Genomic DNA, 143,429 nt, shown 5'->3' with positions numbered 1-143,429 from the left:
TGTGACCGCTGAGGCTATCCGATGCTCTAAGGGGGGTCCTTGCCTTGTTCCCCACGGTTCAGCACTGCAGGGGTGAAGGTGCGCCCCTTTCAGCGGGAAGGGAGCCAGGCAGAGCTGGGGTGCCAGCACCCTGCTTTCCACTCAGATCCAGGGTTTGGAGTGGAAGGGTTTATATGCCTGAGCCACTCCTGAACATTCACACAAACTGCAGCAGAGGCAAAAACCGAACCCTGCTTTCCTCACGTCTCAGAGCAGGGCTGAAATCATTGCTTCACCTCGTAGCTTCATGCCTGACTCCACAAATATAACAAGTTCTGCAGCACGAGCCCATCAAGGGGAATGAAAACCAGGCCACCGTCCTGGGTTAGTGGCTGGAAATAAGACTCCGGGAGTCCTGATTACCGTCCCCTGCTCTAACGCCTACATAACACCATCTTGCTTTTATTCTTTATTGGAACAAATGGCAGAAAGGGGCATTACATAAAGGAGGACTTTAATTTGCCTTTTTTTGTTTTTATTATTTGGCTCTAGGATTTTCTAAAATTATTCCTTCTCTCACTGTCTGCATTGAAAGAGAGAATATACATTTTTAAGAAGCCAGTGTTTGAAAAGCAAGCATAAATTAAAGGAGGAGGTGGGCATAAACCAGCTATAGATTTCAACATCTGTGAATCATTTCTAAAGCTCTCAGAAAACATGATTCATTGTCGTTACCATCAGCTTACCTGTGCCTCCAACTGAAATTAATTCAGCCCTAAAAGTTTTAAACCAGAAAGATGCTCCAGTGAAGTATCATCTTCTGAAATAAATCACAACGTTCGCCATCTTTGCTGCACTGCCCAAAGCAAGTCTCGCAGTAAGAAACATGATGAATCCATATATTGCTAGCAGGAGTAGATTTTGCTGGGGAAAGCTGGTTTAACAGAGTCCTTTAAGAGGTGCAAGTGACAGTTCACTTCATCAGAAGAAAGAAACCTAACAGGACCCCAACTTCTTCCACTCTTCTGTCTGGTCTTGACAACCTCTGTTGCTGCCTGGCTTCAGAGCAGCCTCCAGCCGCAGTACCTCTCCAGAGCATCGAGAGAGGAGATCGGGACTATCACACGCTAAGCTTGAGGGCTGGTAAACAGCACCCAGGAGTATCAGCCTTTGCAAACTAGGCCATGAATTAGGCTACATGATTGATTGGTTTTGTTTAAGCCCGTTGCTGACCTGTGCTCAAAGGGACCGTGACATTTTCGTGACGGTCTGCACCAGAAGGACAAATTCAGGAAGAACATTTACAGAACTCTGAATCACGCTGGTCTCACCACGATGGCACTTCTGGGGCTCTTACCTGGGGCACATGAACACGGGATGTCTAGGATGCATGCACACCATGGGAACTTCAGGCAGAACAGACTTTTCTTTCAGAGTTAATTTATCCTGCAATGAGAATATCCAAAAGTTTAGTGGGAGGATTCAACCATCCACCCAGGCAGTGGTTCAGCACGTGATGCTTCAGCAGAGCCTACCATCCAGGCACCTCACCAATCCCAACAACTCGTGTGCCACCAAGGCCAACTGGGCCACCCCAAAGGACAGAGATCCACCCCAGGGGACCCCACTTGAAAGCAAGCAGACTGACTTGCACATCTACCCTCCACCCTTATCCAGTGCGAACTTACAACTTGTTCTCCTGGTAGAAATAACCCTTTTCCACTGGAGGAAGAGCAGCTGCTTGAAATCCCATCCACTGGAAATAACTCAGTTCAAAAAATCAAGAAATAGCCCAACTTCTTAACAAAAGTATTTCCAAGAAAAGAGCTGGGAGGAGCGGCAGGTCCGCAAGTAAGGCAGCGGGCAGGTACCGAGGGGAGAGGCAGTCACCACTCGGCTCCCAAATACAAATTTTTGTGGGACTGAACAGTCTGTCTCCACCCTGCCCTTCACCCAAACTTCTCAGCATCCAGGCTCTTCAGAATACAGCCTGCTTTATAGTCCCCGTTTCCATAAAAGCTATGATAACAGATCCCTGTTGTCGACTATAAAATTGTATCACAGTACAATTTAGAAATCATCTTTTTCCTATCCAGATGCTACTGATTTCAACAGAGAGCAATCAGACCTACCCGTTTTCTCAGTTTCATTTTTCCACCTCCTGTACAGTGCCGCTTCCCTCCACTTCAGCAGGTATTATTAGGATTGGTGGCAAACTGGGATTTGGATTAGGAGATATAATTTGTTTAGATCTAGATGACTCTTCCTTCTGGTTAGAGCTGCACTAAGAACATTAGATTTCCTAGCAATTTTTTTTTTTTTTTTAAATCACCAAAGCTGCAGTTCCCACTTGAGAGACCAAATTTTGATAAACTCAGTGACATTAAGCTTCTGCTCCTGAACTGCTGGTCAGAGGCTACAAAGGGGAAAAAAAACCCATACTGCACATACACACTTTAATCATATCCCTTAGGTATATTCCAACTCTTTGAACTGAAGCAATGTAAAAACTAGACATAGTCATGATTTAATTTTCAATCTTATTTCCCTGCCAGTCACAGTACCGTGGTCAGTCTTCTTCAGTGACATCCCATGATATGCCCACCTTGGACAAGAAAACAAAGTCTAAAATTCATAAAAGCCAACCTGTATGATCTCAGTCAAAGGAGGAAAGCAGCACAGCAGTGAAATGTATCCGTGATTGAACGACGTAAGAATTCAGGGGGGCTTTTTAAAATTTCTTTAAAATGAGTGACTTGGACACCTATGGAAACATCATTCTTCTTTCTGCTGATCCCCAATTCAAAAAAAGAGCTCAGAGGAGCCTTTCTTAGGAAATACGACTTTTCCAAACGTGCCTATTTACGCTCTGCTTGAACCATATCTTGGGGGACATGAAGTATGGTAATCAGGCTGCGTTTGCTTTTATGACAACATGTCAGTCTGCCTAGGGAAAAAGTAGCTGAACTTAAAACAAAACATAGACTTTATTTCTTTGGAAAAAGGATCCCAAAATCTTCCTGCCAAATAAGCAAGACAAAATTTGGCAGGAAGTTTTGTTCTTGACTACCAACTAAATTTCATTCTAAAAGCTGACAGGAGATGGAAGGAGGACTTCCGCAGGTGGAAACGTTTCTGTGGGTATTTTCTTTCCCTCCCCTGAACGCGTATTGCAGAGCACTAGGCACTGAGAAAGAAATAAAATCAGAGAAGCCCCCGCATGTGATTCCGACTTTCCTTAGATGAGGATTAAGGCGTCAGGCTCCAACTAGCCATGACTGCAGATATGAATACGCACTTGAGCCTGAAGCACTTTCTGAGCATCAGCGCATCCCTTCAAGGCCTGAATCCTACAGATCTTCCTTTGAAGTGAAGCGCTTCAAGGCAACATGCCCCAGCCGTTTGATGGTTTGACCCTGTGCTCAGATCTCCCCTCCAGCATGAAAGACTTCGAGGTATTTGTAGTTGTAGGAAAAAGCAGAGAGAAATTTCGGCAGCTCGATGGGGATACCTGCACGGCTGAAAGGAGACGCCAGGCTGCCACCACACCGGGCACCAGCTGGGCTGCCCATGAGGCAAGGTAAGCAGAGCAAGAACCAGATTGCCTCTGCCCCAGGATTTTCTTTCAAACAAAATCCAAGTTAACAGAGGAACTGGAACTCACCAAAAGCCTTTTTTTTTTTAATTAAAAAAAAAAAAAAATCTCCTTCCAGGCATTCATAGGATGCCTACATGGTACCTCTGACTACATGAAATCTGGAAAAATGCAGATAATTTTTAATTTTGCTGGTTGCAATATGCAGCCTTTAATATCCAGCCATCTACTTGAGGAAGACAAATAGATGCTAAACATTTTAGAACCTTGTATACACAGAGCACAATTATTTCCAGCTGCAGGACTACCATTAAGCTTTTCTCCTCGTACTATTAATCCCTTTAGAATTATAAAGCATATTCCAAGACAAATTTTGAGAGACAAGGCTTTTTAAAAAACCCTTAGAAGTTTAGGTGTTAGTCCCTATGCAAAATAATCCTGGTTTTCAGTTCCAATGCTACACCGAAAATAACCATAAACAAGGGGGAAACCGTTTATAAAGCAAGTGGCTTTGTTTCAAGCCACCAGTTGCACTGAGTTCAGGTGTTGCTTGCAGAAATACAGGATTAAACAATCCTGCTTGCTAGGAACTGTAAAAGATTACATTCCTTGAAGTGCCGAATGTTTCTTCCACTTCACCGCCTGGGAACAGCTGCCTTGCCAGCTCCACTGCCTTTGTTGAAAGTTATTTGTCATACTGAACAGAGGTTCTTGGAAAAAATTATGCTGGGAGCAGAGGTATAGAACATCACAGTCTGATTTTTTTTTTAAGAACTCACAGCCACACCGCAGTTTTACAAAAACAAATGATCTGCTTGTCTTTTCCTAGATGAGTCCAAGAAGCACAGCAGAAAATTCAACATTAATACTGAAAGGACAGGGCTCTTCCCCAGGAAAAAGCACGGAGCGCTGTGCAATTTTCCCCTACCGGTGAAGAAAATGCAGTAGTTACTGATGCAAAACCCACCAAGAGATAAGGCTTGAGATTCCTTAATTGTCAAGTTGTGTTTGTGTATTGCCGAGTCCTCAGATTGTGGGTCAGCTTACACTGCAGGAGGCTAAAATACAAAAGCTTTGAGAGGGGAGGTTAGAGATAGGATCTGCAAATTCTGTGGCTGAGCTGAACAACAATGCTAACAAAAACCTCCACTACAGCTGCAGCCTGGAGCTACGCAGCCCCTAGCTCTTTCTCCAGAACCAGGGAAAAAATGACTGCGTACACCTATGCGTTATGCAAAAGTTTAAGAAAGGGATGTTCCTGCAGGCGTGGAGAAAACTGCCCGCATAGCTGAAGAAGACTTCATCCAACCCTGGCCATCTGACTTCTTAAAAGTATTATTTTCTCCAAGAAGAGTTACGTTACTTCAAGAACACAAATGGTGGCATTGTGCACTTATGATTTCCATGAAGGCATTGAACTGGAGTTTCAACTATGCCTCCCCCTCTCCAATAAAACTGTACGCTCCCTTGCTCGCTTTGGCACGGTGATTATATCTTGTAATACTGCGAGACCGATGTATTTTTTGTTGTTGCCATGACAACTATGCTGTTAGGTCAGACCTAAGGCAGCAGCTGGCTTCGCCACTGCCAGACTCTGACAAGTACAGCTCTTCACTTTTTTTTCCTTCTAAATACACTGCCAGTATACCAAGATTTTAACTTAAAGAGAGAGAATTATGAACTGCACCCGTTTTTCTGCTTCCCAAGAATCGTTCCTGTCATGAGGCAGGTAGCAGAAGCAACACAACCGCATATTCCCCCAGTAGATGGAGGAGCTCACATGACCTTAAGCATGCTGAAAATCTCGCTTCCAAGTAAATATGGGTATTAGCTTCTGGCAGTAGCACACTATGCAGAGCTTAATGAAAGGGTGGAAAATACAGCTAAAGCTAATGAAAGCTTTTACAGGATACCAGAGTCATGTCCAACAAAAATCTAAACCACTGTGCTCTACATTTACTCTCTTGAAAAGAAAATCAGATATATTTTCAAATTAAGAGCTTGAAAATATTACTATAAAGCAGTGTCTGTAAGAATGAACTAGACTGAGCGTAACATAGGCAAGGAAAAGGGCAAGAATTTTACATAAACATCTGAGTTCTGCCACTGTAGCCTTCCTGGTAGAGAGGCACCTACTACATTTTGCAAATGTGAGGTTCATAGCCAGTGCATCACCTGGCCAAGATTTTAAATGCAACTGAGATGACAGAAGAGGGAAAAAAGAAATTCCTTCACAACTGAGATTTTTTTTCATTCGTTCATATTTTATATTGTCCTATCAAGTGTTAAAATGGACATTTAAGAAGTAAACAAAGTGTACCATGGTATATTGAGGAGATCACTCCTTTAATAAAAACACTCGCAAGTTTCTAACAACATAGTACTACTGAACCACGCACACACAGACTGAACCCTGTGGCCACGTGGTTGTGGCTGAGGGACTGAGCACTGCAATGGTTTATTAAGGGAAAAACCCCACGGTTCCACAAGGCATTCCCCTCTCAATGCTTCCCCAAGCGTTACACAGTATCGCCCCAGAAGTGCTGAGCCAAGAAAGCCCAGAAAGCAGGGCTGCTAAGAACTTGGAGCCACTCCACCAAACCATATCTTGGCTGATAGTAAGAAGAAACTAAAAAGGAAGATTATTAACTAAGTTTCTAACTAGCTATTAAGGAGAAGTAAGTCCAATTTGCTACAGAAAATATAGCTCTTCTTGGTTCACACTGCCTTATCATACTCAGCTGTTCCCCATCTTTGATACTACTGACATTTATACCAGTTGCATAAGATACCAACCATCGTCATTACAAATACAGGTTGTTTTGGAAAGCAATTTAAACAATTAGAAGTATTTATTGCAAACCAGCTTCTCTCTTCTACCATTTACAAGAAAGCCAGTAAAGGTAAACGCACGTGAACAGAAAAACATTCATGAAACACAAGCTGATTTAATTAAAACTGAAAAGGAAAACAAACTGAAGGAATAAAAACTCCAGATACATAGCAATTACTAATTATGACGCTGTTGATGATCTTGGAAAAGCATTTGGGAATTCATGACCAAATATTCAGCCTTGAATTCTGAGGGAGAGGGAGGGAACAACCATGACCTTCCAAGTCCTTCATCACCACCGCACATAAAACTGTACTACTTGATATATTTTTCCATGAACTTTTTGTGAAATTCTGATCGCAGAGTATCATTCACGAATCTTTTGTCCTTTTTTGTTTCGTCTATCCCCTTGGCACAATTCTTGAAGACAACATCATCGTCCCATCTGAAAACAAAAGTTTGAACTTCAGTGAGTTTGTATGAAAATTAGGTGCAATTTACAAAAATATATAAATGAAGTTTAGCCCTCCTATTTAAATGTACTAAGAACAGCTAGTCATTAGAATTAGATTTTAATCTTCAAGAAAAAAAGATCTATTTTTCTAATCCAAGCCTTATTCTACACGCTCCTGAGTCAGAAGCGAGATGACTATCAGTAGATTAAAGGTTATTTTGTCTTTACAGAAAATAATGACCATTTGAACAGAGCAGGAAAAACTTTAATCTAATGGCCCTAATTCTGAGAAACACAACAGCAACTGGAATATCTGCAAACAAGAATTGTTTGTCACTGAAAAAAGCCAAAGAAACAAAAACCCCAAACCAGGCAGATTTTAAAGGGGAGCATAACATCAAATTTCTTGAGGAACTTTGGTCCTGTTACTTTTTGTGTCATTGTGAAGACAAACACAATTCTCAATCTCTCTTTCTCTTTTTTTAACCACAAAGTAGCTGGATGATTTGTTCAAAGAAATGCATCAGTATCCCAATTCCACATTACACTGCTTGTGACAAGGTCTGAGGAAGGAAATAACCAACAGCAGTGATGACGTTTTCAGACTCTGAGTAGCGAGAGGGAGCAAGGGGATGGATATCACAGTACAGAATGCACGGTACCTCCTCTTCACTTTGAAGTTTGCTTGAGGCTGTGCTGGGCTGGTGAGGTTCAGCAGCGGGTTGCCACTCAGAATGTTCTCCATCCGAATTCTTTCTTCTTCAGCCTTTTGCTCTTGTTCCTGAGAACCAGAAATGGATACATTACTTTTTTGGGCCTTTTTTCTCATCTAGTTGGTAGAGAGAAACATTATTTAGCTGCAAACACCCACACAGATAGAGCTTTAATTCCTAGCTCTGCCTTTTCAGAGCGTTTGACACCGGTATGAGTAGAATAAGGATAGAAGCAGAGATACTCTACAGAGCTTAACATTGCTAATAAACTGTCAATCTAGCAACACTCATATCTGCTCTACTTACCTCTGATGTTCCACCAAATATTCAGTTAGATTCTAGCTTTACCATTTACATATTTATTATACTAAAAAAAGTATATAAATTAAAAGATGTTTTTTATCCTCATGAGAAAAGAGAATACATCATACAACATTCATTATGTGGAAGAAACCTTACAGCATGTTGAAACTTCTCTATCATCTTCAGCGATCCGCTTGGGTTTTACAACTACAACTTCCCTAGGGACCAGTTAAAAAGAATATTGAGAAATTTAAGATGAAACTGAGCAGTGGATGTCATAAGACTATTTAAGAGTTCCCATATTAAGGAGCAGAAAAATTTTCTTCTCCTTGTACTGTCAAAAGCATGTAACTCAAGCCTAAGTGAAGCACTGCACTACAGGCAACACAAAGTAGATTTTACTGCCCACGCTTCCAAGCTGTAGTAATATATCGAGTGACTTAAATGTTCACAGACTTCAAAATGAATACATAGTATTCATTTTACATCAACATATTTTTCCACAACCTTTCAAATGTATTACAAGGACTGATCTTTGATGAAAGTACCAGAAGGAAAAAAAAATTCCTTTAATTTGGATGACTAACTAGGTGTCCCGCTCCCTGTATGCTGAAGTATGGTCTGAAGACAGTCTACTTAAACAATGCACTGAAGTCTCATTAGCACGGCAGGAGACTCAAACCACGGCTTTTAAAAATGATATAAACTAAAGACAAAGAGATCACAAGGTTGTTCTTTTTTCCAGACTGCAGAAAATTCATGGCTGAGGGCTGCTATGGGATCCCAAAAGAGGAAATGTTTTTCTTGATGATAGCGTTTACAAGGTTTAAGTGCTGAACTTGAACGCTGATGCTAGCCAGAGGTCTCTCGCTTCAGACATTTAATCAATAGTAAGTGATATATTACTAAAACTATCTACAATTCACAATGTTTTTCAATCGGACTGATCAGGTATGTGGAATATTCCTATAAAACACTCCAACCCTCTTAAGAACAATACCAACTTAACATACATATGAATACCAGATGATGCAGGATCACTGGTAAAAGATTTTACCTTTCAAAATCTACTGAAGATTTAGTTATGAAAAAACACCTACCGTTACACTGCTTCTCACAAATAAAATTTAGAACCAGCTGCAATTAATTGCCAGTGGGACGAGAAAAGCTCCCCAAAAGGGCATATTGCTAAAAAGCATGGTGCAGCCCGGTAATGCCCTTATTAAAACATGTGCATAGGCAAAACTTGCCCTTGCTGCTGTATCCATGGAGCTTTAACACAAACCGCAGCAGCTAAAAGTTATTAACACAAATAAAGGAAAGTTTTGCATTTTCAAACATAGCTCTAAATCCAACATTTGCATTCCAACTTCAGTTATTAGCACCCCAGTAAATAAGGAAACACGGAGAGTGAAAATATTTGATATGGAACAACAATTTCCCCCATATTAGAAATACAAATTCATATTATGCATTTCTTTCCTTTGTGGATTACAGACAAGAAACGTATGCAGCTTCTTCTGCACAGTATGCCAACCTTGGGTTCACCGTTTTCTTTCCCCATAACATGGAGGAGCCAACAGCAGTGAAATCCAATTTACTGAAGCCTGTGTTGCGCTCCCACCAGAAGTCAAGCAGCTCTCAGACTACCGTACAGCACATGCATGCAAAGCATTAATTTGAAACCAAGTAAAATCTAAGATACTGGCACAAGCAAAAAAAAAAAAAAAAAAAAAAAAAAATCAGTATTGATTTTCAGGTACCTCCCGAGAGGTGATCAGATTCTGTTTAAGCCCATTCGGCAAATTTACAACAGGATGTGAGCTTGTGAAGTGTTCTCTGTGCTGTCCAAAATGAGGTAGGCTCTGCATCATTAAATTTAATCTCTGACGCTCCATTAAAAGTGAGGCTTTGAAAAAACAAGAGGTCTGGGACAAATCTTAAAAGCAAATAAGAAGGCTACAAACCCAAAATTCATACTGGACTATACTCAAGAGAAGGTAGCACTAATAAGAGCATTGTAAGAAATGAATACTCCCCTGCTGACAAATGCTTCTGTAGAGAGACCTTCTTCCAAGTCCTATATATGCAAACAGACACAGCAGTTTTCCACTTTAGAGCTGAACTCCCGGGGAACTCTTCTCAAGGTGGCATGCAGAGCATGGCACAGTTTCACCCTCAAATTTCTAAGACATTAACCTCGGCCATGATCCAAAGTTAGGCAACCTGTGCATCATGCACCACTTTATCTGGAGCACATATAAATATCTTATGCTGGTTTTTTTATGATGCATGAAAATGCATCCACACATCGCTGACAAATACAGAACTATGACGCACTCCACACACAGTGTTTATTTGATGGTCAAAAGTCCACTGGAATCAGTCGGCATCTTTTTGGGGGGGAATTACAGTTCTTCTCACCTCTCTTCCCCTGTTTCAGATTTAATCTCAACAGGTCCTAAAAAGCTGATTGTTCCAGCATTTTCTACCATGCACAAAGAGAAGTGAAAAGCACTCAGACATCTGAATCACTAGAAGAAGATAAAATCAATATTAAGAATCATAAAAAAATATGCATACAGTGGTAACTACTCCAGTGTTCTTATTACACACAGATGCACATTTAATTTTTCTATAATAAGATTCTAAAAAGGCATGCTAGGCATCATCCTAACTTTTATCTGCTTTACATAACCAATGTAATATCCTTCAGCCTCAATTAGCCTGATGTAGTTCACTTTCTGATAATGAAAAAAGCATTATCAGATGGAGGTGACAAAATGCGGTGAGAGTAAAAAAAAAAAAAAAAAAAAAGGGAGAATCAAAATTGAAATAACACTTTTAAGAAGCATTACACTACAAGCAGTAGTATAAGACTAAGAGCAGGATTTAGCTCCAGATTAAGACACCTACATCTAGGTATCTGCTTGTGGCACCTGAGCTCACATCTCAGCAGAGGTCTAGAGGCTACAATAAGGAGCCAAGGCGGCTCTTCTGCTCACACTAACTTACACACACGGGAGACCAACCACGCTCCAGGCTCTACTGACTGCATCTCCACTGCACCACCAGGGAAGCGGGGGTACATACCTTGGACACTGACCCCAACACTTGGCATTTCAAGCTCAACTGAATTCTGTCTAAAACTGCTAATTGCTAACAAAAAACTACACTGACTCGAGTCAACTACAATTCCAGAGGACTGGAAGGTAGCAAAAATTGCACTATAATCAAAAGAAATGGTAGGGGCAATCCTGGGCATTTCAAATGATTACATTTCACTTTTGTACCTGTTGAATTATTAAAAACAATTACGAACACAACGCTAACAGAAGGTGTCAAACATTCTTTTATAGATAGACAACAGTTACAGAAAACATCCATGAATCTTACTTTCAAAGCCTGGGTTTCCCCGCTGCCGGTCAGAGATGCAGCAGAGCCCCTGGGCACTCGTGCAGCCACTCGCTGTTTCTCAGCTCTGCTCACAAACAGAGCTCTGCTGTCTTTTAGACCCGCACAGGCAGCACAACTAGAAGTAGTAACAAACTGCAGAAGCTTGTCTTATTAAAGATCAACAGATTAGAGTCGGAAAGCAAACAGGGAACAGATCTGTTGAGTAAGGCATCGCCAGTTTTAGTCACTTCACAAAGAAGACCTGGCGTGCGTGGTAATTTATTTATGGCATTCAGCCGTTCAAAGCTGTTCTAGGTTGGATGACATTTCAACATATTTGCTACAAGTTTCAGGAAGCAGGCTAATTCTGAAGATGACTCTTGAAGATTTTTTGTATTATTTAGCTTCACTAAAACTTCCCAAAGAAGGTATTCAAGATTAAAAAAACAGTAATTTGCTAAGTTCTGTATCTTAGAGACACGACAGGGAGGAAACACTAGGTATAACTCACAGTGGTGCAAAGTTGACATTTACACTTAAGCTAAGTTATACATTTTGGCCAGAGCTGCAGAATCCCTCATCTCCAGCCAAATGAGGTTTTCATTATGTTTCTGAATTTTCCACATAAATCTTCCACTGCTCACTCCTCCACTGAAAGCCAGGACGCTCCAGGCAATGGAGCACGGGCTGTATCAAATCAAACAGACCAGACATAACCTTCATAGCTGTCTGAGCTTCACACCTCTGAGGCACGATCAAGCACAGCTGTTCACAAAATAAGCGGCTTGGGTTGCTCCAAAGCCTATATTGTTCTTTTGTGTGGTGGAACAAAGGCTTATTAAGCTAAATGGATACTATGGATACAACAAACCCACAACAGAGGAAAAGCCTAAGGGGGAAAATAATATTTCCCTATTCACTCCACCTTTTCTAAAATAATGCCTCTTTGCCTGCCTTTCCGTTCAGCGAGACAAGGTATACAACTCTTTTCCTAAAAAACACACTACAGATTATTCCATCACTAGAGACAACAGCGCTGTGCTTTTCAACGGCAGCGTGTTGCACCAACTACCTGCAGAGAAGAATCAGAAGTCAACCATGTTGTAACCACCATGTTAGAAGCAGGGGCAATAGAACAGGAATATTATGGCGTGGGGAATAAGACTGGACGGACAGACGGAGTCCCATACCTCGAGGAAGCAGACGGAGATGCTGCTACGTGAATTAGATCTCAAAGCAAGCCTCTGCTCTACAACTGAACTCACCATGTGGCATCACAGTTGGGGGAAAAAAAAAAGCGGACAAAACTATATTAACCTTAACTAAACAATTATTCCTTATCTTGCTGTAAGAATAACAGTCCCTTGGCATATTTGTTTCTGACCGCAAAGGAAAGAAAAACATTATTGTTGCCATGGTTATTTTTTTTTTTCTTAGTATAGTTCCTACCCTTAGCACAGAGCAAGATTACTTTTACAGAAAGTGCTGAAATTCCTGAAATGACTCCATTGTATTAAAGTAAGTTATCCTGTTCAGTTTTTAAAGATGTTGAGTAGCTGAAAGAAAACCTGAAATACCCACATTTCATTGAAGGCTGGGGGGTGTGTGTGTGTGAAATCTCACATAACCTTATTTAAATGCTAATTTTTGAATGACAAACTAAGACAGCAGTGCCTTTAGCAGCAGGGAAAGAAACTTAATAATGCAGAGATCCACCCCAGTTATTTGATCCTATGCAAATTACTAACTCGGTGCAATACAGCAATTCAAATAACCGATTGAAACTTCAAAAAAAAAGAGCGCAGACTAATCATAACTGCAGTGTCTATGCACAGATTTGTGTCATTTTGCCCACAAGGGAGGGGACATTATCGTTAGTTCTTGGCAAGGGTATTGCTAGCATGTCTCAAACATTTAACGAAGAAAATACTGTGCCATCTGTTTTTGCCTCTTCATTGAAATTCTTTCTTAATCTTTCTAGTTTTAGTTAGACCCTTAAATTTTAAGAGAAAAGGTTAATATCTATCAAGATTCATTTTCTAATGTTTTATTTGGAAGTCTGTGACACGGCTAAAACACAGGACAGAGCTAACATCTATTTTGACCACTGGTAAAGTAATATATTCAGTTATAGATAAACAGTTGGTGAAATAAAACTGTAAGAAAACAAACCAAAAACTTAAAAGTCTTTTCTCAGATAAGCATAAAATGACTGGATGTTAAAATAGCTTTGCTGAAACTGCACATGTACATTCAGCTGCTCACTGGTTTGAGGTTTGTTTTTAATTATTTCCATTTACCTTTTAAGGAAGTGCTTGAAAATTGAAAATCAAAAGCATCGTAATGTTGAGTTTGGAATATTGAAAAAAGTTTCCATGAAACTTACCCATGGATAGTTCACATAGACAGCAGACCTAGTGTTTGTACAGTTTTAGACAGGCCCAGAATTATTCCACAGAAATGGCTTTCAAAGCTAAAATTTCCTGGTCAGCTTAGTGTCTACTAGAAACAACCTGAGAGATTAAAATTGCAGAGGGCATGAGAAAAGTCAGGAGGACTCCCATGCTGAATCAGTTTTTAAAAACATTCGTAGTATTTATTTAATGTTTCTACAGAATTCAAGGGAATTTAAGCATTTTAAGAAGTCAATAAGCTTTGATAGCAATTGCTTATTTGCTTGACAAACTATTTGCTTCACAGATTAAAGGGAAAGAACTGTGTGATGGAAGTTAGAACCTCTCAATACTAATATTTGTCAAAATTAGATTTAGAGGATTTCTATGGAAATTGGTATTACCAAGTAAGGGAAGCTAACAGAGAGCATGATTATCTGAACAAACAACAGATTCTCATCTTTTGTTTTTAACTGCTGTCTCACTAGAGATGCATTTTAAAAGGAGCAGTTCTCCTTTCATGGCAACTTAAATATTGGACACCAAAGCGATGAGTGAAAACAGTTAACAAAAATACAGTTTTACTTTAAATGAAGTCTCAGAAATAACTGGACTAGCATTTTAATAAATCAAAATAACTAAAGTATCAAGAAAAAAATACATATGGCACAAATTTGGGATATATTACTGTGCTTTACCCACTTCATCTTGTTAAGACCCTGTCATGTTCCAAGAAGATGCGGAGACAGGTTAATCTGTCTGTAACAGCAAAGAGACTTGAGAACGATGTGCAGAAGAGTGAACAGGCATTCACTTTGCAGTTTCCCTTTGCCTTGCCACTGGTTCACTCCATGCTGTCTACTATGGACAGCAGTGTTTCAGCAGGCAAACCATCCCTGTATGTGGATTAGACTAATAGCGACTCCACAATTAAGACTACATGAGATGTTGTCCTGAAGTCAGCTGGATGACTAATATAAGGTCACTTACAGAAGTAGGTTTAAATTACGGTTTCCGATACATAATAATATGAAATCCCGCATATCTGAAGGGAAAAGGGATTTATATAAAATGGCTATAAAATGCTTTGCCAGTAACACCATATTTCAAAGCCATGGAAAACAAGGCATAATCCAAACAGACTGCACCCCTACAGTCAATATGCGTAAGGGATCTTTTCTAAGGAGACCCTTACTCCCAAAGACTCTTCCCAAGGCTGCGCCCCACCTTGGTGTTCACTTTTTCCAATCAACCTAGTCTTAGTTTCCTACTCTCAAAAAACCCCAAGAAAATAAAATTCCAAGTACCTGTAGGGCACCCATTATTTACGGAAGATGTCAATTTCTAAGAGAGCCTATCAGCCACCAATCGGTGAAAAGACGAACAGAGTATGTAGTTAGCGTGCAACAGTGTGCACTACTGCAAATAAATAACTAATGCTCATTTTTAGGAAGAAACAAACATATTAATTTCAGATCAGGGTGCATATATTCAGTACGCACGTAGCATTGGACATTATAAACGCTGCTTCTGGGGAAAGAACATCCATGAAGGTAAAAAACAATACCAGTTAAAAGACAGCAAAATAAAACAAGTGCTATAGTAAATACTTCATAGCTTTTAGCACCCTCTAGTGACAAAATAAGAATTTCATAGAGATCGTAACATTCCTGCTTTCTACACACAGAGAAGCATGCCCTTGGTTGTCTGTGCTGCAATTTACTACCATTATTTTCCTAATGCTGTTTGATCTAGATGTACAGTTTCAACTATCAGGCAAAGCGAAAAATCCATACAGATCTAAGCTTTCATTTTAAGCACTGTGCAAGAACAGCTGAAGCAGATGTCTTTCCTACATATTGGTACCCTTAATTTGTAGTTTAGTACATTTCACACAGGGAAACATGGAAGAATTGTTGCCAGTGTTTTAAACTAATTTCCACCACGTTGTTACTGCAGAACACAATTTAATTGCTGTGTGATGTGCTGCAAATGCCTAGATAAAGAGATGAGAGACACCTTCAAACGCTTTAATGTAAAAGACCACTCACAGGCCAGATGGAGAATCAAGTATCAACAGCTCTCTACAGCAAAATTTCTGCACTGAAGCAGCACGGTACAGCTTTTAGCCTTCCAAGGTACTTAAATCCAAAACTGCAGAGCTCAGTGGTTTTACAGGCCTTGTTGATTCTAAAGGTAAATGTCTGTACTGTTAGCTAAGAGTGGCCAATCACTACATTGCTGCCTACAGCATTTAAAACATTATTCTCTCCTGGCTGTTCCTAGTGCCTGCTAGATGCTATGCCCTGTTCACTGCCAGCTGCCTCAACTGGAGAGCATTTGTGAAAAACGTTAACCTGTAAGCGTGTGTGTTAAGCTACAATATGGTTATTAGTAGTGCAGAGGCACCAAAACATTAAGCTGTCACAGCAGCAAAGATCCTGATCAGCATTTAGTATGTTTATTTAGCATGTTCTAAAAACATCTCAGATTACCTTATACAAAGATGACAGAGCTGTTTTGGGGTGGGTTTTTTGTTTGTTTGTTTTTTTACACTAATGTAGAATCTATGTATAACAACATAGAAAACAACTCCAACTGAAGTACGTAACATTTTTCAAAAACACTAAAATGATTTAAGCCCTACTCAAAAAAAGAAAGTGCTTACTAAAAGCAGGAGAGGGAATGCTGCACATACCCACCACTTCTGTTACACCACCAGAGGCAGATCATTTCAGTAGTGCAGAGGAAATACCTGGACTCTCAACTCTGTTGCAATGCAATGTTAGAGCCAGTACAGTTCATCCTAAATCCTCATCAGTTCGACAACACAGACTATTCCCAGAAACAGTCCCTAGAAGTCCATTCATCAATCAGGGAGTTTGCTAATGCACTCCATCCCAACAACCTCTCTTATGCCAAGGAGGCGTGGGAGCCAACAGCATAGGATTTGATCCTGCTCATAGGAAAACAACCTCTAACTACAGGGACTTCCCTCCCTTTTCAAGGGTAGGACATGGTGTTTCTATCTGGAGAGAGAGAGAGATTATAGGGAGGTATGAAGGCTACATGTGAGTTGACCTTCCACATTCTGAAAAGACTAAATGCCATATTATTAATTCATCTTTGCGGAGGCATTTTTCAAATAAACTCGCCTATGCATAATCACATGAATATAGTTCTGGTCTTATAGTTACAACTGATGCTCCTTGCCAAGGCCACACAGCACCACTGCTGTGAAAGAGCAACCACTGTATAAAACTTGCAGTCATAAGCAAAAGCATGAAAAAGCACATATTTTTATTTCATAAATAAAAAAAATCATATTCCCTGTTTCATAAAAGCTAGTTAACAAATGAAATTGCACTGGATAACAGGTAGCTCACTAATGCCACTATATGGTTTTGTATGGTATTTGTCTTCATAGAAGGACTGGCGTATGAGAAGCAAGATTATCTTGACTCAATGCTTCTACAAAGTGTTGGGAAAGTGAATAGAATGTTTTAGTGAGTAAAATGTTCAGTATGTCTACTAAAGAAAAAAATTCTTGACAACAATTGTTAGATAGAAGAACAAATCCATCAGAATCTACTTGAGAAGAGTTGAAGGGCACTTACTTTGTTTACCAGCTCTCACTCGTCCTAAGTACTTAAGGCACACCAGTTTTAATAAACACCAGTTTGAAAAAAAACAGATGCTCTTTAATGGATAAGATTTTACCTTTCGAGCCTGTTCCTCAGCTCGTTCTTTCTTGATTTTTTCCAGTTCAGCCAGAAGAGCTGCAGTGTCATCATCATCACTGTCTTCCAAGTCCTCATCTTCATCATCTTCCTAATAGCAACAAATGGAAACAAGCAGTAGCTCGTTCATTTCATTTAACAAAACCAGCTTTTAGTTCTGAAGGTTACTGCAGAGACATCTCTCATTTAAAAAAAAAAAAAAAAAAAAAAAGCCCCCAAAACAGTCATAGTCTGCCCAGCTAAGGCTGCAGTTTGCTGCCGATTGATTTCTGAAGTACTTGGGCACTCGTAGCAGCAGCAAATACAGTACAAATGGTTTATTTGCTCTTGTACAGTAAAGTCAAGACAAAAATATGTTTGTGATTTCTGGATGACTGCAATTAATTTTTTATAATTCAAATGCTATCTATCTGACAGATTCTAGAGAACGACTGTCCTCAATCACTTCCTAATTGTTGTAATGCAACTCATTATAATGGTGTGTCCGAATATCCAGTCCAATATTGTTGGGACCAAACATAACAAGATTAAAAACCCCTCAGCTTATTGTCAAGCCTTAGACCTAACTCCTAGATGTCAGCATGAGGACAGGAGCCAAGAAGCAAGAATCTATTGCTCATGCAGACAGTGTATCTCAACAGTTCTACCTTAGGGGAATTCTAACTCACCCAGTAGTTGACCGAGTCTAAAAAGTCACCCATTCCCCATACTTTAAGTGCTATTTCCAGTTCCCTAGTTTTTGTGTGCTTTCCAAGAATGCCATTACAGCACGGACCAGAATCCTCTGAACCACTCTGGACTTCCACTACAGCAGAGTAATTGTAAAAGGAAGTTATGCTGGAACCTGTCTTAAATCTTTAGCAGACCTAAAATAAAAGTACATATTCTATTAACAAATCCCGAAGGCAGGACAATGAAAGGAAAGAAGACAGAAGAAGATACATACATCAGTAAGCGGATCATCTGCATCAAGATTTGCTGCAGGAATCTGGTCTAGCCGAGGCTTCTTAGATACAGAAGATGATGTTGTGTGTTCTACGGCATAAGATTTTAAAAAAAAAAAAAAAAAAGTGACTGAGTCACTTCATTTAAGAGCATCTAATGTCAGAAACCAGAGCTCTTCACAAACAATTTGTCTTGCATTAGAGCAAGAGATACAAGCTTATGCTCACTTTCTCCTCGCTTCTCAATCTTAATGCCCATGCTAATTCCTCCCCTGTAGGTATCCTCAAGGGAAGCAATAACGTCCTCAAACTTACAGTTTGGCCTCCAAAAGTTTTTTGAAGTCATTGTTTCAAGAAAGGATAGCAGAAGAAAAAGCTGTGAAGAAATATCCTTATTCTATATATCCATTGGAGGGTTCCCATTGAGGACCACCCCAAAGCATTACTGTTGTCTCGTTTGGTCCAAACCACATCTGCTTTCATCTGTGAATTTGAAAGCCTCACAATACCTTCATACCTAAACCTAAAGTACCTAAATTCTGTCAAACTTAATATTAAAAACAAGTATTTATCAAAAAACCCTTTGATTTCCATTTTAATTATCACTTACACTATACCTGAACAGAATCGCATACTTTAAAAATTGATTTATTGTTACACCGGTGCTGTAACACTAGAAGATGAGTCATTCCCCTTCTCCTTCCAGTCTTGCTTGTCCAAGTACAAAAAAAGCCCTTTATTAGCTGTACATACTCATTGCCAGTTCATTACAATCACACTGTATCAGCTGGCCTGCATGATGGCCTATGCTTTTCTATTGGCTGGCCTAGATTTTTTGCTAGCACGAAGCCAGCATGAAAGCCAGCGGACATTCCCTTGCAGGTCAACAGCTCTGAACTATCAGACCAATACCCTGAATTCTACTCTCATGACATGCTGTCTGCAACCTGCAAACTTCTTGTAACACCGAGTTTTGTGCAAGAGCAATGCCACACAAAGGTATTAAGATGTTTTGTTTCTTTGTTTTTACCTCTGGTTGGTCTGTCTCTATTCTTTTCTCTTGCAGCGACCCGTTCTCTCTCCTCCAGCTCCCTTCTGAAGTCACGGTTACGCACCTCTTCAGGAGCATCCTGAGTGGTCTGTCTAAAATAACATGGGGGGAAAAAAGCTGAAGTTGACAGTCTGCAGTTGGGAGCGATTTTCTGAAGGAGGTCAATAAATCCTGGAGTGAACAAGTAAGTATATAGAGTTAAGAGCAGGGCACCATGTAGACATAACTTTCTTTATTCTCTCTTCATCAGCCCCCTTCTCTGTATGCATTACACACACAGAGACATGCAATGCCACACACACATGCTCCTTCCGTGGCTCTCAAATGAATTAAAAGACCCTGAATAAATTCCTGCAAAAACAGGATGACCACATCTACCTCTTGTAGCTATGTCTGCATCTTCTGTTCTCCAGCAGTCCAAGCCCAGTGTCCTAGCAGACATCCACCAGCATTATGGTCAACTTTCCTTGCCGTTTTATCATCCCAAGTTGCTGCTGCAAACACAGTCTCTAAGGCTTACAGATAACACCAAGGCTAGAACATACTTTTCATAAACCTTTTCCCCTCCAAGAAACATACAAGAGAATCTCCCACGACCATAAAAAAAAAAGTTGGGAGAACAGGCAACACCCTAGCTTTAGTGAAACATATAAAAGAGAGAAAAACATGTATATGCAATAACACACGCTGGCCAAAAGCAACAGACTATTCATATTTGAGTCACACGAAGTTTCACCTAGAGAGCACTGAATTTTCTGTGGAAATCTTGAAAAGAACTAACGAATAAAAACAAGCAGCAATTCCTTTCACCTTTCTGTGAACCCAGTGCTGGAAATAAAGAGTGCCTGGAAGACACCCCGACTTGGGCCATTATAAATACATTGTGTGTACAGCCTGTCTTTATGATGAAGTATTTCATTTGCTTTTGTAATTAAAAACCTGAACCCTGATATAGCTGCAAAATCCCCCCAAACCCTGTGTCATTCAAACGAACATGAGTGGGACTGAAACACTGAACTTCTCCTGCAATGATGCAGTCCTGGCAATTTAACAAAGACAACTTTGTATTAGGTATCTGGGAGAAAGAACAGAAGACTCTTGATGCCCCCCCTCCATCTCTCCCTCTCTCATGCACACGGAGGGATTTGTTAAAACATAACACTATATTTCTGTACATATTTTTCCCCACACAATTCTTTCAAAGTGACAGACTGGTGTTCCAAACTCCACTTTTGTTTAAAGAAACAAACGACCAACAATTTTCCCTGTAACAACAAAATGCATTTGACAGCACGTTTTGTGCTGTTGATTTTGGTATTCTCCAAAACACTCCAACTCCCTTATCCATACATATTCTTCAAAACCAAAAGGGCAGGAGGGAAGAGGTGAAAAGGTAAGCTTCTGCACAGAAAAGTGGAAATACAAAACCTTAACAGTAATTTCACTGACAAGGGTAACATTAGTTAGATGAAAAAAACATTTTTAGGCTGACACATTTAATTTAAATTCTAGGTATCTGTATCACATTGACTCCACATTTCATTTAATCTTTCAACAGGATAACAAAGATTTATTATGCATTTCAAACAGAGGAAAATATTTATAAGATCCCATTATCTTTCACTCTGATTAAAGCAATTTCTTCCCCCAGGACCTGCATGAACCACTTGCAGTGTTTAACATCCGCTCTTCCAACACGTACTACTGCCCGAGTGCTATTCCATGATTTCCTTGCTTCCTCTTAATGCCCCTTCCTCAGCAGTCCTTTGCCAAATACAGGACATGATCTTCCTGCTTTTAAGACATGCTCAATTTTGCTCCTCTTATCCCATCTTGCTCTGCAAGTGACAGCACCCTCAATGGCTCAGTCAGCTCCTGTTGTTCCCAATGATTTTCTTTCCACTCTACTGCCTGAAATGCCTTGTTTCTCAAGCTCACCTTCTTCTGATGATTCACTCCCATAAGCAGTAGTAAATTCCACTAAAATTAAACCCCTCCAATTACTTGCAATGCATTCAATCTCCTAGGTCTGCTTCTGAGACCTAGACTTTCAGCCCACTCACGCAGCACTGCTGCACAATCTCTGGTGCCTGCTCAGTGTCAAGCACATCAACATCTATTGTGAAAAATTTCAGAGTGCCACCTGTAACAAAAAAATCATTCCCAGACTGTTTTGGCGTAAGACCAATAAAACCAATACTAACCTGTATTTGATTTTAGTATGAGAAGGAAGATCTCTGCTGGAATATTGTTTGGATAGCTGACTTAAGTCTCCTTCACCTTTTCCTCTTCCTCCTCTCGCAGGTTCAAATGTTGGCCTCGCTGCTGTCGTCATTTTAACTACTACAGAATCAAGGGATAAAACCAGTCATTACTACAAATTACAATGAAAGACATTCACCAGAAGCTACTTTGTTCCTGGAAGTGTAGAAGCAATGACAAGTCCCACTACAGAACACCAACTATCACTGGTCCTCGAAGTTTAAGGAGCTTTTTATTGACAGAATCTATTCAAATTTTCAAAAGACAGTCTTTTCCAACATGTTTGAAAGATGATACACAGACTCTAACAAGAATGCGAAGCAACATTTATAAACTAAAGAAAACTGCCCAGGAGCCAGTCTCCTACCCTTCAGGCAAGTGGTACAGCCCCGTAACTGAACTCTTTCCCCTCCTGAAAAATGACAGCCAAAAATGACTGCCTACTGGGAACGACCTCTCCATTACTCCCCAAACCACACCTAGGTATCATCACCAGAAATGCTGGCTGACACAGACCACAGCATGCCTAGGATGGCGTTGATAATTAAATACTGATGAAGATCACATGGCTTGAACGCTTCAGCCCTCATCATGGCCCTGTTCAGCTCTCTAGTACAGGCACAGCACTGTCATTAATACTGCAGCACAGTCCTTTGGGACGGACCTGCGCAGAGCTCCAGCTGGCCAGCAAAGCCTTCTGAAGGGCTAGGGTTAATGTTTCCCTGGCAGCACAAGGCTGGCAGCTTTACCCTTGTGTAAACAAAGTGCAAATAAAAGAGCTCGGACAAACACAGAAGTTTTCACCAGCTCTCATTTAGGAACTGCAGGAACTCACATAGCACCAGCACGTCCTAAAAAATCGCCTAGCTGATGCCCCAAATCGCTACTATCAATTCTTCTGCGGCAAAGGAGTGAAAGAGGCTCTGACGAGCCTCAGCCACGCAGACGCCCTGTCAGCATGCACCGCGATCAGCACTGCCAGGCAGGAGCTGGAGACCCTGCAACCCTAAACCACTGTGCCAAGAGTTTAAGATGGTTAATCAATGCCAAAAAACCCTGCACGATCAACCTGCGCCATCTTAAATCTACTGTCTGAAACTATGCTCATCCCTGCTTCACCAAGACACGCGCATCCATTAACCACAGACTAAAGATATATAAGACGCAGGAGAGATACATCTGCAGTGATACATAAAGGCACCAGTCCTACCAACCAGAAGGCTGGATGTTAAAGGATGACAAGAGAACATATTAAAGAATATTAAGAAGCAAAGAAAAAACATGATATTGCTTCCTATGTTTTTGTGATACACAAATAGAAGTTATTTATGCTCTGCTTGCATAATTTGTTATTTTTTCACTTTTAATGGGATCACAAAACACATGACTTCAGTGTTAAAATTATAAAATAATTTGTTGCTCAAAGTAACATCGCATCAGGCAGAACACAGTTACTGCTACTGTACTGCTACAAAGCAAACAAAATTAACAGATAGAAACACCTTTAAAAAGAAGCAAGACAGTAACGAGCCTTGGCTCGTTGACGCTTTTCAGTGACACTGTGCAAGCCTGCTGGGGCTCAGCAAGGCCTTGTAGCTCTGCCTTGGCACAGGCTCTGCCAGAGCCATGACCCACGAAAGCCACCTGCTCTCAGAACTTATCTGTGCTAATCGTACGTAACAGGGGGATCCATTAATTCAGGTGAAGAACCAGATCCAATGTGGCTGCACAGATTCATGAAGCATTAACAAATCCCCTGGAAATTGTCCCTGCTTCTTTCTGAAGTCAGTCTGCAGTTGGCTTGGCCTTAAAGGACGCAAACTCAATCTGAAACGCGCAGGCACCGTCACACCGACCTCCTAACTTCCAGAACTACAGCCCTGGAGGAGCCTCCTTAGCGCTGCACGAAGAGAGGGCCGGCCGCGCAGGGGTTATGAGCCAGCAGAAAGCGACTGGGCTCGGCCTGGAGCTGAGCTGCCCTGCCCAGGCAGGCCTGCGCTACAGCCGGCCCCTCCTCACCGCCTGCCCGGGGCAGCCCCAACCCGAGGAGCGGGCCGGCCGCAGCCCGGCCCCGCACAGGGACCCCTCCAGCACCCAGGGCCGCCTCCTTCCCCGCTAAGGGACCCCACCACAGCCCCCCCAGGCGCCCCCCGGCCCGCCCGCCGCCCCCTCCCGGGCACTTACACCGCGGCCTCCTCCCCCCCTGCGCAACCAGGCCCTACGCCACCACCATGATTCCGCCAAGCGCCCACAAGGCACCGCGCGGGAACCATCGACACAACGCGGCGGAAGCCGCTGTCGAAGGCGGACTTACCATAGAGAGGGCTGGCGGGACTGTCACGTGAGGGAGGCAAGCGTGTTCGCCATGATGGCTACCGAGGCGGAAGCGGGCGCTGCGGCAGCCTTGCTGCCTGCGTAGCGATGGCGGCCTCCTCCTCCCCTCCTTCCTTCTCCTCTTTCCCTCTTTCTCCTCTTCCCCTCTTCCTCCTCCCTCAGACCGGGGTCGGGCGAGCCCGGCTCGGAACAGGGAGCTTGGGGCACCTGTCCTGCGGGCCCGGGGTTGCCCTGCAGGAGGGCCTTGCCCTGAGGTGCCACCAGGCCGTGGCCCTGCGCTGGTCCTGCCCGGGCAAGGCCTCCCCTCGGCGGCCTCGGGTGAGGGGAAGGCAGGGGACAGGTCGGCGGAGGGAGAGGGCCTGGGGACAGCTGCAGCCATAACCGTAACCTGCTGGTGTGAGCCACTGTCGCGTCTTCCCTCACAGATTAGCTCATGAACAGACCTGGAAGTTGCGTATCTCGGAGGAGTCTGCCCAGCGGCGGCTCACTTGATGTAGGAGGCTTGGAAAAGGGTGGCGTGAGTTATGTGAAACAGCGCTTCACGGCTTTGGAGTGCTCGCCTGGGGTGTCAGTGCGAGGAGGGCTGGGGTGGTGAGGGAGCAGCCACGGAAGAGGGCAGGGATGAAGGAGATGATAGGGTTGGGATCCTTGCGGGGAAGATGGGGAAAGCCAGAACCGAGGCAGCGGGAGGAAGAGGGCATACCTCTCCGCCATTCACTCTGCTTAGAGCTCTGTGTTAGCAGCGTTAGCGTGAGCCCAACTGTCCGTCAGCAGGTCCCAGCCCCCCCTTACAAAGCGGTGCTTCACATGATGTATGTTCACTGCTGTCTCCATAAAGAAGCCAAAGTGTAAATGAGCATCACTCGGGCATTAAATTCCCGCTCTTAAAATGCAGTTTCTCTCTTCTGTTTGTGTTTGCTTTTAGATGCATCTTATGATCAAACCTCTGCGAATCTGCGTGAGGGCACGTGAAGTAAAAGGCTCTTTGGTGCATCTACAAATTAACAAGGAAACATTTTCCTGAGCATGCAATTTAGAAGAGACTCCACAAGAGGTCCCCAAAGATACTGCTATTCACAGAGCTACAGCAACAATGTAAATTACAGCCTTTGGGTCAGCAAGCCGCAGAGAAAGCACTTGGAAGCGGACCCTTGGTATACAAAGAAACCAGTTATTTTAAGCAACTTATCATAAATGTTAATCTCCACTCACAAGTCAGGTAAACAGTAACAATAATTACTGTGTCATTTCCCAAGAGCTACACCTGTCAGTAACCAAGCATCCACCGTTGCATTTTCTTGTCTGCAAACCTCGGTCCACACGCTGTGAAATGGGTTTGTGAGTGACTTCACTACAGGCAGTTCAGACTCAAGATCAAACCTCGCAGAGGAGTCTGGCTTCGCAGCCAGGCGGCTGGGAATTCAGTATTGTCATGCTGCAGATCACAGCAGCCTGAAATCAGCGCATCATCCTGTGATGGTGGGTGTTATTCATAGATTATAAATCTGTGAACTTTAAATCAGGAGGAACTGTTATGCTAATTTGACTGTCTTGGTGCAGCAGAATGTTGTATTTTGCACAGTAACATGTCCTGAGGGCAGTGCCTGCTGTTCAGTTTTAATATCCATCTGGCAAAAAGTATCAAGTCCTGATTAAAGACCTCAAAAACTGAAGAGGCATTCTCCACGTGGAGGATTACTTGATGAGAGCTAAAAACCTAGCACTGCCCCTGCTTTGAACAGATACTATGATTCTTTGAACAATAAAGGACTGGCTTAGTGTCTTTGGCCAAAATTGTTCCCCACAACCCCCAGGTGCTTCCCTTCCCTTAACTTGTACGTATCAATGTGAGGTACAAATAGCTACAGATGTGTTTTATGGTCAAAGGTTTGGCTTCCTTAGAAGACTTGGGCACTAAAGAAGGATATTGGTGGGGTGGAGGTGCCTGAGTCCAGACTCACGAAAATCCCTATTTGGTTTTGTTGCAGAGACACCTGGCCTTCACAAGTCCACAACGTTTGGTTTTAAAGATCTCTAAACACACAGTTTTGCCCCCAAATTGAACTTGTTTGGACGTAGATCTAAGAATTTTAGCATCCTGCTCACACCAAGGCCTAACAGAGACAGGATATATCCCCTAGCTCAAGTGCTCAGAGAACTTTCATCCAATAATTATTCTCGGAGCACATCCAGCACTTGTGGATACCGTGATCAGCCTCTCAGCCCCTCTGGGGCACGGCCCATAGCCCCTTCCCAAGCAGGGCTGACCCTGCATGTGGAGCAGAGTTGCCCCGTCGATCAGGCAGCTCTAGGCTGCTTCCATATTTAGGGACACTCTCCCTGTGTTTTTGAAGCTGACGAGCTGAGCGTAAGGGAAGGAATTAAAGATTCATCGAGAAAGAGAGCATCTCTGTAGAAAGGAGTCCAGTCAAGTTCAATGGTACGGGCACTCATCTGTAAGTGGGAATTCCCGGATTGCAGGATTATGCATTAAAATGTCATCAGATAACGTAAACAACCAGGCAATGACAAAACCCCAGGTCTTCCCTCTTCCCGCGGCTGCTCTAATCACAACACAGCTCAAGGCTGAAGACTTCTTTCTTCCTGTGGCACACTAAGCCTTGGATCTTTTTGCACACAGTAATTGGCACCACGGATGCACCCTCAGTTATTCCTCTGCTGAGCAATTTGGCTGTGGCAGTTCTTGGAAGGTATTCCGTACTGCGTGGAAAAGATGAAAAGCAGGAGAAGTCACCACTTCCCTTGATCATTTCTTCCAATGATTTTTCCTCATAGTTTAAAACTGCACCTTATTTTTAATTTCAGTTGGCTTTATTCCCAACCACGGGTGCCGGCTGTTGCCTTTCTCTGGTAATTTTAAAAGCCTATTTTCTCACCAGGTATTTATACTTTGTAATCTAGTCCTGCAACTGCCTTTGGATAAGGTAAGCAGACTGAACTCTTCTAGTCTCTTAGAATCCTTTCCTTCCTCCCACCAATTATTTGAGGGCTTTTTCTTGCTCTGTATCCAATTTATCAACACCAGAAGTATAAAAACTGTCTGAGCATCAGCTCCACTAATGTGAACAGAGAGATAAGATCACTTTCCGCCCCCAGCTTTCTAGGCTGTTGTTTATCTATCCGAGGATCACACTGGCCTTTTTTCCCCACACCACTCTACGGGATGCTTCAGTCCAGGTGCATGTCCATGGTGACTCTTTCATCCTTCTCAGGGTTGTTGCTTTCTGGATTAGAAAATCTCATGTAGGCTTTGAGCTGAGACAAATAAACATGTTTGGCTGTGTTAAAGGCATCTGTCTTGAAAAGAAAGCCCTCACTGGTGTCACTGGCATGGCCTCTTAGTTGCCGTCCCAGATTCTTGTATGGTACCTGTACATATTCTCGGTGCGATTTTATGTTTGCTTGTTGGTCACACCAGGAGACCAATATTCTTTGGTTATCTCAGTGCTCTAGGATGCAGGTCTCTCCTAAGTGCTGGTCATTCTCTGAGATTATTGCAAGACTGCAAAAAAAACATTGCGTCCTGAAAGAGAAGAGAAATATTTATAGAAACCTTGTGCCTGTTTGGAACCTTGTTAATGTTTTTCTCATCTACTTCTTGGCCTGTAGCATTATGAAGAATGCTTACGTTCCTAATGGACTTTAAAAACTCCCTCTTAGCCTTGCCAATGCAGGGATTTTTTTTTCCCCGTTTCCTGTGTCATTTTCCTGTTCTTTAAAGCTTCTCATGTATACTCTTTGCTACCTGGTTCCCCTTTCTTCCATCTGTAACATTACTCTTAATTGTTGCTTTTCACTGATCGTTTCTGAATCTGGATGGGAATTTAGTCGAGGCAATTTTCTTTCCTGAATTTTTGGGTCTCCCACTGTAGGCTCTGGGGCTATCTTCTGCCCACCCTTAAAGTACAGCATCAGGGCATGCAATCTCCTCTTTCAAAGCAGCGTGGTCCCGTGAACGTGAGCATTTTCCTTGAGCAGGGCAGAGGTTCAGTGCCAGAATGGAAATCTCCCAGCTTGAATTTTCCCCTTGCCTCCCTTCCTGTAAGAGCCTGCCTTTTGCCATCCAGGGCGCAGCTTGCACGGGCCGAGCTGCAGTAAATCCCGTTTCTGCTTCAGAGAGGCCGCGGCACATTTCCTCCCTCGGGACACGATGTGCTTTGGAGGGTCCTGCCTCCCGCTGAGTTACAGACATGGAAGGGCACAGGGGATTGTCAAGAGTGGAGGCTTAGTGCAGGAATGCTCAGCATCTGAAGGGCGGCCTTAAAAGAAGTTTGTGGCAAGTTGCTGTTTCCTTGATTGGGAAAAGAATAGAGGCCGGGCAAGGCTGTGACTCAGCCGGTGAGTCAGCGGGGGCTGCTTTCCGATGAGGCCAGCCTGCGCTGTTCAGCTCTCTCTCACACCCTGCCTGCTGCCATGGGACAGTAAAAACCTTGTGCTGCTGCTTCTCTGCGCTCACAAAGTCACCCCGGTCCTCAACCTCTCCCCTGCCACCTCCCACTGCACCGCTTCTCCAACTTTCTGCTTCTGTGCTCCCTCCCATCCCCTGGGCTGCTGTCTCCTTCTGTGCGTTCAGTGCTCCGGTCCCAGGTGGATTTCATGGGTGTGAACTCCTGCTTTGCAGCAAGGGAGAGACCTTGTGACCTATTCACAACGGAGGGAAAATCCCGGGAGTCAAGAGGAATTCCCTGCAAGAAAAGGCACAGGGTGAGGACCTGATCTGGATCCTGCCCGAGGCAGTGATGGCCTTCATCAGACACCGCAGACTGTGGTTCTTTTGCCAGCCATTAAACGAGCTGGACCAGTGCTGCAGGTCCGACATACTGGTTTGGAACGCGTGTTCTGTTTACTGTGTCCTTCTCTGTCTGCTTCCCCATGCGCGCGGGTCTCCGCTGGGATCCCAGTGCTCTTTCAACGTGAGACGTGATGTCAACCAAAAGGCACTCGGGGACGTGGGGAGGGAGGGTGCTGGAGGAATGAGTGACGCCCCGAGACACACACAGTTCACGCTTCCTGGCCTCACAGTCTCAGATGCATGCTCAGCTCCATGGAAGCTCTCTTGTTTCTACTGATGTGATTATTTTTTTGAGCTTGGACAAAGCAAATAATTTTAGCCATGCAGTATTTACATCCAGGCGAGCAGCCAGGACATACCTCTGTCTATGGTTGCATCCACTGTTAAGCAAAAATGTCCCACTGTTTTATTTATTAGCCAAACATTTCTACTAATAGCTAAGCTAATTTTATCCTTTTCCTAATGCTGGCTGAGGATGACTCAGTCTGGCTGGGAGGAGTCTCAGCAGCAGAGTCTCAGCAGCACGGTGCTCAGACTCTGAAAAAACGGCGTTATACGGAAGGAAGGGCCGGCTGTCCACGCACCGCAGTGGCTCTGGCTTTGGACCCGCTCGCTTTCCCTCTGTCTTCTCCCTGTAGATGTGGAACAAAGAAACCAGTGAAGCATTCCACAAGTCAGGCGGGATGGAGTGGAGATGTACTCGTCTCTGTAAGAGCCAGCTGCAGCTATAACTTTTAGCAATAGCATCAGGAGCTGGTACCCATACCACTCTACAGGTTTTTTCTCAGTTTTAGTTCTTTATCGATATTTTCTGCCTGAGTTAGTCCTCAGTTTATGTGCTACTCTCCCTTAACTTTAGGATTACTCTCACAGGGCTGCGGGTGAGTGAGGTATCTAGTCTAGGCAAATTTTTAAGGCTCCTTTTCTGTCCCAGTGGACAGTAACAGGTTCCTCTGGGAGGTGATTCACTCACCTGGCTTGGGCAAAATCCTGCCCTGTATTTCATTAGTACGTTATAAAGGCAGGCCGAAGACATTGAGTTTACAAGGTAAAACAATATAAGTAGTTTTGTTCCAAAGATGAGGTTAGGTTAGATGAGATCCTTCTGGATTTAAAATTTTTGTTACTGAAAGCTTCAAGATGCAGCTAGGCACTTTTTATAAATGGGGCTGTAAGTAATAGAGCAGCCAGTGTGCAAACACAGAATCTCCTAATTTATCTTGAGTCTCCAAGCGAGGAATATAAGGAAGAGTTTATAAGAGTAAAACAGCCAAGTGTCATCCTGATCAAGTTAAAACACAATTCAGGTTCCTTTCCAGCAACATCTCAGTAGCGCAGTCCTCAAACTCATCAAAAAGGTCAGCCATGGGATCGATCCCCACCTCCTCCAAAGACGCCATATGAATGTATCATGTTTTCCTACCTGAGAGGGTTCTAGCTGGTATCAGCCAGCAGTGCGTTCTCCTAACCACTATGACAACCTTTAATTATCCTTAGTTATCCTTTAGTTACTGAACTGTGCAAAGGGTTCGCCCAGTGGCAAGGCAATTCTGGCTTTGGAAGAGTTTTAACCACTTGCATTGTTTCTTTCAGACGTGGGCAGAAGCGAGTTTACTCTGATTCAGATGAAAACAAAGAACAACAGCTTGGAAAACAGTGAACTCTTGACCCACAAGTGGGATCAACCAGGTTGATTTTCCCTTAGCTCTTAATTGCAGATTCACGGTATTTTAGTTCCTGAGGCCTCGAGGGAGCCTTTTGCTTATGTGGTGCTGTGTCAGTGCAGAGGGCTGGCGCTCAGGAAACTGGTATTTTCTTCCCAGCACTGCCACTAGCCTGGGGACCTTGAAAAAGTAACCCCCTCTCCCCAGCTCCTGTGCATTTCCTTCTTTATAAAACCACGGATAATGGACCAAAGGCTTTTGCTCTGCGATCTGTAGATGCAATATCCTATGTAAGAGCAGGCTATCAAATTTGATTTACTGTATTACAAAGCCCAGAGGGCTTTGCTGTGTAATTTTACCATCAGAACCATCACCTCTATTTGAGATAGACTTGTACACTGAGTCCTGCTGTGGAACACAGACTAGGGATGGGGCAGGCTTCTCCTACAAGATCAGTAACCATGACTGAAGCCCTCCCGGATGAGATGAGCCTGGCAAAATTTGTTCCCTTCCTGGGTTTTGATCTGTGTTTTGGGGTTTGGGCAGAGGGGCAGGAGGCATTCAGCTGAAGTTTAAGCAGTTAGTTCTGCTTAGGAGTATCAAAACCTGATTAGCAGAGTTGGTTGGTTCAGGATTTGTGGTGGTCGGTTCCTTCAGCTGAACATGGAGCTCTACGGTGGGTGTGAGCAAAGCCCTACCTGCAGAAGCAGGAGACCTTTTGAGCAGGGCGTTGCATGCTCCCCTGCAGACTCGGGGCACAGCGAAAAGGTGTGTGTTGCAAACGCATCTGCAGACGTGCCTCGTCTTGGCAAGACTCTGCCTGTTTCTCTATCATTGCTGCTGAGGATTAGTAACTGAAACCAAACTTTGCGTTCCCCTCCCTCCCTTTCCTGTTCTCCTTGGCCTGTCGCCTGCCATGAGCATGGTGCAGGCAGCCACATCTCACGTCTGTCCCAGCAAAAACACAGACATGGAGCAGCTTGACCCCATCGCTCCTATCCAGCACTACCTTAGCGTGCCCTTAGTAACTTTGTCTTGCCATTCGTGCAGGTAAAATTTTAAGCAGGAATAGAGGGAGGAGTCCTGGTCCCGTGCAAGGTGCTGCATCGCACTGGTGGGGGGTCCCACCACAGCACGGGGGTTCAGTGAGCAGCTATGGAAGGAAGCACGGATGGAGCTGGTGCCTGTGGGGGTAGGGCTTGCCCAGGAATGTTTGGCGTGCGATGAATGTGCTTTCTGCACTATTCGCATCTCTCCCCCCTTCAAGTTTTCATTGCGTTGGAGCCTGCCTACTCCAACAACTCCAACTCCTGCAGTCTTTACCAGCTATGAGCCCTGTAATCTGTGCTAGGTAGGCTTCAAAGCAATCCCCACCAGGTGTAAGGATGTTCAGTTAGAAACACACGGAGTGGTTATTCCCTGCCATGTGCTGGAGGAAGGGCAGAGGGCTGGGGCGCTCCCCAGGGAGTTCTGGTTCATTTGGGTGCTGCACAGGAGACTGAGAGCGCCGTGTCGTGGCTTGGGCACAGGGGCTGCTGCTCAGAGGGACTGTAAGCAGTGTGGTCCAGGCTGGACTTCAAGTCTCTTGCTCTTGTGCTTTCACTACAGAACTAAAGGGCAGAAGGTGTTTCACCTTCTGACTTTGTGAATAGGTGACTATTTGTGCAAAGTCCAATAGCAAGGGGCCCAGGGCAGCAGGACAGTGACTGGAGCACTCTTATGGGAGTGAGATGGTTGACCCCAAACCTCTCCTGCCTCCTGATGGAGGTAAGACTAAGTTTCAATCTGTTCTCTACAAACCCGCAAAGGAGCAGAGTGGCACCATAAGCATCGGTGCATATGAGCTTAGAACACCGATCGTGCGACTGATGATACATCAATAGCAGGTGGCTTTTCCAAGACTCATTTTTCAAGGAACAAAGTAAGTTATGGGTACAAGGAGTCTCATGCATACTTTTTCCATTGCATGTAATTTCACTATGAGCCAACCACTTTATCCTATGAATACGACAGCCTACGTGAGCCTTCTCTGAGCTCTCCCTGCTAGGCAGTGCGGCTGCATGGCGGTGATCTCCCCTTGAGCTGGGATGCCTCTCAAGGTTGCTCCTTGAGGCAGAGAGACCTTTCACCAACTGCAGATCTTTGGTAAGCGACCGATATCGTGCATAACCTTGTAGTATGGTAACTTTGATTTTGTCTTGTAACTTTGATTGCGTGCTGAATTGACGCTAATGAAGCATTACATAAACTGCATGTACAATCCCTTAGACATAAACCATTGACCAAGTCTGAGACTAAGATTGGACCTAGCCACACCTAAGCGCCATCAGGAGCTTAGAAAGCAAGGGGATCTATTCTGAACCTCGTGACTCAACGGGAGGGTCCTCCTTACCCTTTTGTGTCCCCAGGCTCTCTGTGAATCATTCTAACTAGAGCGTGACTCAATTCACCTTTGTATGTTTCTTCCATGCAGTAGTTAATAGAGTGAACCTTGCCATCGAACTTTGTTAAATCGCACTTTTACAACATCATATTAAAACCACTGTTGCTAATACCTTTGAAGGTGATTCTTTAAGCAATCTAAATCACTCCACTTGCGACACCGCAGGCAGGTTAACACCATCTCCCAAGGAAGTCAAGTCAGACAGTTACGCAGCAGATCCCAGCAGAGACTCTGCAAAGTCCGGCTCTTCTCTTCTTCTGAGCTGTTTTCAAAATCAGGAGGCTCCCAGGTCTGCTTTCCAGAGGCTTTGGGTTTTGTACTTGTAATTTAACCTGCAGTCCCCACCAGCCACCCATTTATTTAAAGCACTAATTTAAGGCCCATACTTCCTTCCACCCTCCTGTCAGTTAGTCTGACTAAAAGCACTGCTGCTTTTGTTTTTTAGAGGAAATGCTTTGTCCTGGCTGTCATACACCAGTGCTATTCTGTGAACTCTAAGGGCAGAAGCTGTGCCCTGTACTCATGGCAGTGACAGGATCCTGGGACTGGTGACTGTGTTTTTCACATCTGAATCTTTCCTCAGGCAGTACTGGCCAAGAAGCAACGTATGTGGAAAATATGATATTATGTTTACGCCTAGCAGCGGTTGCAATGTGTATTTCATAGCAAGGCCTAGGCCTGAAAGGAGCATGGAGAAAGACCTGCTCGCTCTTCCCTCTTAGAGCCAACACACCTGGTTCTTCAGAGGCTGAATCCCTGTGGTGGCAGGAGTACGTTAGGTCCTGCCCAAGGTTTGTCTGACCAGCTGTGGACATCCTGGGCTCACTTTATGGTCGGTGCAGAGACAGAGGCACACCTGGATTCCCTCTCGTCCTCGCCTGGCCATGTAGGGTGATGCAAGTCACACCCTTGTGGTGCCTGTTCCTCTGCTTTGGCTGTTGGGATGACTGGGCTCCATGTGGGCATCTCCACTGCTGATCCGAGCGGCACGGAGGGTGTCAGAGACAGGGAGCAGCTGGAACCTCACCTCCATCTATCGGGTCTGGCCAAACCCCTAATGCAGAACATCTCACTCCTCCTCCCGCTCCTTGGTTCCAAAACACGGTGGTGTTACTGGAGACAGGCAGTCCTGGGTGCGGCTGCTATCTTGCCTCTTGATTAAAGCTTCTGGATCCTGCCAGCAGGTTTAGCTTTCTCAAGGATTATGGCTTTCTCATTCTCTCTTCTGAGATGATGCAAGCCTAACAAGTCTGTACCTCTAATTTTGTTCCCACTCATTAGTATTCTGTCCACGCAGACTGTCAGGAGCTGTCTCACACCTTGTTTTCAGGCAGCACCTAGCATGGCGAGCTCTCAGCATTGACTGAACCACATTGCACATTTGAAAAAATAAAATACAACAAATAATAAAAAGTCAGTAATAATACCTAGAAGAAAAGAATGCAAGTGGGTAACTTTCCTGTCCAAAACAGATTTAAGGTGTGAAAGAACTGTTGTGGCTTTGCCAACTGACAACCTGTAAAACGAAGGCCATCATGTTTGAAGCATCAATTCTTTTATCATAGTTGTTATTGTGTTAAAAAGCATCTCTTGATCTAGAGAATGAAAGTGTTGGAGCTTTCAGCACATGTCTAAATAACTTATTCCGATAGTTACTCATTTGCACTATTAAAAAAGTTGCCTTGTATCACTGTTCTAAATCTATTCTGCTTCTGCTGTCGTTGTGCTTGTTTGTAACAGCCTGAAGATTAACAGAGATCTCTTGAGTCTGAAGGCTGTGATAAAGTGCCAAAGAATGTATCCTCTGGATTTTATTAATTTAATTTGGTATTTATGCAATGCCTTTGTACTTCATGGTTCACAAGATCTGTCTCAGACTTCCAGTGTGCAAGTTTTTGTACAAACCCAGAACCGGTCCCTGTCCTAATGGTGTTATTATCCAGAGAGAAGTATGTTTGGGTGCTTCACTGTTCCCAGTCGTCACCCTCTCCCTCTGACTGTGCACCACAGACAACCTCCTCCATCATTTTGTGTCTTAAACCTCCCCATCTTTTTCTCTTCTGATTTCAGCTGTGACACCACTTCGAGGCATCCACTGGCTGCCAGGGACAGAGACTGAGTGCAGCCAGGAGGAAAGGCAAGTGAGGAAGGAGAGTAGCCAGATCAGCATCCCTGGCAGCTCGAGGTGGTTAGTGGTCTCTCACTGGCCCGCCCCTGTTTGTGAGCATCATCGCAGAAGGTGAGCAGTGAAGCAGTGCCATCGGCAGTGGGCCATTCCTCACCAGCACAAGGGGCACCGTGGGGAAGGCGTGAAGATGTCTGTGTGAACACCTAACAAGTAGGCAGCAGAAACTGGCATCAAGACCTGGTTTAAGGTGGGAATCAAAATCCCAACGGCACGTTGCTAAGCTCTTCCCCAAAGAGTTTATTGTCCTTCTGCCCTCCTGGCCCTTGAATCTCCTAGTTTTAGCAGGAAAATTGTTTCACTCCTGTTTTTCTCCCTAGCTCAGCACTGGGCTCCTTTCCCAGACCAAGTTTTTAAGTCTCTTTTTTAAAAAGAGACTCTTTCCCCATGAGACAGGGAGGAGGCAGATGTGCTCTCTGGCATGCCATGGCGTGTCTGCTGGCACTGCTGTGCTCCAAGCCCAATCTTTGGTATCTCCACTGAATCAGATGGTGTCTCTTCCATGGGACTGCTTTCCCTTGGAGACACTTTCTTCTTCCTTTCCTTCTCAGAAAGATGGGACAATTACATACAGCACTGGGGTCCTGCCCAGAGGTCGTGGTAAGAGACAGGAGATCCGGCCTGGAAAAATATTTGGAATCAAGAATGTTTTGAAAGACTAGACTAGAGGGGTCAGGCATGCGAGGAGAAAGATTTGCTATTTGTAGCAAATCCAGTGTCAGCCGTGTGAACAGAGAGACAGGGCTGGAGGCACAGTGTGGGAAAGCAGGCAAACAAGCCCTGCAGCTTCTTTGTGGCTACAGGGTTTGAATGCTGGCATGTTTTTCAGGTTTCTTTTGCAGAGGGGTATTCTTTTCTTTGAGATATTGGTCTTGGTGCTTGAGACCCTTGAGGAAGAAGAGGACTGGTCATCCACATCATGTCAATGAGGATGGATGAAAATGTCCTTTCATTCTCCTTTCCCCCTCCTCCTCCTCATGTTTTCTCCTCATTTTCTTATCCCAGAAGGAGACAACTTTCCTCAGCTCGTTCTCATCTCCTCACTTGGCCCTGGATTTCCTCACTCCTTTTTCCACTCATTTTCCTTCTTCACCTCTCCTTAGTACCCCAGTTTTTAAGGAATGCAGATCCCCTTCAACTCTAATTTTTGCCCAATATCCTCCTTTTCCTCCTGGTCAACACCATTTTCTGCATCCTTACTTCTTTTCTTGCCCTTCCCGCTCTCCAATCTCTCTGTCTTTAATCTGTTTTCCCCGACACACTTTATCTCTGGTATGCCCTGCAAACTCTGTGTCCATACAGTCTGTTGCCTACAGCCTGTCCTGTCCTCCTACACAGCTCTGCCTGCCACTGAGAGATCACTTTTCTCACGTGTCCCTTTGACCACATCACCTCTTTGCATCTTCCCTGGGCTCCCTCTCCTCCATCACATCAAACATAAGGTGCTTGCCCGCACTGCTGGCACTGCTGGCCTTGTGGCACTGTCACCCCTTGGTGGGTTTGGAGGAGGCAGCGCTGCGAGGCCATGCTGCCACTGCCAGCTCATGCTGCCTGCTTCCAACCCAATGTGCATTTTCCCAGAGCCCTTCTGCTCACATCAACAGCCTTAGCGCTGTTCTGGATCTGACATCAATATTCCCTTTTGCATCACTTCGTGTAGGCATCACAGGGGAGTGATGCCTATAAAAGCCTGTGATAGCAGATAAGCTACTGGAGCACTGAGTCGTCAAATCCTCTGACTACATCTCACTGCGTTTGACTCTGTCTGTCTGTGATCCCTTGGCTGAGAGCGTGATCTTCCCAAGGCAGGGCAGTCCTTTGGCCTTTGTCTTCCCAGCACGGTGAGTGCCACACCGTGATGATGGCACCCAGTCTTTTTAGTAATAGGATGTTAACAAGAACAGAAAAAAATATCCAGCTCCATGTTCAAGGGTCACAACAGCTATCTTAAATTAGATATAGAAACTGCAGAGGGGCTTCTCTTAGAGAGAAAATGGGATTGGGAGTAGAGGAGCAGAGCTCCATGCTGGCTTTCAGGTTGATGCTCTTCATAGGAGATGAGAGCCTGAGGCTCTTGCTCTTCAGGCTGAGTCAGGGGTTATCCGTTTGCTGCTAAATACAGAGCTAAACAGGCAGGGAGACCCCAGCCTCACAGCTTGAAAGGAAAGAGCTGCTCAGAGTTCCCAAAAAGCAGATAAGAAGCCCTTGAGGCTTGGAAGACAGCTTGAGGCTGTGCATCCCAGTGAGACAGAGGTGCCGCTTTGAGGGAGGAGGTTGATGCACAGGCCCAGGGCAGAGCCAGGACATCCGTGTTTCCTGGTGGAAGTCATCGATCTGCTCAGTGTGCTGGTCGCTGTCATGCTCATCTTGAGACACCTCATCCTGCTTTTTCGCTGGATTGCCATGGGACCATGCCTATCCCGGGATAAGGTGTGTCAGTCTTGGAGCAGGGTGTTTAAAGGCTTCGCCTGGCCTGGGCTTGCCTGGGGAGCAGGGCTTACTGTGCTTGTGAAAATCTTTTCCTCTGCTGCCCAGGTAATTGCAATCCTGGGGTCAGACAAACATCTAATAGCTAAGGTTTAGCTTCAGTTCCTGATTTCCCAGGAGCCTTTTTACATCCATTTTACATCCGTTTTACAGGAGAATGAAATTTTAAACCTGTCTTTTGGAGCCTCTGTCTTCAGGTCAGGCTGTGCCTGTGCTTTCAGTTCCATCATCTTTCCTGAGCATGACTAACTCTTTCTGCCAGGGCTGGGTGACCAGGCATCTGCCTGGACCAAAACCCAGCCCACTTACTGCATTTCCTCTTGCTCCCCAGCCTGTCCAGCCTGCCTCTGCCTCCCCCAGCTGAAAACACCACACCGAGAGGTGCTGACGTATTTCCTTGCCTTGATACTTCTAGAAGTCATCCCTGAGTAGAGGAATGATAGTCTTAGAGTCCAGTCTATTTTTAGCGCTTTTACAGGCTCCTTCTCTGACCTTGGGCAGGCACTTTAACCACCCGCTGTCCCATTTTGTCATTTGCAATACAGACTACTCCTATCTCATCTGCAAAGCACTTGTGGATTGGTAGCACTTGGAGATTTTTGCTTGGAAATCACTTCAACGGTATAAACCAGCTTTGTCTAAAAGGTACCTGTGCCTTATTGGCACCCAGGATTTTTTAAGGTTGTTGTCAACACATCTGATCACATCTAACTTCTGGGGTGGGAAATTGCACATTTTCTTGACTCTGAGGAACTGCTCTGTAGTCTCCTTTCCATCCCCACTATTCTGAAAACATTAATTTTCCCAGTCACTGAAGGAATACAGCCTTTACCCAGCAGTAGCTCTGCTGATCATAAACTCAGAGGAGTGGTTCCATTCCCTTTAGGTAGAATTTTTTTTTTCGCTAGTTCTACAGGTTTGCTCAAAATATTCAGAAGTGGGTGTTTATTAAGAGTATGTGACCTGAGGGTCTTCAGCCTTCTGCCTCTTGTTAATCTCTCCTGAGGGAGGGTCTGCCAAGGTGAGGTGATACTGCTCCACAGGAGGGTTTCGGATGCCTATTACAGCCCCCAGAGAGACGGGAGGAGAGTGCTTTTCCCAGGTGCCTTAGCAGCAACAGTGGTGACAGACAACCCAAAAAGGGGCAAAGTGGGTTCCCAGCAATGCTAATGTCCTGCCACCTCTGTTTTCCCTCTTCCTCTCTCTCCCTCAGCCAGGCTCATGGCTGGAGAGGGCGGCTAACACCGTCTTCAGGGTGGTGAATCTGACTTTGCAGAATCCCCCTGGCAGCCCCAGGAAGATTTCTGGCTGCATCAGCCAAAACTCCTGCCGGGGACTCTGCTGCAATGCAGCACACCACACCCCCGCCGGCGCTGAGCCCCAGCCTGGGCAGCCGGTGCTGCTCAGCTCCAGCCCCGCACCACCGCCGTAGGCTTCCCTCCTCCCCTTCCCAACGAGCCCCGATGATTTCAGGTCGCCTGGCATTATTTCCTGCGGGCAGCTGGCATCCGCAGCGTGTGTCAGCGCGGCCCGGCGCACGTTCGGTTTCACAACGTGCTGCCTGCCGAACGCGCTGGCTCCCCGAAGGGATCGGCTGTGGTTTCATATTTCATTTCCCTCGCACGCTACACCCGAATTCCAGACGCTTTCTGGCTTCGCTGCTGTGTGGACTCAGAGGACAGGTCCTTTGCCGTACCCAGTGGAAGCAGACGGGGCTTCCCTCAGCTCCAGGGAGTGGACCATGAAGACGTCAATTGTATTTTTGCTTTGCATCTCAGTTTTCTCAGGCTTCTCCCAAGGCAGAGTTGTTGGAGAGGATGAAACTGGTTTTGCTGAGTGTAATGTGTTCTTCCCTGGACAAGTCCCACCCGAAGGATTTACGGAGCCGTTCCACGTGAAAATCTGTCAGCAGTACAACAAAGAGCCACGCTTTGCAACCCTCTACAGTACTAAGGACAAAATCCCTCTTTATTCAGCTTTTAAGTATACAAAGCCAGCCCAAAATGCCGAGGAGAACTGGCTGGTCGAACCGCAGGTAAGTCAGCTTTTCCTTCGCTGTAAAGCAAATTTTCCTGGAGAATGTTTCCTCTGGGGTGACGCTGGGGCTAGGATTTTGCAAAGGAGGCAGGAGCTCTGCTTGTTGAACTTCTTTCGATACTAGTTTAACACAAGCAGAACTTATTTTTGTGCTTGGAACTGAGCAAACAAATAGTTCCTTGTCCCACAGGGCTTATAATGAAAGCTGGGAAGCTGTGGGGTGCGACATGCAATGCCAGGGTAGAGGAAAGTCACCTCTGACACCAGCTGATGCCTCTGTCCTGCCCAGCCAGCTGTCACGGGCAGGGAGCACTGCCGGTGGGTAGCAGGGTTAAACATCACAGTGTCAAGTTGAAGTTTGTTCTGTTGCCAGTGTGATCGCCGTGTTGATAAGAGCTCTTTAGCTTCGCTGCACAGGGATAAAACATCCGTTTGCGGTTCACCAAGTTGATGCTGCGGCTTTTTGTTGTGTCCCTATGTTGCAGACTCTGGTAGGGAAATGAGTTGTCGTGTCCGGAGCGTGCAGGCTTCAGTCAGGTCAGAAGTGTGCAGTATAAAATGAATTTCACCGGAGCCTCAGTGGTTTTTGTCTTCCATGACACTTGGCATGTTTAAGCAAGTCCTTCAGGCTGTTAAATTTAAAGAAAATCCTTAAAAAATTGCTGGTGCCCTAAGAGAACAAGTACACTTTACCTCTCTTTCTTTTTTTTTTTGGCCGTGTTTCAGGTTTTTCAGCAGTGATCACGGGGAATTTTGTAGCAAACATCAAGCTACCCCCATCTATTGAGCTCAGGAAAGATTGGCAGCGTGCAAGGGTGCTTCGTCAGGGCAGGAATGGCTGCAGTATCAGAGCAGCGTGTTGGGAGCAGGGCCCTCAGGTGCTGGGTGCTGGACATAGCCAGCATCAAAGCTCACCCCTGTCCCAAGAGAGTGGCTGCCATGTCATTTTCCTTGTGTGGGGTGATGAGATACTAAGACCACGAGGTCACAGGCGGCGCAGACAGGAGATCCTACATCCCTGTCTTCACTTTGGACTGCCTCCCTGTTCTCTGGGCTGGGTTTTGAGCTCCAGGAGTTCCCAAGAGCCTTTTGATCTGCTCTCCTTCCACTTCACAGATGGCTGTGGGAGGTGTCTGCTTGCCCTTTTAAAACAGAGGGAAGCTTTTTGCAGGCTGCCATTATGGAGTTGAGGAAGGGTGATGAGTTTTTAAAGCTCAAAGGACCTAGGCAAGTGAACATCTGCTGTCAGTGCCATGGAGGCAGCGAGGCAAAGCGGCAGAGATGAGATCCTTTCCCATTTGCCTCAGCCGCTGATGCCCTTTGTCACCTCTAGCCACCATATCTCCTCCTGCTCCTCATGGTCTGACTCACCAGACCTGCCCAGGCAAGCTTGAAAGCCATTCCTGCCATGGAGCAGTGGGCAGCCCGTCTGCAGCAGCTTCGGTTCTCCAGCACCTCTCTCCAGCTGGCTCCCCTGCCCTCCCCACTCCATCCCTCTTCACCACTCACCTTGTCATCGTCCCTGCCAGCACTCCAGAGCCCCAAACCTTGTGTCTCCTGTCTCCAAACCATGCCACAGCCCTAGAAATAATTGTCCAGGCAATACCTTTAGTTGCTGTGGCTTCTCCAGAGCATTCCCATGGGTTGCTGTGGGTCTGTTCTTAGTTTACACTAATGGGTCCCCTTCACCCATTGCTGAAATGCAGGTGTCTCAGAGCTGGGAGGTGGAAGCTCTGCAGTTCACTGGAGGAACCTCAGTCTGAGACAGAAAACCACTGGAAAAAAAAATTGTCTGAAGAATCTCTAAGGAGAAGAAATCAGAACTACAAAAAATTCCTTCAACTCAAGAAATAAGCATGTACACCCCTCTCAGACACTGCCACACCAGATCTGGGAGGAGAAAGTGGAGAAGAGATTTCACACCCATTATGTGTGTTCCTATCAAGGCTAGGTCAGATGGTTAGGAAAGTCAGATGGCTGCTGAAGGGAACCCTTAGCAACACCTGCTCTGCAGCATAGCCCCATGAGGTTATATTGCCTATTTTCTGGGTAGTTTCCTTGCCAAGACAGGGATAGCTGGGTATGAGCAGGCTCAGCTGCACAGTGGCATGTGCTTATGCCTATGTGCATGCACATGGAGATGCAGAGGCACAGCAAGCAGAAAGAAATCACTATAAAAACGCTCTCTGGTGAGGGCCTCAGGGTTGTCACGTGCTTTTTTGGGGGTAATGAGGTAAGTGGTGAGGGCACTGTGCTTTTTTTTTGGGTAATGATATAAGTGGTGAGGGCACCGTCTCACTCCCTGCATGCCTACCTCCTCAGGAATGTCTGCCTGAGAAACAAATGCCAAATGTCGCACAGAGGCAGTAATTGGGTGAGAAGTGTGAGGAATGTTAGTGCCACCCACTGCCAATTGGCAGCTGGAAACAGTGAATTAATTCAGCAATTAGTGAAAAATTAGAGAGCAGGCAGGGTAGGCTGATGAGCAGGGTACTGATGGGACTCCCCCAGGCTCGAGTCTGAAAACCGGCTCTGCCACAGATTTCCTAGGGGTTGAGAGCAAGTCACTTAGGCGGCTTTCACCTCATCTCATTTTGGTTGTCTGAAAACTTATGGTTTTGACTCTTTCTATAGCTTAGAGAGAGATCGAGAACTCTGGAGTTGCTTTTTCTGTCCTAACGTACAATGGGCTGCGTGGATCACCTTGTGTTTTCATTTGGTTGATGACTACCACCAGCTAGATGACCAAGGTGGGATTTGCATTGACCAGCTATAGCTGCCTCTGAGCTGCTCTTGCCATCTCTCTTGGTAGACCGTCAAGACAAACAGGTACTTCTAGAGCCAGTCATGTGAACGTCCTACAACAGAAACCTTGGCGTAAGATGCACTGTGCCTCCTCCCTGGGACCTGCAGTAAGGGTAGATGAAATATCTATCTATCTCCACTGCAATCAAAGGTGTAAGAGTGCCTAGGAAATAGCGAGGGGAGTGGGATGCTGAAGTTCGCCTGGAATAGTACTAGGGTGGGGAAGGTGGGAGGTAACAGTGTCCTACACTGTTAAATGGCCAAACTTGATGGAAGCTGCCTGCTCTAATAGCTGTGTGTTGCCACACTTTTAATCTCCCTCTGCCTCTGCCCCTTCTGTGAAACTGCAGCCCCCACTTTACACATCAATATTGTTGGGTGCTCACATCCATACAGGTGTTCAGGTGTATAATTTATTTTTAAATCCCCATCCTATGAATGAGGTGTTTCCCTGTCTGCTTGGATCTTGCCCGTAGCTGCTCCAGGTTATTTGGCAGGTGGCTTCATGGCTGACTCCATGAATGCAGATATGCTTTGGCGGAGACACAAACCAAAAGCTTTTTGAAGCAGTGAGGAAAGGTAGCTTGCAATGCAGATTAGATGCAGTGCTGGAGACAGCTTGCCTTTGGGGCTGAGCTGGAGGAGGCATGAAAACCTCAGTTACACACAAGTTATTACAAACCATAATATGAGTTATTATAAGCATAACTTGGTGATGTCAGAGCCTTACGCACGAACAGCACACAGCCACATTTTTATCATGTTCTTTTTTAATTGCACCTAAACAATCCCAATGGTATGTGCAGAAGCCTGCAGCTGGACAGGTAACCAGAGACGTATTTTCTTGATAGGCACCTCAAGGTTTTTATGCATCAGCTCACAAGGAGAGAAAATTAAGTGTATACCATCGGCTTCACGTAGGCTGGGAATCTCTGCCAGGAGGCAGAGCTGACCTGTCTTGGCTTTACGTGTCCGTGTGATACGGAAGCACTGCCATGGGAGTGAGAGGGGATGAGAGTCTCTGCGAGGGTGTCAGGCTCAAAAGAGCCATAGCTTGGAGGGCAGATCCCAGGCACAGCCTCATACCTTGCCTGCTCCCCCCTCACCTGTATTGTGGGATTAAACAGACCGGGTGCATCCCTTGTCCCATGGCACACCACCGTCATCTCATCAGGACAGGGAGAATGAGCTGGGGGGGCAGGAAGGGACAGTGATTTTGTGGAACGCAAAATGTCTGTGCTCATCAGCCAGCTGCCCGTGAGCTTGGGGTGTCTGAGCAAGAGGAGCAGAATGAGGCAGAAGAAGTGCAGGATAAGTCTTTTTGAAGCGGTGTATTTAGAAAAAGCTAAGACTTGTGCATTAACACAAGGATCGCTGTCATCCTTCCAGTCCTGAAGCAATAAGCATCAGATGCTTCAAAACAAAGGGCAAGAAACCTCCTTAGCAGGAGACAGGGGTAATGCAGCCCTCTGCAATGGCCAGCGTTGGCACTGTGACGAGCCTTGGTGCAGAGGGAGCCCTGATCCTGGACTGCAGGGGCTTGGCTGATGCAGGAGGCCAGGCAGAGCTCAGTTCCTACAGCGACGGTGATGGATAGCTGCTGACACTCACTGGCGCTGACCCTGACTCTCAGCACAGGCTGACGCGGAGCTGCGAGGAGGTGATGCGGCATGAAAAGGGTGCAAGCTCTGGGTAAGGTTGCAAGGATGTAGTTGGACATCTGTCCAAGCACATTGCAGGATGGCCAAGGGATGAGGAAGGATGACTGGGGAGTGATTCAAGGTAGACTATAAACTGTCTTCCATAGATGTCTCCAAAGTGTGTATTATATAGTGTAGTAAACAGTTTATAGGCCAGGAGCAATGACAGCAGGTTTAATTGAGCCAGCACAGTGCTGGGAGCTGAGGGCCACAGCCTCTGAAACAGAGACTATAGGAGGCAGCAACTGCCAGAGACTGTCTGCCACCCCTGAGCTTCTACCAACATGCTCACCCTCTAATTTGGGGAAGAAAATGACAATCTGGCACACCCCCCCGGAGCGGCTGCAGGCAGTGTCAATACGAGTGACTAAGGAGCAGACAGAGCTGTGGCCACCCGAGAAAGACCTGAGCATGCCCTGGCGTTTAGTGCTCCTGCTCCCACTGCTCATCACCTCCCTGTGCATGACTCCAGGACGAATTCCTGCTGCAGCAATTGCTACCTCTGGCTCCGCGGCGTGGGAATGGCAGACACAAGCAAGTAGCATGGATTCCATTGAGGACCTGCGGTGATGGCATCCTCACCCATGGTATGCCAGGAGCTGTGTGGTCATTAACGATGAGGTTCAGACTACTAATGACAAGCCCTGAGAGAGCCCGAAGAACTCACTGCCCTGTCTGTGTTCAAGGCAGGGAAGTTCAGGTCACCTGCCGTGGTGCCTGGCTTCATTCCGACTTCTTACACAATGAGTGGTGAGAGGTAAATGCCTTCTCTAGGTGTCTTATATACCATGGGTTTCTTTCTTCATGGCTTGGATTTGATAGTTCAGAGGGACGGAATTAAGGTGCCGTGGTAGGTGTTTAAATGAACTGAAGATACCACCACTGCAGAAGGTGAGAACATGGCCCTAAATCAAGCCACCTATTGGTCTTAAAAATCTCTTCTAGAAAAAAAAAGCACAAGTTAGAGGCTTGCTGCAGGGTAGCTGGTGAGATTCTGGAGGCTGTGTTGTGCTGTGGATCAGACAGGATTGCTGCAAGCATCCCTTGCAGCCTAAACCAATGTGTTTGGCAGGGCAGCTATGTAGAGCATACACTCTTCTGCAAGGAAAATAAGGAGGGAGCGCAGGATGTGATTCAAGGCACGGCGTGTAGTAGCAGTCATAATGGAAAATATACTTCAAGACTCATTTTGCACATTGCTTTCTAGAAAGGCAAATTGCACCCAGTAACTCTCCTCTCTCCTATTTCAGATAGATGATCCAGAAAATGACCTGCATGAGATGGTGCATGAAGCCAATATCGTTGGCACTGTGGCCAACCTTGGTGCAAATCAAGCCCTGACCTCAGACTACGTGGGCTCCGGTTATGAGAGAGGGCTGCTCAATCCCAGCTTGCTCAATGAGGAGGATTTCCAGATAGCCACTTACACACTCACGAATGCCGTTCCTCTGAGCCCATCTCTGAGCAAAAGCTGGCACAGAGACATTGAGAGGGTAGTGGAGCAAGCTCTGGTCCCTCACTGCTCCAAGAAGGATCATCTGTATCTCCTTGCAGGCGCAATTCCTTCCAGTGTCCGAGTTAAAGGCAAGGTGTCAGTGCCAGAGACCCTCTGGCTGGCAGCCTGCTGTGATGCTCCAGAGGGATGGTCCCTGGGACTAGTGAAGAAAACAAATGATGAAAACAGCTTGGCGGACCTCATGGTGGGAGAGCTGGAGAAGCAGCTTCTAGCAGGGATTCACTTGTTCAAGGGCAACTGTGGGGGAGACAACCAAAGCCAGAAGAAAATAGAAACAATACTGAAAGCTGTCAGTCAGATCCGCTCTGGAGAGCAAGTAGGAACAAGTGACGACCAGGAGGCCAAAGACAGTGGCTTGGTGAGAAAAGTGGCTGGCATCATTGCTACCCCTTTCATCAAACTTCTGGAACTCCTCATCTACGTGTTTGTGGAGCTGGTGAAATTTGTGTTTTATTTTCTATGGCTTGTTATCAAGCGGGTTGTTGGTACAGTTTTGGATGGTGTCTACAGCCTGTGGAACGGAGTGGTGTCCTACCTTAAAGCCATCAGCATGGTGCTCATCAGCATCCCCTATGACGTGGGGAGGGTCATCGTCAACATCTTCCTGGGCTTCCTGCAAATTGTTCAAGATGTGGCGTCCCTCACCTACAGGATCCTGTGCATCCCTGTGGGGTTTGTCCTTCACCTCGCTGCTTTCCCTTACCACTCCATCTGTGCCATTCCCTCCGTCCTCAAAGACATGGCCACTGGGATCGGGGGCACCTTCTCACTGGTCATCGATGCCACAGCCACAATTCTGCATGGCTTTTATTACTTGGCTGGTCACATAGTCAAACGGTTTGTCCCTAAAGGCTCCTCTGATGACTGATGGGGATGGAAGCCAAGACTGCAAAGACATGGAGCGAAGGAGGAGTGGGGCAATGCTTTAAGATACGTGGCCAAACGCTGTCAATTTTGTTCTGGTATTTATTGTAGTGACATTAATAATAATGAACCAACTGGGGTGTAACAGGGAAGGCCAAGGTAACGTTGCTGGGGAACGCCACCATTGTAACTCAACTTCTGTCTGTTGTAAAGTGTTTGGGTTCTATCGGTGCAGGCCACAAAGTTTCTGTGATTTGTAGATGTCAAGATGCTTCCTCTGGGAGATGCGTGCTAAATGTGGTGCGGGGTTATTTCATTCTGGCAAAGATAACACTGAGACCTATGCACTGGCAGAGAGCTCCACAGAAGCCCATCCCTGCCGGCGAGGAGGTGGTGGTCAGGGCAGGATTTTAGTTATGGAGGGTTTTCTGGGACCTGGAGAAGGGAGAAGGAGGTGAGGGTGCAAGGATTTTGGGCTGGGAAACGGTGGGGAGTGAGGAGGGATGGGGGTGAGGTCCTGCTGTTGGTTGCACTGCTCATTGCACCAGGGTCCCACTGGTGGAGGGGATGTGACCAGGTGTATCTCATAGTCCTCAGGCCTTTCCAGGCAGCTGAAATCACATGGATCTTGCTGTGAGGAAACCCCTGCTGCCCATTCTTTCACATGGTGGGAAAACATTTTCCCTTAGCCGTAGCCGGGGTGCATGCAGGGGCTTTGCAGGGGACCGTCAGGCATTTGCAGCCGGATGAGGGGCACAGGGACACCTGCCGCTGCTGGAGGAGGGCACAGGGATGCTGCCCTTCCACAGGGCTCGGCTCAGCGAGGAGCTTTGGATGTCTTGTGCAGCTGCCTGCAGGAGGGAGGCTCTCGGTCTCAGCAGCGCTTGCTCTGGACTCCCGGAGGCATTTGGGAGTCCTACATGGATGGATCCTGCCCTTCACCCCCAACTCTGCCCCTCCCTCCAGCACCAGGTTGGTTGTGGACCCCTGATCTGCCGTAGCACCCCATAAGGAGTCCCAGAGGCGTGCAAGCCGGTGCTGCCATCCCTGCGGGGGACCCAGTGGTGCTGTGTTGCTGGTGGCCAGTCCCGGATTGAAGAAAGCCCAGTTACTCAATGCAGCAGCTTTGCTGCCTCACACCACTCACGGCAGGGCTGAGCTGGGTGGGGATGGATTTGGCGGGTAAAGGAGATTCGGCTGGATCATGGTGGTGACAGAGGGTTGTTTCCTTAGCTCAGGGGCTGTGTTCAATGCAACCAGCATGTGTGCACATCCCAGACCAGCACACCCTGACCCGGTGGCACCCCATTCGGCAACGATGCTAATGGCATCCTTGGGGATGCTGACAATGGGGATGAAGTGGGGAGGTGGTGGGCTGAGCAGGGACAGAGGACTTCTCCTTGTCTCACCCTTTGTGGGCCACGGCTGGTTTGTGGAGAAAGAGAGGCCACCTGGCAAGCAAGCACTGGCTTTGATCAAAAGGAAAGGCAGCTTTTGTGTCCCAATATGAATCTAATTGGGTGAAGTCAGTAGTGTTTTACAAATCCCTCCTTTCCCTTGGAGCTGTTGGTATGGGGATTTTGGGTGCAAAGGGCAAGGTCCAGGCTGCTGCTCCCAGCAGGCAGCCAGCAGCCAGCAGATGCTCTCCAAACCAAATTTTGCATCTTTTCCTACTCAAACATGCCTTCTCTGCTGCAGAGCCAGATGTGGCTCAGAGGTTTCTCACTCCTTCAGGGGACCCTGTCCCAACCCTGGCACTCCTCTTGGGCTATGTGGCAACCATCAAGGCAGGAGAGCAGCCAGCTCAGGTCCCAGGAACTGCCAGGGTGCAGTGACAGGGACACCAGCCTGGTGGACCCAGGGTCCCCAGCAGTCTCTGAAGGCATGTGTGGTGGTAGCAGCTCTCAAGTGCAGCCCAAGCACTGGGGAGGAGGCAGAGCTGCCTGTCTCGTCCCTTCTGCATGGCCTTATCTCTGACCCATCTTAGCTGTGTGGCGCTGCGCAGCGGCCGGTGATGCACTTCTCAGGGGTCCTGCACCCAGAGGCGCTTCCTCACACCTTAACCCAGCACCCCCCCCACCCCACCTCCACCAGCATCTCCAGTGCACCCCCCTGGTCGCAGTGACGTGGGAGCTCATGTGCTGAGAGGCAGCAAAGCTGAGACACCTTGGGAGGTCTGCCTTGCCACATCTCCATCACCATCGCTACTCAGCCTAGCTTGGGTCGGGCCACCGGTCTCCGTGCTGCAACCGTGTCTTCTGACCGCAGGTGGACAGTCCTTGAAACCTAAGGGGCTGCAGCTCTGTAGGATTTGGGCAGATGTGGAACAGTATTGTTAAAAATTGTCTTAACATGCTCAGATTTCAAATGCTAAGAACCGCAACCAGCACGGGGCATTTTTCTTCTGGGCTGCAGGTCTGAGCAGGTGATGTGAAATTTGCCTCGAACGCTGAGCAACTATCACAGAACAAGAAACATCCTGCTACAAACTAACTAACTATTGTTTGAGATTATTCTTATCTGGGCATGATTTATGGCTTGTGAGCTTTACTCTATCCTTGGAACCATACGGCTTCAACAGAATAAAAGTTACTTTTCCAAAGAGGGGCTGGTATCACGTTTCTGTCACAGTTGCAAACGAGATAATGCAACCTGGGGTGCCCTGACTAATCAAGAAAGCACCAGCAGCACAGTTGTTCTTTGTTATGCCTTGACATCTGATATTAATGGCCCTTTTGTGCTTTTAAAACACCTTTCCTCTCTCAAAGCACTTTAAAAGAGTCAATTCATTAAGCTGCAGAATATAGAGGTAAAAGCCAGGGGGCTGCAGGCAGTGAATTTAGCTCTGTGTGTGCCAGAAGAGAGGGAGAGGGGATGTTTTATTCCTCTGAGATGTGGTTACACCTGGGATGCAGCTGGTTTGGATACAGAAAAATCACATCATGGCAGGTTGGTTCTCCGCAGCTGATGGGGAGAAACTCCTCTTGTGTGGTGCTGTTCCCTTGACTGATTTTATCACATCATCTTTAGAAGGAAAACAACCACTCCCTAAATGTGGCCGTTTTCCTCCACTGCCAGTATGGAGATCCTGGGATGAGTAAACCAGGTGTTGGCACCTGTGTTTTATGGTGCCCAACTCTTTGGGCGGATGAACCCCTCCAGCGAAGTCTGCGTTCCTCTCAGGTCTGCAGGAATTGGTGACAAACTGGAACAGGTTGCCCAAAGAAGTTGTGGATACCCCACCATTGGACATGTTCAAGGTCAGGTTGGACAGGGCTTTGAGCAACCTGGTCTAGTGGAAGAAGTCCCTGCCTCATCCCGATCACCCAGTGCTCTGACACAGGGGCCTCTGTGCACCTCAGTGATCCTTGTCTCTGTTGCCTGCACCCTGGGGCTGGGCACCGATAGCGGCAGAGGGACTCAGCAACCCCGGCAGCACGGCCCTCGGTCACAGCCCTGGGCTCAGGTCCTCTGGGTCGCATCTCTCCTGCCATTGCATGTTTCGGAGCTGCTCACCTCTGCGTGGAGCTCCATCGCTGGCTCAGCACCTCCCTCCGGACAGGTTGCCGCTCCAGTTCAGCAGGGAACCAAGCCATCCTTATTCACAGATTATCTCTCCGGCATAGTCAGTGCCAGAAAATGAAAAAATTATTGTAAAATCAATACTAGTGTAACTTGTTTGGCCAGGAAGGATTGCCCAGGAGTAAGGAACGTGAGGTGTGTCTGGGGTGTGCGTGTTAGCAAGGTTGTGATCCCGTGGGTTCGGCACAGGACGATTTCTCTTTGCTGCACAGTTTCCCAGGCTGTTGGACTTACTTGGATTTGGGAATGGATCTCACACTGGGTAACATCTGCCATTGATTTCCACAGAGCTGGTGTTTCCAGCCAAGCAGAAAGGCCTACAGACTTTCCAGCGGTGTCAGTGTTACAGCTGGTTGGAAAATCTCCAAGGAAATATATCCTGTTAGAACGGGCTGATTTATCAAACAGGGCTCTTTTCATAGCAATTTGCCATTTTTAGTGGAAAAGATTTTTCAGGTCCAGGCTGGAACAAGGACCAGAATCATCCAAGAACAGCCCAGGGTCTGGATTAGAGGTTTGGACATGGACATTCAGCACCCGCTCCAGCCTAAAGCCAGGCCTGGCATGTGAACATGGCTGTCTTCATCTCAGAGGAGTGCCCTTACAGCCATGGCTCATCTTAGCTTATGTCTCATTTTCTTGCATTTGTAAGGGTGAAAAAAACCTGTTTCCTTTCCAAAAATACTGAAATTATGACTATTTTCCACCAAACCAGCAGCAAAGTTGCCTGCAAAGCTGAAGCAGTGGCTTCAAATTCCTCTGCAGTATCATCTTCGTTAATCTTCATTAATAACTTGGTATTTTAAACTAATTTAACATGGTGGAGAACAGATATTTGGAGGAGACTTCACCGCGTGTTTACTGCTGTGATATTGCGGATTTTGACAAACCTCCCAGTGTCTGCTGGTAGAAGATGGATATCGACCAACGCCTGGAGCTGCAGCAGGCGGGCGGGACGATGCTAGCGGGCAGGGGAGGAACCATGGGAGCTGCTTGCTGGTGGGAGAAGAGCAGCAGATGGACGGGATGTTTCAAACCAAGTGGCTGGTAGCTAAATAGTGAACAGCAATGGCTGAGAAGGTCTCTGCTTGGTCCTGACACCAACAAGCTGCTGAGATGAGTGGAGCAGCTCCAGAGGGATGACAGGGTAGGCTCAGGGAGACATTGCTATCTGGATTTATGCCACCCAAGTGCGGGCATTTAAAATCTCTTCTCTGCAGGTACTGGACTTGCCCCATTCAGTATAAATATCTCACTAGGCTTTCCCTTGGGCACCTCAGCTGGGTGCCTAAAACTGGGGCCAATGAAGCTTAGTTGGGGTTGGTGGCTGACAGGGCTTGTCCCACCCATGGAGACCTTTGGGGTGTCCATTGACGTGGGTCACTGAGATGACTGTACAGGTGGGATGGTCTTTCCCACAGCCCCTTGGAAGGCTCTTGGGTCACTAAGTCCTTCTGTGCAGGTAGGAACAATACCAGGGACTGATGCCTCCGGAGTGCTGCTGGAAGCGGTGCTCGCAGCCACATTCGGGCGGTGGTGCAGTTTGTGTGTGGTCCCTCTGCAACAGATGGGAACAACCACCTCGTGTGCCTCAAACCCTACGAGTTGGCCTGACCTGTGTGGAGTGATCCCATCTCCCAAAGGACTTGGCCCACAATTTTTTGAGTTCACGGAAAACATGCATGTTTGTGGGGTGGCTGAGTGCACCCTGCACCCTCAGGCACCTGCGGGATGTAACTGTACACCTGTGCGCTGTAGGTGATAGCCTGCACTTGTAAAAAACACTGCACTCTGCAAAACTGAGGTGAGTTATTTGATGTGGAGCAAAGGGGCTGCCTTCTCAAGGACCTGTGAGACCACAGAGCCCAGTGGCTGCAGAAGAGGTTTGAGTGGTAACAGCATCCTGGTGTCAGAGAGGTGCAAATGATCTCTGAGGCTCATCATCCCGCCAGCAGACAGTTAAGGAGAAAGGGTGACAACTCAGGTGCCGGGGGTCATCAAGGACTAGGGAATGGGCATTCGGGCTCCAGCGATGGAGGACAGTTTTGTGCATTCCCAGATCCTGTAATGCCGCAGATCATCCCCCCAAGCCCAGTCAGAGGGAGGTTTGGTGTGGTAGGATGTATCTGGGAACCTGGTACCTGTACTTTATTTCTCTCAGGAGCGGATTCAAAGTCTTACTCTTTCTCCATCACCGGTTCCCAGCTGTGAGCAGATGCAGGTGCTCAGCACCGAGCACTTTCCCGCCACGTGCCCTGCCAGCACTGCTGGGACGCCTGGGGACGCAGCCCTGAGGTTCCGGATCTCTGTGGTGGTTGGGGTTTGCACTCAGGTGGTAAGGATGCCTCCAGCTGAGCTGATTCTGTTCCTGGTTTTTTTTTGCAAAAATTGCATTTTTCTTGTTTTGTTTTTCTTTTTCAGCAGGAAAACTAAAAGAAAAAAAACCCTAGGGCTTAGCTTAAATCTAATAAAAAATGTTTTCAGCTGATCTTTTCAGTATCACTGTGCTGTATTGCAGATGTGAGCTGGAGTTTAATCTTCTGCGAGCTGAAGGCTGCAACCCAACCGTGTTTCCCCTGACGTGGAGCGCGGAGGCGGCTCACGCTCCCTCAGGAGATGATTCAGGGCCGATGCCACCCTCTGGTGGAGCCTCTCCATCTCTCCACCGGTTGCAGAGGCATCCAAGAGAGATGAGCTAGGTAATTCAGCAAGGCAAATTAAAAGCCTGTGTTCAGGCAGCATCATCTCCCCAGCCCAGCTCTTCTGGTGCTTCCAGTGCGTCACGAGAGACGCCAGCCACAGGGACAACGTGGGAGAGGTGGCCTGGGCTGAAGCGAAGCCCTCCTCCGTGGGGTAGCACGCTGCGGTAGCCAGCTGCTGGGGAACTCGTTCCTGGGCAAGTCAACACCGACTGTTGCAGGTCGTGACTGCTGAAACACTTCGGTTTGGCCTGAAATCACGTTTTGTTGTATTTTCTGTATCCGGTGTTTGGCAACATTTTATTCCCTGGACATGTTGATACTCTGAACACCAGCCCCAGGCAGGAGGAGGAGGGCTTCCCTTCTGCAAAAATGCTTTCCTGCAGGTCGGAAACATTCAAGTTTTGCTCCAAGGGCCTGAAGAAAGCCCAAGGACAAAAAGCACATGCGGAGGATGCAGAAGGTAGGTTTTAATTTAGCAGGAAATACAAATCCAGTGATTATCTTCTTTTATACATTGAAAAGCTTACAAAAAATCAATGGTATTTACAGGAGCTCATTAGCATGATGAGTGATGTTATTTATAACATCTATAATTCTAGCTTGGATTTGTAGAGCCTCTGCTCTGCTGTCCAGGTGCCTCACCAGATTGCTCTGTCGTGATCAAATTAAAAGTTATTGGGGGGAGTTTGCGTGCTCCCACGTGGCCTATAATTTGGGTAATTAAGCGTGCAGCATTGAAACCAAGTCACGTGCTGGGGGGGTGCACTTCAGCAGCAATTACTGCAAGCACTTGGTAGGGAGGATCCACCAGTTGCCCTATACGGGCGTCCAGGGCTGGCCACCATTTCTTCCCAGTGCCACAGCAGGAGGAGCCTGAGGCGATGCTGGGAGGAGGCCAAGGAGACCCCGGTAGGAGCCGAAATCCAACCCTACGATGTGGGCTTGCTTGAGCCACGAGTGGGCACCTGGTCTCCGGCTGCAGTGGCACACCGCTGCTGCTGGCCACCCTGCTGCTGCTCATGGCTTTTCGGCTCTGTCCGGGAGGCTGGGGGTGGCCGTGCTCCCAGCTGAATGGTTGTGGGGCACACCGGGGTGTCTCCCCGTGCTCCAGGAGGCTGGGGAGGGAGCTGGGGGGGCTCGGGGTCAGCCCAGCCGGGTCTCCCCAAGGCCACGCTGCCCGTGCGGGGCTGCCCACCCTTACCCCGGGCAGGGCCCTTTCCCAGATCCCAGGGGACATCCCACGGGGGTCACCTACGGGATGCAGGGAGACTGTCATGGGCACATGAGCATCCCTGTGACACGGGCCCTGGTCTGCCACCGCCCTTCTGTCTCTGGGTTTCTCCAGCCACAGGCTGGGTCTCAGGGCGAGCTGGTGTGGGAGCGGGAGGCAGCGGGCGAGCGGCTAGATGGCAGCAGAGCCGTAGTGGCCTGGCGAGGACGGACAAGGCGAAGGTCTGGGGAATCACCCACACACACACAAGTGCTTTTGGCTTTGGCTTTCCTGGGGGGAACCGGCCGCAGAGGTGAGGATGGGGTGCAGGGCAAGCCCGGGGCCCCGGGGCAGCGGGGCCGTCCCCCGCCCGCGCTGGGCCGCCCCGTCTGAGCACTCACACCACGCGCGGGGCGAAGGCGCAGGGACCACGACCAGGGCTGGGCTCGCTCGAGGAGGGCACCGACCTTCCCTGCTGCTCACCCGTTCTGTGGGATCTTTAGGAAGTAAAGCAGGAACTCCGCAGCAGCCCCTGGCTTTGAGGAATATTGCAAGTTTTTTCTCTTTTTCACGATGGTGTTGGCAACACGATTAATCTCCCTCCAGTCCGGAGCTGCACCAGCGCCTGGAAGCAACATCCACAGCGGCTGTAAGGGGACGGGAAGCTTGCCTGGACCCAAGATGATAGATATTTTCAGTATTTTGAAACTCCCACTGAAAGCAAATAAATAAGCACTTTATATATTTACGGATCTACTTTTTTTATTGTGGTAAGTACACTTTTCAGGGCAGGGTGAAGCTGAACCAGCCAAAGATGCCAGTAGGTAATGGCTGTGCTGTGACAGCGCTCGGTCACAGCCCTCCTCGGGGCACACACGACCTCTAACGGAACTGGAAATGGGCTTTTTGGGTTTTTTTTTGGGTTATTTCCATTGCAGGGCGAGGCGAGGACAGGCCAGCTGAGCACCCAGAAGCTGGAGGATAAGATACACCCAAAACACCCCAGGTCCCCGGCTTGTGTTAATGAGTTTTGTCTCTTTGGAGGGGAGATGAGCACCTCTCCCAGGACAAACCCCCTGGTGATCCCTCAGCACTACCCTTCCCTGGGGGCTGGACAGGGCAGAGGGCAGGACCGCGGGGGCCTGGGGGGCAATTCGGCCCCTCGATCAGCTTGGCGTTGCCCCAAGCCAGCACCCTCGGCACGCAGTACCTTTCTTCGTGTTTCCTTCATGGTTTTATGGCTCTCACCCACTTATGCTCTGGGGCTCGCTCCAGGCTCCCTGGCAGAGGGAGCAGCTCCTGCTGCATCCCCTTGCCCGTGGCTTTCACAAAACACATTTCTACGGGGAAGGTGACCAGTCCCGTGTCAAGAGCAAACGTCACGATGCCATCGCCCCATCCCTCATCACTGACAACTGCCCGTTTAGAAGACATTTTTCAGGACCTATGTTCACACAGATTAACTAGAATTATTATCTATCTCTATCTATGTATAGATTAAATAATCTATATATTAAATAATACCTGGATTAAAAACCAGGACAAGGACACGGAGGGGAAGGACACTTCCAGGACCAGATTTCATCCCGAAACACAGGATGCTCTGCTCCAGAGACGTGTTTCCCAACACATGGCAAATGATGGCTCAAACAGGACACAGGTTTTATCCATTTTATTTAACCAATGAAATTCCTACTGATAACAATGAAAGTAATTTCAGCAAGTATAAATGCGATACAGTTTTAAACAAACCCCATTGTTCCGTACCTATAAATAGATTTTTCAAAACCTCATAAAAAGTGCAGATTTATGAATTGCTGTTAAAATGTTAATACATGATTCCTTTGTTTAAAAATGCGTTTTTGTCTCTTAACTCACAAAAAAAAAAGTTCCTTCTGCATCTGTTCAGATAAATTCAAGTCGGGTAACTTAAAAACTAACAAAAGTGACACACACAAAAAAAAAATCCATCCTACTAGGTCAGTCTGTCCTCTGCAAAAAACAAAAAAAACAACAACCAACAAAAAAACCCCCAACCAGCAACAACAGAAAAAAAATAAAAATGATAAAAGCTGCTGTGGAAACCCACAGTGAGCTCCTAGCAGCTGCCTCACCTTGCAGGCAAACCCCCGGCGAAGGCGCGGAGCCCGTGGCCTGCCTCTGGAGCTCAGGGCAGGCGGTGGCCCGGGAGGCAGGCCAGGTGCCGTGCCACCCGCCCGGGGAATGCTGTAGGGACCGTGGCACCCACAGGGGTACCACGCTTCCCCGCTTCGTGGTGGTGGGAGGGAGCAGCAGGATCAGAGCTTTATCCTCAATCCGCCATCCCGAAACACCTGCGGGGCCGCGGCGGGAGGAGGCAAGAAGCTGAGAGCTGCCGGGCTGGGGCTGGGTACAATTTATCCCCTCTCCAGAGGGTGAGAGGTGGGAGATGCAATGAAATGCCACCTGCCCTGCCCTGCCCTGCCCTGCCCGCCGCCCCGGCCTGCGGGCAAGGGGGCTCAGACCCACAGCCCCAAATGGGGAGCCAATGCCGCTTCTTACCCCTGACATGCCGGGCTCTGCAGACAGCAAATCAAGGGCTAATTTTTGCACTCGAGAGAGGCTTGGAAGCTTTTCGGCTGCAGAACCACCGTGCCCCTGTTTTCGGTCCAGCGGCTGGTCAGTCCATCCCTCCCATGCCAGCAAGGCTCCTGTTTCACCCCCCGCACCGGTGAGCGGATGGCGGGGGGCAGCCAGCGGCAGGCTTATGGGCACCGGGGGCCGAAACACATGCCGGACCCTGGCCTTCCCGGCATTTGGGTCCAAATGCAGCCAAACGCACGGTGGCCGTGCAGCTCGGACCGTGCTTTTCGCAGAGAGGGGCTCAGCTCACCCATGATGAAGAGCGGTCTGCCGGGATGCCTCCCTGTACCTACAGTGGTATTTTATCTACAGCAGGGTCTGTTTAGCAAGAGCAGTTTAAAGTGGCTATGTTTATCAAGTTTGCTACTTTATGAATTAAAAAAAAAACAACAACAAAACAAAAAAACAAACCCCAACAACTATAAATACAAAGACTCTCACACACCAGACACTTGCAGCCTGCGTGACTCATAAACCGCATCAATATTCTGTTAAAAAGCTTATTCTACTTAAAACTATACATAGTACAAGAGACCGAAAAGTGGCAGTCGTGTACGGGCACGCTGCCTGCCCCAGGGTGGCCCACAGTCAGGTGCTTCCTAAAAAATCAAGGAGTTACAGTAACACGGCACAGGACTGCAAAGCCGATCACAGCTTCTGCTTACACTGCATACGAAGTACCAAGGGGAACACAAAAAAGAACTGGTGTTAATACTGATGGATTAAAGAGTAACTATAAAGATCAAAACAGACGTTCACAGCATGCTACATATATTGCTCACAAACTTTTCTTTTTTTTAAAAAAAGGCTAATACAAAACAAGGAGTTGGCAGTCTGATTTTCAGTTATGTTGGATAGAAAGATAAAGCATATACATTCATCGTGTGGCTTTCCAGCAAAAGGAGAAAAGGGTAAAACCGAGAGATTTCAAGTTTACAAAATTCCTGTTTTTTTAAGCTACAGTTTATATCCAGTTCCGGTCACAGTCGTGAAAAGATTTCTGACTGTGTCGCCTCGCAGAGTCCAAGGGCTGTAGCCTAATTATTATTATTTTTCCCCTAAAAGCGGCCACGTCTCCCACCACCCCGAGCAGGCTGCTCCTGCAGCCACCCGGGCACGGGGCAGCTGGGCTGGCGGGAAGAGGTTTGGGTCTGGCGGCACGACATGAGCGTGAAGCGGGGAATGAGAAACAGTTTTGAATCGTGCATGCTTGGACCTGCTGCTGTTGCTGCCCCCCAGACCCCTCAGCTGGAGACACAATGCTCAGTGATTCACCCATTTTGTCTGAAAACTCCCTTCGAAGGGCTCTGATGGGGGCAAGAAAACGTAATTCAACAGCAGCACGTTTTTCTCGGGCAGAAGTGAACGGTTCCCTTCCCCTGCTCCATCTGTCGAGTAAGAAAAGGGTCCTGGCTCTTGTCCTACAGAAGCCCTCTGGACACCTGGGAAGGATGCATCCCCCACCATCTCCCCTAGCACAGACATACACAAGAACCTCTCAGACACGTCGGTGAAGTTTCTTCAACTGACCAACATGCCAACCCCTCCTGTGCTGGCTGTGTCCCCTCGAGAGCGCCTGCGGTCTGTACCTTCTGGTGCTGACAGCGTGGCTTGCTCCCCACAATTAGTATATTAATTGGCATCTTCAATACCACCTCAAACTACTGTCGGGAACAAGAGCGGAATTCTGATTTCTATTTTCCATGAGCCCTGATGATACTCAGTACCCATAGGAACACCCAACCCTGCCTATGTCTCCAGCAGCCACTCCATGGCGTGCATTTGGATTTATCCCATAGATAAGGAAAAACCCAAATCCACTTGTTCCAGAGGCTGGCTGTGGTCTGCCCGGCTGCAAGGCACCCGAGGAGCTCCCGACCCAACAAGAGGACCTCAAAACCCCCATTAGATGTCCCTCAAAGAAACCTGCATGGCTGAACAGCTCAAGCACGGGGAGTTTTACCAAAGAAAGCATTTCTTTAGTGGATCCACTGGATTATTACTGTAACTCCAGAGATGGGATCTGACATGCTACTGGCAAACGCTACCGAAATGTTGTAAGCAAGTACTGAGTGTCATCCTTTCAAGCCAGATTTAGAATTTTCCTGCCCAGAAATAACCTAATATGGCAATTAAGTGTTTCTGAACATGAGAAAGACCCTCTGAACTCAACAGCAAACGGTGATACAGGAATCTAGCATTATTTTACAAGGTTAAGGCTAGGAGGTTGTCCCTGCATGACTGCAGGGGTTGTGAGTTGGGAAAATAGGAAGCACCTGATGCAGGGTGGTGGCAGTGCCAGGTTGGAAAATGACAATTTTTGCCCCTGGTGAGCGGCAGAAGGATTAAATGTTTACAAGAGAGACCTGCTGTGTGTTGGGGGAGCAGCAGCATGACTGCATGCCAGGACATGTGCTCCAAGAGATAAATTAACACTGATCAAGATGCTTCTGAAGTTTCCTCATACTACCGTGCTCTCTCCATCTCCCACACCTGTGATCTATGTACTAGGTATGAAATGCTAAGTTCATTTTCATTGAGATAAGACTTTTAATTTACAGTTCCCAAATGTGGAAAAGCTGGTGGATGCATCTCTTCAGACAAACATAGTGCTGGGGGACATTAGGGAGAAGAAATCTGAAGTTCAGATACTGAAAACTGACATTTTTGTCCAGCTCTTGGAATGATCGTTAACGGCAAACCAATTCTACAGCTTTATATTCAGATCAGCTCTGGGAAAGTTCGTTTACAATGAATCCACCCCCTCTTCCTCCATTTTGTGCAACATCACCCCTTATTTATGGCAGAAGGATCCAAACCTCTAAGGAAAGTAACTGAAAGAACATCACTTGAAATCAAGATTTGGAGTATTTCTTTCTGCCCCAAATATTTTAGTCTGGGCACAAGCTATCCACTTGCTACTGTCAATAAACCTTTTCTGCAAGTAGAGGTTAAATAATCCAGCTCTTCTAAAAGGGAGTCCAAACTCTGGAACATGAGCCTGAAATGCATGCCTATGTTCATGGAAAACACACATGCATGAGAAACATCGAGAACCTGTTCTGCAAGAGCAGCAGCTTACAGTTTAACTGCTTTGGGAAAGATTTCTCTAATCCTATATTAAGTCCCCAAAACAACCCATTTCATTAACAATCGCTGCAAATCACATGGATCCGCTACATATTATTCTTTTAATCTCTATGGAAACTGATTTTATTCTATTGAATTTAGGTGACTAAGTATCTTTAAAAACCTGACTCAAAAATGCAAGTGGGTGCCTTGTAGGATTTTGCTAAGTGCCTAGGAGCTTAAATTCCCATTGAAATTTAGGCAACTAGCTGCGTTTTCCAAATCCCATGAAAACATCTATCAGCATCACTACAAACAAAAATACTTTTGAAGAATTTGGTGCTTTGACCTTCTGCACTCAAGTAACAGAGAAGCAAAACGTTTTCCTTTTTGTTCTGTTCTAAATTTATAGAGACCTACATTTATAATTGTTTACAACCACTGATTTTCCTGTCTTTAAAGTTTTTTTAATACATAGGAAGAGCTCATAGTGGCAATTCTTTAACTCTTAAAGCAGAAAGTACATCCTTTTCATTTTAATGAAGGCTCTAGGACAAAGAATTTATGTTTCAGTTCAGTCTTGATGAAAATAAATCCATTTACAGCTCACCAAAATTCTCATAGGATACCACAACACTAGCTTTAGTAGCTATCTGCACAAACTGTACCCTCATTTAAAATGACTTCTGTTCCTGTATGATGGCACTCTTGCGATGTTCGGCTGCAGGCAGTGTTCTGGGAAATGCAACTGCTTTCTCCAATTGGCACCTTTTTCACTTCTCTTCATTACCAAAAAAAATGGAGCAATTTCAGCAAGAACGTACTCTATCGCCACACACATTTTGAAGCAATTCTGCAATGATAAGAAGCTGTCCATGCTCACAAGCTCTGTTCCCTACTTAGAGCATTCCCTGTGCTAGCTGGTTAATTTGTACATACCAAGCTCTCTCTTCAGTAGACAGGAGACTGCACACTTTGCTTTTATGTTGGTCATGGCTGGGATTTTGTGGACTAACATTAATGCTGGTAAACATCAATTCCAATAAAGGAACACAGAGGGAGAGCATCTACGCTTCCAACGATTACGGTACTCCTAAGAATAATATTAATGGACAAAATGTGAAGATTCACATTCATGAGTGCTTTAAAAATGCAAAAAGTCCAAGAATACTTGCACATTAAAATTTGGCACAGTGTGAGCCTAAAGCGTGCGTAAAGTGTATGGTAGAGTTGTCTGACTTTAAACACCTATTCTGAACAAACAACTATTAAAAATCATAAATTTGAGTATAAAAACTAGGCTATAAGTTGTTACACTGTAAATGCAATACTTTGAAAAAAAAAAAAGCCACGTGGAAAACATTTCCAGAAGTTTCAAGTTTGCATTTAATATTAAAAAAAAAGAGAAATAGCAAACTAGTTGTACAATGACATTTCCTACAGTGGAATGTCTTGCAGGCCATATGTGACGTCATATGGCACCTTAAAAAAAAAAAAAAAGAGAAATCACTGGTTTACTACAAATTTTATGAAGCAATCCATTTATGGTTTCTATATTTCAAATCTGCTCATGTACTTTGCTCAGAAGGCATTTGAGCTGGGCAAGTATATTTCATAAGGAAAGAAGTAAAGGCACTCATGTTTCCAAACGTAAAACTCAACTTACTCTAAGAGTCTTTGCACTTCTGAAGAGAAACTAAGCTGTCATATTAGTTACCCAAATCTAGTTTCACCTCCTTTCCAGAGCTCAACTGTGCTTCTTGAGAACTACTTGACTTTTCAAAGCAAAGGAATTTAAAGTAGTACTGTACAGTTCCCATCACTTGAAAAAAGCAAAAGTATTGCATGAAAACTTCTCTCAGCAGAGCTGTTTTATGCACAAAAGCCATAAGGTATGGCCACTACAGTCACAAGAGGGAGGAAAAAGGATCATAACAACTTAGAAAGTTAATCTAAGTTCATACATATGAGCATCTCAACACTTCTGAGAAATCTTTGCAGTTAGCTACACAAGATAAATAAATCTGATGTTTTACCCAATGCTCTCTCTAGAAGAGAGTCCGATGCTGTCTATTGGGTATTTTTCTAAATAGACAACGTTAAGTTAAAAGAAAAAAACCTACTGATTTCTTCCTCAAAAGGTTTTCACATGCAGAGTCTGCAGTCTGAAAGTGCAGAAAAGTGTACAATCATTTAGCTTTCCAATCTGGAACAGACAGATAAAGCAAAAAAACCAACATGCGAAGTCACAGCAAAGTATCAGGAAAAGGGAAGAAAAGAGAAAACTAACTTTAGTAGCGTACTGGTCCATGATTTTGTCAATGAAAAGTGTTAAAATATGACCGACAGTATTTTTTTAAACTATTCTGCAATCACCAATGGAAAAAAATCCTGTATTAACTTCTACAATCCAATGGGACATTAAAAATAAACCTATCCACTTAGTTTTGAATGTATGCAACAGAAATAAAGGTCACCCTCCTCAGAGAAATATGAAAAGTCCAAACCAACAGACAGAAGTTGAAGCAGTGACAACTTGCATCCTACCGGGTAAGTTTAAGCATCTCTTTAGGCACTTCACTGGTTCATTAAATGCAATACAAAATAAAGCTATAAATATCAACATTTTGTGCTCTTAAAAATCAGTCAAAGCAACAGAAAACAGCACAAAAGTGTGACATTTTTGGCAGCTTATTTCTTCCCTTCCCCAATATTACTGGTTGTCCAAGAATGCTTTGTTTTGGGGATGCTTTGGCATCTCAGTATCAGGTTGTCTTAAGCCGTAAAAGCTAAAACAAAACTGCTAGGCCTTAGACAATAAAGAAATTTGGTTTTAAAATTTCTTTATGGCTATATAAGAAGGACACTTTAGCAGTGGCATGATAGGGAAAAAAGCTTGCTTTCTTTTTAAATATTGCACTTTTCTTTTGTTCACTCACACTAATGCATAGAAACTTTTTAAACTTTGAATATTAAAATTTCATGCTATGAAAAAGTTATGGGAAATAAATTTCTATACATCCAATATGAAAGAACAGATATGCTAGCCTTCCTTTACTTTCCTTAGTTAAAACATTGAGAAAGAAGAGAGTGCAAAAAAACCCACAACCCTATTTTTGGTCAGCCTGTGTATTAACTTTATAGGTGCCAACTAAGCAAATTGCAACATGTGATGAGCATGGATATTGTAAGGACAACTGAGGGTGACTGTCAGTAAAACAAGAGTATGCATGACTGAAACACCGTAAATGTGGCTGAAATGGCAAATCTTGAGGCCTCTTCTCTTGGGAAGGGGCACGACAAAGCAGATGAATTTTGCACTTCAGTAGCATGCTGTAGGATTTATCATGATTAATTTCACATTAAAGTGTGCTCAATGTTTGCATCCACATCTCGCATCACCTTCAATTGCTGTAGTAAGACAGTGACTGGCAAGCAGTCTCCAGGAGACACAGAAGAATCCAGTGGGCAATTCAATGCAACGCAGCCCGCGCGTCTCTGTCACGAGTCACGACGTGGTGGTACGTTCTCAGGACAGGCAGAACCGATCTCCTGCTGGACTCCACTAATCTGAAAAATGATTGCTTGGAAAAACAAGTCTCTAAGCACTTCACTCCGGTGCTTAAAGAACAAAGCGCTAGGATGGGATATAATAAAAACAGTTTCAGGATCCTGACCACTGCGCAGAAATCCAGCCAGAAACAATGCAGAGTAGTGCTCCTCAGTGTTACTTTTGTTATCATTAGTAATGTTAAGCATCAAGAAAATAAAACACGTCATTGCACATTACAGCCGTCAAGAAGCACGGCTAAACTTTGACACTAGAGAATTGAATAACCTGATGCTACATCACAAACAGCTTCTGGTGTGTATCTATTTTGAAAGGTCTTTACATACTCAGTAAAAACTCCTTTACTCCTGCCCAGCGAATGCTTCAGGTTAAGTGACGAGTTATGGCACGAAGGGCATACAGAAGTTCGGCTTGCATACGAGCTTCCATTAGAAGTAGATTGACATGAACCTGTTAAAAATTAAATCAGCCATTTAGTTCACCTCTGAATGCAACATCATTTATTCATTTAGGGTAAAATTTCTAACCTTTAGTAAAGTTTCGCTGCAAGAAACTATGTCCTTTCTCCCTGTACCCTGCTGCAGGACTCTGGTTCCTCTTGAGACAGCTGTGCAGTATGCCAATACTAGACAACATCCTAGGACTGCAGGGAACTAGCCTCAACTGCTGCTTTAAGCAATCTTCCATCTGAGAAGTCCCAATAAAACCATTTTTGTACCCTACGGGTATTAGCTCTTTATGAATTATATTTTGTTTTCTTTACTACTACCTGTGACTGCTATATAGGAGCACAAAATAAGGAACCCTTGTCAGGAAGCATTTAACTTGGATATCTGAAGACATGTTGACATTTTTATTGATGAAAAACACCACGAAGATTACATATATATATATATATATATATATATATATATGAGTTAAGATCTTTTTTGATCCCCAAATCCCAAGTATTGGCATACTTGACCAGTTCTGCATTCCCAAGTTTATCTACTTGTCTTTTACAGTTGTCAGTTCAATTTTATGGAGAAGTCACTTAAAATAATAATAATAAAAAAGAATCAGTATTTCCAGTACACTAAGAAGTATTTTTGTAAAATTGGTATCTAATACTCAATGAATGAAACTCATTTGTTTTTCTCTGGTTAAAAACAGTTCATTTGACAGATACTGCCGTTTTTAGGTGTCACCGTATTTTCATTTTCAAACAGCATGGGGGTCTCTGTGAAGCCAGTTTGGCTTTGAAATACGTACTTTCTCTGAGTGCTTGAACTGACGCCAGTAACTATCGTACATGCGTTTGGTAGTTCTCTCTGGGTAGCAGGTCACTGTCTTTATGTAAACCTTCAGGCTGCGTTCAAGTAACTGATTAACTTCTCCATAATCATAGTCATCATACCTAAAAAACACAGGCAATCACTCTGTTGGATATAAGTTTTTAAAAGCATGGTCTTTTGCAGCATTATGTGCTTAAGTTTGGGAACTGAAGCATTTATTATACGCACTAGAAAACCACCTGCGAACAGAGGATATGAAAGGCTTAGTACTAGGATGTTGTCTTTTCTGAACAAAGGATACAGGCTGGCTTCAGAGAGGACATTTCTGTAATAATTTCCATCCTGATTCATAATCATTTTCTCCACTGGAATAAAAAGTTATACTGATATGCCAGCAAAACCACTTTAACTTCCAGACTGAGGTACCATCTCCACTTTAACACCCAGAGTCTAAAATCATGTTTTTCACATGGTTCATTTTTCATTCTGTTTACACAGTTTAAAATGCACTCCTAAGCCAGGGGATTTTCGTCCATACCTGATTCCATACATACAGTGGACATAGTTAAATAAAGCTCTTCTTAGCGTAGTTGTATCAACATCTTCATGTGTTGCCATAGTGTTATACGTGAGGTTATATACCATCCGAAACTTCTCATCGAGGAGATGCCCAATATCAGAATAAAGCCTGTTTACAAGGGAAAAGCCATGATTTTCCCAAGTATAGTCCTGCAGGAACGGAAGGAAATATATAAATGTACAAATGAAGTGAAGTCCCTATCTGATCCTCTCTATAGCTCAATAGTTTTTGTTGTCTGCTAGTTATAACTTTATTCTCTTCAAAAAATTTGCATTTTGAATCCTTCATCTGTATCACCTGCTCCATTCCCCCAGGCTTCCTGGCAATGAATATCATGTCGCAACACCCCACCTCCAGCTGGATATCATCAGCCTACAGGAGAAAAAATCCCTAGCTTCTCTTAAAGTGTTGAGGCAATTTCCCACTGTCTGCTGTGCCACTCTGACCACTGTCATTCTATGTGGGATGGGCCTGTAAGTTTAAAAACTTGTTCCCCTTGGAGGCTTTGATGCTTAGCTCTAAGCAGAGATGGAGTATTTACTTCCACTGAGAATGTACACTCATTGGGTAAAGTGCTGAACTGTCCTTGAACAAACTAATAAAATCCAGGCTGCTTTGGTCTTAGACATGCACCTGGACTGCAAGGATAAAAGCTTGCCTGCTTGCCTGCTCCGGAATGAGAAATCTTTGCAGAGCGGTGGCACGGCATCAGCAGCGGACAACGACCCTGCTTCAGAGCTCTCCATGCTGCGGTTATACGCAAAATGTTAGTGTGCCCACAACCTTGACAAGTGTCCAGTCATTCAGTCACTGATGCCGTCCTTACAAGGGAGGGCATCATCTCCACGTCCTTCCTGTGCCTGGCTGTTTTCAAAAGGTACTGCTGGGCAAGGGTCCACACCAGGCGCTTTAGAGCACATCTGCTGGACTGGCCCCCTGATTAGGATAGCGGGGAAGAGTATGTAGGACAATATTCAGCTGCCTAACAGAGGCATTCGGTGACATCTGAAAACGCACCACAACATCACATTTGGCCTCCAGCTGCCAGTCCAAAACACTGTAAAGCTTGTGAGAAACATGCCATACCTACCAGCCCTGTGAAGGTGTCCAGGACACCTTGGGCATCACAAAAGCCTCTGAAAACAAGAAGCCTCAGGAGGGGGAAAGCACTGTTTACTAACAGCAGTTAATCCATACTAACAATGAAAAAGGGAAAAAAACAATTAAAGACATTCTGCTGTGTATGAAATACCTTTTCTGTTACTAAATTTAAACCCACAGAGACAAAGGCAGTCTTGTTTTATCAGAATAAGGATTGGATCTATCGCAGGGTTTTGGGATGCTACTGCAATTTAAATAGTATTAACAGCAGAGCATTTGGGAGGCTGTGGGTAGATACATCTAACTGCTTAAGAGTAGGACGTGCTAATAAAGTTAAATTATCAAGGTGACTTCTTTGAATGTAGGCCAGAAGCTGTCCTGTTTATTTAAGAGCAGAGATGCTTTAGTTCCAATTTCAACGTCTGTAGAGCTTTTTTCCGGGGGAGCCTGCTGCTCCTAAAGTAGTTAAGCAGAATGTTTGATTTACAGGCACTGACTCTGCCTCATTCTTTTTGGCAATACCTACCTACTTTAGGCTTATATAAAGACCGCAGAGTAAATTATCCAGATCAGCAGAGACTGCTATATAGCTAAATACATTTCCTGAGACTGATCATGGATTCTTTATTTTACAGTCTTAGATACATCTTCTGACCATGAAGTTTTCCTGCACCCACTGTTTTTTTAATTTAAGTTCTCTGATTTGGTTTAAGATTTCTTCTATTGCTTACAATTTATTATTACAGACTGCCGATTAATCTACTCTATAAGCTGGAACAGAACCACCTATAATGTCCCTCCTGCTATATATATCTCATGAAGAAGTTCATGAGTCTGGTCATGGAAAAAGATGCCAAGATGTAAGGCAATGTACAGGCAAAACGTACATGCAACAGCGCTAAAAAAAATATATTCAAATATAGCCAAAACCTTCAGTAATCATATTTAAGAACTCCTTTTCTTTTCTGACATTCAAAGTCCAGTGATTTGGTGCATATATGAGAATGATACTCACCAAATCGTTCTCACAGACATGTATACAACTATGTATTGACAACCACTGGACAGAGAATACTTGATAAAATGACAGAAATAAAGAGTTCTTCCAGTGGATTTTTTCTGCAACACCCGGAGGGACAGAAAAGAAAGTCTTTCTTTTCTGCCTTTCACTTTTATTCCAGATTTAGTGATACGCTTTACAGTTTTCAAACATTAATTCTGGTAATAATTGGAATAGGATTGAAAGCAAAGTATTCCCTTGTCTGAGATTTACAAATAGTAAAAGACATCTCAGGCAGATTTATGGAAGCTTGCGAGTTATTTAATGGATCAGAAGAAGAAAAGAAGCATGCAACAAACATGCCCTGTACAACCGTTTTACACTATTTGCCCTGTCATGAGATATACAAACATTCTTTGAGTGAATGTACTTTAAAGAGATGGTACCTGAGCTCTGAATGTTGGCAGATGGTCTTCTCCTCGCCTTGCAAAGTCTTTGTACCCAAACCCAGGATCTTCAATATAGCGGGAGACATCCGTAGAAACTATTTCATCATCAAATGCTGTCAATAAAACAGCAAAATGCTTTGCTTTAGGCAAGCACATGAGTTAGTGCTGACTTCCAACTACCACTCTACTACAGGACTAGAGAACAATTTTAGAAGTTGTGCAAAGGAAGAGAGCGGTACGAAGGAAAGAAACATTGCAATCCCCATCTGCTTGCATGGGATCCATCCCTTTTGTTGAGCCAACTAAATGTCAGCCTACACCAGATGCCTAACGTACTTCTACAAAATGGGAAGAGAGGGGCTAAACTTCTGTCTGGAGGTGTGGTTTTATCTCTGTTGACTTCTGAGGGAGGCTAGGTACCTTAAATCAGGAAGATGAACCCTGTTAGTAAAGTCATTGTGCTAGGATAAGACACAGAAAAATGTACCCTTGACAACAGGATTGCTATGCTGAGCAGGTATGGTGTCAGGAATTACACCAGCTCTGTTCTCTAACTCGCAGTATAAGCAACCAGAAAGCAATGCAGCACTCCACTTGTAAATATCAGTTGAAGATTATATGAAAGCAAAGAGCTCTACAGTACATCAGGCTGAAATTCTGCCAGAAGCTTCAGTAACTAAGCATCTTCAAAGAGCTCCAAAACGTGTCACTAAGCAAGCGCAGGTTCTCTATCAGGAATCAGTCTTTCCCTCCTGAATAAACAGGTGGCTTGATTGTGTAACTACCTCTGCAGAAGTTGACTACTGCACAGCTGACTGCATTTGACCCTGATGTTAAAATCCTGGCTTGCTTCCACGTGCATTGACAGAACAGTTGCCATATGTCCACTGTTAGCACCTTGAAAAGTCAGTTAATCTAAGAATTGCAGAAGTGCTTTATCTCCTCTTTGCCTCATTAAACAATCAAAACATAACTGCGTAGGAAGAAGCTCACACAGCATCTGCTACAGCAAATCCTCAGCGAAGAATAAAAAACCTGCACATACACTCTCCTCTCCCAAGGACTGAATTTCATGAAAGGGTAAAGGGCCAACACATACAGACTCCTCAACTCAAACCAGCAAAGGGCAAAGAGGGAGGAAAGTCAAAAAAACTATCAGCAACCACATCAAAAACCCCCTTCTGACCCAAACAACACCTCTTCCTTATACACCTGAAGTTGCAGAGACTCATGGAAGTCCTGATTTGATAATGAAACTGCAATGGGTGTCAGTTTATCTGCACTGTTGATGCTGTCTGACCAAAGAAAAATAGAGCAAGAATGGACGATGTCCATTTCTTAAAATCCAGCCATGATGTTGCTGGATGTATCTTCTCTCAGTGATTTTTGCATGTTCCTAGAGAGCCACAAAACGATCTCTTTGCCAATCCATAATACATTCTTCTTCCCTTTTGGGCTCAGGGCACAAAAACTTAAGATACCTTCAAACACGTTTGGTCTGAAGCTACCGAGATCTAAATTCACAAAGAACAGTGTCAGTAAAATGTGAAGCATTTTATGGGTCACATCTTAAAAAGACACCAGCTATCAAGTAGGCTCTACTATGAGGAAATAGTTGGAGATTCTGGTTGTCTTAATAGTATTCTTTCTTCAAACACATTCTTTGGAAAAAAAACCCAACACCTTCCTGACTACAGGAAACAGATTTCATTGTATGGTTTGTTAAAGATGAAGGCCTCCAGAGCATCTGAAGAATACTGGAAAATAAGCTTTCAGCTCAGAATTTTGAACATTATTTAAGAATAAAAAAAAAATGCTAAGAATCTCTATCACAACACAGGCAGCGGAACAGCACAGCAGCATGATCACTCAAAACGGTAAGTTAGAAAAGTCCTTTCCAGGAGGGCAGTAAATGGGAAAGAAGTTGAGTCTCATCCCAATCTATTTCCTGAATTAAATGTCGTATCTGAAGCCTACTTATGAGTGTCATTGAAGTTCTAAGCACTGTAGAACCTAAACCTGTGAAATATTACTGGATTTTTACATGAATGAATTAATTTGAAGATATAAAGCATATAAAGAAAGAGAAATTTACACCCAACTTTTTAAAGAACCCTACAGGCTTTTTTTTTTTTGTAATATACAAAAGCTAAATTTCAAGTAGCAAAAAGGATGGTGTTATTTGCCAATCAAGAAACCTTAAGCGGATGAAGCAAGTGACAGGACCACCCTTACTACACTCCTACTAGACCAAGAGCTAGAATAAAGAAACGGACAGAAAAAGTTGTAGTCACTGAACTGGCCTTGAGTGTTTAGTCCTTACAGAGTACAAACAAAAAGGAACTGGAAAAGCACAAATACCTCCACTAATTACTAGCAGACTCTCCTTCTTCTCCTTTTCAAAGCGAGTTGCCATTTCTTCCTGAGAGGCTTCTTCGTCCTCTTTATCTTCTTGTAGCCTCTTCATCCTTTCCATTAAGGCCTCCAGCTCACTTAAAGAATCTGCAATCTGCAAAAACACCATGACATTCTGCAAAATTAGAAGATAGACAACGTGTGTCATCTTCAGATTTCATGCTCGACAACAAACGTTCTCAAAAACAGATAGCAGCAGCAAACACGAAAACTCATGCCAGAATGCATTTTGTCACATACAGCATAGACAAACAGCTTTCAGACAGTTAGAAGAAGGGAGCTGGGAAGTGTTACTCTAACCTACTGCAGTAATCTACTGCAGTGGGATTAACAGCGGAAGAGGTGGTGTTTGAATGTGGAAACCATAGTCGCTTATAATATATATTCCACCATGTAGATGGCTCAGGAAAAGCCATCTGCGTGCCCTATGTGTATCAGAAAACAACTTTTAATATTAAGGAAACTTTTTTTCAGTCCATTAGTAATGCAAAATATGTTTCTGAAGAGATACAGCGCAACACTGCAATGCAGGAACACAACCTGAGACAGCAAATCAGTTTTTTCTTTTTCTTTCCATTACACGCGATTGTTACTTTTGTGAGGAAAACAGGCCTCTTTGGTAGAAATACATCAAAGTTCGGGGTTCTGTGATCTGTACTTATCATTCAGATTTTCCATAAGATAAATTGTTTGGTTTTTCTTTTCCATCTTTTCCTTTTGATTCTGTTCTTCTGCCCATAGCTACAATTGTTTTCTAGTACGCTACTCACTGCTTAATAGGCAGCACAGAGTCAGCAGCAGCCCAGTGGGCAAACCACTACAAATGGTGAATAAGGCACCCTGGTGATTTGAGCTAGCATGTCTTTCAGTCCAGAAATTTAAGATACAGCAACTGAACTGACTGATTACATGTTCACATTGTACTGCTAATTTTTAAAAATATATCTAGTGACTCTGCTCATAATCCTGATCTTCCATCAAAGGCGATGAGTCTAATTCATCAATCGGCATTAAGTCAAGGACATGTCTTCAAAGCATTATAAAGCCACTTTGCGAAAAAAAAAATCCACATTTAAGTTAATTAACTAGTCATCAAAGTTCTCTGTTGGTTGATTCAAGACTGGAACACAAGCATGAACAATTAAGTAACTTTATTTCAGACATTTCCTCCCATCTACACGCAAGTGTTTCAGAATTGACCTGTTTTGTGATTGTACGCCTTGAGGTCAAAATTATTGTTATGACTTCTGGGTTTTTTTCCCCCGATTCTTTTTTCATTCCACACATTAGGAATACGGATGACACAATGCTCCAGTCAGTGACATGCTATCTGAAGAAACTGGGACTTTAAGCTTTCAGCTGAAAGCAAAGCTTTAGTCTTGCCAAATGGGTTGTGAGATTAACTATGAAAATCACATTGCTCTGACTACCATCTGCCGTTATAAAGCAGCTTTCAATAGACTACACTGCAAACTGCTAGAGCTAACATAAGGGTTATCAGACTCAAGCATTCCAGTAAAAAGTAGACAAAAACTTTCAAACTACCCTGAAATTTAAACAGGAAAGAATGGAAGAAAGTTTTCTAATGCAAAACAGAGGCAAGCAGAAGAATCTTCTTGCGACACTAACCCCAAAGTTGCTACTTGTGAGGGATGCATTTTCTATGTTGTTGTCATTGGCGAGATCACAGACACAGAAGTTGTTGACTGCTATAAGTCTGACTCCATTAGATGTATCCGGATCTCTCTCTGGATTAATGCCACTGCCAAACACAAAACTTGCCAAGGCATGATAATGTGCCAACAGGACAACAGCATGCACCAGTTCAGGAAGAGACCAATTATTTTCCCCAGTCTTGACAAGTTTCTGAAATGAGAATAAAAGAAGTGTAAATATAAAAATTCTTTTGGCCCCCAGTTTTACTATAAAACGCTATGTATTTTAAAACGGGATCAATTCCTTTCTTCCAATAATACCATATTCCTCTTGCACACAAACTCTCACTGGATAAAAAAAGAGACATCTAATATATTGCCCCTTTTCTTTTGGGTTTATTTTAGCCAATGCTGTTCCTAAAAAATAAATCTTGTTGGCTTTGTCACACAGAATAATTTATTGGCTTATTCAATGCTCTAGTACTTCCCTGAATTTTTTAACTCAAGGTAATGAAGCCTAACCAGACACTTGCGTAGTTCTTAGCAGGTCTTGCTACCAGACATTTACTGCTATTACAGGGCACGACTTCACAGGTACCTGAATGTGCTCTTTCGTGATTAGCCAGGGCCGGTGTGCAAGGAGTTTGTTTATTTCGTTCAGATTTTTCAGTCTTTGGGGAATGTATTCTAAACCGTTCAACCACTCTGCAATCCCGCCAGTCTTCAAAAACTCATCAACGTGCATATTTATTAGGTAGGAACACTGATGTCTGGCCGCTGCCTGGAATCATTAAACACAGAGGGACAAGGGCAGCACATTAGCGTGTAATCTGATTTTGCTGCAGGTGGAAGACAGGTTACTAACACAAAACAAAAATACAATTTCATTCCATGGGCCATGTTTTACATTGCAATCTATTTCTATACAGTATGGAGGATTCTCCAATAAAAATACATCCGATTACTTTACTCTGAATTGCAGAATCTAATTTAGGTTGGAAGAGATCGCTAGAGGAGATCTGGTCCAAACTCCTGCTCACAGTAGGGCTGACTTAGATCAGGTTGCTTGGAGCCTTGTCCAGACAAGATCTCCATCCCTGGAGATCACACAACCTCTCTTGGCCACTATTGCAATGTCTCAACATCCTCATGGTAAAAATTGTTTTTCTAGTGTCTACCTGGAATTTGTTGTGACTTGAATCCACTGCATCTCATCCGACTGCTGCGTGAAGATGGTTAAATATCCAGAAAAAAGGGCAGACAGTTCTAACTGCTCTCTGTAAAACCTCACTCTTGTGGGCATGTGAGAAGTGTATCGCTGTGGGAAACAGGGACCCATGTATGTTGCCATTTCTCCCTTCTCACTGAAAATCTTCTGGGTAGGCATGCTTTATTCTGATGAAAATCAACTACGAAAATTCAGCCCCTGTCAAAACATCACACTAGTCTCTCCTTTCTAAAGTCTTCTTTTTTTCTTCTTTTTTAAATACACAAGCCAAGGTTGCACGAGAAAATATACAGCCTGTTGGTACATACCATTATAGCAATGTAGTGCCTATAGGGCAAAGGAAGGGGCCCATCCATGCGCAGCATATAGAACTGGCTGCGGAGGAAAGACTCCAGGTACTGAGTATGGATACTCATGACTTGTGTGATGTTGTCCAGGCGCCCAGACGTAGAGTACTCTTCCACAAGAAGATTAGTACGTTCATCCAAACCATTTGCTTGCATAACCTTAAAAACAAGATGGACAGACTTAACAGAGAAAGAGATTTTCTCTAGCTTTAGCCCTGGAGAGAAACATATTGTGGTATGAAAGGTTTGCTTGTGTACAAACTTAAAGGCAATGCTGGAGATCTGGATGTCTATTTGTAAATATACATGCTTGCACGCGTGTGAATATACACATACAGATGTTACTTCTATACTGAGAACTGAAGAGCACTTTACATTGTACCTCTGTTACTTTAATATGTTTCTACATAACCAAAAACATTCTTCCGTACATCTTTCCGAAACGGCTAAACTCGCAGATGCTTACAGTCAAATCTGTACAGAGAGCTGGAAGTAAGCAAGAGCTAAATGGAAAGTGAAGGGTTTATGGAAGTCAGCCTGCATAGACACATACCACCTCAGCGTTCAGCCCTAAAACCGATTTCAAAATTAATAGTGAGGAACTGGGTTATGTAACCAAATTATAGAAACAGCCTGGCAATCTACCCCTTCTGTGCTTGTATAATTGAAGAGGAGATCAAATGCTAATTTGTCCATAACATTCAAGTATTATTTAGAATAGGAATTTAATGCTTTCTTTAAACAAAAGCTGTTCTTTAATTATTCCAACCAATCCAAACCTTGGGCACAAGATGAAATGAAACAGCAAAAGAGTAAGTAGCTCTTGCACTGCAAGCCCTGACACAGTGTTAGTGCTATTACTCAGTGTTTATCACCAAGAACAGCCATTCTCAACATGTTCACCACTGAAGGTACAAGCACAAGACTAGAATACCCAGTATTTATTCTGAAGCTGCACAGTATTAAACCAGCCAGCTTACTATTGCAAACACCATAAAATGAGAAAACATTTTAGCTGGTTTACTGCACATGAAGATAGAAAGTGCCTAAAACCAAGAAGACACAATGCTTTTGCTGAAATACTCTATTTAAAATATGTTTTCCTTCTTTATGATGGGCTGATGAACAGACTGTGCCTCAAATATTTTTCCATCAAATCTTGTATAAAAGTTACATACAAACAAACACGAACAACATACTTCATTCACTTCTCAAGAATTCACTTCTCACCACTGTACTTCCCTGTTTTAATTTGTGGGCCCGGAAAGAAAGGGAAAAAGCAGCTATGCAGTTAGGCAGCTCCATCATTTTTACATGTGTAGCTCTTCACTATGACAGCTCTTCTGTGTTTTGTACCCAAAATGATGCCTCCTCAGTTTTCTTTAAGAATGTTTTTACCATCGGAAGCTTATTCACACATTAGAGATCATTTTATCTCACTTATTATGGTATATCACTCGCTCCACTCCAAGGAGCCCCACTTATTCTTCAGCAAGTGTATCGCCCATGTATTTAAGAGATCTTTGTTTCATTTAGTAGTTTCTTGGGGAAATCATACTTTTCTGTCTCTGGAAAGGTTTCTAATCTTCTCCAACTTGTCAGGAGTTTTCCTTGTAACAGTACAAGTTATGGAGAAGAAATTCTGCTGATAAAATTGAAATATAATCCTGTAGGACTGCACTGTTGCTATGTTAGGCCTAGCAATATGCAGCATTATTGCTTCTGAGATTTATCTCCAGCTATATTACTATCCTCTTCATACTGTATATGTACTTCCTCCTGATTTATTACCATCCATGGATCCACAAACACGTTTTTTTATTCTGCTTGTAAAGCCTTATGGCACTTTAACAGGAATCTTTCTTTACAATTAAGTTGTTATTGCTCTGTCCATATTCCTTCCATTATGACAATAAAGCAGGCTTTGACACGAGCGGTGTTATTATCAAGATCTGCGAGACATTCAGCGTGTTACTAATCTCTAACTACATCCTTCCTATCCACTGTATTATTTCGTGCCAAGGAAAAAAGTAGTCGTTTGCTTAACAAACAATATTTAACATTTGTTCGTGATACTGAATAGCTGTTTTATCCATACAGGTGGAGGTTCCCTGCTTGTACTGGGTAACCGCTGGGGTTACTCCTTTCTGAGAGGCACTCAGTGATTCCTCCTGCACCCGTGGCTAGCGCCTTTACCAAGTGTATCAGCTGTGAAATAAATTCATCAACAATTCTCTCAAAATATGTTATCATTTTAACTACATTTATTTTTCTACTTTTTATACAATTATTGACTTTATAAGAAAAATCAAGTCATTACAAAGTTTGGCATCTCAATTTAATCTCGTATTTCATACGAAAGAGAAGCCCTCTTCACAAGTTTGGCTGGCTGGAACACATTTTGCTCCCCTCTTCCCAAGTCTAAAAGACTCTTTTTGACCTCTCTTCCTTTTTGTTTCATTATATTTTCCTGTTGCCAGCCTTTACACTCTCTCTGTTTGTTTTTAGAGTCAAACCTTGCCGGTGTATAAATGGAGAGAGACTCAGAGAACAGCAGCTATCTCCTCTTTCAAAATGCCTTTTTGGCCCTTCTAACATATGAATGATCTGCCTTTAGCAACTACTTAAAACAAAAAAAAGGTCCTGGTTTTATAGTCACCCATCCCAAATAATTAATTGATCAATAAATAATACTCTGTGAAGACTCAGATCACTGGAGAACACCACCGTAGCCAAGTTTCTACTTACTACAGCAAGCTGCAAATCAAGGCTTAAGCTGAATGTTAAATCATGGGCAGAAATCTTGCGTTTGAAGTCAAAGCGTACCTTTCAACCATAAATCCTCTCAAGAGCCACAGTTACAGTCTAAGGAGTTAGTCATATTTTCAGGTTCTCTCAAACTGAAGGTCAGACACTGCTCTGAGAGCTATATAAGCATATCGCTGCAATACTGCACAGGCCTCCCCTTAGGTCTGGCATTAAGAGCAATAAGTGATCATCCCCCACGAGAAGAGCAGAGCTGGCACTCACAGCTGTCTCCAGGAGTGCTGGCAATGGAAAAGATGTCAAATGGCACCACTTGTGTGACCAGGCAGGGTAGTTCTTACCCACTGGAGCCTGCTCCAGAGAAACCATTGCTTTTGCTCGCAGACGAGTTCATCTGGGTACCACTGGGCAAGCAGGATCATAAAACCATCCTTCAGTATTTCCATTTTAAAAGCTACCACCTGCCTGGCGCAGCTAACCGCAAACTTACTTCGTTCTCTGGTATAAAGGCACTTGGTCCTCTTGTCAATGGCGGGGAGACTTGTACTCTTTTTTCCTGCAAAACAGTCACATAATTTGGTCAGCACCAGGAATATCATATTAACTCGCTTTATCTCGCAAGATGAGATCTTCAAGGCCTGGATTAGGTTCTCTTCCCAAGGCCACCTGGGTGTTTTACAGCCCATTGAGGAGGTGAAGCCATCACACCACGTTGGTCAGATCAGCTTTGCATCCTCTGTACTTTGCACGAATGAACGGCACCGATTTTGGCAAGGGATAAGACAGAAAAAAATCACAAATCTAATCCTGATTGGTTTATAGACCAGCTTGAGGATATATAGACAAGAGCAATAAAACAGTTGGCATGATGCTAAAATTAGCCTTTTGCCTGACTGAATGGAAGTTCAGAAAGTGGAGGGGAAGAAAAGCCACACTCGGGGAAATTATAAGCAAGATGCTGTTTTCTTCAATATCAGCAATTAATGAGATCCTCGCTGTGGACAAGAGTGAAAGCACTTTGTGTGCCAAATATTGTCATGAAAAGCATAGTCCACGCAAACCAGCAAGACCCAATTAAAGACTTGTTCTAGAAACCTGATGAAATGGCCACCTTGCTCAGCTGCCGAGCCCGGAGGAGAACACCACACGTGGCACAAGCTCTGGTGCGCAAACCCCAGCTACAAGTCATGAAACACCCTTTGAGGATGATATATTTAGAACAGAACAGGCTGATAGTGTAACAAGAGCCAGAGGACTTTTTTTGATTTATTAGGGATAAGAAATTGAACTAAGATAAACTATGGAGGCTTTCACAGCATGGCCGCTGACAGCCAGAGAGGTGAAGGGGACCCTTGGGGAGGCTGCCTGCTCCTCTGGTTCACCAGGGGCAGGACCAGCACTGTCCACATCATTCTTGAACCAATGTTGGTCCAACCTCCTCTTAAAGACCCTCCTGGAGGTTCCTCCATCTCTCCAGGTCATCTAGTTCCTCAGATCTTTAGAAAGTTTTCCTCATGTCTAACCTGAATTTCCCTTGCACTAATTTAAAGCCGTTCCTTCTTGTCTTTTCTTCTTTTCCTCTTTAAGGTTAGATTCCACCTATCTGGAAACTACGGCTGTGCACCTTCTCCAGTCCCTAATTGCACCGCAGCGTTGGTGACTCCTAATAAGTTATCTATCAACAGCTGTCTTGGATTTGCATACTAAATATTTCGTGCCCGTAACATAAAAGTCCAAGGTTTTCCGTAACAAATGACCCTTAAATACCTCCTACCAGGGGGCCTTGATCTTAACCGCCATGTGCACTAACAGCAGCACTGGTCCCAGAAGGAGCGTGCCACTGATTTCCACACAGGAAAATGAAGCCACTGGAGCTGCGTAACTATTGTCCCACTCCTTAAAAACATCCTGTCCTTTCTAAATTAGATTATGAAAACACATGCAAAAATCAGCAGTGATTATTCAGGAAAGATGTTCCAAAGCAAACTCTCGCAGGACAATGAGATTTGTGACTTTGGAATAATTAGCTGCTAAAAGATGCAGAAATAAGCTGGATCTACTGTGTGAAGCCCAGCAGCCAGGAGACAACTTACTGCAACTGCTGCCGGCTGTCACAGCCCCAAAATCCCATAAAATACTTCTTATGAATCAAATGTACTCAGTCTAAAGAAGAAAGGGTATAGAGAAACTGGGTATCTGCACATGCAACCCCCTCCTTGCACAGCTACACAAGGCACTGGAAGAAGTCTTCTAGCTTTAAATACACAATCTTGCTAGCAGCCAGTCATTTCCGCCAACACCAAAAAAAGAAATGCTTTCCAATATTACTATTAAGGTTGCATTTTACTTTTTTTTATGAAGGTTATCTGGATATTAAGAGTTTAAAACCTTCATTTCATACTGAATAATCTGGAGGAAGCAGCTTGTGCGAGCGAGACAACTTAGAGAGCTGCAAACTGTCAGCTCTCGCTGAACGCAGGTCTAAACCAGAGCTGAACCATTGCCTTCTCCATCTTGCTCTCTGACCTATACCCTGCTTCTTCAGGCTGTGCAAAGCTGGTCCTCGAGGCCAGACCAGGGCAAAAAAGTGCATATGCTGCTTCTAGTGGAATCTGGGCTCTGTTCCTGCGTTTCTCCATTCCGTGTGACTGCTATTGCTCCTTTGACCCCGCAGATAAGCTACTGCTAAGGAAAGGAGGAAACGGTACTTGGGTGGATGAATGTAGGCAAGTATCTCCGATTAAGTCCTGTGAATGACGACAGAAAGCCAAGGAGATAGTCAGACATAAAAACTGAGGTGTGTTAAATATACTACAAAAAGGACAAAACCCTGCTCCTTTTGGGTGGTGGTAGTTCCAAAAAACGTAAGCCTGGAAAAAACAGATGAACAACCAAAGCAAGAACAAAAAACCAAAACCCCAAACATAATAATTAAAGTTGGTGCGTCTAATCACAGCACACTTTCAGGGACCTGGGTTTATTCTATATTAGCATTGTATACTCTTCCCTTCCATCAACACGGAAGGTTACTTTGCCTTCATGCCAAAGCTTCTATTTTATTAAAACTGGTTAAAACAAGCTTGTCAGAAGAAAAGGAGCACACATCATCTGGCTGCACAAGTTCTCAGGATGCTATTAATAAAAATATGGGAAGTTTACAAGCATTAAGAAAGATAACATTGGCTTTGTCGAACTGTAGATAAGAACCCCTGCTTCTGGGCACGCTTTACAGTAGTGATTTAAATCTACCCAAGGACCCAAACATGAAAAACTACGTATGGGAATTACACAGCAACATTGCAGATATATGGTCCTTTACGGTGAAAGTTCTTGCAAAGCTTCACATTTCCTAAGAAAGCGGGTTCGTTTTCCTGTCCAACTAGTCCTCACAGGTTATGCTAGCTATTGGTAAGTGAGCCGGCGTCCCTAATATCTTATTTGAAATCGGATTCTTATGCTAAGTGGCTGAAGCAAGAAACAGGTTGCTCAGCAACCAAAATGCCATATGCACGTATACCGGCCATCCTCTGCTTCACGTTCCTCCAGGAACGCGTTGCCAGAGTATGAATAAGTTACCTTAAAAGGTTTGCAACCAATTCCACTTACATTAAAACTAGAGCCTTTTTTGGGGGTGCTTCTTCAGAAGGAGAAAGATGACGAAGAGCTCAAAGATAAGCAGAGAAAACTGAGCCCAAGCAGGTTACTGGGAGAGGGGCCACTGCAAGCCGGAGCCTCGAAGCAGGTTTTGCAGTAGCACGCTGCGGCGTCAGACAGCAGAATGAGATCTCTGCAGACCATGGGAGAGCTGCTGCAGCAATTCATGAAAGAACAGGCCTGAGCAAGCTTTATCTGCGACTTGCTTTCTCTCCTTAAGCTGCACTTGGAATGGTGTCAGGAGCTAAATATCAGGAATTTTAACAGTGATTTCCCATTTGCACGTCTATAATTTGCAAGAAACACCTTCATCCTTGGGCGAGCTCTGCCCAAACCCCCCAGAGCCAAGAGCTGCGACTTGCTGTCTTACAGGTTTATTTTTAGTTGCGGTGATGACCGTGCACGTTCCCTCCAGAGCCAAGAGGCCGCGGGCACTGGGACATGGCACCTGCATCTCAAATAGCTGCTGGGCTGCCATGGCAAAGGAAGGGATGCCAGAGCCGCTCGGCTGGCAACGCGTCCGTGAAGCCCAAGCGGGAGCAAGCGGGAGCCCGGCCGGTGCTGAAGCAGCATGGCGGCTTTCCTCCCAAAGCCTAAAGCAAAAGAAATAACCCTTCTTTCTCTTTGTGCTCACATGAGTCACCGCATCCTCAGGCTTTAAAGAAACGACTATTTTTAGCAAGCTGTAAAAGGAGGCTGTTTTATTTGAGAACGGAGCCGCTAGCTGGCGGGGCTGATCGAACAGCTGGTTTGGGAAGTACTTTTGAATACCCATGAATGCAGAAAGCACCGACGAGAAGCAAGTGGTTGCACTGATGCGAGCGCATGGGGGCTTCTCACACACGTGGCGCATAAAAGCTAATTCATCCTGAACTCGACATCAAGGTGGTCATGCTGCGACTGGGACAAAAAAAAATCACTGGGAAGAAACATTTTGCACCTCATGAGGGAATTTTTGTGAGCCACGGCAACGCTGCCACTTCTGTCCCTGTCAACTCCTAGAGCAGTGCAAGCGGCTGGGAGGCACCCATAAAGGGGCTCAGAGCCTCCACTCCGACAAAAACTGCCGCCACTATAAAGACATCAGGATAATAAACAGCACTAGATCAAATATAAATCCTAAGGGCAGCCCGAAAGTATCCTCTCCTGAGGAACAAACTCTTTTCCCTAAACAAGCAGGAATTTTTTTTGGGGGGAAGGTGATGCGTATGTATTACTTATTTATTACACTTTTTCTTATAATATAATCTACAAGCAATTTTGCTATCATCTAGCATTTCTAAGGATCTTTGTTATTAAATTCAGTGGTCTATCTCTTTATAACACACATTATCACCTGCGTCAATAATCTGGAATCAAGTCTGTCACTGGGACACCTACATGGAGATGTCTTCTTTTCTGCGAGGTGCCTAAACTTCTCCAGCAGAAACCAAGAGTAAGATGCAGCGTCATTAAAAACAGGAGTTGAGCGGCACTCAAGACTCCCTGGAGTCTCCTGCTTGGCATCCAACCACCGCTCCAAAAGGGAACGGGCTTTCCATAGGTACGTATAGTGTCTGCCAGTCCCTATGGATGCCCTGGATACCCTCAAGCACCCTAAATGGTACTTAATGCAGGTGTTGGGCACCATGGCACTGGTCACAGCAGCTGGAATGCGGTTTGGGTTACCCTCAAACCTAGTAACTGGTGAGCCAGGTCACCTGCTGGGCTTTGCTGGCTGCACCGGGGACGCTGAGGGCGGGAGTAGAGAAATGGTTTAGGACTTCCTATCTGGGATTGATTTTGTCCCAGTCTCAGGTTTATCTTACAGTTCTTCAAAATACACCAGTTCAATCTCATGGACCTGGTGCTACAGAGCCACTTTTGGTTTTCAGTCTGGCACACACAAATGCTTTGCATTTTAGTCCACATGGTACAGGCAGCATTACTTGCTGCTGCTGGTTAAAACCCTACCTACAAACTGGCTACTCCTACCCCCGTTATTGCTTACTGAACACATTTCCACTCTTGGTTCTTGGATCCTGGAGCAGGGTCCACCTTCATTTGCTCTCACCACAGCCAAATGCTCTGGGCTTCATTAACGCCTAACACAATTTTATAATTATACTGGACTGTCCGCTCATTCTACTCTCACTGAAGACAAGAAAACATGAAACAAATAGTATCTGAATGCTGATTGTATCTTAGCTTCTAGTATTATTCAAACCCTTCCTTAGGATGCGAGAGGGATTTTGTTTATTTCTACGTATGCCAAATTGCATTTTGATTTATCCACCTAACTTTGTCAGAGGAAGAGCAGTTTAGAAATATGGCAGAAGTTTAGGATGCATACAATTCATTTCAGGTGGAAACTTTAATACTTTTCATGAATTTACAGAGGATTAATATAATATTTAAAGCTACACATAGTCTTGCTGACTAAAAGGAAAACCAAATAGACACAGTTTACTTGCCTTCACATGTCAGTACTCCTGGGAGGTTCTGATTGACAAGAACAAAAAAGTATATTCATCAAAGTTGTAAAATTTTGAAATTTATTGTTAAACATTTATTGATGCAAAAATCTATTTATGGCATCTAAGGTAATAAAATAGGGAGCTTTATAGCTTCAGAGTGTATCTGCAATTCATCTCAACTTAAGTTTGTGTTGCAACTTCAAAAATTTGGATACACATTAGAAGGATAAACTTTGGTGTCATGTTTTTCAAAACAATTTCCATAGAGAAAGAAAAGCCGAAAGACAAAAGAGAAAATGTGAAGAGGAATAATTTAAATGATGCACACCACTTTATTTGCTGACAGTGCAGAACTCCTCTTTATGACTGACCCATTCCTATAATTAAACCCAGGACATACCTCCAGAAGCAATAAAAGAGATGTTCAGAACAAACAATGTCAAAATGTTAAGAGTTCACAAAGTAGAAGTCCTAGCCTACAGTCATTTGTTAAGGGTATTTCAAGTGATTTTGCAATGGTTTCTTCCTCTTAAGAGACCGTACAACTCCAAAAATGCAAACTAAGCGATAAAGATGAAAATTAGCAGAGGAAGTCAAACAGTAGAAAATCTTTTCTATGGAACAGCATTTCAAAATACTTAAACCAGTCAGTTTTAACATTAAGAATTTGGCATCTTTGTGCCTAACAGCTGATGAAGTGGTGCAAGGAGCTGGGAGGAGAGCCAGCGCAGTACAATTGATGGGGAGCTTTTGCTTTGGTAACAGGTTACAGCCCTTTTGGATTTCACACAATAAAAGGAAGCCTATCCCAAGTTCCCATCCCTCCACCAGCTATTACGAACACAATCCACACTAATTAGAAACCAAAGGGCAGCAATTTCTACCCAACCCAAGATGGATAGCCAGGCAGCAGAAGTCCAACAGCAGTTCCTTGATCTTTGAAAGATGGCTGCTACACTCAACCCAAGGCAGAAAAACTCAGAAGTGAACATGCAGTTACTGACAGAAAAGCCTATCTCCTTTTTTTTCATAAAGAAAGCCTACATCTACATCCTCTTTTAGTCCTACTTGTGTCGCATCACTCTCCTTGTCCTGGAGATAATTTCAAAGTTATTTATAGCTATTAACCAAAACCAACCTTCAACTGCAACTGGGAGCAGACAGGCAAGGACTGCAAGTCAAATGTCAGAGTAACACGTATGCTGCAAAACACTTCTTTATTTAAGAAGTCAAACTGTGTTTTGCATTTTTGTCAGAATAGACCTCAATATATCAAGTAAAAGACACACCTGTAACTTAATCTTGATGTAAGTGAAGTACAGAGTAGGTCTAACTGAGAAAGTAAGGCTGAGGGTCTTGACTGGAAAAATGGAAAGATCTTCACGAGAAGATTTGCTCAGCTGAAGATGCTAGCAGTCAAACCTAAACATCGATTATTAATACATGAAAAGGATGAGAGACAAACAGCCACTTCTTCTACTTCCTTGTTGCTAGAGATTCACTTCCATCTAATTTAACCAAAACCTCAAAATCTGAGTTCTTATCCATGCCCCAATCCTTATCAGATACCAAGGCTGAAACTCAACTGACCAAACACAGACACCCGAATCAGAGTTAGCCAGCTGGACCTTGCCTACAACGAAAAAAGAAAGGTTATGTCTAATTCAGGATGAGATTAATTGTGCCATGGAAAGGCTTGGTTTTCTTCCAAAGACTAACAGGAATCCACGGTAAACCAGGACAAACATAATGGTCTGAGGCTAGGCAAGACGCATACTACCAGCAGACAACAAATGGTCTTCTGGTCTACTTCAGCCTTCAAAAAAAAAAAAAAAGGAAAAAAAAAAGGAAAAAAAAAAGAGAGAAACAAAGCTTCCCTCTTATCAGTCCATGGAGAACGTTGCCTCCTTCCCTCCCCGTGCACCCAACAGTAACACTGGAGTTTGTGTACTTCCCAAGACATGCCCTCAGGACAGAAGATCTTGTGATCATCAAGATGACTCAAAATCCTACGAGCACAGCAGAAGAGCATTTTCTATGTTTCAACAGCATCAGATATAAAGGGCAAAAGTTAGAGTGGAAAACTTCAGCGGTTTAAGCTGGGACTTGTTTTATCTGTACCTTGGCCCACTTCCACCTTCAGATTTAGTCCAAGTCTGACATACTGAGACAGACCAATATTATCTAGTTTGGGGAACATAGCCTTCAGCCACTAAATTGGCAAAACTGCATCGAGTTAATCTGCCTCATCATCAGCCCGGACAGCAATGCTGCTTGCTAATGAAGAGTCTCTGAAGCAGCACGGCACATCCTTTAATCCGCTGCCTGCCATGCAGAGGGCTGCCTCGTCCTGCCCGAGCACAGCCGATCTAACCAAGGCTGGTTTCGCTCTGCCAGCGGGGTCCCATGTGCCTGGGAGGCTGCATGCTCAGCGTGGGTGAAGGCAACGGCCGTGGTCACGCATGTGGTCTCTGTCCTCCTACGGAGAGACCGTATCGACTTCCCCATTCGATCCACACAGCAAACCACTGCCAACAGGTAGAACAAACGTTTGATAGAAAGTATAGATAAAACAGCAGCTGCTTTGACAGGCCTGAATTAATACCCAAGTTAACTACTGATAGCACAGCCTCTTCACAATACAGTAATTGAATGGTTAAATACTTCAATTCATAAACGCACACACATTTGATTTATTTGGCACACAGCCAATCGGAGAGGCATAACTGGTGGATATTAAAAAAAAAAAGAGAAAGACCCCTAGGGTTATGTAAATCTGCCATGTATCTCTGGCAGAACTGCCTCCCAAGAATGCTCGACCGAATTTTTAATCAAAGTATTGTCTGAAAATACGTGCCTTCTAAGCAAGGAAAATTGAATGGTATTCATCCATACTATAAATGCATAATGGCATCCTTCTACTGTGAAGAAAGTGGCTTAGTGTTTTTTTTTTTTTTAAAAGTATTTCAAAGATGCTAGATGTTTGAAATATTAGACTAACATAAGAGCAATACACAGCAAAATACTCCAACAATACATTTTAAAGAAAACCTTTAATGGACTCCATTGCAATTCATGCTGGAACATCCTCAAGTGCTACAGTATTCCAGCGGAGATCATACTCACCAAGGATTTATAGGAAGGAAGATGCACTTAACTGCAGGTTACTATAAAAGCAGACTGGGAGAACTGTTTAACCAGGGACTGGCATCGAGGCTGCATTCTCTCACCTCTCCTCTTTGGCACTGCCGTCGCATTCATTATGACAAAGAGCACAGAGAGACACAATTCAGGTGCAGTGTGCCTTAAAACATTATGATTTATATTTTTACCAAGGGTGAGACTCTTAAGGTTGTGCCTGCACTGCAGCCACTAGTGCAACTGCAGCTCTTCTACAAATATTTAAAGCTAGCTTTAAAGAAGTCCTTGGCCGACAGTAGTTTTAAAGAAGTCCTTGGTTAATAGTTCTTAAGTCAGGCAGGCACGTGGAGCTCAGCTGCACAACCTGCTTGAGAAATCAGACAAACGTTAATTCAGCCACTCCTCAGTTTTCAGTTGAAATGATGCAGCTAGACAGTTCAGACTGAATAGTACCACAAAGAGATCTGCTCACAGCCCGTACAGAGTCCTACCTTTACACTTTAATGGAAAAAATAATAATAATATCCTCCTCTGATTAGCATCTCAATCCCCCTGCAGTTGTAGGGGAGGAAGCTGGGCTCTGACCTCTGCACCGGCTCACTAAAATTGTTTCCTTCCCAGCTTCAACTACCTGCACGATAGGCTATCATCGGAAGCAACGAGGCTGCCCTGGTGTCCTGGTCACACAAGGTATTTTGCTGGCTGAGGTGTTAGTCAAACACTGCTCCTGACTATTGTCAAACACTACATGTTTACTAACTACTAAACACTGAAAAATCTTTACTAGCAAAGTGTGGAAATCCACCAGTGACTTTGAAGAAGGCAAAGGCTGAGCATCTTCCCAGTGTGAAAACCTGTTTGATCTGTAGCTATGAGACCTCAAACCATACAGTCCTGCTTTCCAGGCACTTCCACTACTTTTCACCAAATATTTCACCACGCAACGTCACTGCTTGGTTACAGCTCTCGCTTCTTGTAGCTGTTCTCTTAAAACGCAGGAGGCGATGCGCTCTGTCTGCTCCCCGGTTCAGCCAACTGGTGAGAACCATCGAACCAGGATGTGTAAGTGGAAACTTTGAATTTTAGCAGAAGAGCAGCACACCAGCTGCACAGGAGCATTTCGTTACCCGGAGCGTATCACAGGCCCTTCTTCGCTGCATCTCAAGGAAAAGGTAAAATCGCAGAAGCCCCACACTCCAGAAATAAACTCACCACGTGTCCCTGCCGACACTCCCTCTTGATAAGTCTGTGTCCTTGCAGTGTTTTCAGCTCGATAAAGACTACTACTGAGCAAGTAAACAGTGTCCCAGAATACGCTGCTACAGAAACACGCTCCCAAGCACCTTTCACTTACCAGGTACTATATAAAACCAAATTCTATTCTGAGACATAGGAAAGTCAAGCAGATGGCAGAAGCATGGGTTTTCAAACTGCTTTTCCCACACATTTTATGTACAAAATGATCATAGCAGTTATTTTAAATCTGTGTGCAGGAACTATCTTAAGAGTCATGGAAGTAACTTGCCAAAATTCAGAAAAACAAATCCTCTCACCCAGATAAAAGAGGGAAATGTGCTCAGCTCAGTCCTGGAGTCGCCCCGGTTAGCTTTCTGCCATCTTTTTCACATAGGATTGTGAAACACAGTAGCTTGAGTCTTGGAAAGCTACTCTGAACCGCTGAGCTTGCTGTCACAAGCATGTCAAGATATTTTAATTGATTGCCTCCTGGCTGTCACAGTCCACGCATAGTGTGGTTTTACCACCTCCAATAAAAGGATTAGGAACCAACCAGTGGGTGAGAAGCTCAAGCAGAGGTACTTAACTTTTTCCACAATGTGCAACTAAGCTGTGGAAACCCCTGCTGTAAGATGTTGTGGACACCTGAAGTCAGCATGTGTTTCAAAGTGAATTGTTTGAGCTCATGGAAGAGAAATGCAAGAACGGTTATTAAATATGGAGAAACCACCTCCAGCTCTGGAACTTTTCAAGTTGCAAATACTTGGAGACTGGGAGACAGTGCCGAGGGAGTGCCACAACGAACTTGCTCGATTTTGTGTCCTCTTCCTTAGACACCTTCCCTTGGCCACTGTCAGAGACAGGACACTGAGTTTCGATCTGATCCGCTATACCTGCTCCAGTACCGTTATGTTATATATCCGCAGCAGACTGGTTCAAGAATACTATTTATTCTACAAATGCTATTAAAAAAATGAAATATATTTTCTAATATAGATCGGAATTGGCATCACCCGAACAAAGAGACATTTCAACTAAACTGGACCGTTGTAGAAACAAGCATTGTGCTAATCCAGCCTAAAAGATGCAGCCCACATTATGGAGCTCCGCACTGCCCGGGTGAGCACACTCCTACACTGTCTGTTCAACGCAGGTGGTATCACATCATTTACTTCACGATCTTGAGTACGTTACACTTCAATTATTTACTAACACTGTTTTTATGAAGCAAATGTTATTTTTTCCCCTTTTCTGAATGTGCCTCATCAGAAGTTACATCAATTTAGATCTGAAAAAGGTTAAGGAAAAAAACCCTTAAGAGTTAAAACATGAAGACAATATAAATATGTTCCCTCCCTACACACTTGATGGGCAGATGATGTTTGCTTAGATTGATGGTATCTACCTGGAACAACATAAGCAGACGTTGGCTATGCTACCTCACCATGAAGCACTTTAGCTAAGCCGTTCACATTAAAATTCAAGCCGACATAAAAATATTAGAACACGAGGCTGACATAAGGTTTCTAGTTTACAGCAAACAGAATTTGTGGCCAGCGTTCCTTAAAATTTTAAAAGTTAATCCATTGAAAAAAATGAGAAGCCCCCTTGGCGCACGTTTCTCAGACAAATGCTCATGTGCAGTTGATGATCACTGAGCATCTTTGTTACAGTTCAGATAACGTAAGGAACGCCGATGCTGTTCTCACAGCTCTGCCTGCAAAGGGACAGTCCCTCTGGACGTCCAAAAGAAGCAATGTCCTGCTTTAAGAGAAGCACCTTTTTTGCCATCTTTCTTTGGTCGATGACTCAAACAGAAAGAACGTGCCAGGCGAAAAATAAAATCTCCCTGACTAACATGCTTTACCTCTAGCCTAAAGGTACAATTTCCAAGAGCAAGCGCCTTGCTGTCTAAGCCAGGAGTTTAAGCCTTTTTTGATTAGTTGACTCATAAGCATTTTTCAGAAGGAGGTGCTATCTACACCATGCATATGACTTTACTGAAATAAGTTTTCTTACACAGTCTCCTTGAAAGAAGTCCAGAGAAATCTCACGGGTGCTAGGGCCACAGATGGAAAACCACAGGTGAGCCCTTTTGATTCTTCACCTGATAGGAAATCCTGAAATAGTCACCAATTAGGGCAAATTATTTCTCCAAGGAGTCTTATTTGCAAAGGCTGGAGACTCTTTTACAATGAGCAAGGAACTGACATGCTTAACTGTTTTATGTTCGATTAGTCTGGGAGAGGTTTGGGCAAGAGGCCGACAGAGGAAAGGCTTCATCTCAGTAGCACATCCGAAAGCCACCAACTTGCTGGAACAACCATAACAATGCTTGCAGTCAGGCAGTTTCTTCCTCTTTCTTCTTCTTTTTTTTTAAAGAACAGTTTGCATCTTAAGCTACATCTTACCAAAGTGAGTCATTACTGAGATACCATCTCCAAAACACAGTGACTTAACACAGCTGAGCTGGTGGCAGCAAAGACCTAAAGTACAAATGTATTTTCCTGACAGAGCTTGAAAGAGATGCTGATTTTCAAAAACTAAGACTCGTAACTGTTATAGATGATTTCTTGCATGCAAACACAGAGCCATGTCCAGAGACAGATCAGCTATTCCTGTTCTCTTCAGCTGTCCAGGCCAGCAGATGGGCAGAACTTCAGATTTACCTCCAACCTCAGAGCTAACAGGCGCTACTGGCTCCTCAGATTACTGCCTATGCTTTTTCTAAGAGGACTTTTGGCTACATTTTAGTGACTTAATGACTGTACAAAAAATCACGATTAAGTACTACAGAAATAATAAAACCACTAATTTTATACCTTGCCTGAATAACATCTTCTGTAGCTACGGAAGAGTGATTAACACGCATTGCCGAATGAGACCCTCCACTGCGTTCCAGTCTACTTGCCTTTTTTCTGCATGAAGTCACCAAACCCAAACTAAGACCTTTGCATCAGGGCAAGCCCAGCTCCTAAGAGAGACAGTCACAGACTTTATCTGCACCCAGCTTAGCTCTGTACAGACAGAAGTTAGACCATGCAACGAATATTCCAGTTTTTCTGGGAAACAAGAGCCTAGCTTCTCAAACAAGACAAATTACTCATGTTGGATGGCTGCATGCTGCCTCTTAAGTATTCATGAGGCGCAGCTTAACCCAAAGGAGTGTCCCTACAAAACAGCAACAGCACTGGATAGTCAAACTGCTTCTGCTTGTACTGCAAGTTTCTGTTGGATAAATAGGTCAAGTAACTACAGCTTTATCTAATACCTTTTGCCTAAGTGACCTAAAGAGCAGGGGCATGGAGGGAGACCTTCCTTCCACCTCCATTCCCATTTTGCTTTCCTAAGCCATGTGTGAAAGACGGCTCCAGCATACCCTCCCTTGGTGCAGGCTGCTCTCTCTCCACTTGTCCTCTGCTCAGGTGTAACAAGCACCAAGCTTCATCTCCCCTGAAGGACTACAACACCAGCTGCAGGCTCCTTCACCCTTTAATTACGCTACAGTTGACCTTTTCAACCAACACACCTTTTCTTCTACTTGTGAAGCACCAGTGCTGAAGCGAGACAACGAGTTTTAAATCACTGTAATGAAAGTCTCTTATCTCAAAGCAGGTTCTACCTGCATGATCCCTGATGTTACTGCCTCATCCAATCTTTCCCCAGTAACACAAAACTTTAACTATTAATGTAATTGAACAGTTTGCTTAGGTTTTCTGGAAAGAACAGAAGATGAAGATTTCTGGAGTCTCCCGAAGCATTAATACAGCATAAACTAGTTGGAGTTCTGGTTCAACACTTCCACTGTATTTGTTCAAATGTGAAGACTGCAAAACGTAAAAGCATGAAATATGGCGGAGAAACAGAATCAAAAAAACCTACAAGGAAGAAGACAAAAGGCTGTATCTGATTCTAGTTCAGACGCATTAGAGCTCATCTTCTGCATTTCAGAGGAAGAAGCTAACCCGTCAAAATGAACGGTCGAACAGTGGACATCATGCACCTGAAGCGTTCTTTTAATGTGTTTCCTTCTACTAGGGACTAGAAGTTTCCACCGCAGGATGGTAATGAGGAGTCCCGATTTAGAGTTTTCTGGCAGTAGTGCTCTTGAGCGAAAACTGCTGCAACCAAGTTAAAGAGGACTTAAAATACAGGTGCTAGAGCAGCTGCCACAGCACCTACGGGTGTTTCGAACAGCCTTTGGAGGAAACAGAACAAGCCAGCTCATAGCGGGGACAGAAATGTGATGCTTTAACTTTAAATTTTCATTTATAGTGTGTTGTTATCAACTTATTACTACACAAGAATAGTGACGACTTGTGAGCTTTAACAGCATGTTTCTACCTCATATACACTTCATACTACGTATAATGCCTGTGAGCAGCCTGCAGGGTTAGTAGTACGGGTGCTTCCACATAAATAGTTGCCTTAATTTTCTAACTCTAAGCTAGTTACAGCAGTGAGGCAACGAGGGCTCAGTGGAATAATCAAATCCTGATGCCGATTTCCAGGGAGGGTCAAGGTTCACTCTGCCCGCTGGACAGCCAGTGGGTATCTGCATGCAGGCAGCACGGTTGATTTCAAGACACAAAACATGTTGTAGTAAAGGAACATTTCAAGTGTTCTTCCATGCTGGATGAGATCCAACCGGTGTCAGGTAGAATATTTAGACAGCGTGTAGGCGCTCCATTTCATTAGAGGTCTAATCAAATTTCTAAATGCTAGAACAAATTACTATTTCCACACCTCTAATCAGCAACGAGGGTGCTTTACTGAGAAGAATGTCAATCAACTCGGAGGGAATATTTTTTATTTTTTCAGTTAATAAGGATAATTACATTAAAACAGATTTAGAACCATATGGCCAAAACCCCTCCAGATACATTTAGCCAATAATGTAACTATATTCCCTTCACCACATGCTAAGGCAGGAGATATTAAACATATTTACAAGCACATGCTATTAAATTAGGTTCAACGCTGTTAAGATACTGTCTTATTAAATAGTTTTTAACTGCACAATTCATACAGAGGGGAGAACATATGCTGGCTTTCAATTGTTTTGCTGGTATCAGCCAGAGCAAATCCAATGCAGTAATAAACAGCCCAGAGACAGATAAAAGATGATTTTGAGTAAGCAGCCCTGTACTGCTCTAAGAATGGCTTACACCAAGACAGCTAGTACTTCTTCACTACCATCAACATAACTCTGTTTTACTCAGGCTGTGTGGAATTGCTCAGAAGCACGAATTCTTAATTGCCAAGTAACCTACAAGTCACATTTAACGTTCATTTTTGTGTGAAAACGTTAAGTGAGGAGTCATCCTTGCAACCATTCCTCCCTTCTAAGGAAGAATTTAATTGATCCTTTAAAGTATCAATTGGCTCTAAAAGAATTTACAATTCTCTCTAGTTTCATGCCAAAACCAAGTTCAAATTTAATACACTTTAAAACAGATACATAGTTATGCATTTTGATTCTGAAGTGCAGCAATTGAGACATACTGGTTGTATTTACGAGTATATTGCTCATTCTGAATAGATGAAAACCTGATTTTAAAGTCACCTTTTACTTTTCTTCCAAATGTCTTCTGAAGAGATAATAGAGACCTATGGCTCCACATAAATCTCAAGAATATGATTTCTCCTGGCTTTCATACATGTTAACCTAACATTTGTGTACATTGGAAGACTTAAACAACAACCCAAAGGGTGGTCTACACACTGGTCACACCACACGGAGCAAGTCCATGAGGAACTTACTTCTTGTGTTATGCAGGCTTATCCCTTCAGTTCCGGCCTACTCACAACACATGAAGCCAGGAATGCTTCATGTTCCTATCCATTATTATTTTTTCCCACCTGATCCCCTGAGGAAGGGGACTGCAGGTAGCCTCACACTGTTACCAAGTTCACTAGGTTGGGTGCCGAGCTCAGAATCCATTAGAAATCCATTGTTGGTCTAACAAAACAAGATGCTTACCTTGAGAGAAATAAGAGAGAGTCATTAAGAAGGAAAAAAAATAGGTGTTTAATCAGGAGGTTGTGTCTGTTTATTTATCTTACTCTAATTCGGTTAACCCGGGACTTTCAGGGAAGATTTAAGATGTCTTTCTAGATTAAGAGCACCAACTTCCATCTCTTACCCTCAGCACCATTACTTACACCGTGTACAGCCCCTTCCTAACTTAAGTCCCAGATTGTCACAAGCACTATGCCCTAGAAGAAAAAAGCCTGTGCTTCAAAACATCTTACTTTCAATTTAAATAAGATGCGAGAATGAAGATATTTGAATAAATCAATAGTTGATATGGTCTATACCAAGAACAAAATAGTTAGTTTCTCAGCGTCCTAAACATGCAATATTAACTATCATCTATGCTGGTATTTTGCCCCAACTGATAGTTATCCAATGTCTGATATGCAAGAGGCATCCTATAATAAACATTTGAAACTAGTGGTTAAGAGAGACATTTAAAATTAATACCCCTTGATCACAGCCTCCCCTTATTATCAGTAACACTAGTTTGCCCAGGGTGGCATACCGAGAACCCCATAAAATTTCTTGAACTATCCCTAACACATTCAATGGACTGACTGATAGATAAACAGTCAGAAAAAAATTGTTTGTGGAGAACATCCCTACCTCCCTGTAATGGAATTTCACAAGATACTTGAGTCACCTGCATTACGCTCCCTATAGCTTCTACTTAAAGCGCACAGACTACCGGGCTGGGCTGCAGAGCCAACAATGGGAAGGACCTCTGCATACAAACAGGAACACCTGCAAAGAACAGAGAAATTAAACAGCATACATTATTTCCATACAGGCTTTTCCAAAGCTGATGAAGTGCAATTTCTCATTAACTGAGGTCTCCCTCCTGACAACTCGAATTTCTTTTCTACTGAAAACACCCCTTTTCCCCCCAGTCTCTCCTGACCCACTTAGACAAAAGCCAATATTCAGCCTGGCCAAGCAACCTATTCTTGTGATCCCTTCTTATTTTCCAGCCCTGGAAATGGAAATCCGATAATAAAATTTCCAGACCAACTCCCCTAGCTATGCAAAGCCAGGGGAGAATTATACCACTATCTTCTCTCGCTCAAGTCTCCCTAGCCAGAAAAAAAGGTTCAAATAAGAACCAAACGAGTATTAACAGCTCCCTTGCCAACGTGGGAGAGAGGAAAAACCAAGGACGCTTAACAAACCGTATTATTTTTTTCAGATTTCAAAACACCGCCATTTAAAGAGATGTGAAATTTGAAGCACTAATTAAGTAATATGCATAAATTTAAAGCAAATGCTCACAGAGTCCACATCTCCAAACCACAGCCTCTGATTTGGCTAATGCAATGCACCACTCCTACCAGCAGCAGTAAGTCTTAACAGAGGACAACCTCCACGCTTGGCTAACTCACTCCCAACACTAAACCTCAAAGTTTCTTTTGAAGAAAATCCTCCTCCCCACTTTCTTTCCTTTCTTGCCTCCACTCCCTCCCTGTAATTCAGGGAAGACTGTGTTTTTGCTTTTGTTTTTTTAAATAAAAGTGACTATTCTAAATGAGCGTGGTTCCTACGAGGCCACCTCTTACACCTTTTCATTGCAAAACAGCGCCCTTCACCAGAGGTTCATTTCACTCATGCCACTCTCATTACAGGTCTAATGAAAATTTAATAGTTGTACCTTCTCATTTTCAGCACATAAGACTAGAAAGGTACAAGGAAAATTTTTTAAACTAGTTTTTAAGGCAAAAGTGGAAGAACCCAGTAACCCTCAAGACCAACATACACATGCAAAGAGCAATAGTGCTCTCTGATTCCAGGCAATGAAGCCAATAATTACACAGGAGGGTGGGAGAACAATTATTTAAAAGGGTCAGACTCTGAAAAGATACAAATTACTGCAAGACTCGTGAGGATGGGGAAGGAGAGAAACCACAGTCATCTCTGGGTTTTCACTGCATTTATTTCACAGGAAAGAATCCTGTTCTTTAAGTTGTTTTTTTTCATCGAAATCTTTCCAGAAAAAGTAAGAACAAATGAAGGTGAGGGGCCCGTTGCTGACAATCCTAACTGCCCTAAAAGGCTGGCTTTGTTGCTCTTGGTTTATAGCTTTACATTTTGGACCCTCAAAGACCCATCTTCTCCCTCGAGCTGTGCACGCAGGATTAGTGGATGAGTGACCCGAGCTGGTTTCACCACGGCAGTGCTCCAGGGGACTGGAAGACACAAACACAGAAGGCAGACACCATGTTTTACACAACAGAAAGTTGCTAAAATTAGAGCCGATAAAAACAGAGGTAGGTTTTCATGCTAGAGTTTGCAAATGACTTTGGGAACTGCTTTAGAAAGAGGCATATCGGAGATTTAAAGCCATCTAGGCAACTGTAAATGAAGACAAACACAGCATGACGATACTATTATTAAGAGCGGTCAAACTATGGAAGACATCATTTGATTTTACAAAATAAGATTCTCTGTGCCAGTCAAGTTTGTTGATCAGATTTCCAAAGCCAACTACACTATGCAACTCAACGACAAAGATGCTACATTGTGGAAAACCCAAGGTGTTTTCCAAGCAAAGGCATAACAACTTTCATTTGCTTGTGTGCAGAATAGATTGAACCAGGTTGACTTTCCTCAAAATAGTCGAGACGTCCTTGAAAGGCCTCTTGATTTCTACAGAACAGGTAACAGCATCTCCATGCACCTTCATGACTCATGCTGACACATATTTTAGCTTACACAGGCTTATGAGACCTGACATTAGACTATTTTTGGTTCACTTTGGGCTACTTTCTTACTCACCCACACAGAACAATAAAGTGAATGAAAGTGTCTCTTCTTTTTTTTTTTTTTTTTTTTTTGGATATGACCTCAGCTCCCTGAGTCTAGACTAGTGCTATTGTAAGCATCTCATCATTTAATGACGTTCACACATTTTTCTATCTTAAAAGTAGGTGCTTTTTTTGACAGCACCAGACCTAGAACAAATTCTTCCAGAACCTCACACCTCTGGACACTTTCATTTTCCAGGCTAAATGTATTTATGCCCATTTTACATCCATCTGCTCTTGAGCTAATTTCTCCTCGCTGGCTCTTACCATCAGATGTATTTATAGACATGGATCACATCCCCTCTCGGCCTTTGTTTCTGCTGGATTAAAAAACCAAACCGTCTTAGTTTCCTTTTGCAAAATCAGTACTCTGTTTCTCCCAGCACCCACCCAGCTCACCTCTGCCCCTGTTTCATTAGGGTCCATCCTTCCCAGCTTCCCTCCTCCCCAACGACACTGCCCTGCAGGGTGACAGGAGGCTGCTGGTCCTCCTGCACGCCGGCATCCTTCTCCCTGCTCCTTCCAAGGAGCTGCTCTTATTCAAAGTTATGAGTAACACATAGCCAAGCCTATAAGTCCTACATTTCGTACCAATGGATTTCACCTCACTTTAACTACGCCAGCACGCAAGGTCTCCCAGCTTTCTATGAAACGTTCTGCTCTTTACCTGGACCAGGAACATTTGCCACTTCTGCCGTGTGTACGTCTTTTAGAAACAGTCACACTCGCATCGTGATTTGGGACAGCGTTAAACCTGATTACTTTCAAAACTGATCCTTTGAAAACCTACTGGTGGCCTCCTCTCAGCACAGTGACTTCTCCTTTCCGCATGGCCCACCACCATCCCCGCTCCCCCCAGGTCCCGATCACTCCTGTATAATTAACAAGAACAGAAAAATACACAAAATGTGTCAGATCAAAGGTCCCTATTGCCCAGTAACCTGTCACTGCCAGGGGGCAATAGCAGACATGTAACAGCCAGGAAAGCATACAGAAACTGTACCGGATTACAAGTCTCGTTTAATTTTTCTATTACAAATTTGCCCAAATACTTTTCAAACCCACTTAAACTTTCTGGTATTTAGAACAGTTTGTGTTAGTAAATCCCAAAGTTTAATTTGAGCTGACTCGCTAGTGCAGCAAGGAGTTCAACCTTTGATGTTACTTCAGATGTTTAATGAATGAAGCCTAGTTTTAGTCCATCCAAAGCTTTCGGAAGAGGACACTCTAGCAGATGTCTTATCAACAGAAGACTACTACATCATTAGTGTAGCGTGACCTACTTTTGGTGGTATCATGTCATACATATTTTTTTCATTTATCTGTATGCTTTTCCGTCAAAATTTGCTTTTGTAACTTGTATAGTATTGAGACTCATGCTGAAGGAGGAGACTGGCATGGCGGGATGAGGAGCACTGGAAATTATGTCCATCATACTGGTGGCTATTTCCCCTCTCACAGGATCACCCTGATTGGGCAGATCTATGAAAAACAGGAACAGATCCTGGATTTCATATACCTTTATCCAGGACTCCAGCACAGAGACTGGCTTAAGCCAGGAGGGTCAGCTAAGCCGGGTTCACTTCCACCTTCCCAACAGCGATGGATGCTTATAAACCGCACTCCCCCATCACCCATTTTGCTGTTGCCCTTGTATCTCCCTCGCTGAAATCTAACACAAACCAAATATTTAATCCTGGCACCATGTTTATACTCATTTTCTTTTCTATCCTACCGACTTGTATGTACATGTAAAAAGAACCTTTGACTTCATATGCTTTGCAATTTGCAACTAAGCTTGAACAGTTGGCAAACTCTCTCTGTTCCTACATTTCTTGACATATCAGGATTTTTCCATCCCCTGAAGACTTTTTGCTTATTCCTAAAAGCCTTCCTGAAGCAGTGATTTGTCCAAAGAAATACTGAGCCCTTCCTATATATTCTCTCCTTGCTTGCTTGGGCTATTGGTTCTGTTTAGGCAGGGGAACCTTAGGTTTCCATCAGGCTCCAGACCCCCTCCAGACTGGCACCCTGGAGCTCCCCTGCCCACGGACTCCTCCACTTGCTGGATTTTCAAAGGTGAGAGCTGGAGGCTGTCCTGGTTACTGCAATGGCAGCGACTCTCGGCCACCTCTAGGAAAGACTTGGCTACAGCACTCGTAGGCCATTTTAAGCACTTTTCCATATTGATATGCCACAGTTTTCTTACAAAGCCTGCCCATCAATCCCACGAACCGGAGCTACTCATCTTGTTTTGCTCATTCTTCCATTTATTTTAAGCTGAGTAAAACCATTAGCCTCAGTCGTCTGTTCAACAAGTGCGCTCGCCAAATCTAAACCAGCACCACCTATTACTGGTTGTCATTTTTTTTTTGTTTCTAAACCAAATAATGAGGTAGCTGTCATATCTATGACTGTCTAGGCCCTTCTGATTAGCAGCAATTGTTCTGCAAGTAGATCTGGTTATTTAAAGTGTCCCGTAACAATAAACCCAACCGGAAATCGTATCTTTTTAATATGAAAAACCTTCCTCATAGGCAAATTTAACCCGTGGATCCTTATCAAGTTTCTAGCGCTACCCTCATAGAGCTTTCTGTAATAAAATGTAACTTTGATTAATTTGACATTAGGTGAAAGCTAAAGTGCTGCATCTAGCTTTTCCTGTTTCCCTGTTGAAAGGGAAACTTACCTTCACCCATGAGAATCCCAAACCTGCTAGACTATTCCAAATTTCATTATATGCCACTAGGTAGAAAGCTTGCATTGCCCCTTATAATTTTGACAACAGCACTACCTAAACTGCGAGCGTTCAAGTGGCTTCAAATAAAGACTGAAGACTGAGGAGGGCAGAAGAGATTCAACATGTTTTAAGGCCAATCATTTTTCCAGTATATTATCACATGAGCATTAAAAAAAAGAACACCACCATCAAAAGAACAGATGAGGCAGCACTTATCTGAAGATTATTACTCTGAGACTCAGGTCAAATTTGCATCTCACTTCCACCAAGCCTTTTTTTTTTTTTTCCTGTTTTCTACTTGCATGCTTGCCAATGAAGTGCAAAAGGTTAAAATTTACAGTGACTTTTATTATACCAGCTTTTAAATAATTACAGATGTAGTCAGAAGCTTTGTACTTCTATGATGTTTATTGTCCAGCCTAAAACACAGATGCAATGATGTCCTAGTACAGCCGCTGCAAGCACAAAATACCTACATTTCAAGAGGGTTTCACAGGCTGTCGCTCAGTTTCTTTTTTCTTTCCCCAGTTTTGCAACGAAAGTAGCTGAAATGACCACAGACAAAGCAGGACAGCGCTGAGCTGCCTTCCTCAACAGACCCAACTGAGCACCTATGTTTTAACATCATCCTCCCTACATTACTTAAAAAAAAAAATAAAAATAAATTAAAAAATAAATCCAATCCAGCAAGTTTCCTGTTACCAGAAAAGTAACATCTAGTCCTGTCTCCCCCCATCCCCCACTGATATTAAAGAGGTATACAAAAAAAAGCCCTAACCAGCAGGATGAGACTTCAGCTTCAAAAAAATTCCATAATTTAAATTTAATTTTAGATCTACAAGTGCTGCCAACCACCACTTTATTTGTCAACAAAACGTTTTGATTATTTGGCAGAACAAAGCAAGCTCCCTCCCTGCTTTCTCCACAGACATATTTGGCACTGGTTAATTTGTATGTCTTTAGACATATGTCAAGTCTGAAGCTGTTTCAGGCTTTAACCCGCAGAACTTCTCTCTTTTAAGTACTTGTTTTTCTTAAAGCAGTAACAGCAACAAGTTAAAGCCAAGAAGGGATTCGATCCTGCAACGAAACGGTTAAAAATCAGGCTCTGCTGATGTGTGCTTCTCTGATCCATTACATTTCTCGCAAGCTGAGCTAAGAGCTGAGCACCAAGTATCAACTGTAATATGATCCAAGAGTTTATGGAAAAAATAACTGCACATACCAAGCATGCACATTTAATAAGATTTTATTTCCATAAAAATATTCGAGAAACATGATTTTTAAGATCTGCTTTTCTCTCTGACCGATTTTTAACGTTTCTCCTCCCCCCTCCCCTAAATACACACCTCCTTTCCAAAAACCAAACCCTTCAAAAAAAAAAAAAAAAGGGAAGAAAGAAAAAAGCAGTCCTACTGCAGGGAAGAGAGGCTTGAAAAACAACTTTGATTGGCACTTGGCCTGACCCACAGAGGAAGAAAAACAGTTTTTGGACAAAGAGCGCAAATATTTGAGCTCATTGACTTACAGGCTTTCTTAGCATTTGCAAGAACCAACCTGGTGCAAAAGTGTATCGCGAGGGACTGAATTAAAATAAACCCCAAAACGGCATCGCATTCATCTCGGGCGCTCGGACTCGGCGCGTTTGCACAGCTCAGCAATTTTAATTCATTTGCACTGGACAAACAAAAAGCACCTTAACTAATGCTCCCCGTTAAGCAGATGTCGGGAGGAGGTGGTAAAGCGATTACACCCCTCCTCAGGCACGGAGGGTCCCCGCAAGGGAGCCGCTGGTAACTGTGGGGATGGGGGTGACAGGACTGGGGGCGGGGGGCAGGGGCTTTTTTAATTTTTTTTAAAGCTCTGATTTCGGATGCCCCCGCACAAAGGCTTGACGGAGATGGCGGTGATGAATTTTGCCGGTGAGATACGTGGATAAACTTTCCAAGCGCCGCTGGGCCCCCAGTCACCACCCCCCCCCCCCTCCATGGCATCGGGGAGGTCACCCGCCCCCCAGACCCTCGGGGCGGGCGAGGACAAGCGACAGACGTGCCGGGGGAGGGAGGAGAGGGGGGTACGGGACGGGCACCCCTCCGCACCCCCGGCACGCCTGGGGCCGCATCCCCCGCACCCCCCCGGCCCCCACATCCCGGCAGGCCCCATCCACACCCCGCAGCGCCCCAGGTGCCCCGCAGCGCCCGCCCCCCCGCTGCCCTACGGCCCCTTTCTCCTCACGCCGCTGCCCCCGGGTCTCCGCCCCGCCGCCCCGCTCCCCCAATCCCCCCTACCAGCCTCCGCCGCACCGCCTCCCGCGGCGCCCCCCGCCTCACAGCGGGTCCCCGTCCCCCCCCGGTACCTGTCTCGGCACCTTCCGGCAATTGCCGCACACCCGGTACTGGCCGGCGGCGGAGGCGGCGGTGGCGCTGCCCACGGTGCCGGAGCCGAGCCGGTTCATGCTGGCGGGGAGCGCGGCGCTGGCCGGGCGGGGAAGGGTGGCTCCGCGCCGCTCAGCAGCCCGCGCCGCCGGCCGCCCCCATCCTCCAGCCGCGGCCCCAGCACCCCGCTCCGGGCCGCTGCCCCCCGCGCACACCCCTGCGCGCTCCGCCAATCCGCGCCGGCCGCCCCGCCCACCGCCGCCGCGCCCCGCCAATCCCGGAGGCCGCCCGCCGCCGACCAATGGGGAGAGGCTTTTCCGGCTCCCATCTCCAGGCAGTCTCCAGACGGGGGCGGGATAAGGGGCGTGGTCACCGCCGCGGAGGGGCGGGGCCGGCCGCGTCTCTGGGCAGCGTTGGGGAGAGAGGCGGGGCCGGCGCGCCGGCGCGTGCCTTCTCCCGACCAATAGGGTGGCTCAGCGGGCGCTATGCAAACGAGGCGCGGAGGCCCCGCCCCCGGAGCGGGGGGGTCGCGGCCCGGCGGGGGCTGCGAGGGAGCGGCGGGCAGGGGCGGGGGCGGCGGGGCCGGGGGCCGGGGCTCCTCCCCGCCGGCCCGGCCGGTCCCCGAGGGGCTGCTCCCCTCCGGGACGGTCCCCGAGGGGCCCAAGTTTGGGGGCGCGGGGCGGAGCAGGGCAGGGCGAGGGGTCACCGGTGCGATGAGGTGCGGGCCTCAGCCTCCCGCCCCGCCTGGCTGCCGGCCCCGGGCCCCGGCCCAGGCCCAGACCCAGGCCCAGGCCCAGGCCATCCTCCCGGAGTACCCCCTCCCCAAAGCCGCGGATCCCTTAATCATGGTGAGGGTGCTTGCTGCTGCCGGCCGAAGGCGTCCGGGGCGGGGGGCTGCCGGGGCGGGGGGCGAACCGCTGCCTCCAACAGCAGCCGCTGCCAGGCGGCAGCTTGCCCATGCAGGGACAGGGCTGCCCGGCTGCCGGGCGGAGCAGCAGGAGGTGTGCGCCTTAGGGGAGGTTGGGAACGTTGGGAGCGTGTGTGTGTGTGTGTGTGTGTGTGTGTGTGTGTGTGTGTGTTTGCCTCGGGTCGCCGGGATCGTTAGAAATGATGAGTCAGGTTTTCTAGGCTCCATGCTAATGCACGGAGATGGAGTGTATAATTAGGACAGAAACAGATCTATAATCTGCAGCCTAGGATAGCTGGGGTATAAACCTCTTTTTTACATCATAGCATCGCTGCAGTTTTCCTTGTTTGTGTGCTCTTTAGCTTTAGATTTTAAATATGCGTATACGGGCTTTAATGTGAGTAGTACCTCTGACATCAATAAAAGTTTGTTTATTAAATGTCGAGCCTTATGTAATTCCTGTCTTGAAAGATGATGGTATAGAAGGATTTGATTTTGTTAGGGAAATGGAATGCTATCACCCTATGAAATTTCTAAGAAGATTTGGGGTGTTACATACATTGTTTTCAAGGTTTCTTCTGGCAAAACAATTGTAAATCAGCTGCTTGAGAACTGTGATCTGCTTTGCCTAGGAATACTTTCTATTTTTGCAGAATAAAGCGTTGTGTAATTTAGTCAACTGCCTGGCTAAAAAGGGCACAATGCAATTAGTAATTTACATCTCTTAAAGGAGACTAATTGAACCGAGATCTGACTGTCTTTGAGAACTACTGAAAAGTTTCTCAGATCAGACTTCACCACTGTAAGTAAAACCGCATCCACAGCAACATCCTCCTCCATCCTTCCCCTTCCATCCATTTCCACAGGGATCTGTTCCTGAGGCAGAGCTGCCTTCAGCAGATGGGCACACTGTGGACTCTGCTATTGCCAGTCAAGTCACTGTGGAATGCATCCAAATGTTACAGTCACAGGCAGCCATACAAAATGCTTGGAGAGAAAGAAATGGAAGAGGTTGTTTTTTTTTTTTTTTTCCAAGCAGTATAGTAGAAATGACATCCCAACGTGAGAAAACAATTTGCTAGAGTGGAGGTACTTGCTGTGCCATGTCTGCATCCCACATACTACAGCATGGTGCTGTTGCAGCTGAAGTGACAAAGGAAAGCCAAACGGCTTAGTTCCATCTTCTAATGGGAATGTAATGCTAAAATGTAAGTAGGCAACCTGAATGATGTAAGTGGCTTTTTATTTATTGCTGAACTCCATGATAATGTTATCTGAAATGAGAAGTTTTAAAGCAAGCGGAACAGGTTCAGAGTTATAGCCACAAGTAATGGAGAGATGACTCTTCAGCTCAAGTAAGATCACTTTGAGTCATTTGCTGTCAAGGTGCCTGGTTCAAAACTCAAACCCATTGGCAAGGATGGTAGCAGGCAAGTTTGAAACACAGGTATGAGAATGGTTTCGGTTGAGTTGCTCAATATTTAACTTTGGAACATTGGCAAATATTCAGATTTCAATAATAGCATCCATTCATTTATTTTATTTCCACAGTTGCAAGTACACATGACTGGACATCATCAGAAATGTGGTTGGGTCCCATTCCTCTCCACCGAAATTATTCCCACCTTGAGTGACAACTTCAGACCTTTAGCAAAGCCCATTAAAAACAGGAAAAGTTTCCATTAGCCAAGTGTGAAAGTTAAGCTGACTTGTAGAGCAGTTTAAAATTTGAGAAATTTGATATCTAGTCTCTGTTCTGCCACAAACTTCTTGCAAAAGGGGGCGGGACATGTATGCCCAGATGCTTGAAGCATGTGGTTGACTAACCCTACTTAAACCGTAAGCACTTAAGTACCTTTGTGGCTCCCAGTCTTGCCTTTCAGTACTTCAGTATCTGAGAAATGTCAAGAGAAGCATAAACTTTGGAAGTGTTTCATTGTTTTTGGAAACAATACAGCAAATGGAAGTTGCCTAAAATCCTTTCCTGCACCCAACAAAAATTTTCTTGGATATCTTTTCTGAAGTTCATTTTTTCCTCTACATTTTCTTTCTATAAAGAGTTTTAATGCCTAATGGAGATCAGAATTGTACCTAACAGGGCCAGATGCAGTGCTTATCCAGCATCAGTATTTGATAATTAGTGTGTAGACTAGAGACAATACCAGAATTTTCAAAGCACCTGAGCTCTGTCTAGATGAAGTGTTTGGAAATGAACTGTTGGGATCCCTGTGGCACCAATCCTGGAAAAAGCCGTGTACGTGCTCAGCTTATGCCAGCTTATGCTCAGCTCTGTGGAGCCCTGCTGCCTGCAAAGACTTGTGCGTGTGCGCCTGGTTTTAAGCTCTTGGCTTGTTCCATTTTGAGTTAAACATGTGCATAAGTTCTGCAGAGTAAAACCCTCTCTTTGTACCAGCTGGCTTCTTGGTGAACATATCCACATTCTTGAAAGTTCTCCTTGTAAACTTATTTCTCAAAAGAAGTATTGCAAAAAATACTCAGGGCTCCCTTCACAGTTGTCTGGCAGTTTTTATGACCCAACTGTACCTCACCTGCCATCCGTTGCTGTGGGTTTCCTTCAGCTTTTGCCCAGTTACTGAGTCATAAAGGAAAGCAGAATCCTGAAATTAAGAGGTAATTCAGTTACGAGCAGCCTGGCATCTTGACCTGCCTGGAAATTTTAAGGCGATGGTCAATTCTATAAACGCAACCAGTCCTCTCTGCTGAGGTCACCTAAAGAGGCTGTGAGTTATTGCCGTGTATGGAAAAGGTGGAGATTTTCTTTTTCTTGATCATACGGAGCATACTGACTTGAGACCATCACATCCTTTCAGAGAGATTACCGACGTGCTGAGATAGAGTTGCACAAGTGGTTACTGGTTTAAACAGATTTTTATCATCAATGATCGTAACTTTTGCGAAGTTTAAAAAACAAACGCTATGATGAAACAACAAGGCAGGAACAAACTTCCAAAGGAAGTAGGGATTTCTCTGCCTTCTGGAATCATCAGATGCATTTTTGGCAGACACGTTGCAGCCAGGTGTGGACCGCTGCCCTCGCCGTAGGATTGGATGAGATGTGACGGCCTTTGCTAGAAGGTCAAAGTTCTAATGGCTTATGCAGCCTTCAAGCTAACATGATTCAAGCGGATCAGCTAAGAGGCATAGCACATCCAAACATCAAGCTGCTTTCATCCCCCAGCATGAGCACTTATACCACAGTTTAGCAGTGTGATACCAGCTTTGAACTCCTGCTGGGGCTGCGATATTTCTGCCTGGAATTTCCTGAAGAGAAGGTTGAGAGCTGGACACAGTGCATCTCCACTGCCTTCCAGAAAGCATCACACCCAACAGCCGTCCGCTGTACAACCAACCTGTGAGAGAGCATCAGAGCAGTAAGCATTCTCTGTAGATCGACTGTACAGTACTGACCATGCTGTGTGTCCCGGAAAAGTCAACCTAACTGCAGTGTGCTGTGCAGGTGCTACAGGAGTGCTCCGTCAGTCCGCATGACGCTTCTCCAAGATGTGCACCTACTGTACGAGCGTGCAGTGCTTTTGTTGTTCATACATTAATGCAACAGCTTGATGCTTCCTGAAAAGGTTGGATTGACAAGATCAGTGCTTTAAAATTGAACTCGTTATGCAGTGAATATGTTTGTGATTCATAGACCTCCAGCAGCTTGGAGAGAGAGGAAGGGAGGGGGCAGCTGCCATGCAATAGCTCTGACTGGATTGCTGCAAGACTAGAAATCCTGCATGAAATTAAAAGATCCTCAAGTTTTGCTCAGAGCAGGAAAAGAGGGCATGCCTGAGCACTCAGCTCTGGAGCCTTACCCACTCTCCCCGTCTGACTGCCACAATAAAGTGCTGTGCGTGCGGTTAGGCGAGGTGATTGACACATGTCACATGCCTTACATTTCATGAGTCCATGAATCATTCAGTAAAGCCATACTGAACATGGATACATAGGAAAATAGATGTGGTTTCTGAAGGCCAAAAATCCAGCCCGTTGCCACTATGCCAAATGAGTGATAGTCCTGCCTTCATTATCATAATTTTTGTTGCACCATTTTAATATCACTTGCACAGGGTTTAGATTATGTTGTTAGGGGAAGGAAGGGCAGCAGATAAAAGTGTGTGCCCTAAGCGATGTTACACACACTTTGACACTACAAAATTACTTCCCATCTTGATTTGCAAAGTGAGTGCTCAGATAATTACGCGAGACAGCGAGATGTGATATTTTGTGGAATTCTTCCTCGAGGGTGGGGGTACATGCCTTTTTATTTGCAGCATTTAAACCCTGACTAGGTAAAGCACTTGAAATTATGTTTATTGTAAGAAACAATTACAGCCTGGCCTAGGAGAGCTGAGCTCACTGACCTAATAGGCCTTGTTAATGTCTGATTTCTTTGACAGTTAAATAACTCTAGAAAGCATTAAATCACTACCCAACCAAGAAACCTCTTCTCCTCTCTCTCTGTATGTTCTCCTGTGGTTTGCATGATAATTCTCTAAATATATTTCAACATGTTGTTTACTTCAGTTCAGCCTTCTGAGACCACACTGGCCAATGCTGCGAGCCTGTAAATAGGGGATCATCTGGAAAAAATAGGTTATGCTTCGAGTTAACTTTGGAAGTATTTTGGCCTGTACAGTTTTTGGGAGTGATACAGCAGGGAAATGCATTAATTGAAAAAAAAATCTGAAAGGCAGGACAAAGGTAGCCTGGTCTTACTCCCTGCAAAAGGAGAATTACAAGTAATCCCTTGCCGTATATTCATATTAATACTGAAGATAGCCCTACCAAGCAGATTTAACAGCAGCAGCAGGACTATCTTTGGTAACCAAAATGCCTCTCCCCTCCAGAACTGGAGATAAGGTTCACGGGGTGGACACAGATGCCTGGGGTCATACGTGCGGAGCAGGGATAAGACTCGTGCACCGGCTGCACAACCATGATGTGAGGCACTAGCAGCACTGGGAAGGATGCGCCTGAAATTTCATCCCTCTCCTAAACATGGGTGCCTGCATCAAAGCTGTGGTTATTACATCTCTGTGAGATGTAGGTGCCCACCAGTGCCTTGGGCCTGGGTCCAGGTGGCAAGGTTTCCTCGAGAAGACAGAGAAGCGCTGCTGGCTCTTGGCTGGGAAGTGGGAGCTCCTGCCTCGACTCCCAGCTATGTCGCACGTCACTGGAGAGTCCAGCCAACCATGACACTGTAGGTCAGGCTGGATAAAAGCACCTCGAGCCCTCCTTTTACAGCCAGGACACCATGAGGCCAAGAGTTCAAAAGCCAAGGAGCCAAAAGAGGGCAAGCAGGAGGCAGCCGGCTCAGATACCTGCTGGTTGGGGAGGTGAACTGAAAACTGGGGTTGTGCTGCCTGTTTCCTTCCACTGCTTTGGCTCAGTTCCATGCCCAGCCAGTGCAAAGTGCACAAATGTCAATGTCTTTGGCTGAAAAAACCTAAAATTTCTCAAGCCGCAGAACTTGTCTGTTCGTATTTTGCAAATGAAACACACGATGCAGCATGATGCCACATTAAGGATGGAGCTGATCAGTGAAATTAGCTTCCTGTATTCACTGGCATTGTTACGATTTTCATTATTTTCAAATACAAAATGCAAACACAAAAATCAAATACAAACCTCGGCAGCTTTTGGGATATGGCACATAATTTAAGTCCATTTCCCATTGAAGCCCCCGAGATACAAGTATGTTGGAAGATCAGGCTGAATTATGGCAGAGTTTTATTCTTTCTTTGTAGACAAAGGAGAGATGAAGTGCTGAAAGATTTGCATCTGTTATGGACTTGGCTTATTTTGATTTAAAAATATTTTTACCCTATTTAATTGTTTTTCTGATGGTTACACCCTGAAAAAACAGAGCGTCAGTGCAAGCAGGATTTTCTCAGAAGGTATCACACTTAGAAGCAATTAGGTGTGAGTGAAGGCAGTTAGCACATGGGATCTTCCCCAGCAAAACAGGCTCAGCGCTGAAGGCTTGTTTGCATGTCATGTTTCTTCTCTCATCAATCGCCATCCAGATGCCAGGGACATCCTTGGACAGGAGAAGTCCCAAATTTTGAGATTCAGCCTTAAAGAAAGACACCTGCAGGGGAGCTGGCTGACCGAATCAGCAGTGCAGCGTGCCCGCACGGAGCCATGCAACCCGCTAACCTTGGCACTTCTGCTTGCCTTCCTCCTGCACGGCCAAAATACAGCAAGCAGGACGGGCCCAGCCATCTGGTGCTGCAGAGCAAGAGAAAAGGAGCAGCAGCTTCCCTGAACTAACATCCGTCAACTCCTTTCTGCTCCCGTCTCCTCTAGCCTGCCTGTTTGTCTGCCGCCGGATGGAAATGCATGACTCCTGCATGTAGATTTTCCTTTGAAGACTCTCTGACCTATTTTAGCCTGGCTTTGCAGTAGGCATGAGCTCTATTTATAATGTCAGGAGAAGGGAAAGGGAGGGTCAATCTGAAAGGGGAAAAAAAGGGTGTAAGCAATGCACCTTGCTGTGCTGGTGAAACCCTGGCAGTCACAGCTTCAGCGCTGGAGCCCCTGGGCTGGAAATGGCAGAACCCGACTCCTGTTTGGGCAAAGAAATGAATAATAACAGAGGTCATTGCATCTTGCTCTGCTAACTGCCAGGTCCATCTGGTATAACTGAACCTGAGGCACACAGACCTGGCTATTTACTATCGCCACTGAAGCATTTGTATTGATGAAGATTCAGGAGAATGCTGAACAGCAGAAGCAGAGAAATGGCTGTTTTATAGGCAGAGCGATGCCTTTGTACAGCAAAGGAGCATGATCTGAGATGGAAAACATAAAAGGATTGTATTTCCACAGCAAGGTCATGTCCTAAGAATTTTATTCGCCCACATTTCTATTAAAATGTCCTGTTACAGGGAGAAATAACTTCTTTTAGTCATGTTGTATTGCTCTTGAAACTTAACCTTCCTCTAGCTGGGTTCTATAAATCACTGGAAATCATGGATTTTCTTATAAACAGGCTACAGATCAGCTTATGTTGTTGTATTATTTGGCTTCCTCATTTCAGAAACAGTATGGGCCAAATTCTTCCCTGGCATTACTCCAGTCCTAGTACTCTTATTTTGAGAATGCTGGGCCAAATTCCCGCTCCCTCTTTTGTCGATGCATGTTCAGAGCCACTCTGCTGTAATCACTGGAGTCACATGTCATTAACACTAATGTACTGCTGAGCCGAATGTAGCCCTCTCTTTAAATATCACTTTGGTGAAGTGAAGTAAGGAAAATAATGCTGAATGTAGCCTTAAGCATATTACTTGTTCTGTTGAAAGATCATTCACTCTTGGCTTAACTTATTTCAGGCATGACAGTCTGGGAAAAAAGTGTATCTGTGAGTGAAATGAGACTCGGTAAGAGTCAATAACACCCGATGTATTGTGGTATTAATAAATGTATATTTGTGCTGAAGCATGCTAAACCTCAAAGGCTGGATATAAATATCAATGTCTATTGAATTTCAGGAAGAGATGGCTAGCAGTAACCGTGCTTGATGTCGTTCTGCAGTATGTAATCTGTGTTTACACAGGGACTATTCATAGGCACGTTCCTGTTGGTAGGCAGAGAATTTGTCTCTTCCTCGTCAGTTTATGAAAAGTGAATTTCTCCCCTTACTTCCCTGGCAGGATAGTTGGATTCCCTTTCAGTAAAGTAGCAGTGGTGTGCTACCGTGCAAGTAACGAGTCAGCTGAGAGGGCTGCGGAAAGAGTGCCAAGAAGCCCACCGTGGGATAAGGGCAGTGCTTGTTTAAATGCAAAGGGGGTCCTGCTGCCTCGAGTGAGCTCCTGCAGCTGGTGGGCAAAGCATCCTCCGTGCAGACTGGGGATCCTCCGAACCTCTGCAGCAACTTCTCCCCACGATAAAACATGGCATGTATGCATTTAATCAGAAAACGTGTCATAAGCGGTGGGGACAAGTCATACTGCAACAGAAGGATGTGGTTTATAAGCGGTGTCTGTAATATGACTAAGCTAGGGGAGGCAGAAGAAAGTGACTGGTAACTGTTTGTCAGTGTGGTGAACAACTTGCGACCATGCCAGGTAAGTTCATCGGTTGTGTTCTGAGCTGCCACGTGCAGCTGTTGTTAAAGCATTGCAAACTTGTTTGGCTATGGGTGGGAGAGAGGGGCACAAGTGAATAAATCACGTCTTTGGGTTTGCAGACCTGTAGCTCTCTGCCCCAAAGCAGAGAAGCTGACGTTTAATCTGAAAAATACTGGACAAAATAGTTGGTGTCTGGTAAAAAAAAAAATCGAGGCATGTCCTTTCTGCAGCATGTTTTCCTTTTGCCCACTAGAATGATGGAGGTGAGAGGTTATTCAGAAATGAGAAAGGGTGCTGGCCTGTTGCTGTGGAGGCACCTGCCCTGGGTGGGCATCTTGGCAGCAATGAAACTCCTCAGTGCTAAAAATACGGTCATCTTCCCAAGCTGCCTGGTACCCAGGCCCTAGTGTCCACTGCCTCTGTGTGCTGAGGTTCACTCTTAAAACAAGGTGCTGGGAGCTGGGACAGCTGACTGCTGTCTTCTGGGGCTGCCATGAACTACTTGTGTCTTCTGTAACATGGGAGTTATTCTTTAGAGACACAATGCTCACTGGCATCCAGCTTCATCATGAAAAGCAGCCAGAAATTGCAATTCTGTCAAACTGGATTCTTTTTTCTTACACCTGGAATTGCTTTGGAGGTGTTAAAGCTTTATGTACTTATTAAAGACAACATGAGACACTGGAGAATCAGACCCCATCTGCCTCCTGATACTCTTTTTCAGGGCTTCCTGAAGTATGTGGAGATCCACTTATGTAAGGAGCTGAATGGTGAAAATAAAAGTCCAGAAAGAGCAGTTGTCTGTGGAGTTATCAAAGAACAGCGTCTACACTTGATAAGCTGCAGAGAAAGTAAAACAGGAAAATACTCAAACTGGAGGCAAAGCTGATGTGGCTGCTCGGCTCTTGATAGTGGCATCAATGGGAAGAGCTCAACAGAGCATGCACAGTGTATCTGAAGTTATCTGAGTGACAGATGGAAATAAATTTTATTCTTCTCACCAAGAAAAGCGGTGTGATAGTTTTAGTGTGATCTCATTTTCTTCTGCTATTGACACTTTCCTGAAGTTCATGCTAAAGTGATTAGCCAAGGCAGGGTTTCCTAGGAGAGCTACAAGGCCTGGCGGGACATTCACCATCTAATTAGCTGCCACTGGTTAGTGCAGGGGAAAAACTGAGTGGCAGATTTTTCCCTCCCTCTCAGTACTGTAGTTGCATCCATCCCTGAAAGCTGGTGGATAAACCAAGGCATGGCCGTAGCCTGTTTGGGAGCATGGTGCCCAGACCTCCAAGCTTGTGTTGCCTAGAGTTTGTACTGACACAGAGGACAGTCCTGTGCTGGAGCTGGTCCATGAGCAGAGCCACTTAGCTTCCTCGGCGCTGGGCTGAATGGCTGTCCCACTTCCAGACCCGGAGCAGAGCTGGTGAGCAGCAGCATGAGCCTCCAGCCGCTGTGCCATCAGGCAGCCTTTCCCAGGGGACAAAGAGCTGCCTGAGAAGAGCCGGTAGGAAGGCAGGTAGGTCCTGGGCCTCTGACTTATCTTAAATGCCTTGCCTACTTGCTGCAAAATTTCCAGGGGCTTGGAGATAAGGTGATCTATTCTGATGCCAGGCTTCCCATGGGCACTGCGCTGGGATACCAGCATTTCGGTGCTTTACTGATCTGCACAGTTCGCATTTGGACTGGAGCACACCCACGGTGCGGCGATGGTGTGGCGGGGGTTTCCAGCCCAGACTCCCATGCGCTGCAGCTGAAGTGTGATAGCTGAAATCAAAAACGGACCTACTCGGTGCAACAGCATTACGAGCATGTGGCAGGCTTGCCTTTTTTCCACTCAATCTGTTGCGGAAGTATTAACACGCTTTGCTCTTCATGTTTTAAGAGGATGGTAGAAATGCATGCTGCAGGCTCCTTACAGTACTGAAGACATTGACAAATGTGTGGAGTTTGCTGAAGAGCTGAGAGAGGATGTTCACGGCATAATGAAAACCAAAGCTGGCGTGCATCTAGCAGAATATCCTGAGCAGCACCAAGAGACTTGCATAAGCTCTTGCATAAATATGCATTGGAGGTGAGAAATCCCCAAATAGTTGTGTTTAACGCTTTCCTTTGCATTTCTGTTATGCCTCTTGCCCATAAAGATCCACAGTCTAGAGTGGATAGCGACTTTTAGGTTAAGAAGCCAAAAAGTAGAAAAGAAGTAGACCCTCCAGAGGTGAGGACAGGCTCTCTGCCATCACAGGCAATATACAAATGACATAGCAATCAAAACAGTACTTCACAGTAAGTGAGGTCGCAGCAGTGAATTTCAATGAAACTGCAGCAAGAGCTGGCCATTTTAGACAAACTCTGTGCCGTTTCTAGGTCTCCCATGGCTTATCCGTATGGCCCCTGCTCCAAAGTTTCCCCGTGGCCAGAGGCTGCAGTGCTGTGGAGCAAGAGCCCTGCTGGTAATTGCAGAGGTCAGGCAAGTGCAAGGGTTTTGGCTTCTGGCTGGTGAAAATGGGACTCTCAAGCCGCCGATGAGAAACAGCGATACTGAAACTTCATCTGAGACAATCGCTACCAGGAAGATGAAACCAGCAGTTAAGGGTGTCGGCGTGAAACGAAGCAGCCAGTCAAAGAGGCATGTTGGCTTCAGGCACCTATGAACAAAAGGCCGTTTCATGAAGACGATGCCCTGGGAACAGCGCTGATGGGGGGAGGAGGACAGCAATCAAAGAGCGGGCAAAAAATAAGGTGGCTGGGTATCAGTGGACAGGGTGACTCCAAAGGCTGCCAGTCCTCCTAGCTGAGATGAATGGTTTCTTTTTATTTACGTAGATCCGTATGCAGAAAAACATTATAAGTATGATCTAAGCAGAGTCACAGACATTTTGGCGCCTGGGCTGGTTCCCTCCTCCCCCTCCAACAAGCAGGGCTTGACCCGGGTGGTGAAACGCATCCTGCAAGCCCTGCATGTTGCACCCCACGCCATGCCGAGCCTGCAGCACGGACTGCCCTTCACCCGCCATTTCCCAGCCGGGCTGCTCCTGAGAGGCTGCCTGCAACGAGGTGACCCCATCACTCAGAGGGAGAGTACGTGGGCAACGCATCCCCCCTGCTCTACCAGTGCTAACAGAACTCGACTGTGTCCCACACCCTTTGCCACGCATCTCCGCATGCATTTTGCTTTGAATTGAACAAAGCCACCAGAGCCTCAGCTGCCGTCCCAAGTTGAGCATGTGCTGAAGTGCTCTGCGAGCAGCCAGCTGAGTCATAAGCCGATCCAGCAATTCCCATTCAAAGGCTGCTGTCTCTGCCCTTGTGGAAAATGCATTTATTGTTTTGGTTTTCTGCTTCTTTGTGCTAAGGTTCAAGCAGTGCTTTACTTGTTATTGCATGCAATGGTTTGTACGCGGCACACCAGCACAGCGAGATCTGATGCCAAGATGCAGGCAGCGCCGGGACCATGCAGGTAGCCTCAGCAGAGCTCAGCTCAGCACAGCGACGGCTGGCACAGGGGAGCTGCACTGTGCGTCCCCCCAGCATCAGATAAACTGGGAAACTCATAAACTGCCAAGGTGGGATGGATCTGAGTGTAAAGCTACCGAAGTGAAGCAATTTGACTTGCTTACCTCAAGACTGAATTTATCAAATTATTTGTAAGGTAACAGCAAGGTTTTCCCTACTGTGCAGTCTCAGGGCATCCTGTGCAGATGGGTGAGAGCGAAGGAGGGTCTCATTTCCTCTCTCTCCCTTCACAAATCTGGCTGCAGGCTGGACTTTGCTGCAGGCTCCCGGGGTGACTGTGGGGCAAGTCATTTTGCCTCCCACCTTGGGAGGGGCGATGCAATAAACCCGCTTTTGTATTCTATTCGTGCAAGTGAATACAATGGGAGGCATCTGGCTGCAGACTGGAGCCCTGCCCCTGGGCTTTCCACTTCTCCCCAGTGCATTGCACTGCGCCCAGCTCCCTGGGGTGGTGCAGCACCTCCCCAAAAGGCCCATGGATGAGGTGGCTTTTGGGTGCTGTCACATGGCTGGCATGGTGTACGGACACCCTCCCCAGACACCCAGCACTCACCCCAGCTGCTTGACAGTCGCTCCCTGTCACCCGACCTGGGCCATCTGCATCACCTGCTGGCACCCAGCACACCGGGAGGATAATGAAATGAAGATACACATTGTTATTGGCAGGATAATAACTCGTTATCCCTATTTTAGAGATGGGCTAGCAGGCTATCACACGCCATAACAAGCCAGCCATGGAATCAACAACAAAAAAATAGAAAGTCCAGGTTTCCTCCTTGCCAGCCCCTTTTCTTACTCCCTGCAGGGCTGCCCTGCGCAGCGCATAGGGGACAGGCGGATTTTGGCTCGGCAGCGCTCTTTGGAGGTGGGGAGGACTGCCGGGCTGCCAGCATCGTGTGCGGCAGAGTGCAGAGGAGCGTGGGGCTGGCCTGATAAACAGGGTAAAAAAACCCCACTGACAACCCCACAGCCTTTGAATGGCAGCATCTTCCTTTGTAAACAGAATGTGCAGACACATTATGCAACCCCTGCTAAATTAACTGTGTTTCCATACTGTTAAAACACGGTAATTAGATGTTTGCTTGTCTAGTGCCTTTGCAACAGGAGCATTTTGACTCTACTAATTTTACTATTGTGGCTATGCCATTTGTGCTCTTTCTGTGTTATTGCCATGCTGCTAACACCAAGTGTTAAAAATAATGATTAGCACACCCAAAATACCACCGCCTCACCTCCGTGTTATTTCCATTCTCAAGTATGAACTTCTAGTGCTTGCCTTTCCAAGCTTGCCTAAAAATGTACTTTCTTTTTAAATGAAAAATTAATTCAACACATCATCCCAGGAAAGGAGACTTCATGAGAGCCACGGAACATGCAGACGTGCAGTAAATCCCCAAGAACCGGTAATGCTGGCAGTGCCAGGAGGCTGACAGCTCTGGTTTAGTATGTATTGTACAAACACAATGAAACTCATCTGCCCAGCTCACAAGCCGTGGAGGTAAACGTGAAAAGGTTGGAGCGGAAACGGAGGCACGGGAAGACAAAGTGTCTTGGTACAGGTCACGGCGCAGGTCATGGGCACAGCTGAGAACTGAACTTTTGAATCTGTCTTTCTACAGCGGCACGCTCCAGAAACCATTTGATTTGACTGTACTCTTACTTAGGTTGTATTGCAAGCTCTCCCCCATCAGCAGAAAAATCAATTGCCAGCAGAGATGCTCTTTAGCTAAGGGCATTGTGCAGGACATCCCGGTGGTACTGCAAAATCATCATTTAAAGGGATAGTATCCAACAAGTGAGATGGAGATTTTGACTAATGGTACTTTTAGAACAACCACTATTATAAGAAGTCCTTATGTTTCTGCCTAATTGTTACAAATAAAGCAGGTCTTTGGATGTAAACCTTATTTGAAAAATCTGCAAAGGAGCAGGATGTTCAAATGGCTGCTTTTATTGAGTATGTGCAACAGACAGCACTTTGCTATGAGCTACTGTGGTAGGCATCTGGTCACTTCTGCCATAGTTGCTGAAGCGTAGAGTATGGTGAGGGATATAAATGGGCTCACAAAGTATTCAGTGTGCTGCAGTTCCCCTGTTTACCCCCTACATTTGTCCATCACATAAGAATGAGTTTTAGGAAAAAAGAAAAGATGCCTAAGCAACTTCAAAATTGAATTAAAAAAAAAAAAAGGCTCAAGCTTTCTTTCAAAAGCGAACTGCATCTTCCTTTGCGGTTCATACCCTCCTTTCGCCATCTGTTTCAAAATGCCACTGTATCAAGAGCCCCTGTTCGGCACACAAAGTTAATCTCCACTCCTAGTCCATCACTATTCTTGAGCTGAATTCCTTGGCCCGTTTTAGCGTTTGCAGTGCACCAGATAAGGAATCAGGGAATGAGCAAACATTTTCCTCCCAGGAGTTCAGTGCATGGTTGCGCTGTTTCATGAGCAGCTCTTGGGCAGGATTCAGCTCACCTAAGTTACGTACAGAGCAGACGTGTTTAAGTTACGACCACAGATATGACAGACTCCCTTTGCAGTGAGCTGGGAGGGACGGACCTTTCCAAAGGTTAAATCAGCCCATTTGACATCTGAAGCATCACTGGAAATTTCTATAATTGTCCATTGACAATGCAGAGAGTGAAGGGAGCATAATTCAGGTATGTGGGTGATACAGGATGAGCTTAAGCTTTAGGGTATGTTGGTTTTTCAGGGTTTACTTGTGTCTGGTCCTGAGCTTTGGGTTCCCCTGTTAACCTAGGTGTGAGTATCCCTGGTACTACCGTGGATGTGTCCCATGCATGTAGCCATGCCCTCCCTGTTACTGCAGTCGGCGTGCTCTGGGGATGCCCCATGGTTCCTGGGTAGTTCCACGGCCATGTCCCAATGCCCAGTGCTGTACAGCACAGGAGAAATGGCGGAGTCTCCCCAGGGCTCTGGACAGATCAATCCCTAAGCTTCAGCTCAATAAACATAGACATTTGAGGTCATTATTGGTAGCCACTCTCCATCCATGAGCCTGGGGCAGGAAAACAACCCAAGTCTTGGTGTTGGTGAGAGTCTTGTCTTGGTATAGGCAGGAGAAAGCAGGAGCCACACCGCAGTGGAGACTGTTTTGGTAGCCACTTAATGCCCTGAACCTTGGTGGCTGTGCTTCAGTGAGAAGGTTACTTAGGCTGGTAAAGTGGAGATAATTGGTATAGATTTTAACAGACATAAATAGCACAGTAACGTAGGATGAGTAGCAATGAGCCCCAAACCCCTGTGTATCGAAAAGAGACTGTACAACTGAAATCCTCCATCGGTGTGATGAGCTGAGGATCATCAGCTGACCTTCCATGCCCAGCCTGACTGCCCCAACCCTGCAGGAGGTGATGAGGATTCAGGATGCTGCAGAGGCTTAAAGGATGCCCCAGACAGCTCGCCTGGAAAAAACACTGCTGTCTCAAGTCTGTCCTCCCATTTCCAGCTCTGAGTACTAGTTCCCATCCCTTTCGTGATCCCGGAACAGCCCTTTGTCAACTGCAATAGTTATTTATACAGACAAATGAAGTTAGGAAAGACCTTGATATCTTTTAGATTGCATCTGATGAAATCTGCCCGCAAGGGACATGTTGGCAAAAAAGCCTCAGGGAACCCTTTGGCTCTCAGTGCTGGGCTCAACCATCACAGCCACTCCATCAGCCCTAGCTCATGGCCCTCATAACTTCATGTGGAAATGTCCCTGCCCTCTCAGCACTCGTCGACCCTTTCTCCAGCTCATCCCACGTTCACCATGAAGCTGGTGCTTCAGCCACTGCAACACGTGGTGACAAACTGATGGGCCAGGGCCAAAGCTGGAAGCCTCGGAATTTGCTTCTCTTCTTTTTGTTGTTTTGTTTTGTTTTTTCCTTACATACACAAAGTATCTAGCATTCTTCTGAAGTCAGTAAAAAACTTTCAGGTGACCTTCACTTGCTTTGATTCAGACCCTAGATGTGGAATTAATTTTTGAGCCAGTTCCAGTAGCGTCCAGTAAATTATTTACTTCCTACAAGCTGCTCCTCCGCAGCACAAATACACACATGGAGACTGGGGGGGGGGGAAGAGCAAAGTGAATATAACAGAAGCAAGAGCAATATGGAAAAATAAGGAGTTTATCTTAACTTCAAACATTATTAGAAGTAGTTTGTAAAATAAAACAAACCCACCTAACATGGAGAGGTGAAACTATTTTCCTTGCAGGCAGCCTGGAGACAACCTGAAGATGACCAGGTTGTGCTTTGCCGTGTGTAATAGCCTGTTAAACTCTATTCATAATCTGTTAATACCAAAGAGATTCAAATGAAAATGGAGCCCCATTTTCTTATGTGCTTTTCAGACCCCGAGCTTTCCCTGAACTGTCTGATTGCATTTCCAGGGTGGTGTGCTGTAACCCAGAGTGCCCATGCCACTTGGTGGATGTTCCTGCCCTCCCTTGGTGCCAGGATGGGCATGTGGCTGTGCCCACGATGACCTGAGCCAGCAGGAGACAAATCTTGCTCCTAATTCTCTACCTTGCTGCATGTCAGCTAATTTGGGTGAAATTCGTGTGTGTTATTATACCTAATCCCCTAGTTGCTCCAACCTGCAAAAATTCCTGTGAAGCTTGAGGCATGGCTGAGACCTGACTTTCCAAAGTGACAGGTACCAGCAAGTTTTCTTGCTGCTCGGTGGATTTGGGAGTGCTGAATATTTGGGAAACTATGGGCACAGATGCTATGTCCAGGTAGAGGGTAGGATTCATGTCACCTGGCTTTGGTCATCTAAAATTGAAGTGCCACGTTTTGGTGGATTGTCTTCTCTGGTCACCTGCAGAGGTAGGAGCTCTCAGCAGATGTTTTGTTTCCTCTGTTTAAGATGCTCAGGACCATGTCAGTCACCATTTCTCTCTGTTGACTTGAGAGGGCTCATGGCAAATTATTCCTTTTGCAGCACCATCGCTGTCCCCAATCGCAGAGGGACATTACGTGGCTCTCGGGACAGCTGCTTAACTTTGGGCCGGGCCACATCAGGGGAGACAGTAACGATCAAGAGCTGTGCTGGCCACGGCTCCCGGTGGCCATGCAGACCTGGGAAGCTGGGATGGTTTTGTGCTGATGCGAAAACAAGATCTGCTCTGTTGTTACTCTCTAGGACTGCAAATGACGGCACAGGCTGTGCTCTGCCTGCCTTCGGCGAGCAGATGCAAGGTCTCCATTTTCTGCTCACCTTACAGGAGTGCTAAAGATAAACATCTGCAGTTTTCTGGGCTGAGAGTGCTAAAAGCAAATGCCACCCCTGCTCAGCTTTTCAGATGGTTGACGAAGCACTTTAAAGGTCCAAGTTATATTTGGAAATGAAAAGATATTTGTACCAAAGAGAATATAGCTTGTGTGCTGTTGAGACCGACAGTCACTAAAAGCAAGCACATCTGCTGATGCAACCTAATTGCTGTTTTGATTGCCCAGCCATGACAGGGCATAAAAATATTGTCTGCCTACAAAAAAAGAATGAAACCTCACTTGACCGTTTTGTGCCCAAATACCTTGGCACCCAGCCCTGCCGAGCTAGAGTTGGGCAATCTGAATTCCAAAATTCCCCAGTGGAACCCGCTCCTAACAATACAAAGCTGTGCTTGTCTGACTGGGTGGACTATTTTCATGACTCTGAATAAAAATCACGTCTAGAGCACTGCACGTTTCTGTGGGGGCTGTGCGAGCAGGCGGGCACTCTGGCCTGTGCCCGGGGGCTTTCTGAATTAAGTAGGCAGAGGATGGGCCACTGCTGAAGGCCAGTCTCTTGAGACTCACGGGCTTTCTGCTTGCCCATGAACAAGTACAGGATCCTTGCAGAATGCTGATAGGAACATTTCTGAACCAACACAGCAGGGTTGAAGCTAATCTCCAGTTAGGAGAGATGACACCTGCTTACTGAAGAGGTTCTGGACCCATCTCATGAAGCTTCCAGCATTGCTCACTGTGGGAAACAGGAGAGTGACCTCCTCGGCTGTGGGTATGAATCATAACGACATCTCTCTTTCACTTGGTTCTGATCAAACCCAGGTGTTGTACCTTACCCTGTTGTTAAACAGTATGACTTTTTACCAGTATGACTTGCTAACTTCCCACCTCCCTGCCCTGAGCAATGTGGCCATTGCACGGCCCCAAGGCCTGTGCGAGGGGCAGGTGAATACCAACTGGCTGGACTGGGATGGAGTGGGGACCACACCACAGCCAGCACAGCCCAGCAGGATCCTGCTCCAGTGCAAGCTTTCTAGGCCAAATCCAGCCTGCCACAGTCCAGCTCTTCCGAATTTGCCTGGCTATAAGAAGTGAATACAGGGGAGCAGGGGTAGCAGTAAGCCATGCAGGGAAAGAGAAAAGATTGATCTTTTCTTCCCATTAAAAGAGCTATTGATCGATCTGTCCATTTAATAGGCTTCAGCTGCTAAACCCCAGCTTGCAGCCTGTCTCTGTCCCTTCAGCCAGCTCCTCATACCACTGCTCTTGTGTTTTTCTTCCCCCATGGTGCAGCCTTTCAAGTCTTTCTTTAAAGAGTGAACCAAGTGCTTTCGATCAGCTGCCAGCCCAGCCCTGTACCAGTGAGGGGCTCCTAGCTGCTTCCTTGCTGTGCTTGGCACTGCAGCATGTGAAATCCCCAAGATCCACCCCTCCCTCAACACAAAAAACCCAGACTGGCTTAAAAAACACGAGAATTTTTTTTTTTTTAAATTTAGATTTTCTTAAATTCCCCTTGGGAACCAGCGGGTTTCACGTACTCAGTTAGCGAGACGCTGCTGTGGAGCAGAGCCAGGCTCTCGCAGGGCTCTGACTGCAGCATCCATTGAATGCACTGGGGCATTGCAGCCACCTGATCGCCAGGTGAGAAAAGGATGAAAAAGATGGGCTGCCTCTTTTCACAGCCTCCTGGGCAGACCCAGGTGCTCCAAAGCTGGCTGTGTCACTGCTGTAATCGAACCAGCAAGGAACAAGCAGGGAGTCTAAAATTAATTCTGAATTACAGATTTTCCCTGAATTACGGAAATGTGTAATCCTGTAGCCAAAAGAGCTGGCGTGACTTCGACTATGTCTCCAGGCTGCCATAATCACCCTCATCTCACCTGTGTGGGGTTCGCCTTAGGTCGTCCTTGGCAGTGCTCCGGTCCCAGGTAGAGGCTGACCTGGGTCCTCCAGCCCAACGAAAACAGCAACATGCCTTGGACCATTGTAGACCTGATAAAAAGAAAAGAGAGCTGCATCTTGCTGAATAGCCTTTCCTCGTGGCCTCGAGGAACAAGAGAGGTCGACAGGATTAACACCTTGTGGTGCCCCACAGTTGAGAGCCCTTTGAGAGATCTCCCAGGGAGAAAGAATGAAGCTGCTGAAGAGAGGTCACGTCTACACCTAGGACCGTTTGCAGGCAGTGCAGCAACACCTCCGTGTTGACAGAGGTAATCGGTAGTTTGAACAGATGGATCTACATTTTATGCCATGCTCAGTTCCACAGATGGGACTCAAAAAAAAAAAAAAGTTTACTCCAAAAGCAAATAAAACTTTGAAATGGCAAAGTTCCAAAAGTCATCTGAGAAAACTTTAAGATGGTATTTTGTGTGTCAAACGTTTACAAGGATTCCCAAGACTCCCAGAGTGGAGCCTTAGGGAGGATGGCTTTCTTAGCACTGCAGCCCTGAGATCGGTCACCTTTGCTGGGCTCTTCCGATGCAGTAGTGGGAAGCTCCGGGAACTTGCTGTACCCACGAGCCTTGTGCCTGGGATTCAGCAGGGCAGCCTGCCAGGGGTGCTGTGCATGAGCCGACAAGAAACAAGGAGGGTTTGGAAACCCACCTGGCAAGTGGGGCTGCACTGGAAACTTGCCTGGTTTCTGTCAGAGTATTGTCAAAATCATCCCATTCCCAAAGTATATTTTCTTTGTGTCAGATCAGCATTTTTAGGGGGAAAAAAAAAAGAAAAAAAAAAGCTCATTTGGAAAGTTTGCAACCAGCAGTCAGTCCAATGGCAGTATGTCCCTGGTGATCACAAGTCTCCAAAAGGCAGTTTCTAAGCCAACTCCACATTTTAGACGCGGCTCACAGCTATAGTGAGACTGAGGAGGGTGAGGGAGAGCAAAGGCTCTTGGCTCCTCTGAGAGCTGCCTCTTCACAATCTGATCCCAAAACAAAATGCTGTAGCTGAGAGTGACCAGGATTAGCAATATTCAGCAATGACTTCTGAGCAAAAAACACTTTACTGATTCCTTCAAAGCAAAATCAGCCCGCCTTCTTCAATAGCAGTGCTGACCATCTCTAAGTCGAGGACCTGATAGTTCTCCACCAGCTTTCATCCACCACAGACGACATAGATGCGAGATAAATTCTGTTCTTCCAACATGTACAATATCTTTGGAGTATCTATAGTCCACACTCCACAAAAGAATATAAGGCCTGTGTTACCTTGTGAGTTTGTTCCACCACCAGATCAGTCCTATCCACAAAAAAGCAATTCCCTCCTGATTATAGGCACCTGGCTTTGCTGTGAGATCAGGACCATCCAGACTTACCAGTCTATCTAAAAACAGAAGAAACCTCTGCCGGGATTCTGGATAGCGAAAAGGACACAGCCTTAGCATGAATGGAAAACAGGTGGTTTCTGGAGGGATGTGCCTCCACTCTGAAATGCTGAGGTAGTGGTTGATGCATGGTGTAAGATCTAGTTTCCTATACTCCACTCCCAACTCAAAGATGAGATCCAAACACTCAGCTGCTGATTATTGCTGAGACATAGCTGCTTTGATGACCAGAAAATTCCCAGCTGCCTTCTCAGTTCCGTCGTCTCCAGGCAGGTGGACACTGCCAGGAGTGACCATGTCCAATGTCACTGCACTGAAGAATTCATTTAAGTTGTGAAGTGATATGAACTAATCTGATGGTGCACCTGGGGAAATGGCACACTAAAGCCAGTGTCATTTCATACTGAAGCAGACATTTTCATCTTCAAAGAGAATCTCCTGCCAGTGATCAGTACAGCCTCCTCTTCTCCCTAATGGCCTTAAGTCATGGCGTACTGCTGAAGGGCAGCTGTGTTCAATACTATTCTCATGCATAGGTCACACACTACATTTATTTTTTGGATTGCAGGTGGCTGATTTTCCTACCAACAGAACATTTCTTCTAGTTAACCAGGATCTTTTGGTGGTGTTTATCTCACCCAGCTTAAACGTCTACAGAGTAATAATCTGAGCTGATTACTCTGGGCTCTTTATATAGTTGTTGGAAGAAACAAGCACTTTCAGAATGCAATGCACCTGATTTATTTTAGACCTCTTATTTAGGATGACATGAATTGAAACATCCAACGTGATCTAAGTCTCCAGGTGAATTTCACCCTTGTGTCCCAAGAATTTGAGGTCCTGAGAGGATGAACTGGAAAGGACCAAAATTAAACTCTTTGTCCAGGATCTGTATTGTCTCTGTGGTTTTCCATTACCTAATTTCAAGATGCCACAGGGACTGAGGACACGAGACTCCCCTGCTGATATTCATATTGGGTCCCTGTTATTGCACCGATGCTGGCAGCCACTGAGGAGATGCAGCTGTCAAGCAGAGAAGTGTGTCACAAGAGTGACCTCCTAGCACCATACCAGAAAAGCACTCTTATTTCCTGCCCAGCTCCTGGTCTCACATTGAAGGGCTTTCCAGATATTATTCTACAGCCCCTCTTATGTCTTCCTTAAATCCCCTTTTGTCACTATGGCCAAGTGGAGGACACAGTCACTCCCCAAGCTCGTCTCTGGCTAATCCCTAAGTCCTGCTTCCAGAGTCCAAGCAGTGGGGAGAAACCCGAAATTGTTTCTTCTCACATTGCCAGGGGTTTCACCTCTTTGCAGTACAAAACCCTTCATCTATCCTCTCCCCATGATAAGACCATCTTTCCAGAAAGAGAGGACTCCTTATGTAACTGTAAGGCTTCCTAGGGTCTACCAGTACAGGTTGCCCCCATTTCTGATGTTGCTGTTTTTCTCCCAGAAGCCAGACTATATGGATCACGTTAAGAGATTCAGCCCTTACTGAAGTCTTATGCTTTCTGCTTATTTACACAGCAGAACCATCACACTCTATCCCACACCTAAATCTCTCAACATAACCAATAGGTACTGAATGGGCGAAAGGAAATTTTACAGCCAGGCAGGTATGAAGGTAAGTCCTCATCCTAGATCTGTTTCCACTGACAAAGAAACACCTCTACCCCCAAGAGTGGAGGTAGGTGCAGAGCAGACAACAGCAAGAGCAGGTCCTGAGCTGGGTGATGAGTCCCCATTGTCTGGGAGTTGTCCCTCTTGCAGGCCAAGTCCCTTTACCCTCTCTGTTAGCAACAGGGTGGGTCTGCTGTGTAAGGTGAAATGAATTTAAAAATCCAAACTGGTATTGATGCAAATGAAAAGCAGGGCATTTTTTTCTTCACAGCTGTCACCTGTTTGAACTCTTGCAAAAGTCTTACTGAGTATCGGAGCTGAGTCACTCCTATGGTGCACGGCCAAACTAACATTTTGTGGGGATATGTTTGGGGAGGGGAGTGGGAATAGAGGGGAGGGGGCTAATCATACTTCATAATTTCTCATCTTCCAAAATAATCTGTTTTCTAAATGCATTGCTAAATCCTTGTGCTAGCAATCAACCATCTGCTCCTTCTTTCAACACACCCACTATGTAGTCTGCTGTCTTGTTATACTGCCAAAATTCTATATACTGCGGGTAGAAGAGAGTCTGTACTTTCAGATGCTTTTCTTAGGTGACAGGGAAAAAAAACCCTTTGCAATTAGCACCAAATAGAAGTGAGTGCACTGCCATGCAGCTTGCTCTTATCCTGCAGTCCGTGATGTAATCTCAGCAGCAAACAGGCAACTAAATTTTATCCCTCTAATTCCAGGCAGGGGCTCTGGTAACACCCTCCAGCATCGACTGGAGCTGGAATGTTTTGGGTAATCTCTGGAATGCCTCAATAGAATTATAAATCCATAAATCAAAGCAGTCATTATGTATTTGAATAATATGTGGATCAAAGTCTCAGATTGAGGGCCCCTTTGTTCCCATGCTCTTTTTATATCTTACTCAGTGAGCATCTATTCAATGAGAAACAATTACAGTGAATTTAGAGCAAAAACATACAGCGCTAATGGAGCTCTGAAGACCTCATCTGGCAAAGTATTTAAGCATATGCTTAATTTTAAGCACGTGAGTGGTAAGAGTGGAATTGCACAGAAAAGAGCGGTATTTGGTTCAGCAATATGTTGAATCAGTATCTAAATTTAAATTATTGACCTCTCCAAATTGAGCCTCTTTGAAAGTAAGTCATCTTTACTCTCCCACCCAAACACTTTCCTAGCAGCATTTCATACCAGAGGTCTGTGCAAATACTGCATTAAATCCTGCTCATCCTACTCTGGAGATGGGTCAGTCTTCAGTAGGAGCAATTAAAGAAAGAAGAGCAAGACAAGGGCTGCTGTCTCATCAAAAAGTGCAGTTATCCTGGGACTGCTGATTTTTTGCCAAAGGGAGACTGAGGCAGAGCAACCAAGTGAGTTATGGTGTGTGGTGAATCAGTCGGTGCCATGGCAGACACGGGACTGAACTGTTGGATCACCAAATGCCACCACCAAAGATGTCAGTTAAAGCCTCCTGCCTCCAGTCTAGGATAATCCCAGCAAGTCCAGGGCTCCCTTCTCATTTGGAAGGACATTTCTTGGGATGAAAGGCAGTGTTTACAACACTGTGCTGGTAAGCCTCTGAAAAGTGGTACAAACAATTACAGGTATGACTGCACCTCCAATACGGGAAAGAGAAGCACTGATGGATCTGGAGGGGTTCTTCACAGGGCTGTGCTAATGCTTGCTAGGCAGTAACGAGGTCAACAGGAGAAGGACTAGAGGTGCATTTTGTTTATGTGCTGGGAAGTAGGAAGATCCTCCAGCTTTAAACTACCTGTGCCAAACTCCGGGCAAAACAAATCTGACATCTCTTCTCTGCCATGCTCCAGAGAGGCTCCGTTGGATGCCCTCTGACTTCGGGATGTAGCAGGGCCTTGAGCCAGCTTGCACAGATGTGTGGGAAAGATGCAGGTTGTCCTCCAGCATGGCCCCTGCTCCAGCACCTGAGCTGCTGCCTGGGGAGACTTCTAGCTGTTCAGGGGCCACCTCCGTGCTTCAGCCTGGCTTGTGTGGTGGCCAGGCTCGGTCCCTAGCTGGAAACCTTCCCCTGTGTGACTCGCCTTTTCGTGTCGGCAAAAGCAGGAATTGTGAAACACGTGTCAAGGCAATTGGGAGCACAAAGGAGGTCTGCTCACAAGGTAAAAATAAAACATTATTTTAAAAGATAAATGTTGCAAGAGACTACAAAAGACCACCAGACTGCATAAAGAGCAGTGAGAGGAGCTCACGTTGCTGAGAAAATGAACCGCGTTTTTGCCCCATGACCTGCTGGGTAGAGTGGGGAGAGTTGGCTGGAGCAGAAACCTTTCCAAGGGGTAGGAGGGAGAGATGGAGAATCTTTTCCCCTAAAGAAAAGGACAGTTTTGCTCCTGCTTCAGCACACACCGACTCACATACATAACTTTAAGCATATTCTTAACCCTTAAGGACTTTCAAAGCTGCCAAATCCCAGATTTTCTGATTTTATTTAAAAAAAAATAAATCAAACCAATTGCTTATGTATCAGCTCCAAAATCTCTTACCACACTTCTTACAGAAAGGCCAGACCAAATATGAGCCCCAAACTGGGCAGCAAAGAAGAAATGCTTTCTAGGCTTGTGGTTAATGAACATACTAGGGACGCCATGTTTTGTCTTAGAGAGAAACTCCATGTGTGGATGCTGCTATGCACCTTTCCTGGTGGACATGATTAAACTCCGATGAAAATAATGGTGAAGACTTATTCAGGTCAGCTACTGTAATTTGAGAAAATGTTGTTTATGTCCATGCTCTTTTTCCCTTGTACTTGCTTCCCCCTCTTTAAATGCTCTTCAGTTTGACCCCAACTGAGTCACAGATCAAAGCATTTCAGCTTTTGAGGCCAAATTGCAATTTATAATGTCTGTGGTTTTAGCTAATCTGTCTCTGTGTCATCTCATTTTAAATCAACATAAAGCAGTACAAAATAACTCATTTCGGTATGCCCTGCTGAACTAGGGATTTTAACTCAGGCATCCTGTTACCAGTTCTCCCCACAGGTAAACGGGGTTTTCTTGCTTTATCTGAGGGTGCTTTGTTCCTATTGTAAACATCGATTTTGTAAACAGCTTGTGCTCCACTGAGGTGAAACAACTACATCTCCAAACCCGAGCTAAGATTCTGGTTTGTCTCCCTTCTTAGAATTTTAACTGTATCAAAGGGTAGCTTAATGCTGTAAAGAGCCTTTCATTTTTAATTAAGTAAAGAAGGTCCTAATTTCAAACCCACTTGAACAGCCTGGGTTTAAAAGTTCAATTCATGCCATAGCCTTATTTGTTCTTCACAGCAAAGACCATGGCAAACAGAGGCCAATTCTAGTGGAAACGCTGCGCGCCGGCTCCCGAAATCACTGCTGTGTGATTCCTCGTTTTGTGCTGATGCTGCTGCCCTGACAACAAAGGGGATCCACCAAAGTAGCATGAGGATGAGTCAGCCCCAGGGTGCATCACACATCACCACGCCAGCAGGAATAGCTGAGCACATCTCCACTGGCTCCACAGGCTCTCTACTGGGCTATCTCTGTCCGCTCTATGTCCCTGCAAGTCTTGCTGTGTACCACTGTATGCAAAGAGAAAATCCAACCTAATGTATGCCATTTCCTATTCAGATTTCACTCATCCATCTCACCTTCCTCTCCTTTTTTTTGCAACCTGGCACAGGCTTTCATGGCGTGCATGGGTTAGCTGTCTCGCTACTCCTGCATCGCCCTTTGAGCCCACGGGGGAGGTGGATGCACGCTGGATGGTGGCTGCAGTAGCCGTGAGTGACTCCTGTGTTGTCATACCCTGGGAAAGTCAGAGATGGAGACATGGACTCCTGGTGTTGAGGCTACCAATTAGCGCTGTTGAAGCAGATCTCTTTGAGGAACGAGTAACACATGAAACTCCCACTAATGCCAACCTGGCTTTTGTTTGGGATTGCCTAACTCTGATGAATAATGTAAGAGTCCAGCCTGCGCCTCTTTTTATTTAACCGCATCACTCTTCAAAACAAAACCAACCAAAACCCAAGCAAACAAATATCCCTCTAGCACAAGCAAATGTCTGACCTTAAAGTGTGGCTCTATAGCATAAGGTGTGCTGGAGAAAAAAAGCTTTATGTTCATGTCAGAGAGGTATGCACGGAGGGAAGAACCACCTTTTGCAGCCGGAGCAAAAGTCTACTCAGCTCAGTCTGGGCTCAATCTGGTCAATAACAGGAGTTCAAGGAAAGAGATAAATCTTCTCACAGTTGGCAGTCTGAGATCTTCCTGGTCTAGAAGTTAGACCTCTATGAATTTATCTAAACTATTGGCCTCCACAACATTTCATGCCACCGAGTCCCACAATTTAATTATGTGTTGGGTGAAAAAGTACATCTACTTGTTTGTTTTAAAGGTCAGTCTGGGTGCTGGACTATCACAGATCAAATATAGCGAAAGCTAAAAAAATAAGTGGAATTTTGAGAGCTATTATTTACACACACATCCTATTCTCCTCAAAATATGACCCAATTTCTTTTCACTTCAGTTGAGTAAGTTAATACTGAGGCTATGTGACCAGAAATTGCTCTTGTATATTTGACTGTCCAGAGACCAAATCCTGTGCAGGGCCTCATAAATCCAGGTGCTGCAGTCCTGTCCTTGGCGAGGTTTGGGTGCAGTGGACAAGGGCCTCCAAGGACGAGGGCAAAGCAGGGCTCTCCAGTCCCTGGTGGGAGAAGAGGCGGATGCCGTGGAACAGCTCGTCTTTGCTCCTCACGATCTCCCTATTTAAGTTTGAGTCAGTTGGTTCCTACATGAATGGAGACCAATCATCTTCTCCCAGTCAAGTGCACCAAACCCATACTGAAAGTATGTGGGCCACCCTGCTGCTCCAGTAATTTCCAGACCCCGTCTTCCTCTGACAACAAGTCCTAAACCACTCGTGATCCTGCTGGAAATTATGAGAATAGAAGATCAACACGATTGACAGACCGAATGGTCTTCCCGCGGGGACCGCACAAGCCCACAGCCAGGGCAGCGCTGCCTCCAGCTCTGCTGCATGAAATCCATCCTCCCAGGAGTCAATGAGAGTTTGTGTAGCTGTATGTGGAGGAGCTGAACAGAGACGTGAATTAGGCCATGTCAGCAGTATGGCGCTTTAAAAGTTGGGGTGTATCTTGGGAAGGTATCCAGTTCGTCCAGTTTGGCAGGGGTGAGGGGGGGTGTGGGGGAGGAAGGCGAGCCCTCTGTTAGGAACGGCTAGCTTACCTCTGAGCGCCTTTTACTTAAAAAGAACAAGTGACACTCTCCTTGTCAGATGGAAAATGAAATAAACTCTGCAAGATGGAGGGATTCCTAGCATCGCTGTGCTCTGCAGGAGCACGCACCCCAGTCATCTCTCCAGATCTGTTGTCATAGGTTTACAGCCAGAGTATAAAATTGACTGAAAAGCGACATTCCAAGAAAACAGAGTTAAAACAGCTCAAATTTGACATCCCTAGCCCTGCCCCACGGAAGGCAGTGGCAAACATACCTCTTGGTTTCTTCTTTGTGACTTTCACATTATAATGTCCTGTTTTGCCCTCCAGTATCATGTTTGTTTCCCCTGTAAGGGATGGGTAGCAGGGCCCAGTGCCTGCGCAAGGAAAGGCATGCGCTGACACAGTCAGTCAGAGAGGCTTTCCCAGTGTGCCCAGTACCCTGCCACTGGGAGAGGCTAGTGCTAGCTGGGTTCAAGTGCTGGGTTGGGTAGCAGGAGGTGGTAAAACCCAAGATGGGCAGAACAGGGAGCGCGTGCCAAAGTAAAGGTTAAGGTTGGGGAGGGGGCAATTGTGGGAGCCCAAGGATGGGGAAGCGAGGATAAGACACCTGGAGAAGGGTGGAAGAGCCACGGAGGGAGGCAGGGGCAGAGGCTGGGTGGCGGCAGCCTCCGACAAGGCTGGGACGGGACATTTTCAAATGGTTATTGAGATATGTTTGGAATTAGAAAGTTGGATTTTGCATTTCAAATGAGGTGTTGATTTGAAATATATTGTTTGGCTTTCAAGATCTTCAGCTGGTGGTTGAAAAACCATAGCTAATGACTGTGTGCTAGAACAGGGACAGCTAGAACAGGGACAGAAGAGACACTCCACCTAACTAACTTTAGACACCTACAAAGGTGACATCTGCATATGGACAGGTAGCTGAGCCCCTTTCACATCAGTGAGGAGAAATAGACAGTTGGAGAGTACAGCTCATCCAGGTCGGTCAGATACGTTGCTCTTTGGAGGGGCTTAGCTCTCTGGAGCTTAATGGGGTCTAGAGAGCTAGCTCTGATGTAAACAGATATTTGTTGCATTCAACTCAGGCTAAAGAGAGGAATCACACTTCAAGCATCCTAAATATTTGGGCTAAGTTAAGTTTGGAGATCCTTTTCCAAGTTCATTTGCCAAAGTATATCCTGAAATAATTTCTTTTTCTTTAGCTAAGTCCAGTCTTCCATATTATTTAGTACAGTCCCATCAAAGCTCTCCACCATCTGGAGGGAAGATGCACTTATGCTGATACACTTCAGCACATAAACATAATTATGATCAATATTAAAGAAATAACTTTTGAGAGTGCCTCAACTCAACTTTTTCCACTAAGCTAGTCTGAATGAGTTGTTCAGACGTGTACATATATTTGAGATTTTGATCTTTTGTCCTGGTTTGGAACAAAATAATTTTATGTCTTAGCCACTTCTGCAGGAAAAGAAATAATGTTCTTTCCAAGTCTACCTGAGCTTGGCTGCAGTATCCTGAAGTGGAGGCTGTTTGTGCTTGTTAGTAACTGCAGTTGTTCTGCTAATTGCAGGTGGTGCGCTTATTGATAAAACGGCTTTGTGATTTTTAGTTCTACGAAGTTTGTTGACATAATGCTATCTCTAAGTTCCACAGGCTGCTTAGCCATTTTACAAATAAATTCCTTGAAAAATGTCCATCTTCTTTGTTTCAACAAACTTCACTTGCTGCTTGAGTTGTAAGAGTGGTCTGCATGCAGCCCAGCACGTGGTACTGATACCACTGGAAGTACATAATCCATTTTGGAGTGATACCTGGCCCACTGGAGCACAAGAACCATTGGCTTTGAGGGTACAAGGGAAAGAGCGCTTGGGAACCTGTGCTCTAGACCACTCGTTACTGACCGAGCTACCTGTGATTCCTCCTCTCCTGCTCTGAAAGACTTGCTTTACCTCTGATCTTCCCCTCTTTATTTCTTCCTGACATATCCTTGTAGAGAACGCTTTAAAGGACCCGCAACAAAACTGAATTGTACAATATCTGCAGCCTGACTCATGGTTTCTAAATAACTCTTCCTTGCAGCTGTGTGCCTGACTGGCACCGTACCCCGACTGGGTGATTTCATTTTGGTAGCACCTTGAGTGGCTGCAGGTAATCTTGATGCCTCAGAGAGCCTGGGTAGCTCATGCTGTTCCTGCCAGCAGCTCCTTTACCTTTTATTGATGCAGACTCTGGAGCTAACGGCTTTACAAAAGGAATATTTCCTTTCTGTGCTGGGATGCAGTGAGCAAGGAGTATCTGTTTTAATCTGTAGTGCTAGACACAGGAGTAAAGCCCAAGGGAGTGCTTTCCCTTTAGGATGGGACAGGTTAGGCTTGTCTATTTTTGCTACCATATCTCCAAGCAAAAGGCTTGAGTGTGGTAGTCCTTGTGCTCACCAGCCTGCTGGGTGGCTGTGAGCTGCCACCACCCCTGCCTCAGTTTCCCCATCTGTGAGTGGGGATAATTGTTCTGAAGGGCCTTGAGACCTACTGGTGGAAGTGCAACATAAGTCCCACAGTGTACTAAGGACTCTGCATGCTCCTGTGCTTCCAACTTTGTTAGCAAGCTCTGAAGACAGCATTTTTCATCTGTATTTCAACAATATGCTGAGCTCCTCCAAAGCCAGGGACCCCTTATCCCAGGCACTCTTTGAGCATGGCCTGCCTCCTTAAAAAGTCTAGAAATCTCTTCAGTTTTGACTGCAATACATCACTTTGAATCATTTGCAGACCCTTCCCTCTGCTTCTGTTCCTCCATGCAGCCACCAAGGAGTCCATACACCTCAGAAGATGTTGATGGGGATATAGAATGCTTTGGGACAGAAGGGACCTTTAAAGGCCATCTCGTCCATCTCCCCTGCAATTAGCAGGGACATCTACAACTGGATCAGGTTGCTCAGAGCCCCATCCAGCCTGGCGTTGAACATTTCCAAGGATGGGGTATCTACCACCTCTCTGGGAAACCCGTTCCAGTGTTTCACCACCCTCATTGTAAGTGAAGTGCTCTGTGCTCTATGCGGTGCCACCCGAACCCTGCCGCTGGTTCCTACGTGGATTGCTGCTCCAAACCAGGCGTCGAGGGAAGGCCACATTGCTGGGACTGGGAGGATGCCTCTGAGCAAGGATCACTGCATGTGGTGCCCTGCAAGATGACATGTTCCCATCCTGTCCCTGGCCCACGTGCTGAGACAGCAGATAGGTCACACATCCAGCCCATGCCTGGTGTGTGTCACAAGGCAGGAGGGAAGGCATCAGAAGCAGCAAGGGAGCACAACAGAGAAAGCAGTCAGGTCTGTTGTTTGGATTTTCACTTCTGGGTCACCATCTAAACATTTGACAGACTCAGCAGCAGGTCAGAGACCAAGTTACCATAGCAGGGTGGGGTAGTATTGCCTCCTTCCCAGGCAGAAATACAAGCAAAGCTGCTGACCCCGTGAGAACTAACACGAGACCGATCCCAGATGCAAGATATGGGAATAAGAAGCAAGAGATTTAAGGTCTGATACCTCCTAACTCACCAACGGTAGCTAGAACCAGTTGCTATGCTCAGCCAGGGTGCAAGATTTTTAACAGTGATCAGCCTTTCTGGTCCTTAGTGATCCCTGAGCCATTACCACTTGGGCAAATACATGGGCCACTTTGAGAAGCTCAGCTAGTCCTGATAGAGCTGGGTGGTCCATTTTGTCACACTGATGTATCAAACTGAACTTAATTAGCAATCTTGCAGCCTTTGTTCCAACTTCGATGCCACTGGTACTCCTCAGTGGAGGGAAGTCCTGATCCAAAGGTCAGTGAAATCAGTAAAAGGATTTCCACCCATTCTGGGGGAATTCAGACCCACAAGGAGTGTTTCATGGTCCCTTTTCCATCCCCCCATGGCATGCCTTGTCCCTCAGTAATGCTGACAGTATGGTTTTGGCAGCTGTTGACTGACCAAATTCCCAGTGCTGGGAAGAAGCTCCCAACACCATGTGTCTAGAGTCCCTCTAAGCTTACTTTGCATCTCCTCGGCCTCCTTCTTGTTCTGCTTCTTCCTGCCTCTTCCCTCCCTGCACCCAGTGTTTTTTACATCTTGTGTAAGCGTGTTGGCTCTAAACACATCCAAAATGTAGCAGCAGGCACATTCTGCCCATACCTTCGCACAGCGAGGCTGCAGGAGAGCGGAGAGAGCAGGAACCGAACGGGAAAAGCAATCTGGACATGTGGGCTGAGTTTTGTGCTTTGGAGGTGTATTTTATTTTTTTTAAAACAACTTGTTTGTTTTGTAGCTTTCCAGCTCCTTTTCTGGAAGCTTGTCACACGAGGTGCAGTTTGCTCTTGGCAGCACGGTTGCAGACTGTGTGGGGATGAATTCACGCTAAGTGCCCAAGAAGTGCTCAAATTCAGTCTCCATGCCTGCAAATGGACATACAGACCATTTTATGCACAATGAAAGAAGCTGCACCAAGAACTACAATGCCTAACCTAGTTTTTATTCATCCCATTTTGATCAAGGCCTCTGGAAGGTCACCGGCTCTTTTAAAAGTAAGGAAAATGTGGATAGACGCCCAGCCGCTATCCTGCTGACAGTGCACTTCTCTGACACATGTACAGTGCGCTGCTGAAACACTGATAGTGGTTTTTCACAGAGGTCTGCAATCTATTAGACAGCACTTACTGCTATGTTTCAACGTATCAGCCGATCCAAGGCTAAGCAGACCATAAAAAATTATGAAATATTTGGCTAGATGGCAATGATCCTTTAAACCAACAATGTGAATGTACTACATTGCACACACACGTAAATACACACGTATGTACACACAAAATCCATGGCAGTGATCCTGATGAATTGATTGTGCGCCTTTGACCACCTCCGCTGCACTCGGCCACACTAATCCGTCTCCTAAGGGTGCTTCTCTTGCTCCAAAACCTCCCCAAGGCTGCCAGCAGCCACTGGTCCTTGAAGTGAGATCAACCTGCCACAAAACTGCTTCCCTTCTTCCCCCCTGTTGGGAAATTCCTTTCCCACCCACCCCATATAATTACCTATAGAAATGCAGGCTAGACAATATCAAGTCCTGGACCAAAAATGAGGTTGAGGTCCAATTATTGTGTGACTGTGCAGGATTGAAAAAGGGAATTTTATATGACTGGAAAAGATAAATTCTCAGCCTTCTTCAGGCATCTTCTTTGACTGACAAGTTGAGACATAGCAGACCTTAAAGACATGATGTTTTTAGCTCCAAAAAACTTACTTCACATGATTTTTAGAGTTGTTGAAAATTCATTATTTGTATATTTTTCTTGTTTTTAGTCCCGTGCAGTTGAACTTATGGAAACAAAGATTTAGCTTAACACAAAAGGGTCTGTAAGGAATGTTTGATGTTGATATTACCCTCTCCAACTGAGTAGCTGGAGAGATTTTCTTTTTGGACAGAAGATGCACAAAATGCATGTCAGCGGTCAGGGGCATAGGGTGGTATTGGCCCCTTTTAGGGTGCGTTGCAGAATTTGGTTAGTGTCTTAACCAAGAGTTTCTGCACACTTCAAGAGACTTTGGATCCAAACATCGCTCTGCCATTTATGGTACATGGCATCAAGTATTTGTGCCAATAAGATCTTTATGCTGTGCCTTATGCTGCCGGTTGAGTGCCTTGCAAGTGGAGTCTAGGCATACATTTGTAAGGCTCCTCAGAGCTGTGTTAGCACAATCACCCACTTTTAATCTCCATAATTTAGAAAGCAGTTTCTCTAAACACTGGTTTGTTTTCCCATAGAAGTGTATTTACAAGGACTGAGATGATGTCAATCTGATAATGGCCTTTCCTATTTCTATCAGCGCTCAGACGAGACTGTAGAATTGACGTTAATATTGTGTCTGCTTCATTAGTTCACCTACTGGCAGTTGCCTTGCTGAGATCACTGGTTTTTCCCGTTCTGTATTTATAGCTTTGCGTGCCGCTTTCAGCATGCAGATTATCAGAGTCCTGATCGCTGCATTTTGTAGTTTATCAAGACCTTGTTTTGCTAATCATGAAAAACTAGTCTCAACCAACTGGGAAGGAGGGAAATTTCATTTCTCTCTCTCTCTTTCATAAATATGTGTATGTGTTTCAGGTACTTAGACATGCACGTAATGGTTTAGAAAATAACTGGTGCGACTGTTGCCATTTCTAATGGGAAGCTGCTAGCATGAAAGATCTTTAGAAATGTCTAAAGTCAAAACAGGTTCAACATATCATTAGCTTGGGAGGTAAAAGAGGACAGGAGATTTGCAGTTCGCACATAAGCCCATGTCTGGGTTTAGGACTGTGGGCCCACTTCTCTTCATCCCTCCTTCACATTGACACCAGTGGGTGCCTGGCAGGCAGAGCTTAATATTTTTCTGGTTAATCTTGTAGTATCTGCCGTCTTAAAGCTCCAGCTTCTGGAGCCAAGTGATTTTGCATTATTGTCAAAGATTGTCTTTTGAGGTAATGTCTAATTTTTAAAGTTGAAGAGAAAGCTTGCAAATGAAGTGAGGAGCTCTAAAAGCTTAGACACCAGCAAGCAAATGAAGACAGACATACATTTCCTATTAAAAAGAATTGAATGATATAACTCTTGGCCGAGGGCCATGGAACTGCTCTCAGCATTATTTCCGTCTGCTAGGGCCAGGACTGAACGCACAGGGCATGTCTGCGCTCTGAAATGAGCTAGCGAAGGCTTTGGCGGTGAGTTTGCTCAACATGCCCAGCCCAGACCTGGCTGGGGGGGTCTGGATGATGACTAGCTGGGTAAAATTTATCCCACTTTTAAAATGGATCTTTGCCCTAAAAAGCCCAAGTTAGTTCACTGAATCCACTAAATTTCTAACTTTTTGTGCTTTCAAGTGCTTTGAGAAGGAAAGGAGTTGTTGCTTATCAGCTAAGTCTTACCTTGGGAGATAGCTACCATTCAGGATACACTTACAAACCCCAGTGCTCACATAATTGGAGAATAGCCATCTGCTGGGTTTCTCAGTTAAGGGACTGTAAAGATTAGAAATTATGTCACATATCTGATCTCCTGTGTAACACAGGAGAAGTCAGAATCTATAAAGCTTTGACTCCCATGAATTAATCAGAACTAGGGCATGACTTTTACAAAAAAAACATGAGCCCTGATTTTAAACTTTCCTTTGATAGAGAATTCTCCATCGCAATTAGTGAGCTGTTCTGGTGATCAACCCTTTCACTATTAAAATTCATCTTTCTACTCTGAATGTGTCAAATGTCAGCTTATAGGCATTGGTTCATGTTGTAGGTTTGTCCATGAGAGCAGTGAACCCTTTGTTGTTCCAGTTCCTGCATGGGAGGAACTTACAAGGTATCATCAAGGCGCCATTTAATCTCTTTCTCTATAGCCAAAAAGACTGAACCCTTTGAGTCTTCCACCATGTTTCTAGTCCTTTGGTTGTTCCCAGAGCTTTTCTGTGAGCCCTATCCAATTTTTTTAAATTGCTCTTAAAATGTTGACACCAAAGCTGGACAATCATGCCAGAGACACTATAACCTCTGGGCTCCTACTCAGCGTTTCTGTGTTCATTCAATCACTTTGACTTCATTTGCTTTTGGCTACTATTTTTTATTTATCCATGCCTGGCCTTAGTCATTGTTTTCCATAGCATCCCCCAGCTTGTATATAAAACCAATTGTCTTTGTTGTTAGATATTTACTCTGTCAGTGGTGTGCTGTCCTCATTAGTTGCTATTACACCTGTATTTATGCTATCGACTTTATTAAATATCTTTTCTTTCCATGTCATAGTTAAAAATATTAAATAACAGAAGGTCAAGAAACAGTCTCATGGGATCCTGTTTGATGTTTCCCCAGCTACCCTTACATTTGGAACTTGTCATTGCTAGTGTGACCCATGTTCAACCAAGCGCTGTGCTGTTTTTCCCATCGTTTGATCCTGTGAGTCAAAGTGCCATGCGTAAGTGATTCTGATGCTTTCTGGGAATCTCTTAGGCGAGCGCTGTGGCCTTTATCAACCCATCTTGTAATTTCATCAATAAAAGATAGCAAGTTATATCTTGTCATAATATTTTATATACCAGTATCCTGACAGAAGGAATCCCTCCTCTATCCGGTGGCTTTTCTTTTCCTTTTCAATGAGGACAGTCTCCTTCTTTGTCTTCTGGAGGACGGACACACAGAAGACACGAGTGGCCCAACACCATGTCATGCACCAGTTGCTTTGGGTGGCAATGGAGAGCTGCATCCTCGCAGGGCTTTGCTGGGGCTGCTTGCCCTGCTTGCTTCCCAGGAGCGCTGCCAAAGCTTGGCTCAGCTCAGGGGCGCAGCGGGACCAGATCCTGAACGTGGGAGTGGGAGCAGGGAGTGCTGCCACAGCTCACTTGGCCTCACGGCTGCGCTTTTCCTTCTTTCAGGTAGTCACAGCAAATACGGACCCACCTGCTTTACTCTGATGCTGCGTTGAGTTAATTATTGCTTAAACAGTCCTTTGGGAATGCAGAGCATTGTAAGGGCATGAAGTGTTATCATTATTAAATCAGTGTTAGTCCAGAGCCCTGCTTAAATTTACAGCTCTGTGTTAAAATGTGTGAAAAGGACTGTCGCAATAGAGGTTGGATTTCAGGCGTATGCTCAGCCTTTAGGAGGACATGAGGCAAAGTAGCACTTTGGCAGTGTAGTTTGAATAATATGTGGGATTATGGAAATCAGGGGACTGAGAGTACAAAATATTGACATTATTCTACTGCCTCCCTACACCATCTCAGCTCACAGACAGCAAAATCACTGAAGTTGAGAGAGCGATAAACAGCTTAATTTGACAAAGAGCATTGGTAAAAAAACCCAGCATTTACCATATGTACAGTAAATAATTACTAAAAGGACATGGAAGCAGGAAAGGAAAAATAATATATATATATTATTATTGCAATTAAGTATAATATGTTGAGAACAAAAAAAAGGTAAACTTCATGTAGAAAATTCATAGTTTTAAAATCCTGAAATTGTATTTTTGAGTATTTTTGGTTCTGTGAGCCATCTGGGCAACCGGGTATTTTACAAATCATAGTTTGAATGTGAGAAAATGCTATAGCGATGCAGTGCTATTACAGTCATCTGCTTCTGCTCACATGGTTTTGTCATAAGGCTCCTGCTATATTGCGAATCCTCGCTGGATCAGCAATGAACATCACTATCTTCAGACTCTGTTTACCACAGCTTCTGAATATTGTAAATTCTGCTGGCTTACAGGAATGGTGCCAGAGGTTCTAAGACTCTGGTCTTGGTTAAAATTTGTGGTGCAGGGAAGGGAGAAAGGGGGGAAAAAAAGGGAGATCTCCATCTGGGATAAATTAAGATAGTGCTACACCAATCTACGGCAGCTGAAGACCACTTTAAGGAAAAAGAATGTGCTGAGAGCTCATGGAGGTTAGCTCAGGGGGTCCCTGTTGAGTAGCCAGCCAGGTGATGTTTTCATCCTTTTGTTCTGTTTAGCTGAGAAACATGAGTTAAGTTCATGGTTTCATTCTGGTTTTCTTTCTAGCTCCCCACAAGTACTGATAGAGTGGTGGAAAGGAAAAAAGGTCTACTTGTAAACCAGTTACTTGCTTTATTCCGGATATAAGTTTAGAATACCCCTTTTGAGATGGAGTAGGGTAAGAAAGGGTGAGTTTAAGGCTGGTGATTTATTTCCTGGCTTTAGAAGGAAAGAATTAATTGGCAAAGTTTTCAGGAATTTAAAGTATTGAAAACCCTGGGATATTCTTACCTAGATTTAGTTTTTCAAGTCTCTATGTCCTTTAGATGAAAATCATTAAAATGTCAAAGTGGGCTGGGACCCCATGTTCTGCCCTTCTTCTGGCTTCTTTCAAGTACATTCACCATAATCTTCATGTTATGAAGGGCAACTCAAATTTTCCAAGACTTTGAGACATTTCTGGGGAATGTCTGAGTTCTGGCATCACAGGATGTCAGCCTTCACTTCCCATGTAAGCGTGTTGGGGGCTTAGGTGGTTACAGCTTGGGAAGTATTTGCTACTTAATGAATTTCATGCATTTCATGAAGAGCTGTTCACCACGCCTCCTGTGCCACCATGAGGACACTTTTGCAGAAGTTGTGCACCAGGTGGGATAGTTCTGCCATCCAGAATGGTCCTTCGGGAACCGGCTGGATGTCCCTGAAAGTCTGCTGCAGTGGTTCTCCATCACATCTGATGAGAGTGTACAGATCAGGAGATTTCCATGCAGCATGATCAGCTCTCTGATCTGAGCGTTTCTTCATTAACAGATTGACAGAAGACAACTGCTACCTCTGACAGGTAAGGAGTGGAGTTGGATCATGTGGCATAGCACAGCAAATAAGTGTAGTCTTCTAAATCAAATGAGTGGGAAACATTTCTGAGGAGGAAAACCAAATGTCACAAATTAACGTGAAGGGACGTAGAGACCCTTTTGAGTCCCTATGCCCTGCAAATACTACAAAAGAAGCATTTCCCTGCTTAATACATGGTGGGGGCATTTTAAGAAAGCAGATAAGCATTTACAGATGTTTTCAATTATTTCCATTTTGTCTGGGGCAATCCATCACCATTCAAACCCTATAGAATCTAATCCCATTCATAGCAGTCAGTCTGGGTTACACCAAGGGAGAGATATTAGAGATATTCCAGATTTACACCAATACAGCTGAGAACAAAGCCTTGCTGCAATTTGCAGTTGATTCAGTCTCATACCTGCTGTCACTTGGACTGGAGCTGTCTCTTTAGGTAGCTAAGTTCAACAGGTACACAAAGTTGAGCTTGCTAGCCAGCATTCACAAACTCTCTCCTTATTGAAGATGAGGCCAAATTTGGTCCATCGTCTCAAAAGGACACAGACTCGGCAAGACTGCGGAGTATTTTCAGCTACTGCAGTAAGTATTTTCTTGTGGTCAGCAATGCCTTGTCTGAAGACGAGTTTTAAGATTACAACTAGAATGCTTCAAATGGGATGGACAGAAATGCATTGCTCTGTTTCCCTAGGTTTCCTGAGGTGTTATCCCAATGAATATGACAACCAAACCTGGAGTGATTTGTTGAGCCTGGATCTCAAAGCTTCTTTGAGCTTCTACAGCATTGGACTGGGCATCTGTGTTTGAGGCTATTTCCTATCCACGAGCTTGTTGCACCTAAGACCTGATGCTGGTTTCAGCAGTCACCAACAGCCACCTTTTTCAGAGTTAATCTTTTACTGGTGTTGCATGCACTTATAGAACAGAGCTTTATTTTACTTTTCTTTTTTTTTTTTTCTTTTTAATTTTTACTATTGAAATACCTTATTAGGCATTTCTAAATGTAGAGCTTTTATATATCATCACGGACATGTTAACAAGTGTGCGCATCTGGCCTAAATTAGACCACCTATGAAGGTGGCCTACAAAGTCTAGATATTACCAGAGGAAACATTGGAAAAGGCAGTTTACTACCAAGAAGAGAAACATTTTAAAGCCAGCCCACCAGCGAAGAGACCCTGGCAGCCCATAAAGAATTCTTCAGCAGAGAGTGGAAAGTGCATATGAAGGACAGATATTGATCCCAGTTCCACCAAAAGTAATTAACTGTGTTGACCTCAGGGTATTTACCCTAGTGTTACAGTTGTGGGGATGAATGAGACATGGACAGAAGGTAAGATGCAGTTCTAAGACCGTGTGAAGCCATTGCAGATGCGTGCTGAATTTTTGCCTGCAGGAAGAGAAAACCATTAGAAAAGCAAAATACTTCAAGAAACTTTTGGAGAACATGGAAAGCCCAGGTTTCTGCTAGAAGTAGCAGGCTGTAACAAATGTAAAAATTTGTGGCTACGCATAATAATCCAAAAAATAAAGGAAATGAAAGTAAAGATACATACATTTAAAGTATTTCCTATTTCCTTTCTACAGAGCTGAGAAGTCTTGATGCTTACCTCACATACCAGAGCAGAAGGACCACATGCTGTCCTATATAAACACTGCTGGTCCAAGTCTGATTTTATAGAGTTCAGGTTTGGCTCAAGAAATTAAGACTGCCTGCAGCCCTATGCATTCCCGCTTGGCTGCATCACCATGCGCAAAGCTAAGTAGGAATAACAACTCCCACAAACACTGTTTATCTCTGTGCTACTGAAAAAAAAAGGAGTGTATTCTACTGTGGCAACCTGAGAACATAAACTGAAGATCTTGGCATATACTGCCAGTGTTTTTGCAGACTGCAGTTAGAGATCCTGTTACATGTCTGGTATTCCTTCAGTTAAATCATCACAAAGGATCTGGTGCTTGGTGCTTAGCTGTTACTGTTGGTTTTAAAACTGTTTAAGTGGTGAAATGCTTGGAATATGGTTTGAGGTCAGTGTGTTCTTCCACCCTGCAGGATGAACGCAGAGTGGTGCAGCACCATAAACATGAGGTCTTTGGGGAAACCCTACTTTGCTCTTCTGAGGGTGCCTGGGTGGGTGTCTCATCCTACAGACTCGGATGACCATGGTGCCCTTGAGTCCTCCACTCCTCCTCTGCTCTCTGCTAATCCATCAGGACAGAGGTGAGGTGACAGTAATCAAGAGGCAGCAGCTGCTGACATGGCAGTTTGCTAAATGTAGCTCAAGCAGTTGCTAAGGTGAGAAGGGGCTGTAAGTCATTAGCATCACCCATTTTGGATAGTCGCTCTTATCATCTGCATGAATACTTAGGCTCTCCCACTTTGTGATTTTGGCATAGATGAGGGAACACCAGTGAGGACCAACTTAAGCTACTTCAGAAGAAGGTGTAAGAAACCCTGTTAGGAAGAATCTACTATGAAGAAAGTTTATTTCTCAACCTTCTCAGACAGTAGTTTGTTTATACCAACTGCCTGATCGGTCAAAGGGATATCCCAAGCCTAGCAGGCTAATGAGCTAATGTGGTGGAGACATGCTGGCACCTGAAGAGAAGAGTGGTTACTATCCTGTCCAGCCACCTTGGACTGTCCAGTCCAGGCTTTGTGGTGCAACTGCCTGCAGTGACCATCAGGACAAACCAAGGTGAAGGGCCAAGCTCGCACCTCTGGGTCGAGTTTACTGAGGGTAAGCCATTTAGCCGTGACAGTGTATGGATTACACTGACTGACTCGTTGCCTTCTGCTGGTGTGCTGTCCTGAACAGGAGGCACTTCACCTTGTGCTTCTCCAAACCCGAAATGCCTCTGGTGAAGAAGGCACCATGCAAGCAGGCTCCTACTCCTTCCTCACACAACTGTCCTTGTCTCCACTCCAGCCACACTAGCACTGTCTGTTTGCCATAAATAGTGAATAATACAGAGGCAGCTGGGCCAAGAACAGCACTGGAAATGACATTCATTTTACCAGTTCTGCTTTGGTGGATACTGGTGCTTAGCGGTGAATATGAAACAAGAAAAAGCCAAGCTCTTTCATGTCAGCAATCACCATGCTGTTGCCAGACTTGCCTCTCTCGAACACCCACCTATAGCCCATTCTGTCCCTGATTTAAGTCTGCTGAAGATACAGTGTGAAGGATGCAAGGGTCTTGTTTCACTGAGATCTAGACATCAGTAGACTACACAGGTCAGCCTGGAGACAGCCCTAGTGAGAAGGAAAGAGGTGAGTTTCCATACCCACAGGGTGACAGGACACCTCCCCACACCGAGCCGCTTGGCAAGGAAGGGTCTACAGACTGGGACTTCGGCTGGGGAAATGTGCAAGACCACCCCATGGTCTTCCATCTCCTGTTTCCCTGGTAGCTCACCACAGCTCCCATCTTGCTTCTTAAGTCTAACAGACGGTATCAAGGAAGTAGAGGCAAGCAGGGAAGATACAAATAGGACCATGTCACTGATATGATCTGTTAAGAAAGCTGAAATCTCCTAAGCCCACCCACTAAATCTGTCCCTGCTTTGTGCCCTTGGAAGTTGTGACAGGATCTTGAGGAACAGACCAAGTAGAAACCACCAGTGCCAACATCATCTAGTTTAGGCAAGGTCCCAGTGCAGATGACCCCAGCTAAATCTGGATAAAAATCCCTCTAGGTTGAAGGAAAAAAATTTGAATGTGGATCCCTATTTTGTGGTCATTCAGCCATGTTCCTTTCCAGGGCTTAGTGAGTGAGAAGCCCATCTCTGTCTGCAGATGGCTCACATAAAGAAAATGCATACGAATCCTAGTCTGCAATATTGCCTGTGGTTAATATTGACTGTGGCCTCTTTGAATTGAGTTTCCCGTGAGTTACAACAGCAAAATTTGTGCTGCCCCCTGAATACCAGCTGGCTCTGGGTTCATGGGGAAGGAGGAGATCCAGCAGTGATTCTACTCTGGAACAGACACAAGGAATTGAAGCCCAACAGTAGAGGAAAAGGGAACCACATACCAAGGCAAGTATGGTCATTTAATGCCTGGGAAAGGGGTAGCAGCCACAGTGGTGATCAGCATGTGCTGGAGGCAGGTTTTTTAAGGAGCATGAAGGAAACGTCTCTGATTTTACCAGCCAATTTAACTAGAGTAGACCCAACTCTGCAGGACAGAGCTGAGGCAGGGAGGCAGAGGTGAGGACAGCTAGATTCTGCCCCATAGGACATACAGGGATTTTGATAGGGTGCAGGATGGCCATGTAACCTTCTCATCCAAGCTGGTTGCATTGGTTCTAATGAGTGTTACCACTTCTTGACCTAACTGGCACGCATGCGTGATGACCTTTGAAGGAAAACGTTGTTTTCTTGTGGGAAGTAGGACTAAGTTGTGTATCCTTCAAGCATTTGTCTCATTCCTGTAGAGGTGCAGACTCAGTGGGATGGTGTTACCAGTGAGGGCTGGGCAGCTGACCCCAATGTCTTCTTAGCTCCAAACCATCCCATTTTTAAAGATGAAATTCAACCAAGTGTGGTGGAGGGTCAGTGCTGAGCTCTGCCCAGCTCCTGAGCCCCTTAGATGAAGCA

General features: G+C 45.0%; 3 protein-coding genes and 2 long non-coding RNA genes across 8 annotated transcripts; 3 read left to right on the top strand and 2 right to left on the bottom strand.

Annotated features, from left to right (window-relative positions):
• Positions 1 to 6,502: 6,502 nt before the first annotated feature.
• On the bottom strand, positions 6,503 to 23,965 carry CWC15 (CWC15 spliceosome associated protein). Its single transcript, XM_087758352.1, has 7 exons — positions 23,848 to 23,965; positions 21,606 to 21,744; positions 19,381 to 19,493; positions 18,353 to 18,441; positions 17,387 to 17,497; positions 7,524 to 7,642; positions 6,503 to 6,852 (listed from the first exon to the last, which is right to left on the bottom strand). Exons 2-7 carry the CDS (start codon positions 21,734 to 21,736, stop codon positions 6,723 to 6,725), a joined length of 693 nt encoding a protein of 230 aa, XP_087614478.1. The 5' UTR covers positions 21,737 to 21,744; positions 23,848 to 23,965; the 3' UTR covers positions 6,503 to 6,722.
• A 33-nt stretch (positions 23,966 to 23,998) lies between these two features.
• Positions 23,999 to 28,609, top strand: LOC148055934 (uncharacterized). Its single transcript, XR_015704937.1, has 3 exons — positions 23,999 to 24,490; positions 24,923 to 25,476; positions 25,986 to 28,609. It is a non-coding gene; the product is annotated as an uncharacterized LOC148055934 (long non-coding RNA).
• A 10,440-nt stretch (positions 28,610 to 39,049) lies between these two features.
• On the top strand, positions 39,050 to 49,115 carry ENDOD1 (endonuclease domain containing 1). 2 transcript variants are annotated; one of them, XM_087759183.1, is made up of 3 exons: positions 39,454 to 39,624; positions 42,439 to 42,544; positions 45,382 to 49,115. In XM_087759183.1, exons 1-3 carry the CDS (start codon positions 39,593 to 39,595, stop codon positions 46,513 to 46,515), a joined length of 1,272 nt encoding a protein of 423 aa, XP_087615309.1. In that variant the 5' UTR covers positions 39,454 to 39,592; the 3' UTR covers positions 46,516 to 49,115. The 2 variants fall into 2 exon arrangements, with proteins under 2 accessions (XP_009468677.2, XP_087615309.1); XM_009470402.2 differs by lacking the exon at positions 42,439 to 42,544 and having other exon boundaries at positions 39,050 to 39,624.
• Positions 49,116 to 55,662: 6,547 nt separating this feature from the next.
• Positions 55,663 to 100,708, bottom strand: SESN3 (sestrin 3). 3 transcript variants are annotated; one of them, XM_087758215.1, is made up of 10 exons: positions 100,504 to 100,708; positions 76,573 to 76,638; positions 73,278 to 73,475; positions 72,340 to 72,522; positions 71,716 to 71,952; positions 70,033 to 70,201; positions 67,669 to 67,784; positions 65,080 to 65,270; positions 64,519 to 64,663; positions 55,663 to 63,717 (listed from the first exon to the last, which is right to left on the bottom strand). In XM_087758215.1, the coding sequence occupies exons 1-10, from the start codon at positions 100,600 to 100,602 to the stop codon at positions 63,631 to 63,633; spliced, it is 1,491 nt and encodes a 496-aa protein (XP_087614341.1). In that variant the 5' UTR covers positions 100,603 to 100,708; the 3' UTR covers positions 55,663 to 63,630. The 3 variants fall into 3 exon arrangements, with proteins under 3 accessions (XP_087614341.1, XP_087614342.1, XP_087614343.1); XM_087758216.1 differs by having other exon boundaries at positions 70,033 to 70,180; XM_087758217.1 differs by lacking the exon at positions 100,504 to 100,708 and adding an exon at positions 93,253 to 93,353.
• Positions 100,709 to 101,074: 366 nt separating this feature from the next.
• Positions 101,075 to 109,093, top strand: LOC148055933 (uncharacterized). Its single transcript, XR_015705124.1, has 3 exons — positions 101,075 to 101,370; positions 102,160 to 102,876; positions 102,981 to 109,093. It is a non-coding gene; the product is annotated as an uncharacterized LOC148055933 (long non-coding RNA).
• Positions 109,094 to 143,429: the final 34,336 nt, after the last annotated feature.

The sequence above is a fragment of the Nipponia nippon genome, unplaced genomic scaffold (assembly GCF_047370975.1).
Source record: "Nipponia nippon isolate SJK-2023a ecotype South Korea unplaced genomic scaffold, ASM4737097v1 scaffold_2, whole genome shotgun sequence".
Lineage (NCBI taxonomy): Eukaryota > Metazoa > Chordata > Aves > Pelecaniformes > Threskiornithidae > Nipponia > Nipponia nippon.
Note: the sequence above shows the minus strand (reverse complement) of the source record. Positions and strands in the feature narration are given on the sequence as shown.

Bases quoted from the DNA above. Each gene is read 5' to 3' on its own strand.
- CWC15 (XM_087758352.1), bottom strand. From the start codon at position 21,736: ATGACGACAGCAGCGAGGCCAACATTTGAACCTGCGAGAGGAGGAAGA. The intron at 17,498-18,352 runs GTATGTATCTTC...TGTTGCTATTAG, and splicing joins CAGATGATCCGCTTACTGAT to GAAGATGATGAAGATGAGGA. The intron at 7,643-17,386 runs GTAAAATCTTAT...TCTGGTTCTCAG, and splicing joins CTGAGGAACAGGCTCGAAAG to GAACAAGAGCAAAAGGCTGA.
- ENDOD1 (XM_009470402.2), top strand. From the start codon at position 39,331: ATGAAGACGTCAATTGTATTTTTGCTTTGCATCTCAGTTTTCTCAGGC. The intron at 39,625-45,381 runs GTAAGTCAGCTT...CTCCTATTTCAG, and splicing joins ACTGGCTGGTCGAACCGCAG to ATAGATGATCCAGAAAATGA.
- SESN3 (XM_087758215.1), bottom strand. From the start codon at position 100,602: ATGAACCGGCTCGGCTCCGGCACCGTGGGCAGCGCCACCGCCGCCTCC. The intron at 67,785-70,032 runs GTATTTGTGCTT...TTTTATTGACAG, and splicing joins TCTGCTAGTAATTAGTGGAG to CATTTGATGATGAAATAGTT. The intron at 63,718-64,518 runs GTACGTATTTCA...AATTTTTAACAG, and splicing joins AGTTCAAGCACTCAGAGAAA to GTTCATGTCAATCTACTTCT.